Source organism: Poeciliopsis prolifica, unplaced genomic scaffold, assembly GCF_027474105.1.
Source record: "Poeciliopsis prolifica strain line A6 unplaced genomic scaffold, Auburn_PproV2 SCAFFOLD013, whole genome shotgun sequence".
Taxonomy (NCBI): domain Eukaryota; kingdom Metazoa; phylum Chordata; class Actinopteri; order Cyprinodontiformes; family Poeciliidae; genus Poeciliopsis; species Poeciliopsis prolifica.
In genome coordinates this window covers 6,900,720-7,036,148 of record NW_026562388.1, presented here as the reverse complement: position 1 = coordinate 7,036,148, position 135,429 = coordinate 6,900,720, and the positions used below count along the sequence as shown (strand labels likewise).

At 38.1% G+C, this 135,429-nt stretch overlaps 3 protein-coding genes across 8 annotated transcripts; 1 reads left to right on the top strand and 2 right to left on the bottom strand.

The window, feature by feature from the left end:
• The first annotated feature begins 14,463 nt into the window (after positions 1-14,463).
• Positions 14,464-114,184, top strand: daam2 (dishevelled associated activator of morphogenesis 2). Of its 5 annotated transcripts, none has more exons than XM_055038100.1 (26): positions 14,464-14,625; positions 49,869-50,157; positions 60,841-60,930; positions 70,589-70,663; positions 76,642-76,736; positions 87,671-88,004; positions 89,280-89,390; positions 89,675-89,778; positions 89,865-89,931; positions 90,020-90,137; positions 90,246-90,384; positions 93,250-93,308; positions 93,396-93,580; positions 94,185-94,487; positions 95,079-95,186; positions 96,534-96,563; positions 98,598-98,704; positions 100,069-100,153; positions 100,791-100,897; positions 101,281-101,369; positions 103,493-103,661; positions 106,460-106,567; positions 106,677-106,737; positions 106,974-107,105; positions 110,345-110,515; positions 110,598-114,184. In XM_055038100.1, the coding sequence occupies exons 2-26, from the start codon at positions 49,990-49,992 to the stop codon at positions 110,808-110,810; spliced, it is 3,228 nt and encodes a 1,075-aa protein (XP_054894075.1). In that variant the 5' UTR covers positions 14,464-14,625; positions 49,869-49,989; the 3' UTR covers positions 110,811-114,184. The 5 variants fall into 5 exon arrangements, with proteins under 5 accessions (XP_054894075.1, XP_054894073.1, XP_054894078.1 ...); XM_055038098.1 differs by having other exon boundaries at positions 94,182-94,487; XM_055038099.1 differs by lacking the exon at positions 14,464-14,625 and adding an exon at positions 37,115-37,335 and having other exon boundaries at positions 94,182-94,487.
• A 2,136-nt stretch (positions 114,185-116,320) lies between these two features.
• LOC129365403 (interferon-inducible GTPase 5-like) lies at positions 116,321-118,863 on the bottom strand. The gene is made up of 4 exons (XM_055038585.1): positions 118,779-118,863; positions 118,030-118,331; positions 117,772-117,945; positions 116,321-117,637 (listed from the first exon to the last, which is right to left on the bottom strand). Exons 2-4 carry the CDS (start codon positions 118,322-118,324, stop codon positions 117,084-117,086), a joined length of 1,023 nt encoding a protein of 340 aa, XP_054894560.1. The 5' UTR covers positions 118,325-118,331; positions 118,779-118,863; the 3' UTR covers positions 116,321-117,083.
• Positions 118,864-121,011: 2,148 nt separating this feature from the next.
• Positions 121,012-132,138, bottom strand: mocs1 (molybdenum cofactor synthesis 1). Of its 2 annotated transcripts, none has more exons than XM_055038780.1 (11): positions 131,893-132,138; positions 130,971-131,082; positions 129,860-130,027; positions 128,012-128,176; positions 126,948-127,009; positions 126,080-126,191; positions 125,822-125,934; positions 124,871-124,981; positions 124,609-124,729; positions 124,480-124,527; positions 121,012-124,367 (listed from the first exon to the last, which is right to left on the bottom strand). In XM_055038780.1, the coding sequence occupies exons 1-11, from the start codon at positions 132,058-132,060 to the stop codon at positions 123,376-123,378; spliced, it is 2,172 nt and encodes a 723-aa protein (XP_054894755.1). In that variant the 5' UTR covers positions 132,061-132,138; the 3' UTR covers positions 121,012-123,375. The 2 variants fall into 2 exon arrangements, with proteins under 2 accessions (XP_054894755.1, XP_054894756.1); XM_055038781.1 differs by having other exon boundaries at positions 124,253-124,367; positions 124,465-124,527.
• Positions 132,139-135,429: the final 3,291 nt, after the last annotated feature.

The window sequence follows — 135,429 nt, the reverse complement described above, 5'->3', positions numbered from 1 at the left end:
TAGGTTCAGTGACTCATTCCCAGGAATTATTGACAAAAGTATTTTCAATGCTGCAGGCACACCCTGCATATTAAAGAAGGTTTCTTAGAACGAAATGAGTTCCTGCCACACCTGCCTGATTAAGAAAGGCTAGTATTTGAGAAAACTAATCTGGCAAATAATATGTATCTGTTTCAAAATTCAAAAACCCATCAAAAGTCCTGGGAAAAAGCATTCACACTTCTGTGACTTCTGGATGATGGTATCTACTAAATTGGAAACCAATTTATTTGCTAATATATTTAAATATCGAAGTCAAAGCATATACAAATTGTTTATTTATCTATATTTATATTTTATTTTTCAATCTTTTTTGTAAAAATGTGACATAGTTTATGTTTTCCATAAACTATGGTTACAGAATATCCCAAATGAAAATGTTAGAGCATCACATGCAAGCTGATTACAGAATAAAAAAAAAACAACAACAAAAAAACACTCAACTAAAAATAATGCTGTAGGAGATTTTGTACTTGATCAAGCTAAACAGAAAGTAATCCAGGAGAGTAGAGAAAAAAAACTCCCATTTACTGGCATGTCTATGTTCCTACCTGAGCATAAACAGAAGAAGGCGTGACTGCAGGAGCAGACACAGATGAGTGATGAGTAACAAGTGGTAATTAGGTGATCTAGAGACAAGATAATGTTGAGAAATGAGATATGGGGGCAAAGCTCTTTAAAGACAAACTGTTCAATAGAAAATAAATAAAAGCAACAGATCATTTCAACCTGGAACAGAACATGGAATAAACTTGTGACTTTATCTCAGAGAAGTGGCTTACAAGCTAAATATTTTCACGAGTTTAGAAAATTGAGTAAAGTTGATAAAGCATTGCTTTTTAGTATATGAGAATGCCAGAGTAATTATTCTGGCGTTACTCACCCTTCATGTGGGTTATATATGAAGGAATATTCCTTAAACATCAATGTGTGTTTTACAATGTTTTCTGGTGCACAACAGTTGACAATAGATTTTCAGAGAATCACTGCTTGCAGTTCACCTGAAAGAGCTCAATAGAGCACACCAGCTTTCCAGGCTCTAATGGTCATCAAGATGGTTTTCTTGAGCCATCCATGAAAGTGCAAAAAAAAAAACTCAGTTTGCAGAGGCTTGAAACTTGCTAGGCATCTTCAAAGGAGACAACTCAACTTACAGCCCTAAATATAGTAGCAGCTCAGCAGCTGTTACTTTTTAGGAATACGGTATACACATTACAGGATGTTGCAGACCAAAGAGCTTGTTCAAGGTTGCAGAAGCCCCAAGTAGATTTTCATTTGTGGGCACCCTTCCAAATCAGAAACTGAAACTGTTTTGAAACATGGATTAATTATAAACATAGTGATATGTTTATTCTGTCTAATTTTATTCATTTTTATGACTATAGATCATGAAATCCCAATATTTAAGGCATGTCGCAAAGAGCATTGCTAAAGAACACATCTGTTGATAGGGCACTGTATTCAAGCATACTATTGAAAAGTTAATTGGAAGGAAAAATTATGTTTTAAAAAATTAACTCTGACAAAATAGCTTTTTAAATTGGAAGCATGTATTTATTTTGTCTAACTAACTGAATTCTGGGTTTGGATTAGTTGTAAGCTGTTTTATTCAAAATGACTAGGAAAAAATCTTGACGTATGTCCCTTCTTTACTTTAATGTGCACTGTCCTTAATAAAGATTAATAATTCTTTTGTAATGACTCTACTTAGTCAGTGGATGCATCTGTGGAATTCTTGAAGTTCATAGATGATATGACTGTGGCTACTGTGGACCACTTCCAGTTCCCTGAAGTCACCCATTCTTGGGACCGGAGATGGTCCTCATACATAAGAAATGTTGCTTGGAAGAGGGCCCTGTGCAGGTTGCATTTCCTGTAGCAATTCAAAAAATGCAACCTACCACAGGAGCTGTTGTTTACCTTCTTCACAATCAATATTTAGTCTGTCTCAAATGCATCTGCCACTGTGTTTATTGGTTCATCTACAAAGCAGAAAAGGGACAGACTGCAACAAACAATTAGGTCTGCAGAGAAGATCTCTGAGAGTGAAATCCCTCCATCCAGGATTTGTACAGATCTTGGGTCAGAAAATGGGCTGCTAATATCCATGTCACTGTGCAAGATAGTAAAATCTAAACCATTAGTGGAACCACTGTAAATATGTTCAAGTATTTTCATGACTTCTGACTCAAAGTCTCGGCAAGAACCCACTATGTTACTTTACAGTGAAGGCGAAAAGCAATACATATATGATTGAAGAGCTTTTGAAACCTAGACATTACCATCTGTCTGGGCACAGGGTGCAGCCACTTGTTTTAAAGTAGATCTTGCTAAATGTGATTCCTGGATCGAAAGTTGCATGCAGTAAACACCAACCAAAGCTGGAATGGGCCTTTTTAGGAGCTGCGAACTCCGTTTTTAATATCCTGTTTTGGTCTATGTGTTATCTTGAGCTTAAGCTGACATAGCTGTGGTTTCTCCCCAAAAGAACAACCACGGTTTGAGACTGACTGTCTTTTTTTTTACACTCAGACAGCTGAAGCTTTCTTTCTCTTTTTCTCTGTCTGTCTGCCTAAAACAAGTCAGTTTGCATGCATGCAAGGTAAATTCTTTCTAGTATCATGGGTAAAGCACTTGAGAATATTTTTCTCACCTTTTTAGCGATAAATTCCCACAGTTCAAGTGCTTATCTTTGTGTTCTTATTTTTCATTTCTTGTTGCGAGTTCACAAGGAGATCAAATGGCAGTGAGACAAAAAAGTTGTCACAGGGCGATTGTTGCAGTGCCTGGCGAATCTGTATGCACATCCACTGAAATGCATGCATCATCTGCTTTGAAAGGATAGAGGAACTCTAAGAGTCTTATTTTGATACAAATGAAGCCACTTTCTTTGGCAGACCACACTTGAAAAGTTGGTGGAGCTTTGAGGCAAAAGCGTGTAAAGAAAAAAAAACCTGTTTTTTCAGTGATCTTTGCCAACACATGACACCTTTTGTCTTGAAGCACCCTTCTGGCAGCTGATCAAAAAGGTGTGCTCAGTCTGTTAAGAGATGGCAGCTCTCTCTGGACAAACAGCTTAGCTTGTGGTTGGGATTTTGCCTGCTGGATGACTTGTGAAAACAAAAAAACCTAACCTGTGCTTTCACAACACAATCAAATGCAGTAAAAGAAACGAAACAAGCATCATAATGGCATCACCTCTATGCCGAGAAATACAGCTTTTTTCTTCCTCCTTCCTTTGCCAGTTCCTTTTCATAACATACAACCTCATTCATTAAATGCACAGAAGTGTATCAGACATTGGGAATACTTGCCACTGCTTGCTTACTTTAACTGTAGCCTGACAACCAAGCACCAGCAGAGCACTCAGTGGGAGTATTCATGCTTCTCTGCATCTCTCTGTGTATACATGTGCTGTCTAATGTCTGTACATGAGGGACTGTAAACACCACACCTTCCACAGCTTCTGGTTAATCAGTGCTTAAAGACAGCATCTTCTTTGCGTGTGGTTGGATTTCTCCATGCCATTATTACAGACTATACAAGAGGATGATGCTTCTGTTAAGTGGTTGCCTCTCTGCGGCTTAGTGGGTGAAGCTGGATGGATTCCACTGGATGAGATATGTGCATTTGGGTAAATGTGCTGGCTCTTTTCTGCCTGACATGGGCCACAGGGGCTTAGTGGTGGAGTCCCAAGATGCTCCTTTGATCAAAGAGACAATTAGAGACAAGCACACGATGCCTTGATGCTCTAGAACTAATACTTGAACTAATACAGGCCCTAGCAAAAGAATTCCCACCCCCTTTATTTTTTCTCATTTTTATATGTAAAAACCTCACAAATTTACTGTATTTTACATTGGTTTTATGTGACAGACCAACACAATGTAGCACATAATTGTAAAGTAGAAGAATTTATATTCAGCAATCCTGGGAATCTATGATCAACTTTCAAAACCCAGGCCAAAATGTCCATTTGGCTTAAATTTGCTTTAAATCACTCTTATTTTTTTCTTTAGCTATTGCCATGGTGGAAGATGAACCTCAGTGCTTATATCAGATAGCCTCCCCATCAATTCTGAAAGGCCTCACAGTTCTTGATGCAAAAAAAAGTATACTCCACCATGAAGATGCTACCATCATGTTTAATCTCATATATTCTGTTTTAATGAATAATGTCTGTCAATAAAAGTGGACAATCATGTTTTGGTGGCTTTGAAGTTGTTCTCTACTGTCTTCATTGTCTGTTGATGGAGTGCTTTGTGAAATGTTTATAGTTTAATCTTAAGTTTAACACTGCTTTGAGGTTTATTACAACTTTATCCCTGATCCATGTTGTGTTCCTAGGTCTGCAGGATGCTGCTGGAGCAATAATGTTCTCCAACAAGTCTCAGTTTCCACAAAACAGCTGGATTTGTCAGGGTTTAGATTACAAAGTCACATGTACTCAATCTACTAATTACAACATGTAGGCTACTTTGTGTCGATCCACAATGTCAAATTCTTGGAAGTTTGTGGTTACTGCAACCACAAATTGTGAGAAAGTTCAGCTTTTGCACAGCATTGTGTACTGCAGCACACTAAACTATTTTCACATAGATATTGAAGGATAGAAAGTCACACCATTAAAGCCTGGAAGCCATGTGAAATGGCATCAAACATGTGAACATCTGTAGACACAACCTCTGCTTGGCAACGTCGAGCTGACCAGGGAATGATTGATTTTATTCAACATCAGCGAATTTTATTTAAAGACGGCGAACATTCAAGTTAGAGGGGGAACGGCGGTGGCTGTAATTGTTGTGGTGATATGGGTCAGAACATACCAGGACCTGCACATGTAAGTCCACAGTGCGTGTATATATATCCTATTTTTGCTGCTGCTAAAAAAATGTCAACCAGCTGAAAGCTTTAACTATGTATCCACATATATGGCCAACATGTGGGTTTTGACAAAAGATTTGAATGCAATTAGTGATTTATCTTATGCAGTTGAAAAGTAATAAAAAGTTTTCTAATGCAGATATAAAGGCAAAATAAATAAGAAAACAAACAAAAAAAAAGTTCTTCTCAAGTAGTAACACGGAAAATCTCGATAGTGGTATTATTCTCATGAAGGTCATATAATTTAATTCCAGAGGCAGGTAGGTGACGCAAAATGTTATATTTACTGGAAAGAAATGGCAGAAAAACAAAACCAAGAAACATGAAAGTGAAACCTGGTTTCATTTATCATGAACAAGAAAACATATAATGATCCAGCAAAGACCAGGGTTACATAGAAATGACTTCAATACATTTTATGTGAAAGACCAAGACAAGTTCGTTTTCTGTCTTTTTTTCTTTTTCAATGTTAAGGCATGAGATGTTCAGCTAAGCTAAAAAGACTATGGCTGCTTGAGGTCTAAACCTCTTGCATATTCTAATGTCAAGTGATATCTAAAGGCACTTTGCCCTTAGTGATGGTGATGGCAGGCTTTCTATACATCAGGAACAAAAAAACCTTCAATACAGACAAATCCTGAAGGTAAAACCTGTTATCTACAAAATACTTAACTACATAACTTATGCCAAAATTAATTTCCTGATGCAATAACTATCTTCTTACCATTCTTTGAAAAAGGTCAAATTTGCAGAGTGCACAACTAATAGTTATCTATTTCATTCCACCAACCAGGCTGCAGATCTCAGACCCTCCTCAAGGTACCTTACATATCTTGTGAGGTTTGTTGCAGAATGTGATGGAATAAATAGTGCTCTGAAGCACTATGCCTGCTTTAAGCTGCTCTACAGAATTTAATGGTTGAAAACTGACAAAATGTGAAAAAGTTCAAGAGGTGTGAACACACAGCAAGGTGCTATATGTATCACACAAATGTTGAAATAAACAATTTCAGCAAAAATGCATTGAATTTTTGTCCAGTTTGAGCTAAAGCAAAAAACAGCAGAAACCAAAATGTGGAGTATCTATCTCAGGCAGTCTCCAGCAGTGGAGTCCTTGCTATTTAAGTTTGGGGTTTCAGTAGCTCTCCTGCCCTCCCTCCCAGTGCATGGTTTTCTGGTTGCTGGCTGCTTCCAAGGGAATTCTTTAGGGCTTTAGTTATGTGTTATTCTCTGAGGCTTCTGCCCTCTGTTATGCTCGCTTAGCCCCGGGATATCAAACTTCAGTCTACATTCCTCAAATACTGTACATGAGGACTCAAGACAAAAAGACCAGCAGTATTGCAGGATGGTTGTTGGGATGAACAAAAAGTCAGGGACACAGTGACATTTAGTCGCTCTCTGATCCATCAGTGTATTTTTGTTTTCATGTTAGCAGCAAAATCGGGTAAAGAAATGTGAAGCAGAAGAAGAATACGCTTTTGAAGGATTTGTTTGTGAATGTTTGGCTCTGCTCACTAAATGAGCACTCTTGCACGTCAGGCAGATTCTAATTATTTTTCCATGATGCATAATGAGCATGAAGTACAAAAGAAAAAAAAAAATTCCCAAGTCTTAATCATATGAACAAATGTTTAACTGAAAATATTTTACTTTTGTTCAATTTTCACTGGCATCACAGTTTCTCCCCAGCACCTCGATTCATATCTTTGTTGTTCAACATAATCTTCCCCTTGTGAAGATTATCTCAGAAAACAGTTCCTCTTGTCAGTAAATATTTTTGCTCTGACTGATCGCTCTTTGATGGCCTCCAGATCGCAGCTTGATAAACACTTTTCAAGGTACTCAGGCAATTTCTGACAAGCACAGATAATCCATTCGCCTGCAAAGTACAACACATACCTTTTCCTTTTATAGAAGCTCTACCGCGTTGTAATTTTTTGCAAGACTAGAATCTTTAGGCCATCATTGCATAATACCCATCATAGGTTATCCAAGTGCAAATTGTTTTTCTCCCGGTTTTCTTTAGATATCTGTGAAAATATCATGAATTATTTAAAAAGTCGGTTGATTTTACTGAAATCCTACCATTTCTTTAATTAACTTCAGGAAAATATATGTATATTTCCCAGTATTATTCTCATAAGAAGAAAAAAAAATATCGAACAATATAGAAATGATCACCTCAAATTTTCTGCTTGCGTAGTTTTCAACTACTTCATGCTTGTCTAGTGTCTCCTCTTTTCTGTCCATTCCTTCAACCCACACCATTTCTCCACCCTAACTGCATGTGGTCAGAAACTTAAAGAGTAAAAGCACCGGGCTGGGCGGTCTGCTGGCCACCAAGTGCATGGCAGTGAGAAATAGAGGGTGGATTTTAATCTGTCCCTCCCAAAAAGTATGATCTCTCTGGTCACTTGCTAAACACTCTAACTACAGTATGTGTGTGAAACAGTCAGGCTTTTTGCTGTGAGTGACAAAAGATTCAATGAGTTATACAAAAGATGGTGTAAAAGGATAGGTTGAATACATAATAAGTATTAAATACGTAGTAAGTATTTAATACATAATGAGTAGAATAAGAAGTTCCATCAATCGGGGTGATCTCCAAGTAGAGTCTCAGCAAAAGGAGGAGTCACTTGAGATGGATTGGGGATCTGATCAGAATGACCCCCTGTCTGCCTCACTTTGGAGGTTTTCCAGGCATGTTCCTCTGGGAGGAAATCCCAGGAACAACCAAAACTTGTTCTGATAGTTTGGGAGTGAAGCAAAGTTAAGAATTAAACGGGTTGCATAATTGGAGAAACTGACAAATAGTTCCCCACAAGAGAAACACCCATTGGGAGTTGAAGGAACAAAAGCAACACCTCAGACAGGTTGACAGATATGACGGTGCACAGTGCTCAAACTCTGTGCTCCACTGGCCAGAAGCTTAATCCAAAGAGTTCAAACAGAATAAGAAAAATGTTCAGGTGGGCAGCCCAAAGACTTGATGAGACACAGAGAAGGGTGGCCTAAAGGCTAACCAGAAGAAGTACCTGAGGAGTCCCTGAGCTCCTTTATGGAGCCAATGAAATGTGATTTAAAGTTGCTGACCTCATCTCCTTTTTTGCAACAATGAGCAATTAGAGATTAATTTCCTAATGTATAAAACTGATTGTTCTGAGTTCAAACATTTTAACAAAATGTCACGGTTGAAAATAAAAATATGTTTAAAAAATAATCTCTACAATTTCCAGGACGGTTGAAGGGTTATAACAATTAGCTACTGTATATTAGGCATTTTAGCTATCGTCCAAAAGTCTTCTATAGTACTAATCATAGTTTGGAGTTCCAAATTTATAGACCAACTAGGTATAGCATTATAATGATCTACCTACTAATGTCTTTGTTCCCATTTTAACTAAGCTAGCCACAACAATAAGCCTTGCATGGCCATGACTCTTGCTGCTTTTTCACTCTTCATTGTCAGCAGTCATAATATTATACTTGTCTGGTATACAGCAACAATTAAAAAAAAATATTGTAGCTATGCTGGAATAGGGCATGATGTCAACAGGAACAGTGGACTAAAGTAACATTTAAAGCTGGAAAGAGAATTGTTGTCATAAGAGCGCAGTAGAATATTAGAAACCGTCAAAAGTAAATCCTCTCATGTTATTTGACCCAGCCAGAAGCGTTCAGTCCAAATCCATTTCCTGGTGCAAATTGAGTTCAGGTGAAGTATCAGCATGCTCACAATGTTATGTAATAAATATATACCGGCTCTTCCAGCTGTACGTTTCTGGGGTTGAAATTCCTGTTGTCAAAGATCTACAATGAAAATACCTAATTGAGCTGAAATTGTCTGGCTTTGAAGTCCGATTGAAGACCTGTGCTGTTGTTCCATTCCGTTCCTTGCACAATAAGCCGTGTTATGTCACTTTTTACCCCCGTCCAACCCCAAGACACGGGAACGAATCCAGGCTCGTATCCTGAGCTGCTACTGGAATTCTGAACTGCACTGAAGACAATTTGGATGCAGAAGGAAAATCTCAGTGTGATACTAAACACAGTGCACTTCAGATATTGGTGTTAATGCTGTAGCTATCAGTTACGTATAATCATAATATACAGATTCTGACTGTTCAATAAAGGTTTACCACCTGTGGCACAGATACACATGAGGACAGTTTATTGAGGATATGCCCACTGGAACAGTGGGTGGGTGTATTGATTAGCAGTAAGCTGTCATTATCAATCAGACAACAGGGACCAGATGAGAGTGAGTGAGGGCATTACTTTGTTTTTCCTTTCACTCACCCAGAGGGCCTTTTCTTTCACAAGCTGTTGCCAAGAATTGACATTTCTGCCAGATTTACTGCTCACATAATGACTTTCCAGAGATTTTGCTTTTTACAGTCCCACACATCTGCTATACTATAAAGTGGAGGAGATAATAGACCGACTGCTCTGCACACAAGTCAGAGAGAGCGCAACAGATGTAGGAAGACTTTGATGATGGGCAGGAAATGAAAGGGAAGGCATCCCAGCAGACAAAAATAGAACAGTGGGGTATCTTATTGATTCTCAGGTTTTGTATAAAATAAAAGGAGGAGACATGAGATCCAAAAGTACCGGGAAGAAACAGAACAAGTATAAATGACTTTGAGTTATTTCAAAGTGGAATGTGAACTGAGCAGCATTTCATCACTTCCTGTCTTTCAGAGGTCAGGCTGTCAATGAAGGTTAGTAAAATTCATAGGGTATGAAGTGTCAACAGACAGAAACAAACAGGCCATGCGCTCCTGTGTGTTGTGTTACACAGTTCAGCCAAGTGATGTCAGGTTTTGTCTCAGGTGGTGAGAAACAACAGAGAGGATGCACTTTTTAGCTTGTTGTTTAACACTATTGACCCTTGCAGTGAGTCACATTACCATTAATCTACTCAGCGCCTTTGCCTGCTGCATTTGGGTCCACCACATCCAGCATACACCATGGCAAGATCAAATCCAGAAAGACAAAATAAACAACTTAAGGCATCACAGAAAACGCAAAACTACTTTTTATCTTCAAAGTTGCCGCTTCTACTTCAATGTAGCTCCCTTTGATGTGAATGATGTAGGCCAGGTTCCAATAAACACTTTCTGACCAGTTTTATTTCAACAGTGGTCAAACAGAAGAATGTTACTTGGGTCACAGATTTTCTGATCTGCACTACTTCTCCAGTGAAGACATAATAGTTTCTGTTTCAGTCTGAGATGTCTCAGTGTAACGTGAAACAGAGTCTTGTGTTGTGACTGAAATCCTGTCTTTTGTTTCTGAAAACAAAGCAAGCAGCCTCAGGTTTCAATCGCAACACCATCTGATGAGAATTACAAAGTGATTCATTCCAAATAGAAATTCAGACAAAATAAGTTCATGTCTGGTTTGTTTGTTACTTGGCACAGACACACAACATGTGGCATTTAAACACACAACATCCATCACTCCATAGATATTCCCAACATGTTTATCTTCCTTGTTTCATTATGGTAAAAACTTGACAAGTGTGGACAGACACGGTAGACTTAAAGTGGTTAATGGAGGGAAATTGATTTGTCATCCATAATGCAGGAAGTCACTCTTTTATTAGGAAATTTCTTACATTTATTCTAATCTCTCACATTTTAGTGTTTTTCACCACTTACAGAAAAAAAGGTAGTAAACCTGTTGTTCATTAAAAGTGTGTTTGAGTAATTTTCTAATTGTGTGCATTTAATGCCTGTTCATGATTTTATTTGAAGTAAGTGTCATTGTTATTTGATGTAAGAATCACTGTAGGGTGTATCCTAATTTATTCAACAGAAAAAAATAATTTCTCAAAAGCAAACGTAAAAATACTGCAAAGGTATTTTTTTGAGATTTACTTAAAGGGATTCAAGTATCTACATGTTCAAATATTTTAGAAAAACACAGGCATTCACAGAGTGTGATAATTATTTTATAAGTGTAGATCTCAATTGAAAGCTAGAGTTTAAAAATGAAGCACAAATCACCAAGCGTTTCAAACAGTTATTTTATATTTTAGGCAAGATGGGGGTAACTTCAGTCAGATGGGCTTTAATTGTATGAACATGCCATATGTGAATTCACTTAAGAGCATGCTGCTCTGCCAGACACCCCTGAGATCTGGAGGTGTTGACTAGACCTTTATTTTCTTCTGATGACTGCGGCTCTGTCGTATCAAAAGAGTCTCCAAACAGTCCGGCTCCCGTCTGACAGGCACTTAGAGGGTCCCCCAGTAACTAAATCTGCTGGCTTTGGCCTTCTGTGCCACATGCAGGGCAGTTTCACCTTATTACGATGATTTGGGTTGAGCTTGATTCATCTGCTGGGCTCTTTTACCTCCAGAACTGAGACGTGGTGGTTTTCAGGTCTTCTAAACGTGTACTTAAAAGTATGTGGAGCGTGCTTTAACAAAGACTGCTCTTGGATCCCGTTCTCCACTGTTCTTTCTGAGGTCAGTTTAAAACCTGGAACAAGTACCTCTGAGCCCTGGATCCTTACACACAGGGTTTTACTGGAAAACTACTTAATTTGTGGTGGCGTCACTGAAGAATTTCTATGACATGGTTAGTTAATTGTCCAATATTTCATGCTGTATATGTATGTGCAAACAATACTCAAGACTGATCTGACTTCTGGTATCATATGAAGCAAATCATGTGTGCATAAATTCCTTAACTTTGGGGGTCTCACTAAAAGCTTCAGGTTACTGCTATTATCTGACATATATCTTACCTCCTGTATGATATACAATCCAATCTGGATTATAGATTTGACTCCCTCTGCTCCAGTTTTGCCAAGATGAGGAGATTAATTGAGGCCTGTTGCTTGCTTTTTTTCCCTCCGGAGTTGAATCATTTGCTTCCACTGGATAATGTCATCACAGCTTTGACAGGCCAAACCACTGAGCTGCTGGACAGCTCCACTGTGTCTTTCTACCCCTGAGAGACAGACACCCACCGCCTCAAATTTAGGACTCAAAGTTACTGAGACTTGTACATAACATTAATTCTGGAAATCAATCTGGACACTCATTAGGGACACATTTAAGGGTAACAGTTTTGTTCACATTTTTATTTTTTTGTGAAGAGGGAATGCACTGACCTCAGCAACACTGAGTACCACACTGCTTTGTGTGGTTGAGTTGCATAAAACAAAGGAGCTGTGTGCTTTGCTGTTGTCTAATACCATAAAGGCATTTGAAAAATGGCAAACAATGCAGGTAGCTGCCGGGTGTCTCGTTTCATTTTGACACTTGATGCCCGCATTATTAGAATAGTCAGCCACGTTTGCGAGTTCATTTATTTTAGTTTCACTCAAATTTTTTAGAAACAGTGACAAATGTAGACATGAGAATGAATAGAATAAGGATGTGCACACTACCCCTTTAACTCTCAACCCCTTACGAAAATCCAGTCCAACCAGTTATCTTCAAAAGTCCCTTAATTAATAAACAAAGTCCTCCTGTGTGCAAGTTAATCTCAGTAAGAATCTAGTTGCTCTATGAAGGGCAAAGACAAATATGTAAATTTTGTGCACGACTGGCATGTGTGCAAAGTTCAGTGAGATTTGTACATGTTTAGGCCTCCAAAAAGCTCTTTCACTTTTGAAGAATAACAAATGCTACAGATACACCAGGGCTTCACAATGCTTTCTCAGTTTGGGTCTAATTATGTTTCTTAATAATCAAGAAAAACTTTAATTAAAACTCTTGTCAATAAAAAAGAATATGATTTTTAAGTCCATATATTTATGTAACTAGAGAGAGAAATCCTAAAGGGTCATTGTGTCGTTTCTTATAGAAAATAATTGATAGAGTTTAGAAAATGTTTCCCAATGGTGCTGAGGGTGTCCTGTTCGTCAAGTGCTGTCGACAGTGAGGCTGTTGTTGAATTATAGTCTTCTGTGTTGACAGAAAACAGACCTTGCTGAACTGGCAGACTCTGAGCATGACCTTAACACGTTTCCTCTGACAGATGTAAGTCAGGGCTCAGCCTCCAGGTCATTCATTCAGACAGTCTGAATGATCTAAAATGCCACAGGGACAAAAACTATGGATTTCCTTGAGTTCAGTTCAGGCCAACTAATCCACATTCAAGCCTGTTTTCTGACCTTCAGGAGGAATTATCTCACTCAATATGCAGAGACGTAATGCCAGGGTTTATTTTCGTTTTCAATCACTTTTCAGTTTTACCGCTGATGTCCATGTTAGAGTAATTATGGCCGGAATATTAGCAATTAATGAGATTACAAGGTATAAAGAAATCAACACATGGCCAAGCCACAGTTTTTTCTTTGTTTCAGATGATTAGATGCTTGCCAACTGGGACAGCAGACCATTTACTCTGCATCACGGAAACTCTGGACTTTATTGGAATTACAAACAGAAAACATGCTGAATGTTTTTCTCTGGAATTTCAATTTGCACACTTGATAAGTTCCTGATCTCAAGATTCATAAAGTGATCACAGACAGCAACATAAGTAAGCCACATATGAATGATGTTCAAATCCAAGAAGAGATAGCAGTAAGAAATGCCTATTATTTTTTATTTAGTTTTAGAAAAATACACACAGTAACAGAGTTTAACTGATTACTACATTTTTAGCACTTTAGAGAGTACTTATAAGAAAAGGAGCAAAATTGTGCACTCTTCTGGATGGCAATATCCATTTTTACAGAATTACAGCTTTTCATGCCAATGTGCACATCTGTTTCAGTTCCTGTGTCCATTAAGCCAATTCAATTTAATCCAAAATCACAAAAGAACAAACAACTCATGATGTGTTGAGCGCCAGGAAAAATTAGATGATTCCTGAAAATGGATTTAAAAGAAGACTGTGAGGGAGACTGCCTAACATATAGAGGCAATCTGCTCTGAAGCACAGCCCAGAACCACAAAAGACATGATACGGTCTTTAATTTGCAACAGATGAGTTAAAGACATGATATGGTTAGTATCACATAGGTTAGTGAATCTTTCCAGTCACTGTTATCATCTGCTTTTACAGTAATGAAAAGGACATTAATATGTTAACCTCAAAATTTGTCTTACACCAAACAGATTAAGGTTTCTTCTGACTGGAAGTCGTGTCAACCATTTGGAATGGCACAGCCATAGCCCTGAGTTAAGTCTAGAACAAAAAGACTTTGTAGTGTGCAAAACATTAGGGTAATGGCAAGGAGGCCTGTTAGCCTCACAGATTTGGAGGTTGTCGCCAAAGATAAAAGGTAAAAGAAATTAAAAACATAATTTTTCGCCCTCAAAATTGATTACTGCTATACCTTGCAAATATTAAAATACTGTAATCTGTAAGTTATTATTATTATTATTTTATTTAATTTTATTTTTTTTTTTTGGTGCGCGTATGCGGGGGGTGGGGGGGGGATAATTAATTATATTAAAATGTGATCTGTGATTTTGGACTCTGACGTGTTGACAGCCATCCAGAGCGCGGCGGCTTTAAGGAGGGAGGCGTGGTGCTGCTGTTTTGACCGACTTGTCAGAGCCGTCTCTCCTCACTACACCCTCAGCTGAATGAACAGCCCCGTACACCCAACACGGGGAGATCCGGTCCTCGCTCCGAACCCTCATCTTCTGCCCCTGTCTGCCCTCTGACAGCCTCTCAGGATTATTATTACCGAGCGGTGACGGTTTCCTCGCGCAGAGTCTGGAAGGTGAGTCCTTGATCTCTCCGGGAATGGATGGTGCGGGCAACGGCGTGCCGTGCGGGCTCTGCCCCGCAACTCGGATCGGCAGGGGCGGACTGACGCGCAAGGCTGCAATCGGTTGGAAAATGTTTAGACAAGGATTTTGGTGTTGAAGCTGTGTCGGCGTTGCTCCTTTTGACAGATTTCCAGCTTTCAATTTGTAACACTGAAATGGGTCTCGCAGGATTGGAAATGAATCTTTGCTTTGCAGCTGAGCGTGCCTGTTAAGGTCTAATACTGGATTTCAGTCTTCGCGTAATGCATTTTTGATATAATATTAGAACCTGGCGATGAATAATTGTTACAATACAGCCATCAGTTATGAAATAACCTTATAGGCCGCCATTATAGGCTTATTGGTTAATTTATAAGCACTTCTGCGCATGACAGTTTTATGTCCTCTTTAATTCCTCTCAGAACCTTTTTGTATTTGCAACCGGTAAGCAGATATGACAAAGACGGGCAGCAGTGTGTATTCACACGCGTTTGACCTCGATTTTATCCCGGTGTCGTGCGTTCACTGGGCTAATCGGCCACATATTGGTTCTAGTGGGTGTCCATAGAGGGCGCTGTGTCCCCTCAGCTGCTGTGTCATCCTCATTCTGCTTCAGTTAGAGCCTCCTTTTAATACATGACGTGCGGTGATGGTTCAGATCTCTAAGCCCATTTCAATCAGTTAGAAGAGCTATCTCATTCTGATTATGCTGTCAATTGCTGAGGATTCAAGAATTCCCAGCAATTCTTAAATTCCCAGCAATTGATTGAGGATGCTGTTCTTAGAATGAATCAATGAAATACAATCATGCCTCTTGAAGGCATGCATTTAGATTTGTTTGCATGAGAATCTGAGAATCTTTACTCGATGTGACAAATCCTTCCAGCTTGTGGTAAAGCAGCAGTTTGCCTCTCTCCTGAATCAAACTTGGCTGCAGGAGTTTTTCAGGTTCTGTTTCCCATCCAAACATTGTCACGTCAAAACATTTCTTTCTCTAACACAAACCAGGAGTTTGGCTGTCTAAATATCAGAAACGAGGGAAAGGGCACCTATTAATCTAGGTGGATAGGTGCGTTGTGAAACTAACTGTTATTTAAATACAATAAAAGAGAGTTAAGCTGAACGGTTTGGGTCTTGAGGGCATCTTCCACTCTTATGTCCCATGCAGCTTGTGGGTTTATAGCATTGGGAAGTGCACTGAGAGCTGTTTAATCTGACTGAACATCTGGTAGTAATGCAGCGATGGGTCTTCTTGGCCGGTTGCTGAGGTTTTATAAACATAGCAGCATCCTAAGCACAAACTGATCACCCACAAAGCTTTTATTGAAGAGTTATTGGCACATGCAACATTCTTTGTCAGTGGATTGGGGCTGCAATGGCCTAGTCAGTGCTTTTGCACAAGTTTACACTCACTTTTTCCCATTTTTTTCCCATGTTGCAACCATGAACATGATTGTTTTTTGTTTATGATTCTATGGAATAGACCAGCACAAAGGAATGAGTAATTATGAAGCGTAATGAAGAAAAATATTCATTATTTTCCATAATCATCTCTGTAGATCAGATGAGCACAATAATTCACAATTCACAGATATGTCTTTTGTGGTTGAGTGACAAGACAAAAAAGGGGTGTTTTAAAATAAAAGACCCAAGAACTTTTGTTCATGCTTCCTACAAGCCAAAATTACTCTGGTCAGATAAAAAGAAAACAAAACCTTTTGGGATCCAAAGAACTAAGGAAATTAACATTGTACATCACCATCTCCATGGGGACACACAGGGCAATAGAGATTATATTCTTCAGCAAAGAAACTAATGAGAACTGCTAAGAGGATGAAGGTAAATGCAGAATAATACTGGAAGAAAATGTCTACATGGTACAAAAGATTTGAGAGTGGGGTAGAGATTAAATCTTTCAGCAGGACAACAACACAACCCAAATTCCAACCCATATTCATGTGTTGCAATGGCCTAGTCAAAGTGAAGAAATACATTTGGAGCCTAAAGCAAGACTTGTGTTTGTTTTTAGATGCTCTCCATCCAACTTGTTGAGCTTGAGATATTTTGCAAAGAAAAATGGGGAAATATGTCTAGTTCCAGAGGTGCAACTACAAAGTATTGACTCATGGCAGGCATATATAATTTTCATAAAAAAATGCATCCAGCACTCCTTACCTTTCCATTATGCCATACTTTTAGTTAGTTTATCACATATAGCCCCCCAAAAAACATATAGTTTTGTGTTTTTTATACTTGAAATTATGAAAACATACATTGATTGGTACTTTGGGAGAATCTGGTAAACTCAACTGTTCGAAAAGAAAAACACTTTTAAAAAGAGCATTATGGGTTTAAGGATTGGAATAGATTTTGACATAGAAATGACATTTTAATCATGCCGACATGACACATAAGTGAGTGATTACAGGATTTATCCGTGCAACTCTGTTCGTTGTTTTCTAAAATTTTTGATCCACATGGCACAGGCACCAACATGCTGCTCACTTCAACCCCACGGGACTGTGTTAATGGCTATCGGTGATGGATGGATTTATTGAAAAGCCCTGCTCTTTAGCAGGCCGGCGCTGTCCGAGCAGAGCTGCAGTCCACTGAGCTTTTAATGAGCTTTAAGCTTTTCCACAGGTTCAGCTTCAAGTTAGATTTCACATGCAAAACAGAAATATCTTTCTGATTGTTTCCCAGTCAGGGTGGGAAAGCTTGATCCTACAGTTTTTTTTTTTTAGGTCCAGCATTTTGACTAAAGAGCAGAATCCTTTTTCAGCTACCTGTGTGTTTTAAGAGGATGGGGGCTGGGGGAAAGAAAATATGTCTGACATCCAAGAGTAACTGAGCCACTGGGCTGAGGTGTTCTGCTTTTGGCTGCAGCACTGCTGACTGAGCATGAGTGGGAGCCTTGATCAGCACGGCGTGGCTGGGAACTGGCACACAAGGGTTCTGATTCTTAAAGTCTAAACCACCATGCCACACAGAGGAGTGAGAAGACAGGACCGCTGTTTCGTGGCCTGCAGCTGAGGGGGAATTTCAGTCAGATCTTACAGTGCCTGGTGTTTTGATTGACAGGTTATCTTGACCTTTGAGTCTCCAAGGTGAATGTCTTGTGTTGCGAATCTAAGACTGTTGAGACAGAACAGAGGTGTGCCATGCTGCTCAATTCGTATATCTTTCTGTATTTTTCCAAGGCCTGCTTTCCTTATCAAAGCATATCTGCAGTTTGAAATACAATTTTTTCTCAATTTCATAAGGTACACTACAAATTTAGATGTGTAACTATGTCACCCATATAGCTTAAAACTGCACCTAATGCAGAGCCTGAAATAATGACAAGCTTTGACAAATGCATTTGCCCATTAAAAGAAGGGATCAAATGTTTGATTAGAGGCAAAGGAGTCACTTTTAAGCATTGTTAATGAGGGAGAACATTCTTGATGTAAAATAAGCTACTGTAAGCTACTGATGCTTGTCTGGCTACCAACTGATTCTATGCCTAAAATCAACATATTCTTGTTTGGACTCAACACAGCATTGTCATGTTTGTAGCAAGCACCACAACATCTCCACTGGTTGACCACAATGTGGCTTTGAGCCGATATCTGCTTCTCTATGTGTGGCGGCACACCAGTCCACTGTATCTCTGCAGGGTTTCTGGCTAAGCCCAAAAGGACGTCTGGGAGTAATTAGCCGTGATGGTTAAAGGAAAAACCAGGCAAAGTATTGTCCACATCCCACCACCTTTCCTTGTGATTGTTATTTCATATAAAAAAAGGCATAGGAATTTCTTTCTAAAGAAGCTTTGTTGAAGAAAAGGCCAAATTTGGATTATTCACTCTGCCCAAAAGTTGGATGGTGAGAATAAATGTGAAACAATTGCATTTAAAAAAAAAAAATGTAAAGATCAGTTGAACGCGACATACACAAGCAGGATCAGGCTGAGACAACAATAAAAAATATTTGTTGTGGACGTGGTTACCAAATAAAAAACACATTCAGTGAAGTGTCTAAAAATCAAGTCAGGGAAAGCCCAGTGATATGTCGACCTGTAGTTTTCACAGAGAAATACACTTAAATTTTCGTCCATAAATTTCTGATCTACATCTCTGTCTTTCAGTCAATTACATTATGAGATGATATGCTTGCAAAATTAAGAGCATCAGTATGGTTTCATCAATGCTGAAGTGTTTTTCAGCATTCAAACTGTAAACTTGAATTCTGAAAGGAGAAACGCATATTTTCAAGTTGACTGTCGAACTTCTCCAGATGTTTAATTTTAGTATATAAGCACCTGGTTTCTTTTGGTGGACTGAAATTTCAGGATAATTCAGTGTATAATGGGACAATCGGCAGTGTGATCTGGTCCATTTCATCCATACAGTAATGGCTGTTCTCTGCTGTACAGAGCCTCAAATTAAACACAACAGGAATGCTCCTGTTGTGCCAGAGATCCTTGGCGTCGGATCAACCTAAAGTTTACTCAAGTGTGAAGCGTTGTGATATAATCTTAATGCACATCTACCAGTGTCTCTCATCCTTTCTGTTCTTTAGATTCAAAATTGGTGTCAGGGCCCTTCCTTTGCATCATGAAGCACTGAGTGGGGGGTCTTGTGATGATTTGCAGACACTTTAGTGGAGTCGAAGATTGCTATTACTTATATTACAATTATTCACAAATGTGTTTATGAAATTCAAATGATTCAAGTCAAAAAAATCTATTTATGGCTAACTAATTAAAAACAAGAGGCATCTGCAGCTTTCTGAATCATTAGAAATGCTGTGTGTACTGCAAAATGACCAGAAAAGTTGATATAACTTATTGTTGCAAAATACAAGGGGTTTAATGCACACATCTTCAGACGTTAAACAAACATCTGAAGCCTAATTTGGGAAGAAATGAGTCCCATTTTACTCATGTTTACACAGAGCAAGCTTTCCAGAACAATCTCAGGTGTTTTACTGATAACATACAAAACCAGGTCAGTGATGAATTCACCACTTTGCAAACAGGAAAATGACATAAAGGTATGAAAGAGATCAGAGTGACTATTTACAGATTGTCCTCTCATTCAGTTGAACTCATTTTCACAATGACAAGTAGCTGATGACATCAATATTAGTGAGTCTAAGAGTCAAGTCAGTATTACTCTTGTTGAAATTTGGTCTCTAAGCAGGCAGATGTTCTTGCAAAGCTCTCAAGTAAATTTGATCATTGGTTCTCCAAGTTATTTGAAGGTGTCCTTTGGCTCATTAATTTTTTATCTATGTTGCACAATGCATAAGCTGTTATGGTCTGGTACAAACAAAGCGTGAAGAAGCAGCAATGCTTCTTAAGGAAAGAGGAAAGACTTTAAAGAATGGAGGAACGGAGAGATTCTTCATCTCTATTCTAAACCACTTCAAATAAGTCTTGGTTCTTTGAAGATCTCTGAAACTTGAGACATCACAACAACTGTTAAAGCTACAATGTTATCATTTGTATTCAGCTATATTGAGATATGTCACTTGGCTCAAGTTGTAATTCCTTCTATTGACGCTTTGACTTTGTCTCGAGGGATACTGCAGAAACAGTGCAAGACATATTTTGCTACTCCCTTGCTTCTTCATTTAATTGATTTCATCTGATTTTATTTTCCACAAACCCAGAAGCTCCAGATTTAAACATGAGAAGTAGCACAATACCGCCGCTGTTAATTAAAAGCTTTCCCCTGAAATATGAAAAAAAAAAAAATCGCCCCAAGTCCCCATCAGTTCAGAGGTTGTGAGGCTTTTCTGAGCTACTGTGGTGTTTTTGCAAACAGTAGTTTGCTGCCTTGACTACTTGATTAAATGTGCATGTTTCCACTGCTGCTATAAATGCCTCATATATAAATTGCAGGTATTTTGAGGCTTGGGTTGACTGCGCTGTTTTTTTTCTAATCCCACTGTAAAACTGCATGATTGTCGGATGATTAGTTTGTGAATCGCAGCAGAATCCAGGGAGCAGGTGGGCAAGTAAGATTGCCTCTGACAATTATTTCCCTATGAATGGGAGCCATTTAGCTCACAGGGTAATAGAGGTTGAGAATGTCCTAATATTTCTTGCCTCTGTGACAGCCATCTCCCCCTCTTTGGTCAGTCGTCTTTACCCTCAGTCCCTCTTCTCCCATCAAACATCAATGCGCTGGTTGTTTCAGTCTCCAAGTAGTCATAGGTAATTGGCTCCCGTCAAAATAGGAAGCAGGAAGGCGGGTAGAGACTTGGGCATCCAAACACCGTGTTTCTGCCCCGCGACTTGCGTTACCCTGAGCTACAGAGAAAGGGTTTTGTCAGTGGAGGGAAGTGGAAGGGGAGTCCACTTGGGACCTGAGCACGTCATCGAACACAAAGCAGCTCTTTCACTTGGGATCTGGAGCACATATGGGATCATTTATAAAACCTGCAACGCGTCAACCTAGTCCTCATTCTCCTGGCTGCAGGTTTCCACTCACCTTTACATCTCAAATTGACTTTGTTTCTAAATTTACAGTGTAAAGTGATGCCTGGATGTGCTGCACAACTGCTTCTCCTGATACTGATGCAAATTTATTTTAAATTCTTTTTGATATATTTCTCGCTGGAACGATTGTTTCTTTTGTTTTTGAAGTCACTGTTTCTCTTTAAGACATTCCCATAAAAGTCGGAATTTTTTTGAGGTGCCGTTTTGCTGTTGAATAAAAAAATCAATTCATAAATGAACAAATTGAAGGTAACCTTGTCGATCCACTGCTCCAGTAGTAACGCCATGCCAGTGTGACATCATATGCAGTGACTAGCCTCTAAATTGCACAGCTGGGTGCAGATAACGGAGCAGCATGGATGTTTATTTTTCACCGCCCCCCTCCTTTGCATTCCAGATTCTTATTTATAATGGCCATGATCTCCGGCACTGGGGGTTACTTCTATAAAAGGAAGTTTGAAAACTTTTGCAGACCTTCTTGAAAAAGAAGGCTTTCTTGGTATATTTTCATGAAGATGTAATCTTTGGATTTCAAATTGGAAGTCATTTTTCCATCAGTTGCTGAAGAAAACAAAGCTTTTTAGGTTTGCTCAAATGTCTTAAAAAAGCCTGGGTTAACTCAACTGTCTTCCGATTTATCATTTTACTTGATTTTAAGCCATTACATATCAGTTTATTTTTCTAAACTGAGAGACAAATTATGGCAATAAATATAGATGTGTATACGCAAATCTTAGCTATAATTCAGTTTATATGCTATGTTCTGAAAACTTTAGCCCACTTTTGTCTGATGAAATATAATAGTAGTACTCCTGCTCAAACATAAATAACTCTATTAACTCCTGCTTTTAGATATTTGTAATGAGACTCTAATAACTGTATTTTCCTTCTGTAAAACATGACCGGAAAACAGACAACAGCTTTAAATCATTGGCTGCCCAATGGTGCATGAATTGTCAAACTTGCAGGGAAAAGCTGATGCATACTCACTATTTTATACTAGACAATGATTGCTATAAAATGACTGAAATGGTACATAGTTGAGAAGGGGTGAAATGAGCAGCTCTTCTTGGGATAAATACCTTTCTCATCATGTCTGCTCTTAATTACACTGAGCTCTGGAAAATGAACCTTTGAACCTGTTGTCCTCAAACCAATGTCAGAGTGTATCTGATAGTTTCTTTCATCCACCTTCTCCTAAGGGAAAGCCTGGGCCTTGTGTGTGTGTGTGTGTGTGTGTTTTTTTTTTTCTTGTTGGTTCTTAGTATCGAGTCCTCCCTCAATTAGCGCTAAAACTTCTACATTAACGGTCCAGATGTCCTCTGTGGCCTGACACCTTCTTTAATTTGCAACAGATGAGTTAAACATATTACCTTAATGAGGTCATTTACCAGTGAACTGTGTGGATTTGGCTAAATTATCTAAAGGAGGCCCACACAGCCCTCTGGCCTCTGAAATTTAAGGTGACTCGCAGGTTAACCAAGTTGGGAAGAATGTTGAGTTCATCTTTGGATTACGAAGCATCCTTTTAGTAAATTCTTAAATAGTTTTACAATCTTGCATTCTTTCAGATGAGTTCTTCCAACTCTTCACTGCTAACCTCTCTCCCTCCATCTCCTGTTTCTTTTTTGCTGCTCTGTGCAGCTCTGTTTTTGTTTGATTGTGGGAAAATGTCTCCACTGTCCGTGAGAGTCCCCCGCTCTCTGGACCGGCTTTTCCCTTGGGTGTCCTCCGTACTCTGATACGCTGGGCCCCACCACTGCTGGGCTCTGGGGCTCTTGTTGTCTCAGCAACCACTTGTGGTAAGAAGCAGAATTCATTTGCCGTCTCCTTCAGGCTCTCTAGAACAGCATTTGTAAAGTATTTGTTTGACCTGAACCCTCATTTTTATTGTCAGGCTCAACAGCACAATTTTTCTTTTCAGGTTCCAGTAGGGAGACTTTAGGGCTTTCAGCATGGCCATAAGGAAGACTGGCATAAAGAACTCCTTACCAATAAATCACTTCAGATGCTGGAACGAGATTAAGTCGACTCTTGATGTGTCACAGATTTGAGAAGGGCCCAAGCTGTTGAAGGTTTACTTTGGCCGTGAATGCTTGTTATTGACCTTGATGTGTGAAGTTTTCATCATACGACTAGCAGTTTTGTTAATCAGACTTGCCATTTGACTCTTGCCGTCATTAGGATGCCTTTTAAAGCCTTTCCACTTTTAGTTTAAAATTTTCTGTATTGTGTTGCTTTTAGCAAAAATGTATTTGTACTTGAATGTTTATACTGCCTTTTATTTTAGGATCTTTGTGGGACTCCCCTGAAATAAAGGCTATGTTGCAACAGCTCAGCAGTCATGAAGTACAAACAGTATCTCTTTTTCGTCTTTGCATGCTTCTTTCTTCACATCCCTATTTTCTTTCCCTTCTTGAGTTCTTGCTTGCTTCCCTTTTCTCTTACCTTTCCTTCATTCTTGTGTCCTTGCTTTCTTCCTCACTTTCTTTGCCTTGCGGAAATATTTCCATTTTTTTTCCTTTCTCCTGTTTTTGCTTCATCCATGTTTCTGTATATTCTGTTTTTTCTTGTGCCCTTTCATCTTTCCTCCATTGTCTAGCTTTTTGTGTCTGAAAGCTTAAGGTACACCAAGGAGAGTGACTAAGAGTGCTTGAATTAAGTGTTTGGAAAAGTTGGACATTTTCCATGAAAAATGGACAGAACCACAGCAATGTGACTTTACTTCAAAAATATCTCCGTAAATTTTACCAAGAATTGGCCAGTTCTCCAAATAGCATAGCCGTCCTTCTCAATCTTCAATTCAATTTGAGTAATTCACTTTGCTGGCGTGGCTAATGTGTTTTACTGAAGTTATCTAATGCAGGAGCGCCTCAATTTAACAAGATTTAGGATGCAGATGGATCCCATTCACTTAGTGTATTTTCACTAATCCATCATAATATTCTTATCCTGATTCCATCTTCAGGGGCTGGAAACTCAAACAAACATAAACTGAAAGACTGGAAGAACGAGCACACTGTATCGGGCCGGAATCACTCCAGAGATTTCACATTGATTCAAAACCAAACTCCTAAGGAGTAAAACATCTTAAAAGATAAACACCATCATAACTCTTCCACAGAGTTCTAGATGACTAAATTTGGCTTCTACATTCTTCCCATGCATTTCTTTTTAATCGTGTAATAACTTTCTGTTATACTTCAAAGCTTCTTAAGTAGAATAGAAAGCATTGATAGGCATTTTTACTGTGAGCTTCAGGCTTCTCGCAGACCCTAATGCATCTTCTGAGCTCACTGCCATTGCTTTCAGTCTGAGCATTGAGATGGATTTAGCAGTTAAAGATCCCGGAACGGTGTCGTCATTTTTTTTCTTCTTCTTTTTCTTGCTGTGGTGTAACTTAAAAAAAAAAAAAAAAAAAAAAAAAAAGCAATCTGAACAGTGGACCTGAGCCATGTCCTTCACGCCAGAAACGTCTTTATTCAGAATGACAAACTGCTCGGTTGGCATGATTACAGCACTCAGGAGAGGAATGAAAACGGTTCTGTCTCTAGAGAGACTTCCTGAGAAAGGGGGTCTTCTGCTTTTGTCCCTCGGGAGAGTAGATTGACCTCCAGCAGGCTTAAAGGGGCTGTTGAAAGGCGAGGTGTTTATTTGTGCTGTTTTTATAAATGGCACCACTTCTCCAGATCTAACTTCATTGGCGTGTTCTCTATCATCTGGAAACACTAACGGGCTGTCTCATTTCCCTTCACTTCAGTATTTCTGACATTCACCTGCAACTTTGACCTCATTTCTCGTTCTCTACATGCACTTTGGCGTTCCCTGAGACTTTGTGTGACATAAATAATTATTGTTGATAAAAAACACAGGTGCTCATATTGGTTCTGGTTCCAATTTCAAAATTCATGTTCTGCAGATGGAAGAGGAATTCGGATAAAACAGATGTCATCACCCTGTGATATACACTCTTCATTTCCCTTATGGTGAATATCCCCTACTGATTCCTTCTCCTCCTCCACTTCTGCTGTTCTTTTAGTTGCTACGATACACCCTCCACCACCATTCTCCATCAGCCTCCTCCTCGTCCTCCCTTGCACTGGTCAGCAACCTCTCTGGGCAGAGGGATGTTTTTCTTCTTCGTTTCCTTGTATAAACTATCATCCATCAGGGTTAAGGAAATGACAGGAGACTGTTGGACAAACTCAAATGACCTGATCATGTTCAAGTAACTGATGAGATGAAGATATTTTCAGATTTCCAGTTTCTATATCCGTGTCCCTGTGTCCCTCATTGATGGTTGTAAAAAATGAAACATTCTTATTTTTCACTGTTTTTCTTTTTACTCATATTGTGCATTTCTCGTGTTTGACCATAGGCATATGTGATGCAGTTTTGGCATTTTGCACTGAGAAATTGGAGAACTGACTCGGCTCCTGAGAGATCCACCATCCTTCACTTGTTTACCTGCTGAATGCCGGGATGAACACAAATAGTCCACCTCTTTGTTGGTATTTATAAGAAATTCTAGTCGATAAAAAGTAGAAGAAAATAGTGTCTTAGGTGTGGATGTATGTTTTGTTTTCACCAGTCAGAAATAGGCTGCTCAACAAACAAAATGAACAGGATCTGTTTAGAAAATGTGTGAAAATGCTGCAAAATGTTTTGAAGGAGCTTCAGAGAGCAGACAGTTATTCATAATTGTAAAAGGTCTTGCTTTTAGTATTAAGCATTAAAAAAGATTGACAGTCAGACTTCTATGTAATTGCTGTCTGTGCACACTTGGGTGGGGAATGGTTCAATCTGGGAGTGACAGTGAGATTAGCAGTAAACCTCCTGTGTCTGCAAAACCAGGAGACATGCATTAAATGCAGGAGGTTGATATCTTTTTCAACATTGAAAAGCTCTTCTTTTTTCAGCGTCCAGGCCAGTATGCTCCTTCAGGCAGTGATCCATTGTTTAAAATCGATTTGATGTCCACACTCCCTCCATCATCTCAGTTTTCATCCTACCAACGTCCCATTGTCCAGAAGTCACAGAGATATTTCAGACCAAACGATATTGTGATCATTGGAGGGGCAAATAGGGGTGACAGAAAGTCAGGGTAGTGATGCCGCCCGGCTTTCCTCAACGTCATCCGCTGGGATTTATGGTGGCAGTGGGGGTGCATTAAAGGTATTAGGCAGACAAACTAGATCCTAGGTTCAGACACTGTGCAAATACTGCTGCATCCATCCAATAACATGTCTACCCTTGCCCACTCAGTGCCTTTCTACCTCTATCATGCTGACAAGCAGAATCCTTAGAATAGGCAGTTAAATAGCAGAGCGACCGAGGCTGGAGACCAGCTGCCACATAAAAATAACATAAATTCTTACTTTATTAGTATTAAGGGAAATGGAATCATAATTTCAATAATAAAATTGTAGTTTTATTTTGGTAAATTCAGCATGCAGATCCAGAAGTTTAGACAATACATATTTTGAAAGCAAGCTTGTTCTGGCATAAGTACTTAAAACCTTTTACCCTGCTCCTTTTTGTCTGTCCTTTCCTTGCATCATTACAACTCCCTTGCTCAGCCCAAATTTGCTGCCAGGTTGCCGTGGCGACCGGCCGCGGTACATAAACCGTCCGAGGTCTGGCGAACCCAGTGCAGGAAGTTTTGTGCATTCCTTATCTCTCACTCGCCGCCACATAGCGCAAGGACCGCATCAGCAAACTGAAGCCTCGTTTAATTTAGCTTTGATTTCACCCTTTTCTTTTTTTTTTTCCAACAAGCCTGAGAAATGAAATCTTTGAGGTCTGAACCACTCATACTGATTTTATAAGTGTTTGGAAAGGATGAAAGAGGTTTGTGGAGACAGAATTGAAATAAGAGGCGGTTATGTTGTTGAAATGTTGGAAATTTTCAACAATCCATCATATTTTGTGTCTACTTAATTCAGACATTCACATATGAAAATGAAAAACACATTCTTACCATCCTGGCTTTACTTTCGTTAGATTTCATCCAAAATCTTTTGAAGGAGGAGATTGTAGCTCCCGATTTGTGCTCTGCATGATTTTATTTTTGACAGAGAATCAGGGGAGGAAAAAAAAAAAAACTGCTCACAAGCCAGTAATGTGCAGTTCCAGTTTACTGAGATTTTATTCCGTCTTTATTTCCCTAACTAGAACAAGTATGCAGAGATGAGGACAGCATTTCAAATCATCTCCAAATGAAACATGGTGACAGGTGAGGAGCGCTAGCGCCCCTCACCCCCATTGCGCCACCATCCAAATGTCAGAAATCGATGCTGGTGCTTTTTGAAAAAGCTGCTTTGAAATGTGTCAGAAGGTCACTGAGGTCTTATATTACATCCTCCAAAGCATTCCGGAGGGGAATTGTATGCGCCACAGTTACTTTGTGTTCCTAATAGTTCCCCTTCCCACTACAATCCTACTGCTGTGGGAGGAAAAGAGAAAAGTCAGACTCATTGTTCTGGGAAGGAAACCAAGAAGCAGAGAGAGGAAGAGCAGTGGGGGGGAAAAATTGCTGACCCACATTTTTGTTGCAGTTTGTACCGGGACACAGCTTTAGGATCTGGCCATTTAGCTTAAACGGCTTGTAATCGGGACAATGTGTGTTGACGGGGCTCTGCCAGAAGAGATGTGATTAACTGAGATTTGGAGTAGGAGGCCAAGGTTTTTGAACAAGTTGTCATTCTGTTGAAGTTTTTTTTTTTTTTTTTTTTTAAAGACAGCTGCTCATATTGTTAGAAATTCTTTGCTTGTATCCTGTTCTTGTCCAGACACTGAACATGAAAACATATTTATGTCTATACTCTGTGTGAGACTGAGTAAAACCTTTTGCTGGACCTTGAGATTGTATAGTACAATGTCACTGTTTTACCTAATAACATGAAAGAAAGACACGGATTCATCGATGTAACAAAATAAATGAAATTCTGTTTCAAGTATTTATCTGAAAAGTTTTACCATACAACTGTCTTCTGCTCTCTATATTTTGCATAAATAGGGTCACATTTTAAAAATGTGAAAAGCAATAAAAAATATAAAAAATACAAGGCAAGGCAGTTTTTACAAAATATTGCCAAAATTTTACATTTTTTACATGCTTAAAAATATGTTTGACATAAACATGCATGCACTGGTCAAAGCTCCATTTTCCTCTCTTCTTTCAACTAAACCTCTTGTCATTGTTCTCCTGCTGTGCTGACAATCTGTTGTATTTCAAATTATAACAGTAAATGCCTGCACATTTTTAGACGGCATCGCTGTCTGAGTTTAGTCTTTGTGTTTCACAGTATTCAGTGCGGACATGAGATCTGTTTCTGCAGCCAGTCTGTGGAAAATCCTGATTTGTGGATGTGTTTGTTTTGCCACAATGGTTTGATTTAAACTCCACCAGCCATCACTCTTGTGATGGAGAGACTTGTTTGCTAGCTTGATTTCACAAGCGTTGTGGGTGTTTGGGTGTTTTTTTTGTTGTTGTTTTTTCTTATATATACACTTTTAGCAACGGAAAATGAACAAACATGTTGTACGGGGATGTCAGTGTGTGTCATTAAGAAAGCAGATGGATTTCCAAGCCACGTGCCACTGGTTTCCAGTCTGAGGAGACCACTTGGAGCTCAGCTGGCTTTAATCAACGCAATCATTTACCGCTCGCGTGGGTGAGTGGTGCTCGATGGATCCCTAAGCGACACCTCCCCTTCCACCTCTGCTCTCAAGCAACACTCCACACAGCATGGAGTGATACTGAATATATTTATATTGTCTCTCTTAAGCATACAACAGTGAGAAGGCTGGATGTGTGCTCCCACTCTCCCATCTGTTTATTTAGTCATTCGAGTTCACATAAACACACATACCTATAGGATTACTGTGATTTCTATGTTTATTTTATAGCTTTTTAAGAATCGTGTCCTAATTGCTGTTTATAACCAAAGAAAATTAGAGCATAATTTTATTTAAGGGTGAAAGTAAATGTAAGGTTCTCAGGTGCTGGTTATGTTAATTCCTTGGAACATTCTGTGCATTTGTATTTTGGGTTGCTTCCTACCAAAAATGTCAGGTCCAAAAAGAGCCACTAACTACCAGGCTTTTCATATTCCAATGTTTATTTGGTACTTGCTTTGGCAACCAATGATTTCAAGAAATTTTCAACAATCCACTAATAGTCTGCTGTTAGCAGTTGTGGTTATGCGAGGTCTATAGTTGATTTGTACTTGCAGGAGGCTGCTCAGAGTTATTTTAGTGTGATCAGGGGCCATATTCTGTCATATTTTATTAAAGTCAACCGGACAAAATGAGATTTTGAGCTAGGAAATATTAAATTTAAAAACAGTGTAAAGCCACAATATGCTTGGAGGAGCTGTGATCCACAGCGTAGGTGGAAGAATCTGTGCACAACTAGAGTAATAGTTGTGCACTCACATGGTAGAATAGTAAAAAGGCAGCAATGATAAAACAAAGCCAGTAGCCAAACAACCCATGCAGGGGTTACTTTAAACACATAGAAGAGATTTGGTCTCATCTGTTGAGATCAATATCTATTTTTTTTGGCTGCATAGAAAATGCTGGTGAAGATTCTTTCATCGACAGGGACAGAAAGCAGGTCAGATTTCATGGGTAGATGGAGGGAACCAGAAGACTTTATTGCAAAGGTCTACAGTCTCGATTCCAACATGATTATAACCCATACTGTCATCAAGTTGACTCATAGTTGGCAACAAAATAGGAGACTCCACAGACGAAGCTTAACTTGCTCAAATTTATCGATGTCGAAAAACCGTTCACTGTGAAAAGAAAAAGGTGATTATGTCGATAATAGAAAAAACAGTCTGCCTGACTTGCTGATAAGATTGAGTGACACAGAAATCCAAAAAGAGGTGTCACTGGAAACATTACCCATTCGGAAAGCCAACCTCCCAGAAAGAGAAAAAAGATGAGAGAGTCCTAAAGCACCATATGAAAGCTACCTTTGTATCTGTCAAACCCACCAATTTGTTTATAAATTCATTGTTCATTTTTTTTGTTTCTCTTGTAGATCAACAATTTGCACTCTCAAATCTCTCTAAATGCTGCAGCTCTGTAGCCCAGTAGCAATTTTAAAGGCTGGGAAAATTTTAGTGTTGATATCCTCCAAGTCCAGTGACACACATGGAAAAGAATGGAGTCACTAATTAAGATTGTGGCTCTTATCAGTTCAAGTTGGGTGTAATCAACACTCATTCCGTCTGTGTACATAAAGGTCTGATAGCTTCCTGCAGGCAGGGCTGACTTTGCTTATCAGCTTAAGACACTGGAATGGTTCTGACCTCGTCCTGAAACTTAAGCATCTCGCAAACCTCTGTGTCTCTGTATGTAACCACTGGAGGACGTGTTGACTCAGCAGACAACAGCTTGATACATACACATCTACATAATAAGCTGGTAGATGATGTTCAGGCAGCCCCTCGGCTATATTTAGCGTTTGATGTCTGACCTTTCCCTCTGTTTATGACGTAGCTTTCCAGATGGACTCACTGTTTTTGAGTTATGTTGTCAAGACAAAGGTCAGCTGAAATGTGGTTACATGTGCTTGTCAACAGTTGAAATCCATTTTATTTATGAGTATGTAGTTCATTTTGCAAAACAAAATTACTGGTGCTTGAGGATGCAGACAATGGGCATTACACAGTCACTTCTTAAATCTGCTCTTTGTGCTCTTCTCAGATTACATATTGTCATGCTTTCCTTTACGCCCAGAAGTAATAACTACAGAATCATGGTTGGAATGAGCAGTAGATCAGAACACACTGTTCTAACCAAGTGCAGAGATAAACAGGAAGTGTTTGTTATTCTTCTGACATCCCAAGAGAGCTCAAAAGATTCACTCCAGCAAAGTGAAACACTCATCTATCATTCCTAGCATTACAAAAGTAGGGCACAATGGAAAATTAAGTTAACTTTATGCTTATTTTCATCACAGGTTTCCATGGGTTGAACGGACCTGTTGGTTATTCAGAACAAGAGGGTCATTTTTGAAAAGCATGCTTTGTTTCTGCAAATGTTTGTCTTTGCTATTAATCTTTGTTAAGTAGTCAAGGTTGTATATAGTGCAATTAAACTTTAGAACAAATAACTTAACAGTAAGACTAATGTCAATTTTACATATATAGCTACTAAACAAAATCCAGAAATATAATTACAAGGTACTAAGATTGCTATTTTGTCATCTCTAAATATTCTTGCACGGTTTCGTTCAATAAGCAAAGAAAGCTTAAAGTTGTTTTGAGTCTGAAATGCTAAAAGTACCATTAAATCATGATAAAAAGCCCTGTTTTTTTTATTTGTGTTGTGTGCTTGGTCTTACTCTTATTCTTTAAATCAAGAATTATAAAACTGCTGTTGGAATCTAAAGAAAATTGACCTTGGTTGTTTGGTCCCCCGCTGGCGTTTTTAGAGTTTTACGCCAATAACTAGAGCACAGGAGGGGGCAAAGGCCATGAATGCAGACACACCTGTTCGTAGGACATGACTCCTCATTTTATTGAGATTCTGTGACAGTCTTGACCTAGAGTGTTGGTCTCACACAGAGCCGTGGGCAGATATTTTATCTCCAGTGCTGAAAACAAATCTAAACATTTTTGTCACTCGTCCCAGACGTTCTTCATCACACATGAACCTGTAATGATGCCTTGATTTATGAGGCTTTGGATTGGTTCTAAGAACAGAAATTGTTATTGCACTTTCAAGGTAGATTTAAACTTTGGGTTCAGACTGGTGATGGGATTTGGATGGTCATATAAGTAAATGTTAGAAATTACAGTGTCAGTTGCACAGCTAAAATTGGTTCCCTAATATATGGAAGATCCCATGCTGCCAAATTCATAATGACTTTTTTAAAAATGAAAGCATCTGGAAAAAGAGCAAAGTCTTCAGATTTTTTACATTACCTTACTGTCAGTCACTGTTCTTCAGTCACTGTTCTTCTCTTCATTGTGAGCACACCTGGGTTATAGTGCCCAAAGGGGAGCTATGAAATAAGAGTCGTTGTATAGGAGGAATGGTTTTCATGTGGACCCTTTGTACCTAACATCTCACATTTCGAACTCCTAAAGGTGTTGCCTATTATGAAGAAACTGTATCCACTTTTAAAGGTTCCATTCTATATTTAAAGTTCACTATTACATGTGAAAACGCCAACAGATGGCTTCCAAGCCTTGAATTTCTTGAATATTCACATTGTTATACTTTTAATGTGCATTGCTTAAGAGCTTGATTGTTTTATACCTCAAAACCCTCTTACAGTTCCTATCTCATTAAGACTTCTGTCTTAAAATGTTCTGACTCATCAGCTGTTTAATTCATTTGGCTACAAAAAATGAAAATGAAAAGTCTGTTAACAGTGTTCCATGTGCAACCTGGGTAGGTCTGTATATGTATGGAGTCACTAGATATTTTCGAAGACTGTATAAGCAGTACAAAAATAAAATGGAGTTCGGAATATTTTCTATCCATCCATCTCACAAAAGCTGGAACGTGCTGCAGACCGTTTTTCACAACCGATTCTTTGCTTTAAAATAAATAGTGAACATTTTTGTGTTCACGCAAACATATCTGAAACATGCAGTTTTGGTTTTTGCTGCAGCACCAATGAGTTTTGCTTGCTTATTCTTTGGCAAAAGCACACAACGGTTATTTTAAATGTATTTATTTCTTTTTAAAGGACATTTGAAATAAATAAACCCTTGGTCTACCAACAAAGCATTGGTATTGTTCAGCTGCTGCCCTCTTTTGGGATAGCAATTACCTTTCACAATTGCTTAAAACTGATCTATCACACTGGAAAGGGGAAAACCTAAAATCTGAATACAGCCTTTTTATCATCACTGCTAAACTGAATGAAATCATTGGACGGTCAATGAAAGACTAATACTGATGGCCTTCATGCCCAGCGATCAAAGTATTACATCATCAGTTAATATGATGAGGCCATCGTGAATCATTCACCGGAAAGCTGAACAATCGTCCAAACATAACAGCATTTAGCTGGCACATATCCACACAGACATGAGACGTACTGTGGGAGCCGGCGGTTGGATGATCTTTGACCTGACTCAGTCTGCCTCCTCGACAAAGGAACCCTTGAGATGCCCATTACTGTTAGTAAAAAGAGAAAATACATTTATGATGAGTAATCTTGGGCTTGAAGTTAAATGTGGGTTCCCTTGTTTTTAAAATTCTATAGAAAGTTAAGAGACTAAATTCAAAAGTAGAAAATAAGAGTAAGTGCCTGCGGAGTGTGAAGAGTCACCATAAGGACACGGTCATTACATTTGGATTTATTGTTTGCTGCCTTGCAATGATTACTTTATAAAGATGGATGGAATACAGCTCCCAGCAATTGTAATTTATGGCCAGCTTACAATTAGACCATGTACACAGGATGTGCCCTCACATTTACACTGTCAAGAGTTCAGGCTTTGTGACAACAGCGGTACTTTTCTTTGTGGCAATGTATCTATGCACGGGCGTGAAAGGGTTGATTGTGTGCAAAGTGCTGCCGTGAGGAATTCCTGGCTTAAACAAAACAAACTTAAATAAGAGCTGTCTGGTCCAGAAGAACCCTAAATCATACTGAAAGGAATGGCATGTTGTGAAACATGCCTGCATGCCATGTTAGCTCTAAGAGAGGCTGGCTTGGAGGAGAATTTGAAGCTTTTTCTTCAATGAGGAGCTTGAATGAAATGACTACCTCTGTGGAACTTAATGGCTGTTTCTTTGCAGACTATGCAGACTATCAAGTTTTATCACTCTAGTGCAGCTGATTGAGTCACTTAAAGTAATAGGCTATGCCAGTCTCTACCAGCAAACCTGTTTTTGAATCGGTGTCATGACTGTCATATTTTTGAATGAAGTCACCTTCTGTTTTCGCCACTTGACCTTAAGTGACAGTATAGAAATATAAATGAGCACTGAATAGGAAAAATAAACCCAAGCATGTCCTCAAAAAATAATAGAGCAGATGGCCTTACAATGTAGTGGGATGGGGGTATGATGTGCATCTCAAGCATGTGAAACTGGCTCCATTTGCCTCAATTACCATGTTTTGATGGATGATACAGTGTCATCCAAGTGCACTTAGCCAGACTGGAGCTTAGCCTATTCCTTGGAGGGGCTTCCTAGGAGTATCCTTTAGAGGTTTGGGAATAGTGATGTAACCCTAGAGAGACAGTGGAAGTGATGCTGCTGTGAAAGAGAGAAGGGAATCACAGGAGCGGAAGTGGACGTCTTGGAGATAAGCCTGCTTCTCCTTGCTGGGTTAATGGATACATCCCAAAGGCTAGCTTAGGAATGGACTCAGGCATCGCTGTGACTTGGTGTCATCGATCTTGTGTTCCCTGAGGGGAAATAAAGAAGAAAAATAGCATTATAATCACCTATTTTTTTCTTCACATTCCCTTTGCTTATAAATGTCTCCACTTTATGTGTGACAATACATCTTTGTGTCAAACAGAACTGATATTTATTGTTATTTTACTGCTAGATGCTGGTATACAGCATCTATCGCTAATCTATTTGCATTGTTGTTTTTGAAAAGCCAAAGCAATCAATAGAGATCCACTGATAAATTGACTGGTGACTAAAGCTGGAGTTTTTATATGCTAAATTATTGGTTTCCAAATGGGCAAATATTTGTTGGTTGTGGTTAGCTGAAAACTAAAAATTACGTGTTTTTTTTTTTTTTTTTTTAAATCAACAAAGGGATTATGCCTACCTGCTAACATACCACTCTTTTGTACGGACGTTGTTGCAAAGCGCTGAATGTGATAAATGCTTTGTTTCAGTATCGCTGTGGTATTTAAAATGAAGTCAAAGAAGGCAGAAGGACAGAAGGAAGATTATAGAAAGAAAATTGCCTTTTTGCAGAAAATTAAGCAAACAAAAATGACATGACAGCATAACTGGAAATAATTACCTTTTATAAGTATTCAGTTCTATGTCAGGCCACATGCTGGGGTATCTTATGATGCATTTTCTTCTTAAAATAGAATATGTAATCTGAAAAGAAAAGCTACACATAGAGATTAGAGATTAAAGCATAATACCTGACTAATCATATTTGAGTATTTAATCTAATTGTGTTTCACTTAAGCATATTAGTAAAATGGTTATTAATCACTGAAGGGATAAGACAGTATAAAAAGCAGGTGGTCCTTTTTTTTTCTTAAGTTCAGCTTAATAAATATTTTGTCTTTGTAACCTGAAAGGAAATGTATATCCTCAATAAATTATTTGCTTGTTTGCATCAGAAAAGATAACCTGAGGAAAATGAATATAAAGCTGTTTTCAAGTGATGATTTTATTTACTATGGAAATGATGCTATCCAAACCATCTTGGCCCTAAGTAAAAAGTAATTGGCCCATAAACCTAATAACTGGTTGTGTCATGCTTGGTGGCAATAGCTGACATTTAGCTTTTGAAATAACTGGTAATCAGCCTTGTACTCACCGTGGAGGTATTTTTGTAGCATTAGTTCAGGTCCATTTGAAGTTTTTTTTTTTTTTTTTTTAACATAACCAGGCAGTTTGAGGTCATGCCACAGCTTCTGAATTCAATTTATGTGGAGACTTTGACTAGGCCATTTCAAGTTCTTACATTTCAGCTAGTAATCACTATGCAATAAGGCACTGATTTGGATCATTGCCTTAGTTCATAAACTACGTTCCCTTGTGCTTAATATCACAAAGCAAATGCTATGCACTTTACAATTTCTTGCAGGATTTTCTGGAGCAGAATTCATTACTCCATCAATTCTGACAAGTTATCCAATATCCAGATTATCATATTGGATATTGCACATTATAGAACATTGTTTGAATTTAGAGATCACATTCTTTTTTTGGAACTTTAACCCGGATGTAATGAATGTCACCTTCCAAATGTCCTCCTTTACTCCCCATAGTAGACATTATATTTAACTATACTTTTCTTACTCATGGAAATTATCACTTGTATTTACTGAGGATATATCTTATTTTGAAATTTGTTTGATGACGTGAAACATTTGTCTGAAAATAAATAAATAAATGTAAGGGTACAAGTGCTTCTTCTTGGCATTATACCAAAATGTGGAATCAATACTGTGTTAAAGCAGTGTTAAAGCACTGGCTTTAGTTCAAAAGTTCATAATTCTTTGTTTTTGAGTCCTGTTTACATGGTCGTTTAAAGCTGGGTGGCTCTAGGTTTTCGGGGCCAGTGAGCAGAATGCTGTCAGTCCTAACTAGTGCAGTTGGGAATTTTTGGTGTTGATCTTTGCTCCCACTAACCTCTCACTTTTATCCTGGCTTGACCTCTGCTTCTCAGACGTGTCTATGACATGAACCTCCCCCTGCAATTCCATGCATAACATTAGACTGAGTTAATGCTGTAAACTTGACAAAGCCAGTTGAATTTTTTCTTTATTATTATTATCATTATCTAGCATGCCATCTCACTGACTTGGCTTCTCAATGAACACTGATTGGATCTCAGGAAAATCTGTTTCCTGGTTGCGTCACACCTGTTATTTCTAATTAAAAATGCCACGTTGATATGTTTTGTGCTGTTGCAACAAATAGGAAGGTGACTTTCCTTTGAGCAGCTCTTGTGGCATGTCTTGGTCTTGCCTTTCTTTTTCCTCAGAGAAGGAATGTTTTGGGTGGAGTTGCTATTGCAGGCGTTATGGGAAGTGCAAGCCACTGAGGGTCATTTCCTTTCGTCTTACCTTCTCCTCTGGCCTCACATCTGTATTGTACTTCCCTGCATATATTGCCACAGAAAATCTATCACCTTGTTACTGAAATCCACATGGATGCTGTCATATGCTAGGGCTGGAATCCAGAAAGGGAGGGATGAGCAATCAAAAGAGGGAGAGGGTGGGGGAGAGTTGGAGAGGACAGTGTCAACAGCTTCGCTTTGCTTTGAGCTCAGTCAGCTGAAATCCACGGCTCGACTCAGAAGCTCGAAACGCAAGTGGATGAAACACAAGAACCCCTTTAAAACTAAGTCCAGACATGGAATCTGAACGAAATGATCTGAATCCAGAAGATGCAGGAGTAATTTGAATCTGTATGGTAAACTAACTTTGCGGGGTGGTTTTCTTTCTTGAGTCATAAGCAAAGAAAAGAAAATGCATCCCTTAGTGCAACGTCTGTGAACTGAGTAAGTAGGACTTATTTGATTTTTGATGCCTTTAACTTTTCCTGGCCATAGAGCAAAGAAAGCTTTGTTCTCTCTTGAATACAAGCTGTTTAATGCGGTTTGTTCCTGCATTTTGTGCTTTTGCTCTGTCCCACCGGGGAAAACCGAACTGCTGCTGACTATAAAATAAACAGTTAGATGGTCTGCAGAACTGTAGCATCAGGGCAACAAAGCGCTTCTGTTCCTCCATGATAAACATTCTACGTTTTACGTTGTTGTGACCTGTGGGGACGCTTTAGGTCAAAAACAACAATGAAGGCATGGATGTGAAGTGTGTTCTTTCAATGTTTGAGCTCTTTATTCTGCAGTGTTGACAGCACTTTCTGTCGGATTCCCAAATCTACTGGTGCAGACTGGTGATACACTGGAGTTTATTTTTAGATATACTTCCTAGAAGTTTTACTCCAGGAAAAGTAATTTTCTCAGAATTTTGCAAATGTTCATTAATCTGCTTGTTTTTTTTTTTTCTCTCGGTGTTAATCTTGTAAGGAGTTGGAACAGATTGATGCTGAAATTGTTGAAGGCATTCAAAAGATCAGCAAATTGTTCAGCATGTCAAAAACCAACAGAGAATGAAATGTGTCGTGTGATGGGGAAGGCCTATTTCAGGCATCCATCTGTAGCTCATTGCACATCAATCACATGGTCAAAGCCTTTGGTGCTGGTTGACAGCTCAGCATTCAGCCTTGCAGCCAGGCTCCATATAACCTGAAAGGACTGAACATATTTGCATCATCGTCTGTACAAGGCAAGGGTTAGTGTGGGATTTACACACTATACATTAAAACCTTTTCATAGATGGAATGTTTCTATCTCATTTTGGCGTTAACACAAAGACCTAAAACTAAAAAATTAAAACAGAAGACACAAATATTCCAACTAGTTTAAGATATAGTATATAGTATCGGTTAACATTGTTATGTTCATTTGATGCATAGATTTGAGCAAAACGGAGACAGAATTGAGTTAAGGTTTAAGTAAACGTTCTGTTTTTCCACCTTTTTATACCGTAACATAAGTTATAAGATGATATAAGTTGGATATTTATGTGCAATCAATGCAACCCTGTAGTTTATTTTTCATCAGCCCATATTGGCAAAATTTGTTTGGTGCTATGGCGGTCATCATTCATCAGCTTCTGATAAAACTCTCCAGTGTCGGCTCCATCCTTCCAAAATGTGATTAAAGATGCCAGTTAATGTACTCCAAATGACATGACAACATGGTGCTCCTTATTTACATTCACCTTAAAACAATGATCTCATAGTCCAGTTCCCTGGGGGAGTTGTCCTGCATCTTGTGCATGTACATGCCTGCTTCAAATAGTTGGGTTCTTCGCGAGATGCTCTCACACTGAAGAAGACATTAAATAATTTTAACTTAGGTCCTTTGAACCAGTATTGCATTTACAGAGTGCATGACACCAGACCGAAGGGATGGAGTTTTAGACCCCACACCTAGTCCTGATTAGAACACTGAAAGAACCCTGCACCAGTGTTTTCGGGTATGTTTGCAATACGAGAACAACATCTTTACCCATTTCCATTCCAAGTAAATGTACCTCCCTTTACATTCACATTAACAATGTTAAAATATTCAGCTGGAGGTTTTGCTTTGATATCATAAGAACCAATGCCGTCGCTGCATTGTCAGCAACCATTGGGATATTTCATCATTTATCACGTACTTCTGATCTGTCGGGATTAGAGTGAACAAATGGTAACCTCCTCCTGGCAACTCGATGATAAGGACGACAGGACAATGTTTGGTAAAGTGGCTTTAATTTAATCAAAGGGTCATTTTTATGTTATATTTGCAGCAAAACAGTTAGAATAAATGACCAGGAATAGTCTGCGACTACTTGAAAAAGGTACCATGTATCTCTTCCTCTCTAGAAGGTCACCCACTTTAATGCAAAAGACACTATTATATTTGTGCCAGTGACACACTTTCTGCAGCTTGTGATGTGTAAGCATATCTCCTCCATACAGTGCCTCAATTCAGCACAGCATTACTGGAGGCTATTTAGAAAAAAGTACGTTCTGCTCACTTCAGGGATAAGTCCCTTTTTGCCTGGCTATATGTATCCTAGAGGAGCATTCCAGACATGAACCAGAGGCCTTCAGTCCTCAATGCTGCAGCTGTTGACCTCTTACCCAGGGAATATTGGTTGCTATTCGGACTGTGGTGCAAAGAATTCAAAGTCAAACAATAGAAAGGTAGTGAATCCACAGGAAACTGCTGTGAGAATATAGGAAAAAGCATGTGCGAAACAAGCTTTCAAATATATATATATATAATTTTATAGTTCATAAGTATTATTTCATAAGTTAGAAAGCATGTATGTAATTTGAATGAGTTCAAATGTAATTCTTTCAAAATTAAAGGACCCTCGGGTTTTGGAAGGACATGGAGTCTCTGGGAAGTTCGGCATCCTTTCTCTCCTGAGAGTCATGGTAACCAGCTCTGAGGCTGTATCCCTGCCAGGTTTTTCCCCCACAAATAATAACATATCTTTAGTTGGGCCTCGTGACTGTGGCGCGTTCCTCCAAGATGAAATAAGATGGCAATTTAACACGGCAGGATTGTGCTTTGGGGTTTGACGAATGCCAAGTATTGGATTTCATTCCGAGCCCTGTTAATATGTGGGAATGTTGGGGAGCCTTTGGAATGTGGTGTGGTCCACTTTCCTCCCAGTCCCAATATTAATAGCAAGTGCCCCAGTCCATTTGATGGGCAGAGATCCACCCGATGCCCTGTGGAGAACTGGGTCAGCAGTGTTCAACCTTCACCCAGCACCAAGTTTAACATTGTTGCTGCTAGAGTCACATTCTGTATTTGGATGGCATAATTCTTCTTTTGTAGGTCATGTTTAAGATGCAGCAGCTAGTAAAGGTCTTTAAAGATGTTTCTCAAGGAAAAGCAAAAACTACCTTTTCAGAAAACCACTACCGATTTCCTGACTTGACTTTGCTTCCTTTAAAGATCTTGTGTCTCATCTGGTTCTTGGCTTGAATCAAGGCATCCAGTATGTGTAGAATATTCGCCTGAGTGTGGCAGGGCAGCTGTTGTTTCAAACTTCAAGATTTTGTTTTGCTTAAAGCATCAAAATCACAAGAACCACTGGATCGACTTCCCCGGTTGCTGTTTCATGTGGTCTGTCCCAATAATGAGTGTTCCCTCCAGCAGGAAATGACTTCTTTTTTTTTTTTTTTTTTTATGAAATAGCTTTTAATGAAACCCCTGGAGAATTGAAGAAAATGTCCTCCCCTCTTTTTCCAGAGGTTTTAGTTGAAGCATTTCAGTTTAATGGGTGAGCTGGGCTACCAGTCTTGTATTTTTGGTGATGTTGCAGCCAGTTAGACCTGTGAGGATACTCAAGTGACAGTGGTAGAAGACTTTGTAATCTAAGAACACAGTACATAATTTTTAAATCCATCCATGTAGAAGTTTGGGTCATCTTCATTTACATGTTGGTAGATTGATGAAGAAAAAATGTTCATGTAATAATTTGGTGACAGCAATGTTCAAATGTATTTAATTTGATTTTGGAATACATTTATATTATCTTGCTGTGTATCTTACACTGTAAAAACTTTGTAAGACGTTGCATTTGGATACCCATCCATGCATATGGTAGTGTCATCTGTCTGTAGTTTTCAGCAACTAAACAAAATCTGTCTGTGTGAGCTTTCCCCAGTAATGTTGTTGCTTTTATTCATAACAGAGAAGTTATTCAGTTATTCTCCCTGCTGCTAAAATTAAGTAAATACATTTACTTAAACAAAAGTGAAACACACACTCATTATTAGTTTTCAAGTTCTTAAAATAAATACATTTTGTTCTTCCACTTTTCATAGTTACCCAAAAATTACAAGCTGTTTATGTAATCCAGTTATGTGGTTGGATTGCACTGGTGATATGTTGCCCATTGATTTCCAATGGTACTTTTAAAATGTTTGACTGTCCAAAAATATTTCCAAACAGCTGAATGTATTTTAGTTGTGAGTGAAAAGTGATGTTGCCTTCATTTAGAAAGCTGATGGCACAGCTCAGCAACAAGTGGGGGGAAGCAGTGTTTTGCTCTACTCAAAGTTGCATACAGGTGTAGAAAACTTAAGTCAATTTCTCTTTTTATGAATCCCATTCATTTTCTATTTATCTAAAACTTGTATAGGTCAGAATGTCCTGATCCGATCTGTGGTACAGTTAGTATGGGCATCAAAACTAGATTTTGCTGTTGTAAAGGAGTGCAGTAATACGACTTTAGTTTGGAGCTGCTTTTAAAATTATGTAGAGAAACGGCTTTTTGTAATGTCTGCAGTTGCACTTTTATTTTTCAGCAGTATCAGAGCCTTATTTAATCCGGTTGACTCTACAAGACACTTATTGTGAAGGTTGCATACTTGTTGAGATTCATCCAGCTCACATAAAGGCTCTATTGAAGCAACACACTAGAACTGGATTTTTTCCTTCCTGGATTCTTTTCTGGGGTGCCGTGGACTATCACAACATTAAATGTAGCATAGTTTACAGTTTTAAATTTTGCACTGCAGAAAAGAAAGGATTGCCACATTATCCGTCTGGATTCTCCTCATTGGTGAGATTCTTCCTTTGCTCTTTAAATGGGAATTGTACAAATGTGTGACAATTCTCATATGAAATTACTCTTTCTTTGGCTGTTTTTTAATGGAACAAAATGGATCAAAAATCTAGTAAAACTACATTTGCCTTCGAGCAATTATGGAAATGATTAGGTTATGCTAACAATTGAAGCCATTAAAAATAATTATAATGTCATCTGATACAAATGATAGTACTTTGTGTTTTCATACTTATGTTGCCTGCTTTACATTCTAGTCTTAAGTCTTTGACTTGGCTCTAAACCCCCTTCACATTGTTCTGCAGCTAATGTTTAGCCTTGGTAGACGACTCGGTACATGAAGAAAGGCTGGAGCATCTGAAACTTTGTCCCTCAGGGTCATGTTGTTTCAGAAGGAGCATTCCACCTGGAGATTTCCTGATGCATGTTTTGCCTCCAACCCAGACAGCCTTGCCCCTGACTATGCACTGTTGGCACCATCTAAAGGTGCCTTTCCCAGTTCAAAAGTTGAACAGATTCTCAGCTGTCTTTGCCTTGCAAAATTCTTTGACTGACTAAAGTTCAGAAAAGAAGGGAAATACAAGCTGTGAATGAAAAAAAAGTTTTCAGGCATAAGTAAAGAGGAGACTGAAAAGAATAAAAGGGCGTGATCTTTTTCTAATTCTTGGAGGATGCATTGGCATAAGAGCAGAGAGCATACCTATCAACTACCTCCAAAATCTTTGGAAAGCACCTGTGTGTGTAAATATGCTGTCAGGATGTTTTTCATTTTGCCATTTGTGCAGGTGTATAGAAAGCATGGATCACGTGGCTATAAACCAGTGGAAAAGAAGGTGGTTATGTGGAATATTAAGTCTAATCACGTCTTTTGTCCATGCATGGTGCTATGGATGTGGTCTTCTAAATAATACATATGTATTGAGTTAAAGAGTGTGGGATAAACAGTTCTTTTATGAAAGACGGGGTGTGCAACTTTTGAAATAAATTCATTCCTTTTTTAATAATGAAGAATAAACAGGCCACCTAAGACTAAAATATCAATGCTGAATGCTCCAGACAAGTCCAAGATAAGGTTTGCTGAATTAATCAGAAGTTCTGTTTTGCAATTATTGTAAAACATCTAGCTTGCTGAGGAGAGTGAAACCTTGTCAATGCCGACAGCATAGCTCAGTGCGACATGTGATGTCATTATAGGGTCACTGCAGTGATATTTAATTTGCAGTTGCTTTGTTTTTGCTCGACAGCCTTTGCTAATCTATCATTTTCAAATGTGTAATAAATCATGTGAGACCATTTTTATATTTGGTTTGGAAAGCAGAATTTCAGTAGTATATTGCTGGTATACACACGTTTGCTTTGAAGAAAGCAAAAAATGTAATTAAAAACTTCTGTTTGTTTGTCTGCCAAAGGGATCTATCAATGCCATTGATCTTATCAATGAAATAATGAAGGAACAGCTTTCTTGCAGATCAGATGCAAATAAACTGTCGTGCCATTGCGTACCATGCTGGGCCTCTGCAGAACGACTAACACTCAATCATCTGGCCTATTGTCTAAGTCCACATGAGAAAGCTGTGGAGAGATTCATGAAAGTGCTGGCTGTCCAACGTGAAAATCCCAGGCAGAATGCGTGCTTTCAAAGTGAGCACAGGAATGCATCGCTTGCAAATGCACCGTGAAATAATGGCACTTCTTCCACTGCTGTCAGCTTGGGTCATTCGTTAGTATAGGCTGAAGCTCATTGCTAAGTACTGAGACTCTTCACTAGAAGCAGTGGTTGAAATCATTTAGATCTAGTGCTGCTCGTCTCCAGTGTATGTGGATGTTTAAATTGGTCAGACTGTCAGTGTATCTTGTCATTAGCAATGCCAGTTGCTTCAGATCAATCACATGTTGTCGTTTCTCTCGATTAATAAGCTAAGATCTATGTTGTGTGCATGAACTACACAATTCAGAAGTTGGCCTGTGTGTGGGCCACAGATTTGATGGGTTCCATGAGGGATTGTGCTTTCAGTGTACAACTTGATTTGTTTTGTAGCGTTTCTTTTTTCCGTGGGGGTTAATTGAGTGATTGTTCCATCATTCTTTGAACAGACAGACAGTCGGATGGAGAGCAGGAGGACTTTTTTGGAGGGGGCAAGTTTGGGGCAGCAACAGTCAGAAAGTGCCATGGCTCCACTAAGCTTTAAGGCTGAATAGCTGCTTTATGTTCAATTAATGAGTGACTAGTTCACTTTCATGTCAAAGGACACATGCAGTTTTCACACAGCAGTGTCACATTATGACAACACAAAGATACTTTATAACCTTTTCTTATCCCTTTGAACCTTTTCATATTTTGTTATGATACCACCAACAACTTTTATGTAAAGAAGTAGTGTCTTCTGTATATTTGAAGTGGATGAAATTAAATTAATTAAGCTTGTGAAAAGTGACAGACAGGACAGGCTGTTGGGTCTGTATTTCTTCCTAACTGCCATGTTATCAGATATTTGAATATAATAAAATCTCTATCCCCATGTTGCCAGATAACACATGAAATCTGTTAATCTGCTTTACATTTTGAATGTTTGTGCCAGCGTGGCACTGCTCCCCCATCCCTGGTATCAGCTGCTTACATAAACCAGACTGCTGCTCCTCCTCCTCCTCTTCCTCCTTCCATGGCCTAGCACCATGCAGGAATGATTCTCATTTGTGGAACCAAACCCAGAAACGATCGTGTGCAAAAAAAAAAAAAGTGTGAACCACAACCTCAACTGTGATCTTTTATTCAGCGCCCCTTAAAAATGCAGTCATTCTGTCTTGCTGTTGTTTGATATGTCCCTGTGTTTCCAGTTTTATTGTTGCTGCTTGTTTTTCCTCCCATTCTTTCTACTTTCCTCCAACTTAGAATATGGTCGGAAAACTTCTTAGACTCCATGGCTGTTGGTTTGAGATTGTTTCAGGAAGGGTGTGGACATATGAGAATGAAAGTTTTGAAGTATCTGTCATTTAACAAATTATTCTAACTGAATGCTTTTTAAAAAAAAAAAAAAAAAGAAATCTAAATGTATGCGCAAGCTGTTGTTTACTTGCTGTGAGCTAAATTTTTTAGACAGATTGAAAAGGTGGCTTGATTTTGGTCAATGTTATATTTTTTTCTCCTGCAAACATTGTACGTGTCTGTGTAAGATGGCATTGAGAGAATAAAAATTGGCACAAATGCTTTTCGAACACGTCTTCCTCTATACAAAGAAAGTTGAAGCAGGAGCTGCAGCCCATTCTTTGCTGCACCTTCCTCCTTCTCTTCCACTGGCCTACTTCCCAACGGCTGCAAGGAGAAGACGAAGTAGAGGTCTGAATACAAAGTGGCAGCAGTGTCTCCCTTTACAACCATCATTTTCGTCTGTCTTCTTGCTTAGATGTTCTTCAAACCCTCTTGAATCAAAACAGGTGTGACAATGCTGGCGTTACTTCAGGGCTTTTCTATTTTTTTTTTTACTAAAACATCCAACGTATGTATATGCGTATATTTGGGTTCTATGCTGACATGCTTATATTAAGATTTTTCGATATAGTAAAATGTGTTTGCATGGTGCTTGCCATCACTATATGTAGAATAAATTTTTACGTAAAAAAAAATGTATGTAGATAAAATTCTCCCACTTGACTCGGGTGTTCTCATCAGTTTGTGTTTTGGTGTAAAGTCAGGTAAATGCATAGGATCTCAGACAGGTACTGAAGGGAAATGTGAAAAACAAATGTGTGTCAAATCAAAATTAACATTTAAATAATGCAAAACCTCGCTGAAAGTTGGTATAGTTAAAATTAGGACAGTTTTTCTCTTTGCTGTGCAAGGCTTTGTTACATCTGTTCAGGCGGAAAATTGTACATGTAGGGTTAGTTGGAATTTTTGATATGATTTTAGGAATTTGTTAAAGGTTTATGGAAAACTCAAACAAGAGAATGGAATCCAGTATAAGCCACTATGTACTGTCAAAACTTAAATTGTTGGTGCCCTGTAGCACAAGTGCTGCCAGTATTCTGCATTTATTTGTTTTATGTTATTTGTTATGGTGTTTGTAAATATTCACTTCTTTATTGTACAAGGTGACCAATTTGCAGTGCATGCAAAATAAAACAACAACAACAAAAAAAAAAAAACTCTGTAAACAAGTATGCAGCTGATGTAGGAGTAGGAATAAGTGATGATGATTCAATCTAATCAACGATTCAATAATGGATCTCTGCAGGACCAACGTTTGCCATGTCTGTTTTATAGGATGGAGAAAAGGGACCCCCAGAGAAGATTTGTATTACTGGAAGTTAACGTAACAAGAGAGTTTCATGTCAATGGTAAAGAATGGGTCCCATAGCACAACCTTGAGACCTTTTTTATTAGTATAAGCTGTAAGGAAGCTGGAAGTTAATGAAGACAGTGAAGCAACTAAAATCAGGTGATGTCTGAATCGATCACTTTGTGCAAACACTTTGTTGTGTGATTAATTTAATATTTGGCTTTGTATGTATCTTTATAAAAACTTCAAATTGGCGAACTTGGTGTCCTTAATAGCAAAAGTGAACAATTTCTTTTTCTCTTTTTAGAGCGGCTATATTAAATGTATGAAAGTAAGCAAACTATGTCCATAAATAGGACATATCAGCAGATCAGTCCCACAAAATAACAGTTAAGTGTATTTGTACAAAACCACTTCCAGAATAAAACACCGGAGCCCAGAGCTAAGGATTCAGTAACAGACAGGAAACAGAAGGAAGAGGATTAAAGATGGAATAAGTGGATGGTAAGCAGTGGCAAGGAAAAATGACAGATGTTGCCATCAGTGGGAGGGTTGTTGCAGGGAACTGTCACTCTGATTTAGCCTAAAACAGAGGAATAATGGAAGACGACAGAGAGGGGGGAAATGAAAAGCCCAGAGATGGTCAGATGGCAGTGGACATGGTCAATCTGGAGTGACATTGCATGCAGATGAAGGTTACATAAACAGCCGGTTCTTAAATTTCTAACTGTATATAATTCTGACTCTATATAATGTATGCTATGTGCGTTTGGAGACCCTGGCCTGCTTCCTCTGAGCTGGAATCAGGCCAGTTGGACTGGTGCTGAGTGAGGACTGCCTGCACATGGATTCTGGTGGGAGAGAGAAGATAAAAACAGAGTGTAAGAGAGACAGGACAGGAAGGTTAGGCTGTGTGTTATGCTGAAGGGATTTAATAATCTCCACTGACTGTTGACAGCAACAAAACATTGTTTTGACACTATAAAAACTTATTGCTCTTAAGTCAAAGTTATAGAAAAGTTACAATGTGTATATCTATGCATATTATGTGATGCAGAATTTAGCTGCTATTCCTGTTAGGGTTTGAAGTAGGTATACACCTTGCCTTTCTGACATTATTTTAGTTAACTAACATAATTAATGTTACCAAATCAGTTGTTTGGATACTTGCATTATGAACTTTTATTTTCAGATTTCTTTTTTTATTTGTCATGTTTTTGCAACTATTGCTTCAGGTGCAGTGAAGATATCACAGTTAAGACCTTGCACAACAGATAAATAAATAAGTAGTGCTATGTTGGTTTATAGAGTGCAGGATTTCAAAGAGCAACTCGACCATCTTAAATCAACAGCTACCTTTGCAAACTCATGTTCTTGTGACAGCTGGCAAAAGGCTACAAGGTTAAATTTACCACATATTAAACTGATTTAACATATTGGAGAAGAAATTGTAAAAAAAAAAAAAAGAAAGCCTTCAGAAAACAGCCTTGATATTTTGAGATGTCAGAATTAAATGATTAATTTAAATAAACCTCCACCATGTGGAGCTACACAATATATGACGTCACAATCAGCATCATGAGATTGTTCTTTGCAAGCATGGAAATGAAAAGGACTGCTCTGAAGGAATATTTGGTTGGCTGCTACTGTAGATATAAAGTGACATCTAGTCACACTGATGCCAAATATAATTCTTCCAGCTGGAGGGAATCTCACTGACCTTGATGCCCACACAATATTGATTTTAATGATCCACATGCTAACGCTCACAGGGAGAGGTGGGGGCATTGCGATGATGGAAAAAAGGAGGGTAGAGTGAGGCTGTTATGGATTACTATCACATCACAAATACAAATTTTAAAAAGCACTTTCAAAAACAGGAAACTGCATTCATTTTCCTAATGAAATAAGTTGCATGTTTATTTTGGTGCTGTTTTAGGAAAATTGTAAAATATAGAAAAAATAAGAAGAGACTGGAGTCTCTGATGATTACTGATATCTTAAAAGTTTTGCTCAGTTAGCTGAAGTGCTTTAAAGTTCAAAAGCAAGACACAAAATCTCAAAATACACACGGCTTGTGGTGTAAAGGTAAGACTGGTCCTAAACATAGCACTCCATGCTTTGATTCCTGACTTTGGGGATTTGTTGTATATATTCCACACTTTTCATTCTGACAATTTCAAGAGGAAAAAAAAAATTTTTTCTAAACTATCACCTGATTTTTTTCACTTTTACAATTCATCAAAAGATTATATATGTTATTCAGAGTTGTATGTATTTTATGTGTAATTCTCAAGAGTTAAAACTGGTCACTTTTATGAACTAAAGAATAAAGTTGCCATTATTGCTACAATTTTTTCTATAGACTATGCGATTTTATAAGTGAATTAAACGTTTTATTTATGGTAGAAGCATTTTTACTGTCAGCTTGGTCTTTGAGTGGGTTCATAACAATGACAAGCATGTCACAGAAAAGGCAACAAGATGAAAGCTGAATGTGGGTTCACAGCTCCAGATTGGAGATGGAAAGAGTTGGACAAAACAAGCAGTAAAAAGGCAAAATGGAAATGTGGTGGGGTTTTATCTTCCTTTTTCTCTTTCTTCTCATGTTCCTGTTGAGGGCCTAGAACGTTCATAAAGAATTTACCATGCTGCTAATTTTAGACAGCTCAGTAAAAAGCTCTACACTGAACAAGAGATGGTGGAGACTTGTGCTCAGTCAGGATTTAAGTATATTGAGCTAGTTTTTGTGGATACTGAAGTTATAAAATTTGACTGCCTCATTAAATATGAGTTTCAGGATATACTTAGTTCCTCGAAGGTTCTGTAAAAATATTGAGAGAGTCCATAACATTTATAGACATTTTATATTTAAAATGTGGTGCAAGCTTTGAAATTCCATTAACATTCTGTTGCTTCAAAATTGATTTCTCGGTCAAGTTCTTGTACTGGTTTTGCACGCTTGAGGTATTTGCATAACATAAGTGTGATCTATTCATTCACAAATGTGGTAAACTGAAGCATAAAGAAGAGCTGAGGAAACTCCTCAGCTGAGACTGGTCACAACATTTTTGCTTTTCTATACTGAAAAGACTAGAATTTATTAAGCAGGAACTGCCAATGCTCTTTTCAAAGCACCGTGTCACATTTTTGCTCTTGCAGTAGAGTTGTGTATATGCTGCAGATGCAACATTGTGCCTCTTAAACAAGAGATTTCTTTGCTGTGGTAAAATTGCAACCACTGACAAAATGACGCTGTTGTGCCGATTCCTGCACTTCAAAGTGTCTTTTTTGGTTAGTCAGTAACAAAATCCCCACCCTGGCTTGTAAAAGCCACTTCTTGCTTGGATTTTTCCCTTGACATAGTTGCAGGTGGCTTAGTGATGTTTGTTTGGATGTCAGGCTGCTGGAAATGGGGTTCGCCTCTCAGTCTCTGAATTACAAACAAAAAAAAAAAAGAAGAAAAAAGTAAATAAAGATTCCCCAGAGAAAAAACAGACCAACCAGCTTAAATCTTCATTTACCAAGAATGTATTCAGTGAATACATATGACATTGGCCATCTGGGATTGTCAGCATCTCTAATCCTCTACGTTTTTCTTCCTTCTTTTCCAGATCATGCCCCCCAGATAGCGGTCTCGTCATCCTTTCCACTCCCCCCTCCCTTGTCCCTTGGCCCCGTCCTTTACCTTCCTGGTTCATCGCCACCACTGCCAGCTTCACCACCATAGCCACTATGCCTCCCAGGAAGAGGACACGGGCGGGCTTGGGCTTCCTGTGCTGTTTTGGAAGCAGCGAGCCACCGGAGATCAATCTTAAGGACACCGTGCCGCTGCAGCTGCTGGAGTTCAGCTCCCCCATGCCACCTGCAGAGGAGCTGCATGCACGCTTTTCTGAACTGGTGGTGAGTAAAAATTAAAACATTTGTCTCTGATGAAAAAAAGTTTTTATGCCAAACATATTTTACTTTAATGTACACTATTTTTTTTTTTTTTGCACAGCTCATGTGCAGATATATTCAAAATTCTGCTCCTTTAAGATAGCCAGCAGCTTTTAGTTTGGATTTTTTTCTGAACTAGTTTTATTAGGTTGAATGTTCATTTGCATCACATCAAAATCTCTACTCATCACAGCAACTAAATGCACAGTCATTGCACACAGAACTTTGTGGTTTAAGTGTTAAATTAAAGAATTTTGAAAACCCAAGCATACATTTCTGATGAAATTAGATCACACAGGGCCAATAATATGATTTTTAACACAGAAAGACTATTTAACATTGTCACTGACAAGGAACAAGACTATGTTGACTGAGTATCTTAGTTTTTGGTTTGAAAATGAAAGGAACATATCCACGAGACTTTTTAACAGAAGGAAGCTGAAATTTCCTGATAGGTGGTTGTGTTGACTTTGGACTGGATAAAACAATGTGGACCAGGTTTCAAGCCTCCTTCTGCCGCAGATGAACAAACTCCCCAAATCACCACTGACTGTAGAAATGTCTCTCTGGTTGTCAAGCCACTTGGAAACGCTGCTCCTTCACACTCTGTGACCTTATTTTCTGAATGAAATGCTAATTTATTTTCATCTGAAAACACTAATGCAGTTGCATGTGTAACTTTTTTTCTTCCACTCAACTTTCCATTAATATACCTAAACATAGACTTAAGATGAACAGCCACCTTCCTTAGCTTTAATCTTTTCTTAAGCTCTACATTGAGAGTGACGTTTTGCTGGGAAACTATTAAGTCTGCAGCTTTACCCATCATTTTGATGTTCATAATATTGAAAGTGCATAACTGTTACATACTACAGCACACTTGTAGTGGTCGTGTGTAATATTTCAGCATTCAGACAATTCTATCATAATTAACAGAAATAAACACCCCGAAAACATAACTGTGTGTAATGACTTCATGTCATTATGAATTTCACTTTTTGAATTGACTCATTGAATAATGTGCGACATGCCAATCACTAAAAGCAGAACAAGCCTCTTCTTACTGTTTTCCTTCTTGGCTTGCAGCCCGATAGTTTGCGTGTTGCTCATTATCCTGAACAAATAGGATTAGAGGCAAGAATTAAAATGCTTGGGTCTTGCGGAAGTTGTCTTGATGGTTGGCTGAGGCCAGGCCCCAACCCCCATCATCAAACTGAGACGAACACAGTGCACATCTCGTGCACATATCACATTTACTGGCAGAAGCCTAGCGTTTGCACCAGTGCCAGACGGGGATCGTTGTGCCGACATGTGCCCAGGCAATGGAGAGAGATCAGGGCACAGCTGTCAGAATGGAGAGCTCTGGAGTGAGTTTCGGCTGCCCTGCAAGAACAGGGCTGTGCTGTGTTTGTCTGTTTGCTCACTTCCTGTCTCATGGTCGCTGTCAGTCTCATCTGATTTCATCGTAGCACCCTTCTTGCTTCCCTTTGGCCTCGGATTTCCTGCTTTATGCTATCCCTCCCAACATTATGTCTAACGGTGTGCCTGCACCGTTAGACACCGTTAGACACCGTTTTAGTTTTCTCAGAGAAAACTAAAAGTCTGTCTGCAGGATGTTTCCCTTCACTGTTGATTTAAATTCAGGAAATATTGAAAAAAGTTGATTTTTTTTTTTTTTTAGCTAACTGAGAAGACAGACAACAGGTTTGCATTGTTGGCCTTCTGGTAAGCACTTGGAACATATAAACCATTAAACAACAGTAGCGGAAGATATTTGTCAAGATTGAAAAAAATTATTAATGAGGTTGTAACAATTATACCATCATTTGCCTCAGATGATTTTTTTTTTCTTTTACATAAAGTGGAAGACCGCCTGGCCTTGCTGAATATGTAAAACAACAGTTTGCAAGTTCACATGTGCGATACAAGTCAAGGCTTTGCCGAGATATTTTTGCATCAATTCTGCTTTGACTAATAAAAAAAATATATAATAAAACAATCGGAGACTGTTTTGAGTTTTTCCTCCCTGCTCGTCATATGGGAGCATTTAACCAAATCACAGCAGCAATCCTCGTGGTTAAAAGCACTGAACGACCCGTGGCTTCTTCTGGGGTAAAATTAAGATGAAAGCAAGACAGATGCCTAAGTGAGGCGGAAGAAAGCCAAAATTATTTGCCACCAATTTATAAAACTCCTGGATTTTTCTTTCCTAACCAAGAAAAGCAAGAAGGTTTTGAAACACTGAAGACATCTGCTTTTTTGGAGGAAAAAAAGAAAGAAACGGCTTTCCATACATGCAGGTTACGATCCTCTTTTGCTATAAAGTCTAAAAAGATAAAAGGAATTTCCGGTAGGCCGATTGCCCAGTGCCTGTCAACTTAATCCATGTCTTCTTTTTCCATGACCTCTGCATGAACATATTTTCTGAAACCAAGGGCACCTGGCTTCTCGATGTCTGTTTCACCGATGAGGCAGCAGACAACAGGACACAGTTTTGACAAGTCATCCAAACACTGGTCTAACCAGACCTCTTGGAGACAGCTATCCTGTGTTCTCTGTTTTTAACTGAAGCGCAGAGCTCGAGCGGATGTTGGGAAGAGAAGGGCAGGAAGGACAGAGAAATAATACATAACATAGTGAGTTTCCATGGAAATGGAAGATGGGGATTATTGTTTTGAAAGTCTTTCCTGACTAGGGAAACAAGACTCTGTGGACTTTTTGAAATGGGATTGACAGATCTGGGCCAAGTGAAAAAAAGTAAACCACCTACACGTCTCATATGCATAATGGGGTCTTTTTTTTTACTGTCAGAAGGTGACACGCTGCACAGTCAGCAACCACATTATTTGTGGAGTGGGGACAGGAAGGGGGTGGGTTTATAAAAGAAAAATTCAAATCTGTAACTTTTTATGCCTTTTTTGTTTAATCTTAAACCAAAGGTAAATTCCTTTTACTTATTGGGGAATAGAAACCACAATTAACTGCATAGCGTTCACCACATTTGCGTTATTCTGTCCAGTATATAGTCCAGTCAGTTTATTCGCCACAGTGGAATAAAGTCAAGCACCTTGGCATATATGCTGGTTCTGCAAACATTTGCACCAGAATGGCTTGTTCTAAAAATTCAAGCCATAAAGCAAAATCCATAAGGGCATGCATAAATGAGATTTGTGTGGAGATTGCTTTTTTTAAGTGAGTGGAATGACTCAGAGTGCTGAGATCCTCACTGTCCTGCATAGATCTCAAACCATTGCTTTAAGCAAACACGTCTCTTTTATGTTTTGCAAAATGCACTTGTAAGACCTGTGGGGCCGGCAGTGAAGGAAAATTGACATGACGTGTAGTCCTCGGCCTGTAGATCAAGAAACTACTGTAACAAGACAAGCATGTGTGGTTTCCATTCTTGGTTCGCTTGTGTAAACACTGAAGTGTGTTCTGTCAGATGCACAGCTCAGCCGGAGAAAGTGTTAATAATAAACCTGCCACTGAGTTTGTCATAAACCCAAATAAAATCCTAGTGCAAACCTGGAAACAATCACTGCTGATCGTCACAGTGTAAGCATCACTTCAGTTAAACTATACATTTTGCATCTGGCAGCAGCTGCATGTGTTGTAGGTCTGCTTTTTGGATCACAGTACACTTTTAAGTCCCCCCACCACCACCACCACCACGAACTTCTAGGCTTGCATGCATAGTTGATATATTGGCCATGTGTGAAGTCTGGCGGCACACCAAAAAACATCAACAGCTTTATTTTTGTTTGTCTGGACTATTCCCTCCTAATACCTTTTATCATCAAATGAGCAATTGCTCTCATGGTTTGATAATTTAAAGTGGGTTTGCCTGAATAGGTCCGGCCCTTTGGTTCATTTCTCATTGGTGGCAGCTCAGTAAACCAAAATGAACCTTTTGTTTCTACAAAGAAAAGCCAAGTGTGAGGTTGTTCAGGGACAAGTACGCTGGCATTTTTGCGCCCAATCTAATAACAATGAATGTTTACTTTGGGGAAAATTGGCATATGGGAGCAATCTGCTGAGACATTTATACAGATGTAAAGGATAAAGTTCCCAGTTCTCTAATTTTTTTTTATATTACTTATCTATTATGTCCCACATTTTCAAAATATAGGAAAGAACAAGCATGCGTTCTGTCCACCTGTGATGATTTGTTGCGAGGATGTAGCGCACAGTGTGTCTGCCAAATTGAATCGGCTCTACTAGGCCAACATCTGGATTGTACAATACTCACAGACACGAGATTAATGTTCGCTCTGCTTTGCTCTCTGACCTCTTTTTCTCTCCGTCTGTTTTTGTCTTCCCTTTGCTCTCTGTCATAATTTAGGACAACTTTAATCCAACTGTTCTGTAGTGGACCCAGCTGTGGTCCAGATGCGTAATCATTTACTGTATCGTTTAGCAGTGACCTTCGGCAGTGTCCACTCTCTGTGTTTTCTCATAAGAAAAATGCAAAATGTATTCCTGACGGTAGTGTTGGTAGAATGACCATTTTTGATCTGAAATGGTCAAAAATGGAAAATATTTGAAACGTTTTGAAACATAATTCCATTGCCAGTGTTCCATGCTGTGTGACTTTTGAGCCGGACACAAATCAAATCCGTTGCATAACGGCAGGGAATGGAAACGTTCTCCTCCCTCTGGGCTTTGGGAGTGAGTTTCCTTCCCCGTACACACCCAGGGATGCACCCATCGTTCCTTTCCGTTTCCCTCCCTTCCTTCTCTTGCTATTCTAATTTTTTAACGTTCTCTTCCTAAACTGCTGCAATGCCAGCCCTCACTGTCCTGAGTCAGCCCCATCATGAATATGGCCAAAGCATGTTTAGATGAGAGCTGTCTGCTACAAGTTGCTACTGTCTGAATCATCGGAGCGGTTATGACTCATATAAATTCTTCAGAACAAAATGTGACTGAGCCTTTATTAACAGAGTCAAAAGACTAGTGGTAGTATGGTGATTTTGAGTTTCTCTATTCACTTAAAGTTAATCTTTGAGCGTTTTTGATTTTCATTGTGATCTCTCTTTTTTTTTAAATCAAGGTGATATCATACAAAGTCTAGTAAATTAAACATGTGAACAAACTCACTCTGTATTGTTTGGGTCAATCATGACCGCTCCGACTTCCTGTAGTCTCCCTGGAGGTCTAATATGACTTCCTGCCTGCTTTCCCCTGCCTCACTAATGCAGGATAACCTGTACAGCTCATGAGTATGTTCTCCCAGCTTATGTTGTGAGACCTAACAGGAGGAAAGATATTTGGGTCCACCCTGGAAATGCCACTTCATAGACATGAACGCATGAGAGAAGATGTCACATTTCCCATGTATGTGAAGCCACAAGTATTTCCAGTCCACAAAGACACTCCCACTGCAAAGCCTCACACCAACTCTTGCTCTGATTCTTCATTCCTCAGGATCTGTGTCTAGATATCAGCTTCCATCTTAAGCCTACATGCAACTTCCAATGTTTTACATGCAAACCTCTCTTTTGTCAAATGTGTTTACATTTTTAATTACCTTTCTGTCCTACCTAAGTGTTCTGTTGTACCCAAGTGTTCTCTCCTGTGAATTTACTGTGTAATTAAGATAGTTTGCTAATCTTTTTCCACTAACTATGACTTTTTACCTGATGGTTCATTTCATGTCATTCTGCTTTTCTACAAACAAAAGCTTGCACCCCTAGCAAAGGCCTGTAAAAAACATTTTGAAATTGTTTCACAAATGTAGACAATGCAACTTCTGTTTTAATGTGGAAAAATTTAAGCGAGGGATTTAATATGAGGTCATAGAGAGACAAGAGTCAATGGTCTTTTTTTTATTCGTTCTGCTCTTCAACTCACCCCACAGGTGTAATGTAGGATTTAGGTCTGCAGACTGAGATGGTGATGGAAAAAGTGATGGATTTGACCATATGTTGTCTATTATTGTCCTACTGAAAGGCCCAATGATGACAGATTTCAAATTAATAATAAAATCTACCAGATTTTCAGTTAAAACTTCCTGGAGTTTTAATATAGACATACCTAACCATGGTTCTTAGGCCCCACCAGTCACTGTTTGAGACTGGTTAAAAACTGGCTTTTTAACAAGTCTTTTTTCAGCTTTTGGGCATCCTGTATTTATGCACTATAGGTCAATTTGAAATCTGGAACCCTTTTTGGTGTTTAAAGAGTTTAGCATCAGGGAAAATATGCTTACTTTGCCTCTCAAATCAGGATTTGCTTAGCTGCCGCATTTAACATGGTGAAATGGTGACGGTGCTGACCTTATTCTATTTTTACATTCCCAAAAACACATTTACCAACTCAAATGCATCTTTTCCATCACAAATCTTGCAATTATTATAATAAGCAAGAGCAGTATTACTGGTTTTTCTCTGATTTTGGAGAGATGCTACAGCTTTCTTTTGCCTTTGTAAGTGTACCATAGACTAAATTTTTGTAATGCTGTTTAGATTTTGAAACTTGCTGCATTGTAACTCTGTCATATTTTTTGAATTAAATTGGCTAAACTGAAAAGCCCACAAGCATTTAGAAGCAGGAAATGAAGTGACAGAAGAGATTTATCTGCAACGAACATGACGATCAGATCTCACCTTGATAACCTTTAAGAATAGTGTAACATTATTCAGCTGGCAGCTCCGCACGAAATATGAAAGGATTTGGATATGTACTTTTCCCCTTCTCAAGAAGCAGGTGTAACAATATTAGCTTTGCTTTATGTGATTCCCCAACTGAAACATGCTGGTGTAGGAAGGAGGCACATTGAGGGAGGTATGCTGCTACAAAAAGAAAAAGTCTTGGGTTTTGTTTTGGGAGAGTGAAGGAATTACCTGTTTTCTGGGGTGCTGCTAGGGTCATGAGGCACTCCATGTGAGGTAGATGTGATATTGGAAACTGTTTGAAAGGTGGGAAGCAAGATGGAAATGAAAGAAAACTGAGCAATGTTACATAACTGGAAAAGGAGAAGTACTCCAGCTGCAATGACGAGAACATTATCCCCAAGTCCTCATCCATAACTTAATGTTTTCATATTTTTCTGTTGTGAATGCTGACTTGGAATGTTTCAATCTGACAATCAGTAAATTACAGATTTTGTGTATCTCAATAATACCTTGCCTAATTACTTTTTTTCCCCCCATTATCTTGCTGTCGTTTTTTGTTTGTTTTTGTTTTTTTTTTCTTGATATCTTCTACAAATCTAAAAAAGTAATTTGAGATTTCCTTGTCATATGCAATTCGTCTAAAACATTTAGTGCAGTACACTGCAAATTGTTAATGGGGCAGATATTGAACATATACTCACTCCTGGTAGAATGCAAGACAAATTCAATATTGATAAATCATTTCATCGATGAAATGAGACATAATGAGACATTTATCCTGCCTGTTTCAGCTGAATAATAAATAAATTAGTAGTAGTGGATTTCAAGTCTATGTACACATTTAATATAATACTTATTTGAAGCGTTTTTTGCTTCAGTTTCACAATTCAGACTTCTGGAGTTCCCACGTACTGTTAGTTATAGTGGCGTTTGCTATCCTACTTGGATTTTCCTTTGCACCAGAGGGCTCTTTTTGTGCAATGGTATTTTTCAGGAACAAGAGGCTTTCACAAATCATGGCATCACCAGAGTAAAATTGAAGCTCGGTGTCTAGCCAGAGTTCTAAAATAAATGTGGTGGGAAAAAATGAGGGCTTTGCCTCATTTCCCAGTGTGAAGTACCTGGAGAGACTGTGGAAAAGTGATTCCCTCATAATCTTGACAGATTTGAAGAATTTCTGAGAGGTTAGACCAAGTCAAGACGTGTCATTTGGATCAACTCCTGTCAAACACGTCTATTGCTAAAAATGTGTGTTTCAATAAAGTAATACTTTAGGGGTGTTCTGCCTCATCCATTGTTGTAGTCAAATTGCACAGAAAAAAACACAATAGGTGGAAAAGGTTCAGAGTTTTATTTATTGACATTAGTGGTATTTTCTACAGAAATACATTGTTGAGTTGAAACATTAAAACTCAAAAAGCTTGTATACTTTTTTGTCTACAATGAATATGTTCACAAGAGTTAGAGTGCTGAAATGTAATTGACCTAGTCTACTAGTATTTGAAAAGCAGACAATCACCAATTCATTTAAAACAGAAAAAAAATCCTTGAATGAAATTTGAGGCTTTTTATCTTCTAAAACTACATTAAAATTAAATTAAAACCATGTTTGGAGTGTAGTTTCTCCATCTGAGCTTCTTTAAAGGCAAAGCAGAACCTTTAAATCTTTTTAACTCTTAAAAGTATTCAAGAAAATTATAATTACATTTAAGTCAGTGAACATTTAAAATATAGGTAACAATGACAGATGTGTGACGGATTTGGAGACATGCAGCACTGTTTCCAATATCTTAACAGATTTTAATCTGTTAAATTACTGTATATGCAGATGATCCCTTGTTTTAAATTCCAATGACATTTTTCTGATTCTCTGGGCATTCTTTGATACTGAAGGTTGTAATGTTCTTGCTGTTTAAGTTTCTCAGTATTCATCTCTCACACTGGTCCCACCATGTAAAAACCTCAGAATGGAGCAGCCTTAGTAGTTGCAGGAAGGAGAACACGAGCTGCATAGGGATAAGATGCTGGCTTAATCACCATCTGGTCCACATCCAGGGGTCTCATTCTCACAGATTCTCACCGGCTCAAAGAATTTAACTCGTCCAAAGAGCCGCAGATCTGACAGCAGGGCTTTGACCCTGCGACCAGGCAACGGGCCAGAGAAGAGCCGAGTATGGGGAGAGAGGCCTGTGCTCATGAACAAAATCTGTTGACACTATAGGACCCTGAGACAGAGATTTAATATTCATCTGCCACATAATGGCAAGTTTTACCCTTGATCTTCCATTGTTTTAAGCTTGGTGGGAGTCTCTGAAGTCCTGCTGTTAAAATGAAAAATACTCTAAGATTCTGCAGCTTCTTTGTGGTTTCTGTCTGTGTTATACCCCGTTTTAAATTCACACCCCTCAGATATTTTCCCTCTCTACCAAAAGCCACAGCAATGCTTCTGCTGGTTATCCCATTGAAAGAAATTTGCCAGGGATGAGGTCATTCTTCATAGTGTCAAATTCTTGGAATTTGGGCACCCTCAGCCTTGACTGCCCAGCAGACTTGTTGAAAACAAACTCTGGGTGGAACAAAGGGGGCCCCACCTCTGTCACCAGTGGCCATCTTCATCCTGGGCTTCCTTGGAGGCCCGCAGCCCATGCCTGACGTCATGGTAGCGAAACCATTATGAGGAGATTAGCTCGAGTTTAGCGCAAATCCTCATCGGCAAAGCTTTTTCTCCCCTTTTACTTTTTTCTTGTCCCATCAGTTTACATGTCCACAGGTTACTGTTCTTTAACACACCTCTCTCCATGTCTGTTATTTGACTCCTCTCTTGTCTGATTTGCTCATCATTGTTTTCTAAACTTTGTTTTTCTTCTCTGGCACGCAGGGACTCATTTCCAAGGTTCATATGCATTTCAAAAGGTGCAGGGGCCTCCTTGTACCAACACGAAGAATTGAGCCGAGCGGCAGCGTGAATTTTAAAACGCTCTTCTGTAGTGAGCGGAGCGGGTTCTCAGCCAGACCATTAAAGCTCACAGTGTAAACCAAATGGCTCTGGGTCATTTCACCCTTGCCAATTTCTGTCCCTGTTTAATATCTATATACTGACAATACCAGGCTTTATTTTTTATGTCATGCCTGTAAACCTTACTATCTGAATTGATGCCCTTTTCTATTGTTATTTTTCAGTGTTTCCTATTTTTACATGAAATGAGTGGCAACATGTTTTGCATGATAGCATTCTGCATCATTTGGTTTGTTATAAATGATTATTTGCGCTACTGTTGCCTGTCCATCTTCTCAAACCAGTCTACTCATTACCCACTAACATTAACACGGCATTTCTGTTCACTCAACTGCCAAGACACTGGATGTTATTGGGATTTTTCTCACCATTCTCTATAAGCTCAATAGATTGTGTATGTAACAATCCCAGGATATCAAGAACACCGTGGCATGTTCAAAGTTATTCATTTCCATTCGGGTCACTTTCAGCTTTAGGAAGTACTCTTCACTACATCCATATGATTTTTGGCTGATTGACAGTTTGCATTAACAAGCAACTGAACCTAATAAAATAGCTAATGAGCCATTTGGGCCAAAGGCCTCAGACTTGCACAATGAATGGATGGATCCATACAACTGACCTTGTGCTGGTAGCCAATTTTTACTGGTGCCATTTAACGTTTTACCGAAAAGTAGACTATGAGTACCGAACAGAAAATTACTTTATATTGTCAGCTGTAAAAACGGGTACAAAACATTCTCCTGGCAGACACAAACAGATGCATTGTGATCCAAAATGTCTAGGATTAGACCAAACCCCTTTTTATACCCAATAAAAAATCAGGTATGGAACCAAGAAAACTGTAAAAGTAAAAAATGCCAAAGTAGTAAAACGACTATAACCCAGAATTGACTAATCCATGTATACATTACAATATGTCCTTTTTCTGTGCCACAGCTTTCTCAATTATTGTTTTCTGCACATCTCTTTTAGCAAGATCTTCGGCTTAAACTTTTCTCATTGTTTTTGCAGGATGAACTGGACTTGACTGACAAGAATAGAGAGGCTATGTTTGCACTGCCCAATGAGAAGAAATGGCAGATCTACTGCAGCAAGAAGAAGGTGAGTTAGGTTGTGTTTTGTACTTTATCATACATCAGCTCTGATCCTCTGGCTGGCCTTCTGTTGACTGGCTGCCTGAAGCCACAGTTTAGAACCAAATGTCAACCTTCAGTGAAGGGGGGAAAAAAGCATCCCCTCACGGCCCACATTTCTGCTTCTAATTTCTTTAACGTAAACATGTGCACGTATCGCAGTATTGTTACAGGGTGTGATTGTTTTTGAAAGCTGCGGTGAGGATTGTGGCAGGACTGAAACGTTCTCCTCTCATTGCTGAGCAAGCATTTTACTGAAACTGTTAAAGAATTGTGATCATACCATCAGAACTGGAGAGTGTTTTTTTTGCCCTCTCTTCAACCCTCCTTCTTGCAGGAAAACATCCTAAATGTCTTTGATCTGTTTCTCCACAAGACCTCTGGTCCGAGTTTATGGTTGAACATCCAAAGCATTACGCTTGAAGTACAATGACAATTCTTTATCAGCCCTCTCGCTCATACAGAAATGTCTATTGTGTCTCTCTGCTTATTTGCTTTTGGAAAGTTTCTACTTTAGCTTAGCTTGTCTTGGTGGAATATGTTCTGACAACCTATTGTAATAAGTAAACCCATATAGTTTTTATTTTTTTAATTTTTTTAATTCTTGTGTTGGCACACGTTCATGAGCACCTGCATGTGTACTGACCTGGATTGGGTTTCAGTATTCTAACCAAAGGGGAGCAGCAGGGTTGTGGGATGTTTAGAGGGATGTCAAGGCAAAGATGGAAACTGGAGTATGAACAGGAGAAATACACAAGAAAAATACAGTCTAACTTTTATTGCATGATGATAAGCTGCTGTGCCTTCGGATGCTCTGTGCTTCATCAAAGAGGATTGGATTCTTGGCCGAATTCACAGTTGCAAACCCACAGTACAGTTCAATAAAACTTCTGTATCAGTTATTGAGTAACTCACTAAGGCAGCCACAGACTTTTATGAGGACTGTCTGGGCTGTAGCACAAGGTAGTGGAAACAAAGTTTTGGCAGCAGCCCGGGCACTTTGGATCTGTGTGAGTCTAAGCCGGGTTCATAGCTAGGATATATTAGTTTGTCATTCCACCTCCATCTCTCCCAGTCAGAAATCATTTCCTCTGCAAAGTCTTGTGTCCAGGCCAGAAAACGAGGAGCTAGACCAGGGTAACGGTGAACAGCGGAAAGCCGGAGGAAAATCCAAACAAATCCCTCATTCATGGAGAGAGCCGTTGCACTGAAGAATGAGAGGGAGAGACACAAAACAAAAGCAACTGGGTGCAATATCAGATATAATCTGCTTTGTGTATTGTTGTGCAGCTACGGTGATATGAAAGTTGCCCTCACATGCACAGTGTCAGACAGGCATGAAAAGTAAAAACCCACATACACTAGAAAGGAAAATTAAGCAGGTTATGCAGAAACAACACATTTGGGCCCTACACAGTAGAGCTTTATGTTGCACAGAGTGAACACATGACAGCAATTTGAATGGGGAGCAACGTTTTCCTCGAACCATCTTGCTAAAAATGAACACTGCTTGTCTTGTTTGCCTCAGTGAAGCGACAGCTCCAGTTGTTGTGGTTAGACTATTCTTTGAGGTAGGAACAAAGAAAATCTATCATTATCCCGCTGCCAATCAAACTGCACAACGCATTTAGTGTGAAACTATTAACACATTTTAGTTTCCTTTCGGCATATTCTCGTGAACGCCACAAATAGGAATTTAATTTGCAATATCAAAATATTTATGTCTTAAGAAACCCTTCCAAATGCATTTTGATTTGTGGAGCCGCAATGATATTCTAACAGATCTCTTGATTAGAAATGTTGGTGCACTTACTTATTGCGTTAGTTATCCACTTAGCCAGTGGCAAAGCATCAATGTTTTCTGAACTTTTGTTAATTCAAATCAAGCGTTTTAGTTTAACTTTAGTCCAAAATTAGAGTGAGAAATTAAAATAGGCGACTGAAAGCTCAGAAGGAACAAGGTGACATCTCGGTTTTTTTTGTTGTTTTTTTTTTACACTGCAGCCTGAGTGAACAATAGACATGTCTCAACACATTGTAAAACCTAGCTTCTTACACCTCTGTGCTTCCTTTAAATTTTATCCATTCTATTTATTCTGTATTGGCTTCCTGTGAGTCATCTTTACTCTGTAAACAACTTTCACACTGAATATTGTTGTTGTGGGTTGCATTGAAACGGATCAAGCTAGAAATGGACTCATTCTGATCACCTGGAGATTTTTCAGTACGTTGCTAATTCTTTCTTTATCTCAAAAATCAGTCAGTTAGTTTGGCGAAGCTGTACAATGCTGATTTTATGAGCATATATCTATTCACGGGAATTGTTTCCAAACCAGACTTCCTCCAGCATCTTGTGACACGGAAGGTTTATTTAGTTTGTAACATGTCTGCAAAGAGCTAAACCATGAATTAGTTATTAGTAATTTTTGTCAGTAATTCTAACTTGTGAGCACAATCACACAAACCCAATTTCGGTCAATAAACCTTTTGAGTGAATGAATCATTTGCTTTTAGTGTTTAGAAAGCTTAAATGGTCTAAATCAACAGCTAAACCACTAAAGGTTTTTTTGCAATTACAGCAACAGTGACAAATTGTGATCTGAACGAGGCTGGAAAACGTCAAATATTAAATATAAATGCAAATAATGAAGAGTAAACACCAGTATTAACCCTTAAACTGTTAACCATTTGTCTCCCAAAGCCAATACACCATTTCATGTCTCTGCCACAGCCAGAGGGTCTCAGAAATGTTAATACAGAAATGGCATCAGTTTAGCTTTTATATGAGCATTTCCCATTCGTGCCTGTGAGGGTGTATACTTGTTTTTGCATGACTTGCATCAAGTCGCCTGCAGGTTGAGAACACGATGTAACATCTAATAGCTCCTTATAATTGTCCAGTGCTGGAGGCCAAACAGGGTCTCCTGATTTCCATTAGTTGCGCTGCACTGACACACAAACACACACTTGTGTTTTCAGGCCACGATCACAGAGCGAGTCCCTGACCAAGCTACAACCCCAATTCTAAAAGCTTAGGGGCTTTTAGATTATTTAAAACCTTAAATAATCCAATGACAAGCAGCTCAAAATATGAAGCTATATTTTTATATCTAAAACATTACATTTTCTGTATGATGCCAGAAACATAATATAAAATATTGCATAAGAGACAAACTTAAATGTTTCCCAAAATGTAAAAACTAACTTTCTAACTGTAACAAATGAATTTCATTATCTGCTCTTCTAAATATTTTAAACCAAGCCCATGTAATGAGAGGGTATAAATTGTTTTAATCCTTTAATCAAAATGGTGCCATGATGAACAGCAGAATATTGCTTCAGGCAGTTCCTGGACAATTTGATATTTAGTAGAAATAATTAGAGAGCGTCATCAGTCGACAACTTGCAGATACAGTAACTTGATAGAGTTAGGTAGGTGGTGAGACGTGGGTTTGCTTGGAAAAAGAATGTCTCGTCATGCTACTGTCAGAAATGTGAAACATGTACATGTTGCATTGCACTGTGAAGGTTTAGGATTGCTCAAAATAGAATGATCGTGTTATACACCGGATGCTAATGACACGCTTACATCTTGATATCCGAGTCTTTTCATCACCCTTTGACAAACTGCTTCCCCATTAATTTCCATCACACAGACTCCAAATTTACTGCTCCATGGATAGCCTCATTGACGAGTCTCATGCTGAGGTCTTTTCATCCACAATAAATCCATTTCCAACCATATGTATGTTGAGTCACTCAGTCTGCTAAACCTGGCAGGCTTTGAAGTATAGCTTTATGGTTACTTCTAAACTAAGAGAATAAAAGGGTTTCAGGACTCCATTCTGCACTGAATTGGGGTTTCTGTCTGGACCAACAAGAGGCATTCTCACACCCACTGTGTATTGAGTCATCACTTTCAAATCTAATAGTAAATGGACTGAACTTATATAGAGCTTTTCCAGTCATTTTGACCACTCAAAGCGCTTACACTAGAATCACTGTCTAATTTGAACTCATATTTTTGTCATGTAGCACAAGCACATAATGATTTTTGGATAAAGGCGGTTGTAATACAAACGCAATATTTATTTTGTTTAAAGTGATTATTTTTTGTTGTTGTTGTTTTTTTTTTTTGCAAGTTACAGAGACAAGGGTTCTAAAGAATTTTCTCAATTTCCTTTCAATTTCCTGTATATGGCCCTGAAGCATACCTCACTTTATCCTACATCTCAAATACCGATCAGGAATGGCATTACATAACACGATCTGACTGTTATTACAGCATGGGCCGAAACTGGAAAATCACTGAAAATCAGTCACTGATAATGTCTTTAAATATTGAACATATGGGCTTAATCTTGTCACTCACTGTGCAAAACAATTTGCTTGCGAAAAATCTTTAACCTTTTTTATCTGTAAAAACAAAAAGGAAAATAAAATCTATGTGTTCGGCTTAACAAAGTCTTTAGAAATTCAATATCCTGTCCATTTCCCAGCTCTTAGGGTGAGTCCTCCAGGTTTCGGTGGACAAATAACACCTTGGAAACTCGGTGGTCCTCGTCATTCCACAGACAGGATCATATTGTGATTATTGTGACATTTTGTGCTAAGAATTTAGAAAAATATTTACGTTCACTTTAATTAGGAATGGAAGGCATTTGGCTATGTTTTGTAATCAGTATGATGAGTCAATATAATATATAACTGAATATCATAGCAAAACTGAATATAGTTTATTTTTCCTATAAAGACAAGTAATAACTTATTTTATTAAAATGGTTGCTGTCCTTTTCTCTTATTTTCCTTAAAAGTGTCTTTTGGCTATAATTTTTTTTTTTATGCTTCTTAGTCGGAGAATGACAATACTAGTGAGCCATACTATTTCTTTTATGATCAGTTCTTTTGTTCATCTCATCTTCTCTACCTACACACCATTTCACACCACCACACAAACTTTCTCTAGTACATACACACACCGACACATGCCTACTCATTTTCACCCACACACACACATCAAATAAACTGGATTGATGTATAAATTGAACTTGTTTTTGACTTGCAGCTGCAGCTAATCCCTCACATCACACAAGTTTCTAAACACAACACAAAAACCAAACAATCTCAGACAGAATAAAAACAAAGTCAGTATAGAGAACATAAAGATGCCCTAAATCAAAGTACCCCTAGTTGATTGCTTGCTGAAGCTGAGTAGATGTTTCACCATCCAACAGGTCATAGGTTGAACGTTCACACATACTGTTCTACACAAGATGTTGAACATCTTTTATAATTTTGCAGGATGTTAAACATAAGACTTTGAACATCTTGATCTGCAAGATGAACATAAATCCTGCAAAATGATTTAACATCCTGCAAAATTATTTTGGAGGGTGCTAAATATAAGATTTTGAACATCTTATGTTGAAGATGTTCTTATGTTGAACATCTTCAACATTTCAATTTTGAAGGATGAAAAAAGTATTTTCACAATTGTTGTCCTGAACAGTATAAAAGAATGAACAGTTGACAAAAAAGTTACCGATTGTTGACTTTTTCCCCTTTCGGTATAGTTAATTCTGAAGTAATTCACATTTATATAATTACAATGATTAATCTTTACTATGTAAAAGAAAACGTATGGCAGTTAGTTTGTTGTAAAAAGAAAAGTGTAATACTGTTGATCATCTGGCAATACATGATAAAAATGAATTAAATTGAGCTGAACTGATAAATAGTAGGATTCATTTGATTTCTTTCTTTGTTCTTCCTCTTTCATTCTGTCAGAACTTTAAGACTCTTCCTGAAGGACCCCACTTTACCTCTGAAATCCCCTCTGGGCCTCTCTGAGATCATTGGATCAGAATCTAAAACGATCAGTCCAATCCCGTGGCAAAACCAGAGCGTTCCTGGGACATGTTGGCGTGTCTCAGACTTAATGTAGAGTTTCTGTTCCTTTATACAACTGAACGAACGATTGCACGTCGTTGGCTTCCAAAGCTGGAAATCTTAACAGTTGTAAAGAAACATTTGTTTGAGTATGTGCTTCTTTAGAGGTGTCTGGGGCAATATATTATTTCTTTGTAATTTCCTCACTTGCTGGTCATCATCTAAAAGCAAGACCATTTCCGACAGTGATGCAAACTATAAAATCTTTCCACATTTCAAAGTACTTTTTGTTCAGTGCTGCCAGCTGAGTAGTTGGAATTTCACCTCCTGCTGCTCCTGAAGTTGTGACTTGAAAGCTATCTGTGCACCAGATTCTTCCAGGCTGTGAGCTCAATTATTTGTCAGCGAAACCTCTGAGGGGGTTCAGAATGTTTAAGACAGCTTGTTACATGACAGCGGGGAAGCTGGAGTATGTAATTTCATCTTTTCTTTCAACAGGTGCCTTTGCAAACACAATAGCCTGCCAAACAGACAAAGAAATATGCCTGGATGTTGGCAATAGCCAGGTATTTGGGTCTTCGGGGGCGCAATATTTTCCTCACCAGATGGTTGTAATAAGTGAAACACCTTGCAGATATATATACTCGATATGCTGTTGGGGATTCCTGTCTTTCTTTGCTGCGTCGCACACTGTAAATCAAATTTAATATCAGCCGACATAAGGAATGTGTGGTCATAGTGTGTAATTGTTGCAGCAGAGTGACGGGGTCGACCCTAAACTGCTGCAGCCTAACGCATGACCAAAAGCACATTCTGCTTGTGGAGGAACATCATCTGCACTTCACTTTTCAGCTTCAGCTGTTTTTAGAAACAGCTGAAAGCAGGTTTTTACAGACGCTGTCTGCCATTAAAACAGATGAAGCTTGCTGTTTTCAGTCACTTGGGATTAAGCTAGTTTCAGAATATTGAGAAAAACCTCTTTAAAAGTTAGAATTCAGAAGCTTTTTGGATTGCAGTGCCTTCAATTAATTTGGGAAAAATAACATTTTTGATAGCATAGATGATGTTGCGACTTCATGAGCTTCTTAGATTAATTTATAACATCTGAATAAAGTAGAGGCAAACTTATTTTAACATTTATACCACTTTGAATAGTTCTTTTCCCCCATTGGTCCAGAACTTTGGTGCTGGTGTGAATACACTCAAGCAAATTTTGCTGTAGATCAAACATCTGTTCATCTTTTCAGTCATACACAAGTAGAAACTCTCTGGGGTAATAAGACGAGTTCTGTGTCCAAGAGACACGAAAATATGTCGCACAACAAAATACCTCATGAAGGTATTGATTTATGCTGGTCATAAAGTGGCATCCACACTGAAACACGTCTCGTACAACCATGGCCTGAAAGGCTGCAGAGTGAGGAAGAAGAAACAAAAGAAGAAAAAGTCTATTGTATAATGAACACATTCGTGCATCTACTCTTCTAAGGCTGAAGTTAGTATGTTTCATTTGTTCCAAACACCATTCAGTTCTTATCACACAACCTTAATACCTGTCATCAACTGTTATTACTTTCCAGAGTGGTTTGATTGGGTCAGCAACACACAAGAACAGACTCTGCATCATTTCACCCCCTAAATATTCCATTATAAGGACCTAAATTAAGGAAATGTTTCGACTGATATGACTCGGACCCTCTCAAACAAACTTTGTCATCCTTTTTAATTTGTTCTGACATGTGGTGTAGTTGCCAAAATAAATGTTTGGGTGGCTGTGATTTGGCCAAAGGGTCATGGAGGGGCAGTTAGATTGTTAATCTAAGCGTCAGAATCTGTCTGGCATCGTGTCCTCAGCGTGTCAGCATTGAGAAAGATGGGCCAGCTTTAAAAACACACGCTTAGCAGCACAGTGAGTTTTAATGTTTTTTTTTCCTTTCAGTCTTTCAGGGTTGAACCAGCTTTCTGGCACCGAGTGCTGGACCTCAGAAACAATGGTCATTACAGGGACTGAAATGTACATTGACTAAACTTGTACAGAGTCCAGGAAAGCCGGAGCCTTTTTCCACAATCAGAGGTTTTGCTGATTATGTTGCTCGTTATATGGCCGAATTTAAATCTCCCGTTTTAATGTAGACAATTAAAGGATGTTATGTCTGAGGGAAAATCAATTAAGTGGAATTTCATTTTGGACTTTCACCGACTTGATCAGCAGAAAGGCTAATTTGCTTTAACTGTGTGGTGCCACGTTGTAAATATTGAAGAATCATGTCATTAATTTTGATTACAGAGTAAATGGATTCTTGCTACAGCATAAGCATGCTTTCAGAGTAAATAAAATTGTTAAAGTAGAAATGATTAAATGGGCATCCCACCGATTAAACGTTTTCTAATTTTTACCCATGTCTCCCTAGAAGGGTTCCAGGTCTGTTTTTAGTGAAAATATCAAGAGTTGGTTGGAGCAAGCTGAAACTTGGATCATTTTGTGTGAAGGAAATGTGAGCTTATCAAGTGGTCTGTAAAAGAGTATTAGCACTCAGTAAATGACAAAACCAGCGGAAAATAAGCTTGTTAGAAAGCTGGAATCAGTCACAGCTCTAGTTTTCTCACTGCATCTAAAGAAAGCACAGACTTGTTTGCAAAGTCTCAATGTCCCTATTAGGAATACAATTTATGGTATTGAGTGCTTTATAAGAGTAATAATACTGCTTGAACGTTTTTATATTTTGTCTCATAAACTCTGATGTATTTTACTGGGATTCAGTCACGTGAATATAATATTCTCCATAGCTTTGCTTTATCCCTGATCTTGTTCTTAATGTCCCTTTGTCCTCATGATGCTGCTAGTTCTGTAATCTTCTCTAACAGTTTTCTGAAGTCTTTGCAAAAAGCCACAGGTGAACTATGCTTAACTTATAAAGATGTTTGGTGTCCCTGGATTTCATTCAGGAGTAGTAGACTAAAAGAGACTGAATGCATAAGAAGGATACAATTAAATTATTTATATTTAAAAAAAGGACAACTGTACATTAATATTTAGCGTTATTTCCCTCTATCATAGAAAAAAAAGAAAAAATGCTTTAAATATAGAAATAGGGGAACATTTCAAGTAGTAAAAAAATTACTTTTTCTTTAGCTGGAATTAATGTGACTATTTCCACAGTTTTTGGAATAATATTTGTCCAATATTTCAGCTTTACGGACAGGATCAGATTTGACTGTGGATTATGCTCGTGATTGCTTTTAGCATCAAGCAAATCTACGTTACACAGAGCAAATTCATCACTAGATGAAAGAGCTATTGTTTAATTTCCATTATGAAACTCTTTTTAATCAGACAGAAAATGGGACAAAAAGATAATCATTTGTATCAATAGCTTCTTTTCATTTATTGCTCAAGATTTATTTATATATAGCTTAAGTAAAGCAGCAATTAAAGAATACAATTAGCAACATGGACTAGCAAATTCAAATGAAAATGTTCATCTTTTAAATAACCTCTCTAATAGCTGTCAAGGCTCGTCACTTCAGTATATAAGACACCCTAGCTTATGTGCTAATCCTTGAACGTACAAAAAATGGCTTACTGTATGCATTGTTTTGAAACTTCTGATTGTGGCTTGTGCTGAGACAACAAATGTTTTAACATGATCTGTTTATTTCCCTGTTATTTCATCATGGCTGCACTGTAACATTAAGAAGAAAAAAAAAAAAGCTTCATTCTGTTTCTTTGTGTTTAGGAACAAGAAGACCCCAACAAGCTGGCGACCAGCTGGCCCGACTACTACATAGACCGCATCAACTCCATGGCCGCTGTAAGTTACACTTGTTTCTGTCCTTTTTGTTTCAATTATTCTTTTTTTTTCCCATTTAAATTTGCTCAGGCAACCCTGTTCAAAAGAAGTTAAATCTGCTTACAAATGTTGGGTTTTGTGTATCAGAACATAATGAGTTGATCTCCTTCGGCTTGTAAAACGACGTAATTTGCAACAGGGACATTGAAAACCGTTTCTTGTCTTCACAGTTCCTGCTCAGTTTTTGCTCAAAAATTACATTCCACCCTACTTCATCCCCCAAACAAGCTTCATCTCAGACTTTAAAATTTATTGAATATTAAATAGCAAATATTGACACAATCGTGTCAAGCACGGTGGTGAAGGCCTGACGACTGTAGGCCTATTTTTTTGCCATATGATCTGGTCATCTTGAGGTTCCCAATTTAGTTAGTCCTGAATTTCTTTGCAGACTAAACTATTCAAGAGTGAAATTTGAATAGCTGTGAGAGAATGGAATTGAGGAGTTGAGATGGCCCAGTCAAAGTCCAGACCTCAACAAAGGTCTAAATGAGCTGAAAAACCATAGGGAAGAAGTGGACCAAAAATGTTGCTACACTATTCTAGTATAGCATATTTTAGGGTGTACTTTCTTTTCACCCTAACTTTAAATTTTTTTTAAAATGTCTTTCTCAATTTAAGTGCTCTCCTCTCGAGAGGTCACAGCTCTCTCAGCCATTCTTTCTCAGAGGTCTCTCAGGGTGAATTTTTTATCGTGTCCCTGCTGACTGGTGATTGCACTCACATGGCCACATTCCTTCTCTTTGACCCCCGCATTCACACACACACACCCACATCGTGATGACAAACAGGCCATTTAGACACTCAGCAGTTCAGTAAGTGGAAATAACTGTCAGCGACCCAGAGTCAAGATGACAGTATACACTATTTTCCAGTCAGCATTGCAGCCAGTGAAAACAGCTCAACACCATAACAAACTTCTCTTCTGCGACGAGTTCATTGTCATTTAACATGTGCCTTTATGGGGAGGTTGTGTTTTTTGATTCAGTGACCAGTTTGTGCCATTGACCTCTCTCCCAGAGTCCTTACGTGGACGACATGTTGGCTCCAAAAATGTTTGGGAGTCATAAAGCATAATATTTTGGGAAGCTGACATGTAAACAGGAACTTTATAGATGAGCGATGTTAATCGCAATTTTTCCACATTCTACTAAAGTTGATATTTGTATCTTTATTCTTGCGAGTCCTTCCAAGTTGTTGATCAAACGACTGTTTCAATATGATACATGCAGATCAATATGAGCAATCAGACAAAACACAGTGAAATATTGTTGATTGTCAAGTTCTGTTATTTTAGGTTAGACAAAAATAATCTGTGAATTTAAAAAAAACAGTTTCTTTTCAAATGGTTACAGTCTATTCTGTAAATTGGGGAAAAAAAAGCCAAACTAACCTGGTCCTATGTGGAAAAGAGTTAGTCCCCCTTAATCAAATCAGGAATTAACAATTTCACTTTTAGAAAGTTTTCAATTTTACTTGCCACACCAAAGTTTGATTACAAATTCAGAAATCACTTAAATAGAACCTGTCTGACAACATGAAGCAGGCTGAAAGATCTGAAAAAGCAACATAAGAACTGTCATTTACAGCTGTGTGGGAGGGATTACAAATCTATTTCTAGTACTCTGGATTTCCATCTGATCACAGTAAGAGACATTATTCACAAATGAATAAAACACAAAACAGTGAGCAGCGTAGACAGTGTTGTTTACCACCACCAGTGTGTGGATGTGTAAATTGGTGAAATGACTGAATGAAGTATAAAGTGCTTCATTCATACTTGAAAGTATAAATTGCCTGTACTTTAAAAGTACAGGCAATTTGCGATTCATAATTTAAAAAAGAAGAAATAAATCAGGTAAAATGGAAACCACTACTAACCAAATGAAACACAAAGACCACAATGCAATATAAAAATGACTACATATACATTAAAACAAACAAAAAAATCAAAACAAAGGGGGTAAAAGAAAAATAAAACGCCAAAACTTCTTAACTGGGATTAAAAAAATAGAGACAAATTATACAACCCCAAAAGTCGTTAAAAGCCATCCTGAATAAATTGGATTTCAGCTGCTTCTAAGATCTGTAAGTGGACAATTACTTTTTAGGACAATGCATTTTTCTCATGGAAACAAGCAACAACAGCATATGAGCTGTTTTGGGTTTTGAGAGCATTTAAGGTATGCTTCCTTCACATGGCGAACATACAGGCAAAACGAGATCCTACATTTCCATTACTTCAGTCTCAAAATCTGGGAGAACAGTTTTAACTGTCTGGTTCAGGCAGCACCCAGCCTTTCACAAACAGCATCACACTGTAAGCTGAGCTCAGACAAAACTCTGATTTGTAAGCTGTCGAGAGCTGAAAAATCCACCAGTGCTGTTGCAGCACCTTCTGTGCTATTAGTTGTCAGACACACTGTCATCAGACTCCCTGTCAGTGATATGTTTCAGCCTTTCTGTTTTTTAGTACAGTTGCTGCAAACCACTTTGTGCAAATCATCTGTGCAAAGTCTACTTCAATTTACCTGGAACTCTTTAAGCCTTTATGTCCATTTTCTGCTACCTGTTTGCCTCTAATCGTTCTAGTGCTGCAAACTCCTAAATTGAGTCTAGATTTTCCTCCATAAAAATATGGATAGAAAACAGTCAACAAAACCTCTGATGACACTACTCTCGAATTGATTTAAATCAATCATCAGTGACCCCACTTAAAGACAGTCAAAGTACAATCCATGCCAAAAAAATGGGCAATGGATCCTGGACGAGGTCCCGGCTATTGTAACACCCCAGGGGCTTGGTCGTAACAGTGTCAGTATAAGTAATCACTCTAATATCAGGGGGAAGATTTAGACATTGGTAACAACTGGTTATCAAATTCTCAGACATAATTTAACTTGTATTAGGGAAATTCCAATACTATTGGATGATCAGATATTTTTAAAATTGGACAAACACTCTTTTGTTCAACTCCCTCCTTTTGGCTCCATTATTCATCTTTCCATTTTCCAAACAGTGTTTCATTTGCAACCCTCCTTGTTCTCAGCACCGGAGCTCCTAAGTGCTTCTACACTGCAGATCTATGACTTCATGTCTTGGCAAGTAATTGAGCTCACCGGGGACAGACCTTCTACAGTAGCTGAGTTATTAGATGATCTCACTTTGGCTCTGTCGGCCTGAGAGACTGTCTCATGACCTACATCTTGACATTCATTCATAAAGTCACGTTAGAGCTCAATGCCGGGCATAGCAAGCAACCAAGTGCTTGCTGTCCTGACGTTGCTAACCTGATGATGGCATAAGCTTTCCCAAAGAGGAAAAAAAAAACATTCAAAACTTCTTAACTGGGATTAGGCAAGTCACTCAGCCATGACATGGCAGCAGCTTAATAAACCCAAATGCCAGGAATAAAATTATTTATTGTGTATTAAATCAGCTGCAAAACTGATTTTGCCTCATCTTATAAACTGCTGTCCTTTGACCGTCAGGAAAAGCTGCCAGCTAAAACTATGGTTTTACCTGAATTATGTTTTAACACAATATATTTATTAGTATTTATTTACATTTTGGTTTTTGTTACCACTTCAATAAAAGCCGCAATAGTAACTCTGTAGAATTACACAACTTTGTTGATAGAAGTGACTGAAAATGACTTTGGAAAACCACATCTTAAACCTTTTTGAGCAAGAAAGCTAGTTGATATAAGCTGAAGCTTGCAAAGAGAACTTTTTGTTCTTCTCTATGACACAGGAAGATTGTTCCAGAATCATGCAAAAAAAATATAAATAAATAAATAAATAATGCTGCTTCTCCATGTTTAGTTCTGACTCTGGGAATGTAGAATAGTCTTGAACCATAAGACGTGATTAAAAGGGTGATTTAATGATTTGATGGCTGTTGTGTGATTCCTATTCCAGCAGATTACTTTAAATATTATTAAGTGATCATTAAAACCAAATATATGCATTCTGAAATCAATGCAGAGTAAATTACGATATATATGTACTATATCGTACATTTTAACATAGAGTGAAAACTTTCAGGTTTTTATGATGATGTTGCATAATTCTCAACTTTCTCAAACAACAAATCAACATAAATTAAAAATAATGTTGGAGCTCAATAGTTTTTTTTAGCGGTTGAGAAATCATTTTTACTCATTTGATTAACCTAATACTTTGTCTATTGTTTCATTTTTATTTAAACACATTAATGTCCTCTTTTTTCCCCTCTCAGCATTAAAACCATATTTTTATTTGGCATGCCAGTGACCCACATGGTCTGCATTAGTCTTTAGAGCAGAAGCACCAATCAGACTGGTAACAATGCACTCATGATGAGCTCTAAGGGAACGTTCTGGCTCTGGGGTGCATTTCTTATAATAAAGACTCAGAAAAAGTACCATCTGCTAGTTTACCAACAGGCTGTAATGGTATCCTTCTGTGGATGTTGGCCACAGGTATGAATGAGCTTACAAATAACAGACGTAAGGAAGAAGCTGTTGGCTAGACTCTGACATGGAGAGTTGGCCAAGAGAACTGCCTCTTCAGGGTTTCTGGTCTGTCTGTAGTTTATCAGGGTTTTGCAGTCAAAACATTTGTCAATGTTTTGACTGCAATATTTTTTGATTAAGCACTAACTCTGCTGTACAAAATTACCAAGCTAACTTCCAGTTAAGCCTTGGTTGACTATAAGAGTTACATGCTGTAGAATTTGCAAAGCCAACTTCAACTTAGATACCCTGTTGAAGGACCAGGAAAGAAGACATTTTTTTTCAGAGTTGGCAGATCTAACTCAAGTACTGAAATAAACTCAGGTTGACCACTTTGGCAGTGAGCAGCCATGGAAAATGCCTGGAGAGGCTAAACAGAAGCCGTGACTAATGGGAGCACGGCTGCTCTTTGATGCTCCTGACGAAACCTTTTAAGTGACTCAGAGATGCATTAACACTAACACTGGCTTGAGTGTTTTTTATTATTTGCCCTGTTTGTTGTAAGTTTGATTAGAGCCAGTTGTCTGCATAATGTCTGACATGGTGTTTGGTTTCTCTTGAAACACAAGTCACTGAAAGAAGGAACGTGCAATGGTTTTGAAGTGATTGTGCCTGTGAGTGAAAAGATATTAACTTGATACTATTTCTTATGAAGTAAGTCTAAGATGTTGTTATTGGCTATGGATATGAAGGTGGAAACAAGATTTTAAATTAAAAGTAAAAAGGATTATGGGCACACTGTGGAAAGTGTGGCAAATAAGCTGTGAATCATTTACAAACACTAAGGATGTTGCAGCTGGCAAACCATTAGATGCTACAGTAGGAATGTTAGCACTTACTTTGTAGCTTCATAACTAAAAGTATACTTGATTTTTTTTCTGGACTGCATTTGATCATCTGGGGTCCAAAATCTTTTTACTTGGACTGATCCAATCTGAACCTGACACCTCAACACTCAACAGGAATTCTTTGAAACAGCTTGTGATTTATGAAATCTCCAGGACCTGTTCACATTTTAGCAAAACAGATTTTTCTTTCTGTTTCCACATCCCATCTTGATGTAAGCATAGATTTTTGTGGGGAAAAAAAACTACCAATTTGAAAAAAAATAATTTAAATTGGAGATTTTTTTTAACTCTCCCTGAGGTGTTTTTTCTGAAAATGATCAAATGGATGCAATGACATAAGAGATATGAGTATCTCTGACTAAACCACAAAATAATTCTGGGCTAAATTATTGCCAAAGACTTTAAGGAATGCATATTCAATGTAAAACATCCCATTTTGGCACCATTTGGTAATCAAAATAGACAGGTCTGAGATGACAAAAACTCCAAAATGAACAAAATGATGAAGGGATGAACAGAAATATAACCAGAAATATTTTGTACGGGATCCACAATTTAGATCCACGATGATCAGACATTCCTTGTTATATTTGCAGATGCAGACATTGTTTGCCTTTGATGAGGAAGAAATGGAAATGCGGAACAAGGTGGTGGAAGATCTGAAGACAGCACTCCGAACCCAGCCAATGAGGTATGCCCATCATGTGGTGTTTTCCTGGGCTGCAGAGGGTCCAGAGCTCTGCAATGCATGGCTCTCAGTCAAGTCACGCATTCCTGCCATTTGACTTGTTGAGGTAATATCCCACAAACTAATTACGACTAATAATGTAACATACTACTGGAAAGATTTGCTTTACAATAATAGTGCCTCTTGTCATTTGCAATTATCCCACTTAATTACTTCCAACTGAAATGCAACCAATTAGAGGTATTTTTAGCACCGCAGTTTAACGTTTTCCTTCCCTGACATGGTCATCGGCAGCTCTGAGAAAGTGTAAACTTCTCTCCTCTTGCAGTCTGTGACACCCTTACATCCGTACATCAGCCGTTCGTAAGATGTGTGGGGTCTGAACCAAAGTGGGCCTGTTGATTCTTATTTTACTTTTATGCCATGGAGGAGATAAAAAGTCACAGTCTACATCTACAGAGTGACAAAAACTCAGGGTAGCTTTGAAGTCTGGGTCACGTCTGGGTTTTGTGTTTATAGGCCAAGGGAGCATAAACGTTGTTGGGTGTGTGTTCCAAATGCACATGGCTCATTTGCTTTTTTGTTTCAGGGTATCAGTGATGACAAACTCCAGCCCTCCAGGGCCAGAGTTCTCAGCTCTTGAATGGGTACCTTGTCTACACCTGACTCAGATGCATAAATGACTTAAATACAGAAACAAGTTCTACAGAATCCTGTCAAAGACATACTTATTTGATAAATGTTTGCTGGGATAGAGATAAATCTAAAAGTTGAAGGAGACTTGCCCTGCTGGTGATTCCCCACATTTGTTTTTTTTTTTTTTTCACATCACTTCTCAATCATTTTTGTCATTCTTTGTCTCAGCTTCTTGGGCCTCCTTTCTTCTTTTCTGTCGTCTTTGCAGTTATTTCCACTTCTCTCAGCTATGTGCAGGTAATGGAAAGCAGCCATGCCGATGAGGCTGTCTGCTCTGCACGTGTGTCCGCATGCGTTGTTTGTTTACCACCCTAATGAAATAACCGGCGACAGATGCTGGGAAATCATCAGCCGTCTTTTATCTCAAAATGTCATTAAGTCGGTCTGTTTGTCATCTAAGCAGTCAGTCTGTCTTTGACCATTTTGTGTTTCGCTCTGCTGATGAAGCTTAAAGATGGACCGATTGAGGTTTTGAAGTCAGAATTGTCAATTTTGTTTTAAGGGTCTCCATTTGTGCTCATTTGTGTAAATTGCTCTTATTTTAATAATTGTGGTAAAAGTAAAATCTTTTGCAAGTTCCTTAATGGAGATAGTAATTGGAATCCAACAGAAAATAGGGAAACAAGATTATCTACCCTTTTCCTTTACCACATTCTACACAATGTACTATTTGGAGATGCTATGCAGCCAAAATAGTGGAAGACTTCCATTTTGATTAAAATAATGAGCAAGAAAATTAACATTTTAATTTATTTGTTCAGAGCTAACAACGTAATTTGCCAGTTGACAAATTACAAATGAACATACATATTTTCTGTTAGTACTCCATGCTCATTCACCTTTGAAATAAAACACATTAAGGCAAAAGATTATGTAGCAAAGCTATCCAAACCTATATTGAATTGGAATTTTGTTACTGGAAATCTTTAGTTGCCATTTTATTCCTTTATCTCCGCATGAAATTTCAGCCAAATGTAATGTACTACGTCTGTCCAACTGGAAAGATCACTTTAAGACATGTCTTCTTCTTCTGCAAGAATGTACTAGTCACTTTGATATGGACGCCTCCAAAACCAGATTTATGCAAATATATTTTTAAAAGTAAGTAAATTATTCAGTTGTGGCCAGAATTTTTGAGATAAGCAGAACTTAATTTTTTAACAAAAATAAGACTGTTTATCCTCAGGTTTCTGCTAAAGTACTGAAGACAGTCTTGCTTGCTGGATGATGGTTTCTTCATAAGCTGTTATCTATATTAGTTTCAGGCAAAATAGTGACTGGGACCCACATATAGTGCTCCCAGAGTGCTCCTCTGCTGGCAAACCACCGAGTAGTCATTGCATTCGCTTCTCCAGGTACCCCTTCTGTATCAAATAGTCTTAAGGGACACCTCAGTGGGGAAAATACCCTCACCACAGCCAATCTCACTGCCTTGCAATAAAGTCATTGAGATGCAGATCACTCTGCAGCTGGGCTAAAACAGTTGTGGGTTTTGTGATGACAGTAATTTTATTAACTTTACAGTTTTTTGGACAAGAAAGAAGACTACATTGCAAGCAGAGCAGAGCTTTTGCTGATATTGGATAATCTCCATGTGACGATAATCCCTTTTTCGTTTTGCTTTCTCTTGTTCCTACTTCTCATTCAAGTGTTGTTTGTGTTTAATTCAGATAATTTACTTCATCAAACTGTAACGGCTCAATGAGCACTCTTTAGTGATGCACCTGCACCAGTGCTGTTCTTCTCAGGATGAGTTATGGCCCATTAACCCGCACATGGTTCTCACTACTGTAAACTTGATGTGGGCTCCAGGTGCCTCTCACAGAATATGGATGTCTAGGGAATTTGTGGGCAGTGAGTTAATATCCAGCCTTGGACAAATTTGAGACACATGAACATCTAAGGGGAAAAAAAGATAGTTCAGAGCTTAAAGGTCGGCGAGAAATCTGAGCTTGTCGCCAACTTTATGGATCGTTTCTCTGTGTCCTCCGTGAGTCGTCATGCTGTTTTTATGGCCAGCTTTCGTGGGACACGGTTGTTTCTGTCTGTATTCGGCCTTGATTCATGCCTGCCTGAAGTGGCCTCCCTCTCTTTTTCTCCTGGCGTCTTCCCAGAGGCAGCTGGGCCTGGCTGTGAAGAGGGCGTCTTGTTGCCCTCCACTTGTTTTGCTGGGCCACAGGAGATAAACATATGCTGGGTATGCAATGTGCCAGGCAGAGGGCACAACAAGAGCACATTGTCAATGATCCATCCCTTGCTGTCACACTCTCACGCAGGATGATAATTTGTATAGCAAAGTGGCATGTACCTAAAAATGTTTTGCCTGTGTATTTGTTTCATTGACCCAGCTTTAATTTGTAGCTCCTTAATGTACAAATGCCTCCTAAATTTGCATTTTTAATTTTTTATTTGTTGAGCCTAAAATTTAAACAGATGCAGTACATTTATCTGAAATGCAAACTTTGAGAAGACACTTTAGTATTGTCTAATATGCACCTTTAACTTAAATATATAAGTTGAAGGTGAATTTTATATTTTAGTCACTACTAATTTTACCTTTCTGCAGGCCAAAGGGCAAATGGATTTGGTTTGTGAATGATTATGGTCAGATTTTCAGCTTGGCTTCAGTAAAATGTTGGGGAAGAAAATCACCTCATCAGAGCTTTTTGTATGGTTTGACTGTGCCTGCCAGTAATGCACCAATCAATCATGGACTGGTCTAAGTGAGCCAGTTTTTACTTGATTAGCTTTGATGAGCAATCAGTAGGTCAAATGAAAAGTAATCAGTTGCTAATTATATTTTTACTCCCTTAAATGCAACAGTGATGAAGCCCCCCCAGCCCCCTATTTTTGGTTTATAAGCATAATTAATAAGTGATTTGTACTTTTTTTGTCGTTGTCTTGAGTTCAGTAATATCAGTTGATGAACGTTTGGATTTGCTTGTTTTGACATTCTCATGAACAAATTCAGAATCGACACATAAGAGAAAACTGGAAATCAGTTAAAGCCTGCTCACGCTTTGCTCTAACATTTCTTTATCTGAACATATAAACCCCAAGAAAAGTTGTTTACAGGTTAACATTTAATAACTGTTAAATTCCTCACAAACTCTTTGGCCAAAGAACTCACTTGCTGCTTTGACTCTTGCTTGAGTGACAGGCAAATGGATTTGGCCTTGAAAAACCTTCTGTACAGCTGAATGTCAGAGAATACTTACAAATCTCTTCTTCTTGGGAAAAACACTGTCTTCATTCAGAGGCTTCTTCCAATTCACTGTGGTACAGACTGCTACAGAAAATATTTCCTGCCTACAGCCGCCACTATCTACAATTACTCTTTGAAGAATTTGAATTAACATGATTTATAATAACATTTATTTTCCCTTTTGGATCAATAAAGTATTTTTGAACTGCATTTGACTTAAATGAGTGACAAGTCCTCTGTTTTCAGAATAACTTTTTTAAATATTTCACTGAATATTTTGTGTGTGAGCCAATGTAGGTTAAAGTTAAATTATAATCCTTCAGACTTTGCTCTCAAGATTTATTCTCAGAGGTTTCTCCTTTTTTAGATAAAAATACTTCATTACTTCTGTTTATGTTTGCTGTATTTTATGAGACAACTTGATTCTCATAAAATCTCGTGAGCTTTCAGCCTATTTATTTGACTCAGTTGGTGACCCTTTTTGGGAGGTCGCAGGGACATTTAATAACTGTTAAGCATGGAAAGAAGAAGCCACATTTTGCTCCCTCATTAGGCCATAACTGAGATTTATCTCAACAAATAAAACATAAAGTTTCCACTTTGCAGAAATACAAGTAGATCTTGACAAGCCAAAGTAAAGAAAAGACACAGGGAGGGTTTATTCCGATGCTGCAGTCAATACTTCAAGTCATCCATCAAATGTTTTACTCTTTCTGGACAGACAAATATAGGCATACTGAAAATGTTCCCCCTCTGTAAGATCTGTATTGTTTATCATCCATCAAATGGAGCTGGACTTGTGTATTTACCCACAAAAAGCTCAATCTAAACTCAAACAGGCATGTCAGGGCTCATGGACATATACAAACCATGTAACCATGTAGTAGATACACACTCTGTGTTGCACGTTAATTTATCTTCTAAATATTTCAATATTTGTTGCATGTAATTGTGTCAGCACTGTTGCATAACTGTTAGACTCTTGAGTTAAGTGCGCATCTGTGCTGATATTTGCGGCTCTACTCAAAGCGTCTGTGTTTGCATTCTTGCGTCTAAGACACAAAACCCCACAACTGCTGCCATTTAGTTCAAACATTATTGCAGGAGGACAGAAAAGCAAAGATTTATTTTATTTTTTTCTTTTCAGGTCAGTGAGGCCGTTGTGACCCATAATGCGCTGCAGTCCAAGCAGAGCATCTCAGTGCTTCCGATGACAGCTGTCTGGACATTGTTTTTGCAAATCTCTTCCAGCAGGAATATTGACATGAGTTATAATAACATTCAGGAGCTCAGGAGCAGTCTCTTCTCCTGCTCCTGAGTCAATAACCCTTTGGAAGGTCTGCAACCAACACAAGCAGAAATTATTATTCCGAACAGTCAGATCTCTTAAAGTCCTGCTTATCTGTGAGGAAAACCTCTGTTTTCATATATTACGAAATATGTATTAGTGGGAGAGCAAAGCATTGCATCTTTAAAGAGTGTTCGACACACAGATGTGTTTGCTTCTTTCTTCTTTTCAGTAGAATGTTCTTTTCGGTATTCACTACTGATACCAAGTAATGAAGAGGGAGTTGAAGCAAAAAGCTGAGTGGAATGCTACAGTCAAAATTTTTAGGAAAATAAAGATGGAGCTGCTACTAAATATGTACAGAAAAGACAAAAAACAAATGGCTTGTACTGGGACCTATTAGTGAGGTTTGATATGTTATGTAATCGCTAACTTTTAAACTTCCTGCGTGACCTTTGGCATGGTATATTGACTAATATGCAGTGTTCTTTCTTGGAGTTTGTTTCAATGTGGCCAAAAGTTGCACATAATTCTGAAGTGAAAGAAAAATGATGCAGGGTTTCATACTTTTCAGGCTATTTGTAAAGAGAGTATAAAACTACATCGCCCTTCTTTTCGAATTATGCATTGCTTTGTGTAGGTCTGTCTCATTAAATCCTCCATTGAAGTGAAAACGCCGACTAAAGCTGCCCCTCAGCTGCCAGATTTTGGGAAAAAAAAAAAAAAAAAAAAGAGTTGGTGTCAGTTTGCAGAGGAGCCACAAGATATCACTAATTGTCACCCTTTGTTTCTCAAAAACAGAGTCAAACTAAGGTAAAAAGTTGGATGTTTGATAGTTGTCTTAATGTTGAACTATAACTGGTCAAATATGGCTTTATACTGGTTTCCAAAAACGACTCCTTTGCACTTAGTGGGGCTGTGTGATGTGAACAAAAGTGTTGTGTATGTAGGGTTCTGTTTTAGGTAGAAAGCGATCCACACTCTTCGTGTCTGAAGAATCATAGAGTATTTATTATGTGTTAAAGAATGTGTGGGTGTGTGTGTGTTCGTCTATAACAGTTCAAACCTCAACAATTTCACAGCGGTTCCAGCAGACTGTTGAGGCTTTTTGCACCTCATCACCTCAGCACCAGATGACTATTTACACCACAAAACATTTCTATTGTAGCATAGCTGACAAGAAGAACAAAAACTGTTTTGCAGAAATAGACCATTTCACCAAACACCAGTCTCCATAAATGCAAATGTGTAAAAATACCCAAAATGATCTTTATTTATACTTCTAGTGAATTTATGTTTCAGTTGTTAGGGAAAGAAAAGTTGTTTTTTTTTCTCATCAACTCCCTGGTCTGACTTGTGAAATACTCTGACTTTAAAGTTTTTCATGTGAAAGGTAGTAAGCAGCTTGAGTTACGCATTTCAATTTTGTACTCGCTGAACTCATTTTTTTTTCTTTTGTCTATTTAACCAAAAGTTGAAACATCAGGAAAGAGGAAACAGATTTTGTGGATTATTATCCAACTCACATATCTCATTAGGTACTGAGACGATCAATTTTTATTAACTCTTTGCAGCCATTAACTCAGATTTTTATTTGAGTTAATGGCTGCAAGGAAAATTGTGTAAATTACAAAGGAGATATTTTTTTGAACTTTCTAACAAAATTATAAACTAAGAAATGGATGATATACACTGTTGATTTTTGTTACGTTTTTGGTGCATTTATTGAGATGACTGAGTAAGTAAAAATAAAATGTGTCTGGTCTGATCGGTGATTTTTTTCAGAAACTACAAATGAGCGCTTTTTGCATTAAATTAATTCATTTCTAACCGTTCATGACGATAACAACTCTGCTTACTGAGTGAAGCTCATTTAGTTATTAGTATCATGAAGTTGTGTAAAGTGAATCACAGATGACGTAGAAATAAAACTTTTAAAAATTGAACATTTTCTTTATGGAAACTGGACATTCAGGCTGATATTTCAGCATTAAAGGAGAAATCAAGCAGATTGAAAAGGGAGGCTTTGCTTTCAAAAGGCTGAATTTGTTGCAGAACATTTTCGTTCAGAGCTTTCAGCCTCTCTGTCATAGAACATGTTGATTTAGCCAATGTTGAGCGTTATTTGGAAATCTCCCAGTAATGGTGATGGTCTACTTTCTTTATCCATAAACATTGTTCTTAGCAGCTTTTAATAATAAAAATTCATCACCTCGGTTATCATGTTTCATTTGTTTTAAAACAGTGTTGAAATGGTTAAGTGCAAAGCTGTTTAATAAGCACATACATCTTCTATTGTTTATTATCATTTTTGGACAATTAAAAGTCATCATAAGGACTGTATGACAAATTTATCTTCACTCCTCATCATGCAATGTAGTTTATTTTTGTCCTCATGCAGCACATTTTTTTACATGATGTTGCTGACATTTGTGGGAAATTTGTCATTGATTGGATGGAAATAAATTTTATGACGGGAAACCAGTGAATCAGGGAACAGGCAGGAGACAGAGGGTTTGCTCTTTTTAACAGACATCAGGGAGTGATCCCTGTGGTCGGACTGCACAGAGAGTCTAATTTTTACTTAATTTATAGTCTCAGAAAACAATTTCCTAATCTCTTTAAGCTAGCTTCAAATCATTCCTAATACCATGGGAGAATTATGTTTTTAAAATATAATCTTGTCTTAAAATAAAATAGCATTTTTTTAAATAATTTTTTTACTTGAGTTCTATGGAAGTGCTCTGCTGTTCGTCCTGTTGACTTTATTGACCACTGACAGGAGACATTATGATCCCATGGCCCACCTGAGATTGGTTGACCCCGTGTATGAACCGCTCCCTGTGGATATCCCTATAAACTCAGTCTGTCCATGGCTTGATATATTTTGCATACGTTTTCTGCAGATGTGCCCTTTGGCTGAGCCTTTAATCGTATTCTGTTTATGTCAGTTTTATGTGCATTGTCCTTTGTTCAGCCTCCATGTTACCTCAGTTAAACACCAGGCCTCACAAGAGAAAAGTATTTAAATGAAAGCTGTGCTGATATTACACGATATACAAAAACCTCCAGTCCAGGGTGCTGTAATTGGCACCTCTGACAGCCTTTCTTGGCCTCTTGTTCACATTCTTCCTTTCTAGTCAAATCAGTCCTGTTTGTGACTGAGTGTCCCTGGATGGGAGTGAGTGAGTGTTTGAGAGAGACTTTTAGGTGTGTGTGAATATGGTGGTAACATGAAGGGCAGCTGAAAGGCTCCAGGGAGCACATGATCACTTGAGTTTGTGCATTTGGGAGGGTTGGACTTGGATAACTGTGTGTGGCTGTGCCTCGAGGCAGACTGTCTGCCATTCTGGGGTCATTCTCGGTTCAAACAGGAAAACAGTTTTGGTACTGAAGCTGAAACCTCAAACAGAACGTTTAGCTGGACTCGGGTTCTGAATTTAAATTTTATTTTCCACCTCGTTCTGCTTATTAAGTGTATGAGATTTCAAGATAAGGTCAAAAGTCTGGAAGATCACTGATGAGCAAATCATTTGTATTAATTTTGCTAACAAATTAAAGCATTAAAAAATTATTTCATGCCTGGAAATGTTTTTTTTTTGTGACACTAAGCTGGAAGGTTGTCAATAAATTGTTAAAAGTAGTAAAAAAAAATTTAAGCACATTTAACCAAAACTTGATTCATTTAATTATTTTTTATGCCTTGTCAACTATACCTTTCTTTATCATGTTGTAACATCCAAATGACAAAAATAAATAAATGCAAATAAGAGTAGGAATGCATAGCACTCTTTACCTTCACTTGACAGATTGTCATTCAGTTGGATTGAAGTCCAGAATTTACAACAGTGGCAATCATCTCATTACAAATAAAACACACTATGTTCTATTTTATATATTTTTAAAGCCACTGTTGAATAATCTGAGCCTAGATTTAACTAATGCTTATTTTTAATTTTTTTTTTTCTGAAAAATGTGTGCGGATGAATTACTTTAAGTGCCATTCAGCAGTCCAAGTCAGCTCATATGCTGCATTAGCTGATCCCAGGTGAGGCTTAAAGTATGCAACACTTCTTCCAATTGGAAAGAAATGCAATAAGACCTTTACGCCAATCAGCTGAGTGTGAATGTCAGTTATAGGACGCAGGAGGTTCATTTATTTAAGAGCTCACTGGAGTAAAAAGAGACAACAGAAGATTAGACACGAATGAACCTCCCGTTGAAATCTCGCAAGCACATTTATGCTAATGTCTTGCATGGATAGATCGCACGAACATATGCATTAGTTTATGGTTCATAGTTTGGGTTTTGTGTGTATTTTCTGGCAAATGGTCGACAATTCGGCAGAGCGATTTGAAGCAGTCGGCATGCAGAGCCTTGAATCGCATCCATGCTTTTGATTTGAGGCTCCAAGAACAACAGCTCTCACCCTCTGCTTTCCATACATTAATCACAGGGATGTTCAGCCTAATTTCTCCTCAACTATGAAAGCTCTTCCAGAGAGAGCCCTCGGTTCATGAGCAGGCGAAGGACTATTCCAGCATGCTATCCAAACACTCCTCACAGATATCAAATGTGCAACTCTCATAGTTGGACCAGTTGTGTCTAGATGTAGCTCCCAGTGCCTGCTTTGAATTTAAATCAAGTCATATTTAATGCATGGGGTTTATCTGTCGCCACCTTGGTGCAGGACAAGGGCTGCTGCTTTTGTGCTCAGACAAAAATGTGTGGGAACTTCAAGACTTCAGTTCATTAAGAGTGGGTGATTTAATGTATACATATCGGTGTTCTCAATGAGGAGGAAATCACAAATATTGTGATTTCTGATCAGTGTTTTTACTGCTATCTAGACATCTGCTTGAGATCTCTTATTCATCTGTGGTGAGCAAAGGAGAAGCCTTTGCCTCAAAGTAAATACTATAAACTTTGTTTTTTTACATGTTTCTGCCAAAACAGCAGGAGGTGAGGAATTGGCGTTAAGCACGTAATTATAAACAATGTCCAAGATCTGCCACAAGTTGCGATAAATCATAACGTTCGGTGTCTTTCACTCTCCCCCTCCATGTCACGTCTGTCCTCTATGTCTCCCTCTCACAAACCTTCATTTGTCTGAAATAATTCATGAGGTCTATCAGGAATCTTATTGAGTGGGATGCTCATTTACAAAGTAGCCCACACTGTGCTCACTGGACGTGACATCCCTCAGTGTTTACATGTCCTGCTAGTCACTTTGCTCCTGTAGAGGTCATTGACTCACTGATTTCTAATTAGTTCAGCTAACAGCAGCTTTGAAGCGGAGAAGTGGCCAATCTTGAGGTTGTAAAGTTTTAAGAAGTCTTTGGTTTTTGCTTTGGTGGCTTTTTTGGTGTGGATTTCGGGTGCAGAGAAATGTGTTCAAGTAGAGTGAAGGAAAGATGTGGGTGTGTTTGGATGCAATGAAGAAGATCCATTGTGAATCTTCAACTTTACTGAAGCAAAATTAATTCTGTCAAACTGAAGAAATAAGCCAAGACATTGCAAGCAGTGGCGGTTTTGCGTGAAGCAAGTTTTTCGAATGAGTGGGATAGAAGATATTGATCCGTAGAATGACTGAAATGTCTCAGCAGCAAAGAGAAAAGCAAATGACAAACTGAATGTCATTGGAAGTCTAGACTCTACAGTTCATTATCTGTTCTTGGTGAGTCTGAGCTAATCTTTGCTTAGTTGCAGAACTTAATTTTCTATGCCTTTATTCTTCTGCTTCTTTAGGTTCGTCACACGATTCATCGAACTCGACGGACTCACCTGCCTGCTCAATTTCCTGCGCAGCATGGACTACGAGACGTCAGAGAGCCGCATACACACTTCAGTCATCGGCTGCATCAAGGCCCTGATGAACAACTCGCAGGGACGCGCTCACGTCTTGGCCCATCCGCAAAGTATCAACACCATCTCTCAGAGCCTGCGGACGGAGAACATTAAAACTAAAGTGGCGGTTCTGGAGATTCTCGGAGCCGTTTGCTTGGTGCCTGATGGACACAAGAAGGTGCTTCAGGCCATGGCGCATTACCAAAAATATGCTGCAGAGAGGACTCGATTCCAGGTGAGTAAAGCTGAGCTGAAATGATATTGCTCCTATTGTGGGTAATGTGCTGTAGATATTCTTAATTTCTTTAGATTTTACTTCCTTTCAGCCAGAATTTTTTATTTTAAATTTTTTTGGAATCTTTTGAAGTCGACATGGATATTAAATCTTTGTCTTTTCTTAACTGAAAATCAATGTTTTTATGGAACACTTTGACCTTCTCATGTCCATTGTTGATTTTCTTTACGGACCACAGCATATGACAGAAGAACAGTATTTAAAATGCTTCTGGCTTCCAATTGTGAGCAGTCCTTATATATTTTAAATCTGGAGCAAACAGTACTTCATCCAACCTTTCTGTTATCTGGTAACAGTTTTGCTCTCTCTCACTCTGTCACAGTCAATAAGAATTAGGAAAGTCTTCAGGCTTTCACAGTAAATGCTTCTTTCTCTTTACAGTTGATAATGACAGCAGATTGAGTCTTGCATCGTTCTGATGAGCTTGCTAAGTTTGAGTCTTTTTATTCTTTTGAAGAAACTTAGCTGTGCCAACATTGGCTAGATATTAATTCTGGACTCCAGTTATTTCCTAACACTCCAGGTTGGTGGTTTCACAAAACATTGACAGCAGCAATTCTTTCTGAATAGTCACATTTTCAGCAACCAAAGGTCAGTTTCCTTTTATTTTAGTCTAGTCTTTGCAACTCACAAAAACATTTGAAAAAACAAAAGACAAATTGCTTCAGACGAGTCTTCCACCTTGGAATTAAAATAGAAAGATATAAGTGATGACTCAAACCTCTAGCACATAAAAGTGGTACAAGCAAATTTCTCAAGATGCCTGCCTACATCACTGTGGTCATTTTAAATTTAGCTACTTGTGCAACTCAACTGGTTGTTCTTGGGTGAGGCACACAAGCCATTGAATTTAAAACTTGTCAAGGTCGCAAGGTATTGAGTGCTTTAGTAAGTGGTAAGACTGAGTCAACAACCACATCTTACACGTGCCCCTGGGGGGTCTGCAGTAAATTGTACCACGACAGACTAAACTAACACCCTGGGATCTGAATCATTGCAAGCTTTGTAGGCCTTTAAATGTCGGTTTGAGCTGTGATTAAACTTCTGAAGTAAGTTAGGATAAGTTAAAAAACTGATAGCAGTTACCGTGTGTCACCTACTTTTCCTTGATACTGTCAGCATAATATGGGTTCCTTAGCATGCCTTCATTACCACTTACCACAGTTTGAATCTGACTCTTTGACCTCTGAACTGCATTTATGCATTTATATCCAGACACTCCTCAATGAGCTGGACAGAAGCACTGGTCGCTACAGGGACGAAGTCAACTTGAAGACGGCAATCATGTCCTTCATCAACGCAGTGCTCAATGCTGGAGCTGGAGAGGTCTGGATGTGCTAACCAACGTTTTTGTGTTTCAGTTATTAGTGGTTTATTTCCCAAAATGATAAGATAAGCTTGAATCTGCTGTTAGACACTGTTTCTACATCTACTAGCAATAAGTTTCTTATAAATGAATAAATTCACATGGTTTTCTAGAACATTTTACAATTCCTGACTTCCTGTTTGTTAAATCGTTTTAACACTTTTAACATTAAATATTGCCAGATAATTTCTGACTAAGCAGTTGCAGGTATTTTGAATATTGTTGTACTGCTTGTTGCTTTCAGGACAACCTTGAGTTTCGTCTCCACTTGAGGTACGAATTCCTGATGTTGGGCATTCAGCCAGTTATTGATAAACTCCGAGAGCACGATAACGCCACTCTGGACAGGTGAGTGATCGTCTACTATTGTGCTGTTGGTGCTGCTTGCATTTCTAAAATGTATAAATCTCACAGTGTTTTGCTTCTTTTCCCAGACATTTGGACTTCTTTGAGATGGTGAGAAATGAGGATGACTCTGAGCTGGCCAAACGATTTGATATAGTGGGTTTCTCTTTTTTATATTAAAACATTTTATTCTAAAGTTAGGTCTGCGTTGGAAATAAAACATCTTCTTTTTTTTCTTTGTTAGTCCCATGTGGACACAAAGAGTGCTGGTGCCATGTTTGAGCTGATCAAGAAAAAACTGAGCCACACAGATTCCTACCCACATCTTCTCTCGATCCTTCAGCACTGCCTGCAGATGCCCTGTGAGTCAAAGAAAAAAGGGCCAAAATATCTTCAGTTCAGATTATCAGCTTCACTCTGGGTCCATTTAGTATCACAAATGTAAAACAAGACTTTTTCTTTGTGTTCAGATAAACGTGGAGGTTGCAGCTTGCAGCACTGGCAGCTTTTAGACAGGATCCTGCAGCAGATCGTCCTGCAGGACGAAAAGGGAGAGGACCCAGATGTCTCCCCACTCGATAACTTCAGTGTTAAGAACATTATTCGCATGTAAGTACTACTGTTCATTGGCGCTTTACAGTACTTCTCAACAATAAACTGTTAGCAAGGTTATTCCAATTTGACTCCAATTTGACGTTTACATTTGTTTTTGATCTATCAACTTCAAATAAGGCCAATAGACTTTATCAAGTCCTTCAGCGTAATTATATCTTTATCATAAAAAATTTATCAGATTGTTTTCTGCTGTTACTTGCACATCTATCTGATTATACTACAATAATAATAACAATAATACATTTATTTCAAGTCAACTGTTTGCCTATTTTTAAGTAGGCAACAGCATAACATTTCTGTATCAGTAATGTAGTTTATCAGTCTTATGCAATATTGTCATTATCTGAAAAATAATCAAAGCACTTTGAAATGCCTTGTTTCTGAAAATATGCTATGTAAATAAAATAACCTTACCTAAATGAACTGTAAGCCACAGTTATAAGAATGATTGAAAAAAAGAAAACATACCAATATGTGAACGCAATCTTTGTTCACACTTTGATTTTTTTTTTTTTTTCAAAGAGATTCTAAAGTAAAAGAACAAATGGCTTAGATTTGTGTTTTAAAGTTGTTGTTTTTTTTTTGTTTTTGTTTTTTGGCCAGTCATTACACTGTAAATAATTTATTTTTAGTACTTTCATCACACCATTTTCAAAGATTTATTTTATTCTGAACTTGCTCCTAGTCTTGATTGAATAATCAATACTAAGCTCAAAACCTGATAAAAACACCATAACGCAACAAAAAGAAACTAGAATAAAATCAACTTTGATAAGAATACTCCACTCCTTTCAGGGTTGATTAAATCTGTCTCTCTTTTGTGGTGCTTGTGTCGGGGGTTCGGTCTTCTCAGAGAAGAAGAGGCGATTTGAAGGCAACAGCAGGGGGCCGGTGGCCGACTCTGAGGAAGGTCCACTCAGAGCGCGGCTTGGGCATGAAAGCAAAAGCCTCAGATCAAAGGAAACGTTCTCTAATCGCATTAATAGTCTGTCTAAGTCCGTCATGTTGAGATGCAGTGAAACAAGCACCCCTCAGTAGTCAGGGAAGCAACAAGGAGGCGGCATCATTTTATTCAGGAGAAGCAAGAATTATAAATCGGTGGTTTGGATGTGTCGTTGTGGCTGTTGCTCAACAAGAATGCTTTCCGAAAGATCGTTAACATTTCCTGATGTCTGCGGTGGAGGTTTAATTGATTTCAGAGACTGACCTGATGTTGTTTTTTAGCTGATTTAATACATTTTGTTGGCAGTGTTAGATGATGATTTTTAGGCCCTTGTTCTATACATCACAACACCTCAGTTTCTTCTTCTGTCAGGCTTCCATTCCTGTTTTTTACCATCTGTCTTCTCCTTACTTTTGTTATGTTTAAACTGTGCTCCTGATCGGTGATTAATGTGTTTAGTCTCTGTGGTGAAAGCACCATAAAGCATGTAGCGTGGTTCACTTTTGGCCCCTGACAGCTCCTGCTTTGTTCACTAATTCAACCACCATTGTTTTTGCAATCATTTGAGTGCAATCCTTTCCAGGAGCGCACAGAAACCTTCATTTCTGCCCATCACTGATCCACCACATCGGTCAAACTCTACCCACTCACTTTACGCCTCAGCCAAAGTCTTATTGTGTGTTTCCATAAACTCTTTGAGAGTAATTTGCGCCTGCAAAAAAAGGGAATGTAAACAAATTGTTCCACATTGCGTCGTCTCGACAGTGAGAGGGTGAAAACATAAGGCTCGTGCCGTGAAAACTCAGAGGGAGAAGAGAGGCTTGTTGGAGCAACTGTTAAAACAACTGTCAGGAGAAGTCATTCATCATCTGCGGTCGGTGTGATGACGGAGAAGGACACGCGTGCAGGGCATAAAATTGAAGCATCGTAGAAATCAGGGTTTTCCACAGTAATGTAAAAGGTCTGCAGGTTAGACCTGCTGATGAAGAAGAGAAGATTTGTTTTTTTCATTCCTGGTGTGATTAGAGAAGAAAGGATTTCATGATCAAGCTGAGAAAGACCTTAATTTTATTAAGGAACATTTTGTTTCTAACTTGCTCAGCAAAAGCAGTTTAGTGTGAATCGGTTTCCCAAAGTACTGCAGTTACAGTGCCTTACAAAAGTTTTAATATTCCTCTTGTCTCATAGCCTCAAATTTTATGTTTTGATGGCGTTAATCATAATAAAACAACACAAACTAGTGCATTTTGTGTTGGCCAATGGCATAAAATACCAATCAATTACACTGAGGTATGTAGTTATGGGAGAATACATGAAAAAGGTTAAGGGTCATTGATGTATCTGTAGGGCACTGTTAGAATCTCAGTGTTTTTTTTCCCTTCTTATTTTGAAATATAATTTGCAATGTCTGATTATTGCTGCATGTTTATTCTCTCATCTCTAGCCAAGGCTACCACCGCTCCTCAAGGTTTCACTTTCCAATCTTTCATCATCCTTAATAATGTCATAAAATGTCCCGTTGCTAATCTTTAAGTTTATGTGTCTCATATCATTATCGCCACTGTCAACTCTGATATCTCACATAACATGACCTATTTCCAAGTGCAGCCAAGTCCCAGAGATAATACCTGAAAAAACAACAACAAAAAGAAAATATAACCTATTCAGCCCCGCAGGTTTTATCCCAGCACTAATGTTTTCCTTCCAAGCTTCAAACTGCTTCAACTCAGTCAATGCTGGTCAAATGATGTCATTAATAGGGAAGTCAAGGATTAGTGTCACTGATCAATAGCTTTTAAATCCAGTGATTAGATTACCTTGGACCGACCCTGCTTGACTCAGTTGAAATGCAGTTGACCCCGCGTGTGAGCACTCTTCTGCAAGCCTGTGCTTATTTGTGTCTGTCTGCTTCACAGGCTGGTCAATGAAAATGAGGTGAAATTGTGGCGAGAACAAGCCGAGAAGTTCAGGAAAGGTGAGGAGCTTGCGACCAGGCTGCATGGATTTTCTAAACAAAATCTGCATCAAGTGAACATCTTTATCCGTTCTTGTCAAACTGCAGACCATGCAGAGCTAATGGCTAAACTGGAGAGGAAAGAGAGGGAGTGTGAGACAAAGACCCAGGAGAAGGACGAGATGATGAAGACTCTGAACAAGATGAAGGACAAGCTGCAACGTGAGGGCGTGGAACTGCGTTCGGCCAGAGAGCAAGTCCTGGACTTGTCGTCGCGCATCAATGACTTTGCAGTAAGAACTTATGTTTTATTGGTTCTTGACAGCTGCACTGATCAGGCTTTTCCTGAATATCTCGGCAGAAGAATTGTGATGTTGTCCCCATGTTTGCCATGCATGTATGTTTGATTGTCACTTAAAATGTCTGAAAGTAAATGGTGCTACTACTTTTATAGGCTGAAAATGGCAAGATGTTTTTATTACAATCGCTTCATTGAATATAAAAAAATGCAAATGTATTGTATGAAGTAAGTAAAAAAAATTAATGCTGCTACCAGTCTCTGGACTACTAATCAACTCCCTTCTAATCTTGCAATTGGATATAAGTTTACAAACATTACATAAATACCCCCCTTAAAAATGATAAACAGTTATTTGCTTTGTAAGCATTTAATACAGTTATGTTTTGACTGTTCATGAAACATTACAAAACTGGCTTGTTAACCGTTTTATAAGTCCTTCATAACTGCAGTATTACTGTAAGTTAAGATTTAACTTTTGTGTTTAATGATAACTAGAATATTTTTACTGTAAATAAAAGTTTTAATTCCATTTCCACCTGGAAGAAATAATGGTTTTATTCAAAATATTTAACTTCTGTCCATTCATCTTTCAGCAGGGCAGCAGTGTTTCCATGCTGCCTCCCCCTCCGCCTCCTGGAGCACCAGTGCCTCCACCTCCTCTACCTATGTCAGGCAGCTTTCCTCCACCACCACCTCCACTGCCGTTCAGCTGCCCACCGCCACCCCCACCGCCTCCTCCGCCAGGGGCACCTCCTCCTCCACCTGGAGCGCCTCCTCTTTTTGGAGCGCCACCTCCTCCCATCCCCTCTTCATTCAACTCCATGAACATGATGCGGTCAAAGTCCATTCCTCAGCCTTCTCATCCACTAAAGTCCTTCAACTGGAGCAAATTAGGAGAGGTGAGACGAGACGTCCTTAAAAGTTCTGTAGTAATGTGCAAACACTGACATGTATACTTTAAAAAGACTCACCATTGATGAAAACATCTCAGATTTGCTCATTTCACACCCAACTTTTGAGTTGTGAATTTGTGCTGTCTACTCTTGGAGGTGTGGTGGTGCCCAATGCATCAGTTGGACATTTTATCCCCACTTGACCACTGAAAATTTTACATTTTGTTCTGTTCATGGTCTCGAATAAGTAAATGATATTGTATACCTGAATCTGCCTAGAGGAATTTTGGTTCATCACAGTTCTTTCATATTTCATAAGATTTAAGAGGCCTGTACTGGGACCAGAAACAAAATAAACAGAAAGGAGCATAGTGCAAAGTTGTCCTTTTAAATAATGTATATTTGTGTTCATGAATTGATTTGATATGAACGTTATTACACATGCTTATCTCCATAATTTATGAAAATACTTAACTGCAATGATAAGTAGACTGATGCGCTGTTTTTACAAATTCATCTAGTTAGTCCTTGAAATAAAGTAGCGGTTTGTTTTGTAGTTGGAGTGAAAGCAATAACGCCCTCCTGTGTTTTTTCCAGAATATGATCAACGGCACCATCTGGAATGAAATTGATGACCTGAGGGCGTTCAAGATTCTGGACCTGAAGGACATAGAGAAGATGTTCTCAGCATATCAGAGACAGCAGGTTTGGATTTGTTTGTGGGTTATAAATACCTGATTACACTTATGCTTGTGTGTGTGCTGAAAGCTGAGTATGTGTTGGTATGCGTGAGCATGCGGATGTTTCAGAACGACTCTTTTATAGTGTAAACAGTCCAGCTTCAGGCCTACAGGAGCAGCTGTTGGCTGCTAAATGGGTCATTGCAGCTTCTGCTGGTGCCTGCAAAACTGGTGTGAGAGCCAACGACAGGTCTTGAATCAAGGTCATTACTGAACCCATAAGGAGTCACCATACAAGAAAACACAAAACCTGTTACTGAGATGTAGTGAAAATAAACAGATTTATTGATTAAATCATTCTGAAACTGAAAACAAACGAACTGAAAGCATAAGTGGTATATCTCTTGGGAATAAGTCAAACCATGCATAGCAATCACTCTCCTCTCTGCTGGGGATTAATTGTACTCTTTTCATTCCATAACACAATGTACAGTTGCACAAACTGTACCTTATATCACAGATATATTCTCCACTTAAGTGGCTTTAAGTGGAGGATTAATTTGTTCTAATTGATTTCAAGTAATCACAGTTTAAAGTGAGGTCTTTAAGATTCCATTAAAGAGCATTAAATCATCTCCACTGAGGCATCGCCATTGTTGAGTTAATGCATTTTACAGCAGTCGGACAGTTACAATCACAGTGTCTCCTTGCAAGCTCTTATTAAAGAGGAATGGGTCATTTGGGGTTGTTGCTGACAGTGATATACTGCAGGTATTTATTTGTGCAGAGCAGGTTTTTATTGGCACTGGCCGTTGCCTAAATGCTGATCCCAGTGGATGCAGTCGCATAAAAACCCAACGTCTTCCTGACTTTGACAGCCTAGTTCCCGTTTGGAAAGAGCCAAATTTAATTTAAATTTCACTGGGCAGTAATGCTGTGTTTATACATGACATACTTTTGTTTTAGAGCTTTTCATTGCTCTTTCTGTCAAAATGGTATTTTATTTACACTTGCACTCTGTAGAATTGTCTGCCACAGTCGTATTTCATCGTCCTGTTTTTCCATGTCAGACTGATGTAGATGCAGTCAAAATTAAAACCACCAAGGCATCCATGGCCAGTTTAAGAAGACAAAATCCGAACTAGAAAACTATTTGTGTTAATCTCTCAGCCTTTTATGTAGCTCTTTTGAACCCTGGACAACTTGAAGTACTTAGCATTGTTACGCTCACAAAAGCTTTCCAGCTTCAGCTTGTAGTTTGCACATAGTATTAGTAGTTCTTTGCTTTTGCCTTTCCGGCCTTCAGTGCTAATCTTTGCATGTGTTCTCAATTTTTTTTATTTGTCCCTGCTTTCTCCGGCTGCCTGGGCAGGACCTGCTAACTAACCAATCCTTCAAACAGGTGAGTTAAAAATCTTTGAGCTTCTTGACCTCAGTGGTTATCCACTATTACTGCTTTCATCACCTTGCCTTCTGCCTCACAGCGGCCAGGCAAACAGCAGTCAGCTTTACATATTGAATTTGTTATTTTTTGTGATGTTTTTTTTCTCTCAAAATTTTGATTTTCATGTAAAACCAAGTGTCTTGCTGAAGTTGCGAATCATCCTTTGCTAATAAAATCTACACGAATAATTGATCATCATTACGAGTCACATCTAAAAGTCAAGGTTTTGATAGTTTGCTAGCTACCAAAACCTTGACTTTTTGGTAGTTAAAAGGTTCCACTTCCACAATCTTGAAGTGGAAAGACTTAGAAACAACCCAAGACAATATATTGTTGGACCCCTTTAATTTGGGAAAGTTCACAAGGCCATTTTAAAACTATTTGAAATCTGTAATTCAGCAGAGAAAATATTTGCAAGTGAAAATATTTAAAGCATCTACCAAACTCCTAGAAGTGGAAAACCCCATAAAATGTAGTTTTAGCAATAAAGTCTGACTTCGGAGAGTCGGATTTCTGAAGTCTTTGGACTGACCTTAGGACCAAACTGGAGAATTTTGGCCATAATGCAAAATACTATTTGGAGAAAACCAAATATAGCTAATAAGCACAAAGACTTCATCCCACATATAAAGCACGTTGCTGGAGGGGTGATCATTTTTACTTCCTTTGCAGCAGGACCTGGGCATTTTTCATTTGTCAACTTGACCACAAACACTAAAATAATCTAGAATCAGATGTGAAGTCATATGTCTGGAATGCGAAGCTCATCCTAGACTGGATGACATAATCAGTGAAAGAACGCTGTAAAAAGGAAACAGGACCGAAGTTCTTCTACAAAATTGTGTAAATCTGTGAAATTCATGCAGAAGAATAGCAAAAAGTTACTAAAGGTGGTTTTATAAACTAAACTTGGCTACTTTTTAGCCTTTGTGGATAGATGCAATACATGTAGAACCTGGTAAAAGAATAGATCTGTTTCCTGGTGTGTAGAAACTTTGCTGTTAAAAACCTGCTATTTTTGAATTAGCAACATTGTGATTCACAGTTTACCACTAAAAGCAAAATGTTTTATGTTCCAATATGACTTTAACAAACAATGCAATAATTTATTTTACATTTTTGATTTAACCTCCATAATTACGGAGTTATATTTCTTCACCTCGTACAGTCCTTTAGCTATTACAATCAGACAAGTACACCATTAAGACATTCTGCTTGAAAGTTCAAAGCACACCACCTCGTATTTCAGCTGATGTCACTTTGTGACCAATTGAAAAGTTCAACATTTTAGTCAGTCGTATCAGCGCCTATAAGGCGAACAGTCTGGCAGAGTTGGCGCTCGTCTGTGAGCCACGAGAGAGAGCTTTGAACGGTTTCAGTGGATGGGAGTTGTCCACCTAACCTGCTGCCAACCCCGTGCAGCTGCCAAACACCCCGGGTCAGCACGGACGCAGAAAAACGACACTTTCTTTAAAATCCACATCTGTTTTATATATGTCATGCCCAGCAACCTCAAAAACAGAGATTTTTCTGGCGAGCAGGAAACCAGCCTGGACCATAAATAGAATGTGTTTAACATGCAGGCCCCAAACAGCTCTCTCAGAATTTATTCTTTGCTTCAGGGATTTTTATACTACATTTATGTGAGGTTAACCAACATATCTAACAGGCTTTGATTGGATCAACGTTTCTGCTCTTCCTCTGAGAAGTTTCTGATGAGGTGTTGTATTGTGAATGCTTGCTTCTGATCCTTGTTCTTTGTGTAAGCTCTCTCTGTGTCTAAAGGTAACTTGATCTCAAGCTTTTAGTTTCCCTCTGCTGTTTCGAGTCATGTCTCTTCATTAACGCCTTGTTAAATCTCAGAAAAGCTTTCCTTGATCAGTTAAGATATCGCAAAGAAGTGAGGAGGAGATGTTAACGAGGATGTTAATGTGAATAGTCTTTACTCTGAGCTACAGATTAAATCCCTTCTCTCTCTTTTTTTTTTCACAGAAAGAGACTGGCTCTATGGATGACATCTATGTCAGCACACGGAAGGTCAAAGAGCTGTCGGTCATCGATGGCAGACGTGCTCAGAACTGCGTCATCTTGCTTTCAAAGTAAGCAATCCAAATGGAAGAGCTGCTCTTGTACAACTAAAAATATGACCATGTTAAAATGACTTAGTTTTTTTGTTTTCTTGGCCTAATTGATCTTTTTATTTCACCAAGTCCCACATTTCCATACCCTAAATGCATGTCTGAAAACATGTATTTAGGGTGTATTAAATCCAGTTTGTTGTTGAGCTGAACGTCAGAAGATCAGAGATAAACCATGAGTCGTCAGTATCACTACACATTTATGCTGAGCAAAAACTACTAAAAAGCATTGTATTAAAGAAGGAATGAAAAGAGACACACAGAATCCTTCATTGAATGGTTCAAGGAATCTCCAGTAATATCAATGCATCAGGACAAAAAAAAAAAAAAAGCTGCAACACAAACTGCTACAGGAGATCTCTTTGCCCACGTTTATAACTATATATAATCACCCCTGGAAGAAACTGGGATAATGAATGTTACGAGCTCTAATTCTTCTTTATATGAGTCATATATCGTACTAAATTTAAGTCTACCAAATTGAAATGTTTTTTCCAGCACTTATTTTGGAGTGCGTTGCAGCTTTAAATGCAGTTGTCCACCTATAAAAACAAATAGGTTTGGTTTGCTTCCATTGATTTCAAACCAAAATAATCCTGACTTGACGTGATTGGAGCCTGAGTTATTTGTCCCACATTAAGGAAGTCCCTGCAGCCTTCTGTAGGCTTCTTATGCTTCTTCATAATAGGCTATTCATGTAAGCAGCTGTTTAAGCCACAAAATGTGTTGGCTGCTTTAGCCAAGAGAGAATTTATCCGGAAGTAGTGTATGATATGAAATTCAGTCTATAATTAAACATTCAAGTGCTATCAGTGTCAACGTTAACTCGCATCAAAGATCCATTAATTGACCCTCCTCCCAAAGGGATCACTCTCCATCTGAAACTGAATCCATTGCTGTCTTTTAAGATCCACTTGACAATATGTTCCCCATTTAAATCTCCAAACAGCAGTGGTCCTGGGCCCCCTTGGAGGGTTTAAATGCTGACCCCACTCTACAGATCAATAATCGGGCTTCCTGAGTCCTCTGTGCCTCTGACAAAACAGCAGCACGCTCCCTGCACTCTCTTTCGTGTCAATAACAAATGACCCCAAAGCTGCAGACTGACCCAGATGGGGTTAGCAGATGGTCAATACAGCTTTGATGCGCGTACTGACAATGCTGTTATTGATTGAAGCTCAGCACACGTACGTCTAGAAACAGCTGGCAGTGCTCTCAGGGAACGAGAGGGAGTTGTCCAGACCGGTGCTCAGATCGTCAGTATCAGGACGCTTGTGTTTGTATTTAGTATTTGATGTCATTAAAGTGCAATTGCTTCCCTGCAGGTTGAAAATGACAAATGAAGAAATCAAAAGGGCGATACTAGAGATGGATGAGAGAGAGGAGCTAGCCAAAGACATGTTGGAGCAGGTATGAATCCTTCCATAATGATCAGCGTCTTGACAAGGCTAGATGTTGTAGTTTACTCAGAGATTTGTAGAAAAATAGTTTGCAGATGTTCAAAATCAACAGAATGCTTTCAGGGACTTGAATTCTCCCCAATTCAATTTTTAATTTAATTAAATTTTGATCATTAAAGATTCCCCAGTGCTTTCAAATGTGAGTTTCACAAAGTACTTGTATACACTCAAATTGATATGCAAATGTTAAGAATTGTTGTATGAAATGATGTAAACCTGGCTCTAATATTGTCAATTATAAAACACAAACATATTTATCAGCAAAATAAATGCAAACAAAGCACTTATTAGATATAATAGAATTAATTAATTATTAATTGATATTTGTATTAACTAGCATTAATTAAATGGCAGTAAAATACAATTTAATTACCATGTAATTAAAAAGACATGTAATGTGTCATAGATATAATTTGAACCCTAGTGGGGGGAAAAGGAAATACTGAAAGTGATTGTGGTTTTAGAGTGTCACATGCATATGTTTACTATTTCTTTAAGGAAAATTACTATTGATAGGCTTTACCTGGTTGCAGCTCAAACTGCAGCTATTGCAGTTCTAATAAACATTGCTTCTGCATCTTTTCCAGCTGCTTAAATTTGTCCCTGAGAAAAGTGACATAGATCTTTTAGAAGAGCATAAACATGAGTTGGAGAGGATGGCCCGAGCTGACCGCTTCCTCTTCGAGATGAGCAGGTAAATGTGATGCTCTTTGTGTGAGAGGGTGGTTTAGATTTCTGTTTTAGCCCAAGCTTTAGCTTGATTCATTATGTAGCAGAAGCCCTAAATGCTTTCTCCTTGACTTCATCTCCTGTGGTCAGGCATTTAATATGTCGTGTCTCTCTTTGAAACGCTCCGTCCTTGCTTTGGTGAACGGTTAGTCGAGTTTTACATCCCCATTTGTCGTCTCGTCCTTTGACAAGAGCCCTCTGGATGCCTTAGAAAAGAGTGTAAAGTGAGAAAGGGGATTTTGCACAATTCACTGACTTCTAACTTTTGAAGTTTCACTCCCCCTAAAGACAAATGTAACTGACCTCTGTTAATCTCTCCTCCTCTCGTTTCTTTGTTCTTCTCGTCAGAATTGACCACTACCAGCAGAGACTACAGGCTCTGTTCTTTAAGAAGAAGTTTGCAGAGCGTTTAGCTGAAACCAAGCCTAAGGTTGAAGGTAAGGACAAACTCGATAGTTCAGTGGTCCGTGAATGAATGCCTCTGCGGCCACCATATAGGGATCATATTTAGGTTTTATAGTTTTATCATTTAAACAAGAAATCCAACATTATTGCACAAAAACGTTTTATAAACTCATAACCACAGTTTTATAAACTGTGAGTTCATCTTGACTCACAGATATCACTTTGCGGCTCAACAACGTCTTTGAAAGACATTTTTAAACATTCAGAACAGATGAGCCATTAGCAGATCTCAAGGCAGAAGGTGCAAAGTATTTCTCTTTTGATATATTGAGAAAACTGGATCTAATCAAATTAAGATTCTATTAAATATACAGCGGCTGAGTCGGCATCTTCACCAGTGGGTTCAGATTGAAGCCAGATCTTTCCCATCGTTTCCCAAGGCTGTGCAGTTGTTGGAGAACTCCTGCAGCATCTGGACCAGCAAACTACAGCTGTCTTAAAATCTGCCTGATGTTATTCTTTGTCGATGTGCAAGTCGGAGGATGTCAGAATCGACTTGGATACGAATCTAACCAACAAAGCGATTATCGGTGATTTATGTTTGCAGATTTAGTTCATCTCGAGCCTTTGCAGTAAAAAGGGATGAAGAACACAGTGGAAAGATGTTAAAATAGCTGAAGTCTGGTACCATTTAACAAGTCATTTGAACTGAATACAGTTGGAGAACTTTATCATCTGTGTACTACTCTACTTCTTAAATTGTGCTAAAATTTATGCAGGCTTGATAACCTGTTAATGACCACATTATCAGTATTTTTTAACCACTATATACTAAACAAATTATTTGTTTTATTCAGGCCATAAACCATTCCAAGGCATTCATTTCCTAATCAAATGTGATTTCAGACATGCTGTAGAAATGAAATGAAATGATGCAGCTATGATTTTATTTATGACGCTGCTGTCCAACAGGTGACTTTCTGCAACTTGTGAGCAGACCAATGTGAAAATGTAGAAATATATTTAGAAGCTGGACATAAATTATTAAGGATTAGGCTTTTAAAGGAGATTGCATGGTTATATGCATGTGTGTGCAAATGCTGGCCAGCTATGTTTTGGCTTTATGCAGTTTTTCCGTCTTCCACACAGCATCCGTGTTACCATGGAAGCTGTTTTGGAAAGCTGGCTCACGTTGAGAAAGGACAGCATCTGCTGTGAACCTGAATCTCACTTCAAAGATGTCAGGGAAAAGCGTTCCAGTGTGTGTGCATGACCGAGTTGTCGCTGTAGCTTTTAGAGCCAGGGTTGCTTTGGTGAGAACATCACACTGTTATTTTCGGCGTTTTTATTCGCTCTGACAGTTCGATTCTGTTTGTGCTGCATAATTTCTTCTGAGAAACTTAATTCCTTGTAGTCTGAGGTTAGGGTAATATATTCTGACACACATTTCACTCTCAGCTGGCCCGGGAAGAGAAGAGAAAACCTTCACAATTGCTGTTGTTGGATCCAAAAGTCCCCTGACCACACTGTTCATCGATGTTCACAGTAAAAAAGAAGGAAAAAAAAATCTCATTTTGTTTTATTATTCATGTAATTTTGTCACATACTGCAGATTAGTCTGTAAGTCTGCAGACCACCCAGCCTGTTCAATGGGAGCCTTTTTTAGAAGAAGGCTCCATCAGCCAGAGTCAGGAGAACAGTTCCCATGCTTCATCACAACACAAAGAAGTGTAACAATAACAATATGATGTTTGTTAATGATCTTCACAGTTACACTGATGGTTTCCTTTGTGGAGTCGGGGAACCACCTGTACTTTGCCAGATGGACTTTTCTCAGGGGAAGTGAAACAGACAGAGTTGGCTCATGTTCAGTGTATTCCTTTCCCCTCTTGCTGTTTTACTGATGGAAGGACAGGATACTTTTCCCACCAAGCTGCCCAGTTGTTATGGAGAATTCCGATCACTCATCGTGAATGATGTTAAAAATGAAGGAAATTATGGGGGAACACGGAGTTGAATTTGGAGCTCTGTAGTGTTTGAAAGGAGTAACAGAGTGGAAGGAATAATTTAAGCCCAGTTAGTTATGCAATATACAAAGTTGAACAAGTTTAACTCATGATCTCAGCAGCTGTTTTTCCTCTCCATTTTTTTGCAGCCATCCTGAACGCCTCTGTGGAGGTGGTCCGGAGCAAGCGTCTGACTCAGGTCCTGGAGGTGGTGCTGGCCTTTGGAAACTTCATGAACAAGGGCCAGCGGGGGAACGCCTTCGGATTCAAGGTTTCCAGCCTGAACAAGATCGTCGACACCAAGTCGAGCATAGACAGGTGGGCAACAGAGGGGGACTTGAGCCTTGTTGACCTGAGTCTAAGACTTTGTTTTACAAAATGAAATATTTTGAGACTTGACTTAAACTCCATAACGAACTCTTAATACTTCGGACATGGGTCTCATGAACTAAATCAGTGAAAGACTGCAGCTGCTGCAGTCGGCTGTGGTCTTTAAACAATGGTTTCAGTTAAAAATAAATTTACCGTAACTTTCTTTCTACATCTCATCACTGGCTGCTAATTTTTTATTTTTTTTTTGCACTAATTGTACACACATGCTTCGTAGGAAAACAAAGGAAAAGAGATAAAACCAAATGAAACACATCCAAACATTTCACATTAAAAACATCATATAGATCAATATGTATATATGAGTATGAAATTTAAACTGCAAATTTAAACAAACAAAAAAACTCAGATTTGATGGAATTTAACTTATAAAGTAATATTCAACTTATAAAATAATATTTAAATTATAAAGTAATGTGTAACTTATGGAATAATATTTAACTTATAAAGCTGCAATAAACAGTAATATTTTAAGTCCCGGTTTAAAGGAACGAATTGTATATCAGGTTTTCAGGAAGTTTGTGTCAGAACTAATTAGTGTAGCGATGACGTTGTACCTCATCTTTCTTATTCTGGTCCTGGGAAAACAGAGTGAAGACCTCTCTGCTGACCTGAGAGGTCTGTATAGTCTGGTATTCATCTAGGTCCAAGACCATTGAGTGTCTCACAAATATCTTATGTTTCTTTTTACAAACAAGTAGTCAGAGCAGTGATTTAAGGACTGGTGCTTGGCAGAACAGTGTCTTTTGGATCACATGCAACTGCCTGATTGATATTTTTTATTATTATTATTTTAACAGAAACCTCTATAGACATTATTAAGATATTCTAACCAAGTGAAAATAAAACCTGTTTTGATTAGAAACCCTTTATTCTGGCAATTCTTTAAGGTAACTGTAAGCTGATCTAGCAATATAGCCAATAATCTACCACAATTCAATGTTATGGGGAGAGTAGATGGTCAGTATCCAATGTGAAAATGTTAATTTCAGTCACCAGAGACTTGAAATTGGAAAAAAAAAAAAAATCTATAGCCTGTCAGAAAAGCAAATCTTATCTCATTAGCATTTAAATATTATGAGAAAATAAAAGAATGAGCAGAGGAGGCCCTGCGGTAAAGCAAACCACCCATGTACGGAGGACATGAACCAGCAGCGTTTTGGGTTTGAGTCTCGGCCCGTTGTCCTTTGCTGGATGTCCTCCTCCTCTCTCACAACCCACTTCCCTGTCATTTCACTATCAAATAAAGGCAACTAGAGCTGGAAAACCCCTTAAAAGAATGAACAGAGTGCCTCTGCTCAGTGTTTCTTCACCAGCCGCTGGTTTCTGCAAAAGTTAAAGCGGAGTTTTGAAAGAAAATTGACAGAAAAATATGAAACTACTTCAGCGAGCTGCAGACAAGCGAGACTCGCTCGAACAAACAGCATGTGGGAGCTTTTTTCTCTTTACAGTAATGAAATGTTGTCCGAGCCATCGGTGTTGCCACGGAAACAGGCACTACTGGCATGATTTCCAGTGACTCTGATGTGTCTTAATATAAAAAGGGAGATGAATTGAAGCACGGCACTTTTACTCCACTGCCTGCGTGACCTAATTTTTCTTCTGTGCACTCTGGGCTTTGGATCCAGCATATGAAACTCTACACTATCCAACTCTCTCCGAACACAGTACATGTGAGGCAATAAGTGGGAGCGTTGATATTTTCAGAAGAATGTCATATTTGTAATTATAAACTCTTCCTCAGGGCCTTGCTGCTATTTAGAGGTGTGCTACCTTGGTAACTAATCAACAATCTCTACACAGACAAATGTGCCAAGAAACAAGTTTATAGCAAATGTTGAGTCTTATTGAAGAGATTTTTAGAATGTGTGTCACAACAACTGCGTTGCTTTTTTTAAAAATATTGAAACATACCAATACTTGTTCAGATAAACTCTAAAAAGTCATTTAAGATGGACCTTCTGCTTGTTATTGTGCAGAATATATTAAAAGTAGAAACATTAGTTATAATTGCCAAGAAAAAAGATTTATAAACGCATCATAATCGTGTTCATTGAACATGATTATTGGATTGAGCAGCATGTTAGCATGTCCACAGTTTAGCTGGACTCCGAAAAATAAAAGTCGTAAAAATCCACAATAATATGAGATTATGTAAAACAAAGTAATAATGTGTGTGAGACCAAAAGTTGAGATTTCGGCATAGTTTACTCCACACCATGAAATTAAATTACAATCAGGAACTAAATTATATTTAGAGGATTTTCTAAATCTGAAAGCTTATCCAGATCCAGACCAAATGCTAAGTTAATCCCTGCCCGGTCCTCGGGTGTTTTTACACTTTTCACATTCAACTGATGCTCAACTTTTTTTTATAACAGTTACTTGACGTTAACTGTACCTGCGCTGACCAGCGCTCGTTTGAAAAACCCTAAAATCTCAAGAAATGTTGCTGATTAGGTATTTTTTTTGTCACATAAAAAATACGGAATATGGGAATAAGAATAAAATGAAATTTTGCAGGGTAAGAAAAACTATCGGAGTGAAAGTTTAGACAATTTGCTAGAAGCAGACTGTTATTGTTCACACCTGGTTGTTATTTTTTTCAGTCTGTGAATCTTTGATAATTGGGATTTTTACTGACGGAGGAAAACTTTTCTTTCTTTTCTTCTATGTGGAGCAAACGTTTAGTTTAACCAAATGAAACACTGCTTTTAATTTAACAGGAACATCACCATGTTGCACTACTTGATCATGATCTTTGAGAAGAACTACCCAGACACGTTGCACATCCAGGAAGACCTCAGGAGTGTCCCTGAAGCCGCCAAAGTCAAGTAAGAATATTTCTGCCCCCAAACTTCAGCATCAACTTTATGTCGTTTATAATACAAGGTGCAATCTACTAAAGTATGACTAATAACTGCAAACTTTTTTTCTCCTCAGTTTGTCAGAGTTGGAAAAAGAAGTGCACAACATCAAAAGCGGGCTGAAGGCTCTCGAGGCGGTAAGTTGGGCTGAATTAGTTTCTTTCTCCCTCCCGCTGGTTCTTCTGCCGCCTGTAATTATGCTTTTGAGCAGAAACAGTGATGTACGGCATACCGAGGTGTTTAAACGCTGCTAACGGTCGCCGCTCTGCAGCACGGCCGTGCCACACACAGAAGACTGAAGCAATTATAATTCATTTAGGTGTTTGGTAAACGCTCAGTGACCAGCTTTCTTGTCCCTGTCGCTTCCCACCAGGAGCTGCACTACCAGCAGAGCAGGATGAGGGAACGTGGGGATAAGTTTGTGGCTGTGATCGGTGACTTCATCACTGTGGCTGGGTTTAGCTTCTCTGAACTGGAGGACCAGCTGAGTGAAGCCAAGGAAAAGGTAACTCAATAACTTTCTGGAGCAAGCTGATGTCATCGGTTTTCCAATCTGTTCTTACTGTGGATACCTTGGCTTCAGAATTGCGTTATGTCAACATGAAATACTGAGTGAATTTAAGAGACCATCAGAGCGAAAGCTCATATGGCCACGTGGGTGGCTATAGTGGATCTGAAGGCAGTCATCCTCACTGACAAGCCTGTATGTCAAGCGGATTGAGGAATAAAAAATAAAAAAAGGTGGAATCTGAGAAGCATGAAGCCTCTGGACATCACCTCTGAGTCCTGTGGCGTGATTTCAGCCGGGCTGGGGAAACCCAGAATTGAAAGATTACTCGGGAATCCCCCCTCCCACTTCTTCTCTTTGTCTCTTTAAGTTAGAGTTTTAAATCCCCTCTCTTTCCATTTACAAGTGGAACAACTGGCCTTTTGAACTCCGCTGGCTCAAGTACTGATGTATGGTAGGATGTGTGTCAGCTGAAGACGTCAGTGGGTTGGAGAGAATGTTGGAGAAAGTCGGTGTTGAAAAGATTTATGGGAATATGTTTAATTTGCTGGCTGTCTGCGCTCCAGTTCGCATTTAGCACTCTGAATGCTTCTAAATCTCACAGAGTGGCACTTCAGCACAGATTTTACATTGTGCTGCACAATCTATCCTCTCTAATTAACGACTGTGTTGAAGAGCTGAACAGCTGTATTTCTCAGAAGAATAAACAGGTTTCAAGACAGACGGAAGAAACAGACATGGAACCAGGGTCGTGAGTTTCATGCAGAGCCTCCCTTTTGGTTAACTATTTGCTCAAGGAGGGGCGAATATTGGAGGGAACACAGTTTTTACGTCATGGGAGACGAACTGGGAAGAATGGGGCACCAGTTAGTGCAGTAAAACAAAAGAACCTGTGTTCTCCAGCCCAGAGTCCAAACACACAGCTGTGTATGTCTGTGTGGTTGGTAAGTGGGTGTTTCTCAAGGTCCTCTGATGGGCTTTCAGCGTAAAACAAATATGGAAGTCGGGATGTGTGTTTCTTCTTTAAGAAGGTGAAGGATGACCAAACAGATCAGCCCACAAAGACTAATAACACTCCATGGCAACAGATGTGTGTGGCTGCTACAGAAACAAGGCATTGCTATGCACAATACAAAGGGTTACTGTTGCAAAGGTCATGAATCACTTTGAGGTTTTTTTTTTTATTTTTTTAAAAGCAAAGTATTTCATTAAACTATAAAACCTTCTGAGTTTCTGACCAAGAAGGATACTCAAAATTAGATTAAAAACAAAAATTACGAGCTTTAGTGGGCCGTAAATATCCATGTTTTAAATTTAATCCAGTACGTTGTACTGCCAGGTCTGAACTTTTAAAACGGGCACTTCTAGATCTTTGGTAAGCTCTAAGTAATCTTGTAAGAGCATGCTAACAATAATTTCTTCAAATAATGTACAGATCGGCGAGCAATCATCAGAGCAGATCCGCCGTCTGCTTCTCCAGGTTTGTTTCAATTACTAAAAAATGTGAATGGAGGCAAAAAGTGAATCATGCTCATATTTCAATGACTACCAGCTGAAACGAGTGTGATGCCAATTGGTGAAAAACAAAAACTACAAAAAAAATTTCTTTTTTGAAAATTACATACAAACACAGTATTAATTCAAATATATGAATGTTGAAGACAAATTTGACTTGTTGCATTTTCTACAATGTTCATTGCATGCACCTTAAACTTCTAAAGTTCAGAATATTTAATTCTGAGTTCAAAATATTTTTTGAACATTTGGGTGAAATTTTATAAGTTTGTACAGTTGAAGCATTTTTCATGTTGCACTTAACATAAACTTGTATTTTTATGCACTTTTGTTATTTATTATACCAAGTGTTCCTTTTGTATTTTCAAGCTTAAGTTTTCTCAAATGTTTAGTGAGCACATAGTCACTAAACTAGCTAAGCTAGTGACTAGTCACCTAACTAAGTGGAGAAATGCTAAGTGCTTTCATAGGAGGATTCTTCTTTTCTCTGCTTTGTTTTGCCTGACACAATGAAAATCATATTCCTTCGTTCATTGAGTGTTTTTGTTTACCCATTTAGCTCAGATCCCGAGGGGGACCAGAGGAAACACTTCTGACCAGATACATAATTACAAGCAGAGGGGAGGGATGATGATGGGGTTGTTGTCATGGACACTGGGCCCATAATGACAGGATGGTTTTGCTTCCTCAGAAAAGAGCAACTGTGTTTTTCATCACAGCGCCGAGACCACATACAGAAAACTAGACGGTTATAAACAAGAGGGATTTTAAGATGTTCTGTCACTCGACACCCACATAGAAGTGGAAAAGGCATGCTGCATTTCTTTGCTTTCTTCTTGATTATTTTACTGCTTAGCTTACGTAACTGAATTTCCTCCAACAGTTTGGATGAAATTTGTATAGCTTTATATTTAACATCTGTACTTCTTTCATTTGTTAATACCTTTAAAAAAAATCCCAAGTTGTAAAATGAGCAAGTGGCAATAAAAATGATCTAAGTCTCTCCACAGTGTAGGTGAAAACTCATCCATAAATTAACCAATACTTACCAATGCTTTGCTATTAAGCTCATTACTGAGGCCATGGTCCTCTGTGGGGTCCGCACCTGTTCTGTTACCTTTAAAAGCTAATTACACACAAAAATCTCCACCAACTGGTAAAACTGTTGGTATTCACATACTTTTGATTGTAAGATGGGAGAAAATAAAACAAAGCAAAGGAAAAAAGTAAAAGTTATTTTAAAACATTAAAAAATGTTATGAAGTTATAGTTGCACGCATCTTTATTTCTGAGGTGAAATAGTTTGCATGGACACTCATTAGTTTCTGTATTAGCCAACAAACTAGTAACGGATGAAAATATATTATTTTTCTCTCGACTGATGAAAAGTGGACCGACGTTATTTCTATTTGAAGATGTGTCTGTACTGCAGAACAGAGCCAACTGTGTCGGAAAACGTTTGGCTCCAGGCAGCGATCTGGCACCAAGCACTGAACAGCTTGAACAGGACTGTGTGGACATACGGTGGTCAAATCAAGCAGCCTTGCTGCGATGCATGTGTTCCTGCAGCATTTAAGAAAATGAATTTAACATACCAAAGTTTATTTTGAAGGGCATCCATATGCGTGGCCATTTGATTGATTGTGGAAAATCTGGATAATTTCAGAAGATTCAGTTTGTGCATTCATTTGTATCTTAAAATACAACGTCTCTCTTTGTAGTTTGCCAAATCTCTGAAGCACTTTGGAGAAGAAGAAGGGAGGATGCAGCCTGACGACTTCTTCGGCATCTTCGACATCTTCTTGCAGTCGTTCAGTGAAGCTCGGCAGGACCTGGAAAACATGCAGCGGCGCAAGGAGGAGGAAGAGCGGAGGGCACGGATGGAGGCCATGGTGAGACACTCCCGAGAGGCTACGTCTGACTAAATGTACTCTCAACTTCTTCAAAATAACGGTTTCTTTCATCCTTATTCAGCTGAAGGAGCAGAGGGAGCGTGAGCGGCGGGCTAAGAAGGGCGGGGCCCCAGAGGAGGTCGGCGGGGAGTTTGACGACCTGGTCTCTGCGCTACGCTCTGGGGAGGTCTTCGACAAGGACCTTAACAAATTCAAGCGAAACCGGAAGCGCTCCGTCAACCAGCTAGTGGAAGGTGGTGGCCGAGAGAGAGCCGTCACCAAGGTGAATTACTAAAGTTGGAAAGAGGAAGTAGAAAAGCAAAACTTAAGAGAACTAAAATTTGCCGTGGCGTAGATCAACTTCAATCTAGGTCTTTGAACAGTCACGGCTTCCTTTGGAGCAGATGTTAGCAACAGCTGGACTGGACATGTAGAGACATCCACGGACAGCTACGCTGCCTCAAAAGATGCAACACTCTCCTCGGATTGATCTTCTGAAGCTGTTTCCGACCCGTTTATCTCCGTAGTTGGGATGGAAAGATGGACAGACCACTGTGACACATTGTCCCACGTCATCTAACTGTATCCATTGAACACTGTTCTTCAGGTTCTCCTTGTCGATCACTCCTGCTCTTCCTCAGAAACCTTCTCTGTTCTTCTGAGAGCTCTATGGTGCTGAAGTTTGGTTATCAGGATCAGAACTCTGGGATTAGTCAGTCACGTTGTATATATATAGACACCAAATGGAAAGTTTGGAAACTTTTGAAGCCTGGCAGGTTAAATAAAAACACAAAAGATAGATGAGGGGGTGGGGGGGTCTAAGCCATTACATCCACAGTTATGGTGCTTTTTCCCTGAGAGAAAAACAAGATTTTTCAGCCACAGAATGGATCTACGATCGCAAACCTCTGACACTAGAACAATGGGTATGGAGTCAAGAATCTCCTGTTGCTTCACAAAAATGAATCCCTACCAGTGGCTTCTGATGGCACACTGCATCCACAAGAACATACCAACTACAAATTTTCGAGGAAAAACAAAAAACTACTCCTCACATATAAAACTAGAACAATGATTGTGCCACAAGAATTAAGCCTCAACATGTGTAAATGGTTTGGAAGTCTTTCTGGCATTAAGTAGTGCCAAAGCAGAGAAGAAAAACCAATGTAAATGTATTTACACTAAATATTCTGCAATTAGGCATTGATATATATTTATATTTAGATGCAGACAAGCTAATTGCAAAGATGTAGAAGTTTGGGTTTTTTATGTTTCAGCATTTTGGGATTTTGTACACAATGCATTCTTTTATGGTGTTGCAGATTCACTTTGCTGTCGAACTTAACTTACTAAATATTTTGTGCTTGACGAATGAGAGGTAACTGCTCATCCTTTTTCACTCCTTCATGTCTCGTTTGCACTGTAGTTTTTTATGTTTTTGTTTTTTTGACAAACATTCAGATTTAAACTCTAGCCAACAAAAAAACGGATGACGGAATGCCATAAACAAACGTAAAGGAGAATTCCTCTTTAATCAGTTTACAATACTGTCGCTATCTGTAGCTACTTCTTCTCAGATCTGCCTGTACTACACTTCATCAGTTTCATTATTGATCCCCCATTTGTCTCAGACAAATGGGGTAATTGTTTTTCTTTTTGTTGCTTCCTTTTTTATTTCTTGTAACACTGGGGTATAACAAGGCACTTAAAATTAGACTAAATTGACTGGATACCAACAGGACACAAAGGCTCCATGCTTACTTATATTGGGGCTAGTGGTTGCCAAAAACACATAGAAGCTAGCTTTATTTGTTTTCATAAGATTTTCCAGTTTTAGTTGGGAGGTAGAGGGAGTTATTATTATTTGCACATGCTTTTCCAAAACTTCAGCAGCAGGAATGATGCGAGTTGCAATTGTTTGCAATATGTAGCTCTATTTCTAAAGGATACAGTATCCAGATCTAAGTCATCAGATCTAAACCATTTCAAAAACCATGACTTTTCCTAGTTTAATTCAGTCTAGGTTTGAATAACTAGCAAGCAACAGCTTGTGAGGCATCCAAGACTGCACTCAGTCTTTGGGAAAACGATGTTTGAACTCCTTGACTTTGTTCCGACGTTGCAAAAGAGACGCTTATTCAGTTTCCTGGAAAACAGAAGCAGTTGTTTCCATAGCATCAATTAAATTAAACCTAACCCACTTGTTTACAATTTTATTTATATTAGGTAAGAAATATCCCCACTCCATATTTAAGGAAAACCGTATACATCCATGTGCTCAACTACAAAAAGGACGTAACAAAGGCCTTTCCATTTGACCCATATTTTTACATCTTTTCTGCTAAATGTTTGTAAATGTTCACCGTTAAGTGCCTCAGATCCTGTTTTTTTTCACACAAATCATTCCTCTGTTTTAGTGTTTGTGGCTCTGCAGAAATCTGTTTTATATGGTCATTAAATTATAGTTGGTTTGCAGTAACTGGCGCCATCTTGCGGTCAAAGATGGTACAATTGATTTCCAAGTCAATCTAAGCTCCAGGTACTACACAAATCGCCTCAGAACAACTTTTTTTCTTTTTTCCTTTGGGCTGTGATTGACTGTATAATGTGCAGATAATCCCCTGTAGCTTTAATTTATCCTTTTTTGTCACTGTGACACCTCATATTTAATAAATTTAAGACCCAGATGTGAAGTTGAGATGGCGCAGAGAGCTGCAGGCTCTAGAGATTAGCCCTTACACCAAATTATTTAGACACTTTAAATTAAAAGGAGTCATCTCTTCTTAAACCAGCATTTTAATCTATTTTTGAGCTCTTCTTTTCAACCTCTGCTCTCCTTCCTCTTGCAGCTAATCAGTCAATATACCAGACTTCAGCAGACTATTTTTAAGTTCCTCATTTAGAGCTTCAACCCATTTAGTGCAGAGTATTCACAGAGGGATATTTGAAAAGTTGTCAGTATTAATACATGTTTGTGTTGTTACATTTTTGGATGCTTATTTGGCCATTGACTGGCTGTTTTGAAGTGTAAAGATGGAAATCAGAGGAAAGAAATTAGTAGCTTGTTCAATGCACTTTTTATAATGTTGATGATGATGATGAGACATTTCCATTTGCAGCACCAATTTCAAGGACTTGGCTCCTTCTGAAGACAATAGCTGTGCAGCAAATTAGTGTTGCTAAAAGTAAGGTGTGTAGAGAGAAGAATGGAAAGTGAGGACAAGGATGCTGGCATTTCAAACAAGTTGACAGTCAGTGTGAGCGGCAGGGATGGGATGTGGAAATTCATTTAAAAAAAGAAGAAAACTTCTTCGGGGTTTTGGGTGGGTTCTGTCTCCACCGTATTTGTTGTTACATGCACATGACGTTGTTCTGCATGCATACAGAAGGTCACACAAAGTATGATTTATTGATCATTTAAAAGAACATTGTTTGTAGAATGCAACCCACCTGTTACACCACGGTCTGTACCGCCTGAGAAAAGTCGCACCCATTCTTCGAGTTTGTATAATTGTGAGAAGTCAGTATTTTTTACAGTTGGAAATAATAAAAGAAATTAAAAAATGCTCCACTGAAAGATGTACAGTTGGAAAAATGAAAAGCATTTTGTACACCTTTGTTGATGTTTGAGGTAAGATTTAAAAAAAAAAAAAAAAAAAAAAGATGAAATCATTGAGGAATGTTCCATTGTTCCTGTACATTGTACCTCTATTTATTTGCCTTATTTAGTTTGGTATATTTTGTATGTACACACAGCATTACAGCAAAATGTTATATTAAAAATATGAATAATTGAACTGTGGTCCATGTTTGGATAATTCTGAGACTTGTACAAGAATGAACCCATTTTGTTTTGGTTTCTATAACTTCATTTTTGTATTTTATTTTCTCACCCCATGTCTTTTGTAGGGTTAAAATAAACTGATGTCCCTAAAAACTGATAGTCTCTGCAGCTGCATATTGTCTTGAAACAAATTTTGAGGTAATGTGGTGAGCGAAGTTTGAAGAGTTTTATTGAGGGTTTTATTGAGAATGTCTTTGTGCCGACTTGGATTTCAAACAAAAGTAGTACTGTTCCTATATATACGATTCCAGTGGTTTGATAATAGCTGTTATCGACGGGGGGTGTGGTGGCGCAGGGGTAGCGACCAACTCCCATCAGAAGACCTTAGTCTCATTACTCAGTCATTACTCACTTCCTGTGAACACGCTCAAATAAAGGTCACTAGAGCCAACAATATCTTTTATCTATTTAAAATAAAAGCTGTTAGCCTTTATTTAGCTTAATGTGATAATTCACAAAACTTCAGAACTATTTTGCTGTACTATGTGGACTTCTCATGATCTAAACTTTCACAGCAACCAACTCTTTAAACTTCAGGTACATCTTCAGATGTGTTTGAGAGAGTTGTCCTTTTCCAAAAAAGAATGTGCAACGCATCCTACATAAAGTAATAATTTTCATTGCTTAACAAACAAATCCTACCCTAAAGCTCCCCATTTTGTGCAATATAAACACAACAGTGCAGTAGAATATCTGATTTGAAAGCAACCGTGACTCTGTTTTGACAGCAATCAATCAAATTTTATTTGTATAGCACATTTCAGCAGCAAGTCATTTCAAAGTGCTTTACATAATAAACACAAAAAAAAAGTCATGTAACAGAATCAATAATCAAAAACTACATTGAGTCAAGTGCCATAACAATGCAAATAAAACATTTTAGGTACAATTGCAGCACTTTCAGCCAATCATTAAATTTGTAATTGATTACGTGTCAAATCCAATTCTAAACAGGTGCGTTTTTAGTCGAGATTTAAAGGAAGTCAGTGTTCCAGCTGTTTTACAGTTTTCTGGAAGTTTGTTCCAAATTTGTGATGCATATGCTGAAAGCTGCTTCTCCTCATTTTGGTTCTGGTTCTGCGGATGCAAAGCAACCAAAACCTGAGAGGTCTGGAAGGCTGATACACCATCAGCAGATCTTTAATGTATTGTGGTGCTAAACCGTTCAGTGATTTATAAACTAACAACAGTATTTTAAAATTTATTCTTTGAGCTACAGGGAGCCAGTGTAGAGACTTTAAAACTGGTGTTATGTTTCTATCTTCCAGGTTCTAGTGAGAACGCGAGCAGCAGCATTCTGGATCAGTTGCAGCTGTTTGATTGATTTGTTGGACAGGCCTGTGAAGACGCTGTTACAATAATCAATGTGACTAAAGACAAACGCATGGATGAGTTTCTCTAGATCTGGCTGAGACATTAGTCCTCTAATCCTGGAGATGTTCTTCAGATGAAAGAAGGTCGACTTTGTAACTGTCTTTATGTGACTCTGAAGGTTCAGGTCAGAGTCCATCACTACTCCCAGGTTTTGGGCCTGATTGCTACTTTTTAGTTGTAATAACTGAAGCTGTGCATTGACTCTAGATCGTTCCGCTTTAGGTCCAAAAATAATGACTTCAGTTTTGTTTCTGTTCAGCTGGAGAAAGTTTTGTCTCATCCACACATTAATCTGTTCTAAACATTTATTCAGTGATTGGATGGGTTCAGAGTCACCTGGTGACATCGTAATGTAGAGCTGTATATCATCCACATAGTCATGGTAGCTAATATTATTTCCTGTTATAACCTGAGCTAATGGGAAAATATAAATATTGAATAAGAGGGGATCTAGAAATAAACCTTGGGGAACCCCAAATGTGACCTTTGACCTCCTTGATGAGAAGTGTCCAATTGAAATAAAGAAACCCTGCTCTATATGTAAGATTCAAACAAAATATAAATTAAAAATAAAAGTTTTATAGCTCTCAAGTGAAGAAATTGAGACACATCAAAATGTTTATTACACAATCGAGACCAAATATTAAATACAGTGCTTAAAATTATATTTTTGTCTAGAACAATGCAAACTTCAAAAGTAATTCATTTCTTTAAGTACATATTTAAAGAGATAAAACATTTAATGCCATATTGGTTTCTGAGACCTACGCATATCTGTAGTAAAACAGCAGCTTTTGAAGAAGTGCAGTTATGATAAAAGGATGGTGGAAATGGTGCAGTTCTTCCTTCAATGGTGTTTCTGTTATCAGAATATATCTAAACAATCTTAACCTTTTCTCTCTTACTCTACCTCCAAATTAATCATCCTTATAGTTCATCATTAGTAATCATGCCAATCATTATCATTCCCAAATGAATGTTTCAGGCTTCAATTCTTCCCCTTCAAAACAAGCCTAGCAATAATCAGAGATCTTAATGAATAGAAATTCATTCGTTACCATAATAAAATTGTTAGAGGGACAGTTTTCTTGTTATCTTCACGAATCAAAGTTTATTGAAATTTGCTCAAAAGTTAGGGAGTACTAAAATATTCAAGAAATTGCAATTTTCTAACATTCCACAAGATGGAAGTATTTCACACACTGTTGATTTCAGACATATCATTCCGACATTATATGATTTCAGGACAAAAACAAAAATGTAGCTTATTTACATCAGCTACATTTTTAGATTTACTTTTGCAGAGTTCATTGTACCTGCTTTAAATGAGTCATCTATGTAGTTTAATCACTATGTGTTCAACCCCAAAGCCCTTTTGAAAAACCCATATAATTTCTCAACAAGCTCAGAGACGGACATCTTTACAGCTACATAAGTTGTAAAGAACAGTGCTAGGATTCTTGACATGAAACTAAAGTCCTCTTTAAATGATGCAATTGCACATGTGTTTGTGACTTGGAACAAAACCTTCCAGAAAAGAGGGATTTTTGTGATAGCAAATAGATTTCCCAGTGGAAAAGTATCAAGTCTAAACCCAACACGATACTGTCTAAGTGCAAAACAGATCAAGCTCAGATCAACAGCAGCAGAAAGCAGTGGAACTGGTAAGACAGCTCCAGCTGCAGAGATAACAGAATAATATTTTATGTTGGACAGAAAGATTTCTTTCTCTTTGGTTAAAACCTGCAGATTAAGGTTGCTCATGGCCAAACGCAGAGCATGCCTCTTGAGTTCAGGAAGTTCTTCCTCAAATGTGCTCTTTAATTCCTTCACACCTTGCAGGCTGACATCAGGGCTGCGCAGAAGGAAAACTTGTGGAGACTCAATTCCCAGCTCTTTGAGCCCTGTGTGGCAGAAAGGGCACAATATTTATTTGGAAGACAAATGATATATGACATGATAAACATTCCTTAAGTTAAAGCTCACGGTGCTTGTAAACATTAGCAAAATTAGATGTCAAGATGTTTCTGATTCATACCTTTCATGCGGTCCTCAGTGATTTTTTCCAGAGTCTTTTTTTCTGTAAAATCCACCCGACTTCGTTCTTCATCCCTTATATTATGGTTGACCTTTGAACAAACAAAGTAGAACTTCTTCCCCATCTTTTGGATCTCATTGGCCAGTTTCACATCATTTTCCCTGAACTGATTAGCTGAGAGGATGATAAAGAAGTCAAACTTCTCTAATTCGACACGCTCCACATATTTATCTGCTGGCCACATGGTGGAACCAATACCAGGAAGATCCCATAAGATGACTTTGGTGTAGTCTGGATGATGGTAGGAGGTGGGATTTGTGGTCTTGTTTTCACAACCAGTAGGTGCAGCTCCCTCACCATTGTTATTTATCCCTCTAAAAGCATTGACAAATGTTGATTTGCCAGTGCCAGGTTCTCCTGTAATGGCAATGTTTAGTTGAATGTTATCTGTTTCTTCTAAATATTTTTTTATCTTTGCTGCAGCAGCAGTTGGGTCAGTTTCCATCATTGCTCGAATTTGTTCATTTATTTCTCCATCAAGTGGACCATCCATGTTGAACCTTCAATAGAATAGAAACATATCGTTAACATCATTAAGATATTATATTTGATAACAGATCAATGTTTTGGCTTTCTTGATCATGTCCACCCATGTTTTGACCTTAAATGAAAAAAAGCTGCTGAATAAACTGCTTTAAAAATATAACATAATACAATCTTACAATTGATAATATATCATGTTTAAGAAAATACTTGTAATAAATATTAACATTTCTATAATAATTTTCACACTATGTGTTTCATTAAAGCCAAAGATTTGAATGTTTTCTGTCTTGAAAATACATGCCTTCACATTCTGATAACGTCATAAAAATAGCCTGTTTTTATGACAAAACATTTAACACAGACTAAAATATTTCAAAGCTGTGAACTAACCAAAACTTACATTTAGGACATAAAGAATCATTGCATTAGAGGAATCAAATAAAACATGTACTTGGATTTACCTGAGTATGCAGAATAACTTCTTGTGGTCTTGGGATCTTTGAAACTGAAGCAAAGCCTCCAGCAGGAACCTGCACTCAGAATATGTTGATGTTCAGCTGTTGATGTTCAGCTGCATGAAATGTTTTTTGGTTCTACTTTCTCCTCCTCATCATTTCCTATTAGCGTTGTAAATTTATTTTGCATCACATAATGTATACAAATTTATTCACAATGCTTTCTACTGGTGAATAGAAATTTAACCAAAACTACTAATGTGCATAGGGGTGTATCAGGTATCACATTCAAATCAAGGTACATGTGAAATTAATAATCTGCTTTAAGTTGAAATCATGTGACACAGGTCATGACTGTAGGTTTTCACTTATTTTGAATAAATAAATTATAGCATTCGATTTGTAACAGATTACAGTATTTCCTTTAAAACGACATGAAAAATATTGATCTGGAAAAACAAAACATGACACAAGACCAGATTTTCACAGGAGAACATAATTTCTGAATGGCACTGTTATAGCCTATCTTTAAGTTATTTGTAAACTGAAAAAACATATATTCCAGAACTGTGAAGTGAAAAGGAAAATACATGTTTCTAAAAAGCAACAAATTTATAATTGAGTGCATTCAGATAATAGATGCATGGAATTCTGCATGTATTGTTTATTCCACTAAAAAAAAAAATAAGGTTGGTACCACTAATATCGTTCAGAATATGGGTAAAATGTAAAATAAAAACAAATACAGGTATATTTCCTTGTTCAGGTCTGAAAACATGATTTTGTTAAATGCAAATCAAACCAAATGAATGGGAGGATGTTGCTCTGAAAACAAGCTCAGGCTCTTTACTTCCTCCTGTAAAGTTGTGACAAGTTTTTTTTTCTTCAGTTTTGAAAACATGATTTTGTTAAATGCAAATCAAACCAAATGAATAGGAGGATGTTTCTCTGGAAACAGGCTCAGGCTCAGTTCTTCCTCTTGTGAAACCAAGTTTACATTTAAACACTATTAATGGTGGTGATGTTCTTCACAAGAATCTCACATTGAATTTCTCTGCTTGATACAAGCGACAAACAGGGAGATTTGATTTATGTGGTACTAGTGTGAACAAGGCTTCAAAGTAAAAACCTGTCTTTATGGGATGGTTAACTGATCTCTGTTCTTCATGTCTACATTGCCCTGTACTTCACATTCATGTGTTTACAGGTCTACACCGTATTTGTGCACTGAGATCTGCCAGACTGGAGGTATATACCCTATTAATGACAAAAAACAAAAGAAAACAAAACAGGTGCATAATTACTACACAAGTTGTAGTTTTGAGGATTCATTTTATTAACTACAGCACTCTTGTTTAATCCAAAATGTTATTTGAACTAATTAATGTGAATTTGTTCATAGTTAATGTTAATTTCTCAAATATAAATAGCCAAAAATGAGATTTTGGCTTTCCTAGGACAATATCTATGTTTGTACAATTATTTAGCAACTATTAAGGTGCAGAATGATTATGCAACTGAATATAAGCTGAAAATGTTCCCCTCCCACTTATTTATTGTCTTCAATTAAAGTTAGAGTAATAAACATGCAACTCAAAATGACATTTTTGACTTTTAAAAAACAAATCAATGCTCTTTTCAAAAGCAGTTATAAGCCTCCCATTCATGGAATCTGCCAGTTTTGATATGTTAACAATCAATATATGTTAACAATCAACTTTTAGTGCAGCGGCTACCATAGCCTCCGAGACATTGTTAAGAAAGGTGTACTGCTTTCCTTCTCCATAAATGTCCTGTTCAAGAAGGACCCACAAGTTCTTAATGGGATTTAGGTCTTGTGAGGAAGGGGTCCACTTTATTATTCTTTCATCTTTAAGATCTTTATTGGCTAGCCACAGAGTGGAGGACTCTGTGATATGATGGAGCATTGTCCTGCATGAAAATCAAATATGCAGGCATTTTCCTGAACCACTGCTTGAAGAAAGTGCATTCTAAAATGTGGCAGTAGGTTTGGGAGTTGACTTTGAGTCAATCTTCAATTTAAGGTTTTAATATAAAAATAAGTCAAATTACCTATTACAAAGACATTTTATTTTGCATTAAACCAAAATCATCAACTGAGACAATAAGAATCAAAATAGCATCTAGTGACGCAGGTGTTTTGCTTTGGAAATGTTTAGTCATGAAGCAGAATGACATTAATAAATTCTTAAAATTTTTTGGACACATTATGCAAGCATTTGAGATCAAATCAGCTACATTCAGTGATGAGAAGGTTCTGCTTCGTTTTTATTCTGAAGAAACACAAGAATTTCAATATCCCAGTACAATAATGTATCTGTGCAAATGATAAATTTTCATTTCATTCACTAAAACAAAACCCGAACATGAAAAAAGTGGGTTCTACTTATTATTTCACCACCAAATGTGTTCTTTTTATGTTCCATGTAGCTTGTTCTTGATAGACAAGATAAAATAATGGTTTTCTTATTGTTTCAATAAAAGGTTAAAATAAATAAAACTGAGAGATAGTTAGAAATATCTGCTACAGACGGGACACCAACAGCCGAGAACCAGATCTACACAACTTTGAACACAGTTTTTGACACTATCCAAATCAGTCACTTTGTTCTTGGGAAATCACTTCTTTTTGATTAAATTACAATGGTATCATTTTTATTTTTCTCTTTTATCCCTGGAATTTATGATGTCAGCATGCAAAAATTGCAACAAAAAAAGGTAATTTGAAATAAGGTGAATCTTTATTTGATTTGGCTTGAATGAATGACTGAGTGGCTTATTTCTACAATTATATTAAAACAATCAAGAGTAAAGAACAAGACTGTTAGACATGTGTAGACTGAGAGGGCCCATTTTAAGGCTTTAAGATTAAAAGGAAAACAGCTAACTGCTAAAATTGGCGAGCAGCTTTGTTTGATATCCAGTATGACACAAATATTTATGAATCAGAATAATGTTTTATTAAATTACTTCAACATGTTAGCACCATCATTAATGCAGATCATGATTGTTTCATACAATATCTGTCAAGTTTTTTGGATTTAAAAGAAAACGGTTTACTTTTAAATGAAATAAAACTCCAGTTTGTTTACTTTTTAGTTCACGTTAAATTATATCTGGATTCAAACTCAGTGAAATAATTTTTTCACAGAGTCCCATAGTTTCTACACAAAACTAAATATTGTACTATGGATTTTCAATAAGTTCCCAGAAACTTGTCTGCTTATTTTTGAAAAACCTTTAGAAGCTATGAGGACATTTGAGGTCAGTGAATGCAACGTTTTATTATGACAAAAGAAACCAATGCTCTCACAATAGTGAGGATCACCATTGTTTTATGTAAAACCCATATAATCTACAAAGGGCACTACAGAAGTTATGTTAAGTACAGAAATGCAAATATCAATTTTATGAAGTAAGATAATGAAAAGTTAAACTGCTTTAAACTAACACAATAAACTACTAAAAAAATACATTCATGATGATGTTAGGTGCAACAATGCCAATCAGATATGGTTGTGAAATATAACTTCAGATAATTAAAAACATTCATAATGTAAACATTATCAACATTCAGAAAAACATTTAGGTTTGTAGCGTCTGATGACCAAAAGAGAAAAAATAAGCTCATGTATGACACTGATAGTTTTTACTAAACAGAAATTAGACAAATTAGACACAAAACATTGTTAATAATTAGAGATAAAGACAAATTATTCTTCAAGTGATGTAAAGGTTAGTTGAAATTACAAATCAGATTTTATTATGTGATTGAAGCAGCTTTTAAAGAGAGACAGATTGAAAAAGTCTGGAAAACAGTGGAATGTCCTTTTGATATATTCCAAAGACAAAAGCCTAATAATGATTATGAAGTGATGTGATTTTGTGTTGATCTGTATCCGATAGTAAAAGCTGCTGCCTCCTCTTGCCACAGCACCTTTGGGTTTTTCCACTCATGAATAGAATAAACTAGCCAAATAGCAAAAATGTTAGTTCAGGTTAAATTGTACTTGCGGTTTTTAAGTTTGATCTGAAATACAGAACATTTATTTTTCTTTTAGAAATTAAACAAAAATGCCAAGATTCACAACACATGCTTCTGTCAATGTTGAGTGGGTGTTCCATTCTTAACACTCCTGTTGTCTTAAAGACGGGGGTCTTTTGTTTTGTGTGTGTGTGTGTGGTTTCGGAAACTGGAGCTCTAACTGAATACTCCTCCAAGCCCCCTGTTCCACTCACACTTCCCCGCTGTCAGACCGTGACATCTGCTGCAGTTCTCCTGAGAATCCTGCCAAGACTACAGACGGGTTACGAAAAGAGTTACTGATTTTGAAATGGAATTGATCTCAGAACAAATGCAAGAAAGCCATTTTTTTTTTCTGTTAGATCCTACAAATTTTAAGACCTGACTACTACTCAGGTAGGTTCAAAGTTAAAAATTTGTACTCAAATGTCCAGAAAAAATCTAATTGTTTTTGTATAAATTTGGAATTTTTTGATTGTGTAGCAGCCAGAGTTATTGGTACACATTTGGGTTTGCAGAGAAGGACTTTCTTCATCTTGCAGTTCAGTTTTCCTGTGTTCATTGACGGTGAAAGTCTCTCTTCCCACCCGTCTTGCTGAGCAGTTTCACATTCGTGATGACAATGTCATGGCTCACAGACTTACACATATCGTAGACTGTCAGTGCTGCCACAGAGGCAGCCGTCAGCGCCTCCATCTCCACCCCTGTCCTGCCTGTGGTGTGACAGGTCGCAGTGATGATAACAGAGCAATGCAGCTCATCCAGCTGAAATGAGATGGAGGCGTGGTCCAGTGGAAGCGGGTGGCAAAGCGGGATGAGGGCAGAGGTTTGTTTTGATGCCATGATGCCGGCCAGCTGAGCCACAGTTAAAGCATCACCTTTGGCCAGCTGATTGTCTTGGAGGAGGCGGAAAGCGACTGCACCCAGGATAACAGTGGCACCAGCTGTGGCTGTTCGATGCGTGGCAAGCTTCCCTCCAACGTCCACCATTGTTGCTCGGCCCTGGGCGTCTGTGTGCGTCAGCTGGGCTTTAGCGCTACTGGGACTGTCTAAGGCTGATGGGGTCTTATGCACGTGGTCTTCACCAGAATTTTGACTGTGAAACAACCTGACACTTGGATTTGTCTGATTTATTTTGGCATTCAGTGTGCAAAAAGCAGAAAGGGACTGACTCCTTGGGCTGTTAGGAACACTGGTCTGTGTGTACCTGAGGGGGTCTTCGTTAATGAAGCTCTCATTTGTGCGTTTCTTAGTGTGACAGCTGGTAAAAATGAGATTGTAATCATCGTCCGAGGAGTGAAGCGGTGTCACACCATGGCACTTCTCTTTGCTAATATGGGTCTTGAGTGAACCGCCACTCATTGAGGTCTTAAAGCAGCAACTAAAGGCTGTTTGTGTTGAAGCAGTGCAGCCAGGAAGGCACAGAAACTCCTTCTGAGACTCATCAGAAGATGCAGTCAGATAAAGGAACGGGTCACATTTTAGCTCAGTAAAGATGAATGAAGCCCTTTGTCGGTTTTCTGGCTTTGTGACAAACATCTCAGAGAAATCTGTCACACCAAAAAGAGAAAACATGTGAAAGACAAGTTTTAAAACAGAATAATTCACGAGCAAAAAGGCAAAAGAACATAAAAACTGATTACGTACAGCTGAGTCACCCACCAATGAGGACCATAGGTCTGTTCTTCATCTGAGAGATACTGAACATGCCTGAAGAGAAAAACAAACGAATTACTTCCTAGATAAATAGATTAACTGGTAACTACCACACAACACTGAATGGGCGTTGACCTGCATGTTGCTTCTTCTTCCTTCCCACAGCAGCTCCTATAATTTGCAGCAGCTCCTCATCAGATGCTCCAGAACGGAGAATATCTCTGAGGGAAACTTCAGAGTTACCGAACAAACACACCTGAGAATCAAAGAGGAAAGCCAATCAAAAACAAGAACATATAGAGTCTTAATCTTAGCCATGACTTCTGGCTTTTAGTTTATGCATTTTATGAAAAGCACGCTATAATGTTTGAGAAAATTTGATGAAGTCAACCTTTACCTTGAGGTTTCCATCTGCAGTGATGCGCAAACGGTTACAGGAGCCACAGAAATTGTCTGACATGGAAGTAATGAAGCCCAGCTGACCTTTGAAACCAGGGACTTTAAAAGTCTGAAAGCAGAAAGAAGTGTTGAAGAGATTTTAGGGATCAAATTTAGTGATTATGAAATACAATTGGAGTTCAAATGGACAGTTTGTGTACTTTTTTCTCAGCTCTGCTCCTAAACATTACAGACTTAAGAATCCAATGCACTGCTTCTCATAGGACTGTTATAGGACTCTTAAGTCTATAAGACTGATCAATAGCATAAATTGTAAACCCCTTCGGTTTAATTTATACAAGCAAAACAAAAAAAAGACTGCAGCTTCCTCGTTTGAGTTGGAAAGAGAGTTGATAGCTTATAGTCCCAATCTATAGATTACCATTAGTACATCAGCTAGCTTCAGTTTATTAACTCATGTTAACTAAAGTGTTGTGACTTTACAGTTTAGCTTTGTAAACAAAAAATTTCTAATACTCTTAGTGAGATTTTTGCATTGACTGAAAGTTTTCACTCCTCGTCTACAGTCTTACTATTTGCATTTTGCAGGCTTTTTATTTATTATGTTGCTTCTGTATATTTCTTAACTTTCCGGAAGTCTTCTGATGTTTACTTAAAATGCTTCTGCAATTTTTTAGAAAAAATATTCATGTTACAAAATTCACACTACTTTTTTGCATTTGTGTGAATTCTGCATTTTAATGTTATGGGAACTGAACTGAATCTTGAAATTTTTGGATTATATATACACTATTTTGTGTGTAATTGTGATATGGAATTATATATAAAATCTCAATAATATACACTTACGTTTGTTGTGGTATCATAACACAATTTTAAAAAGCTTAAGAAGTGAGAAAATATTTGTAGTATATAAAAATTATGTTCCATCAGAAGTGGAGAACCTGACCTTGGCAGTGTCAGCAGGTCCAGGCTGGAGCCTTTCCAGATTGGGCCACTGCTGTCTGATCTGGTCCAGCATCTCCTGGTAACTCACCATCTTCTTAAAGTTCCACTTGTTTCCTGCAGGGACCAGAAGAAGCCAGGCTGAATTTGTCCAATGGATTTGTGCTTTAAAAAAAAATATCTACAAAAAAATCTTCTTTCACATGAAGATACATGCCTCCCTGACCTGAACCGAATCAATTTGTGAGAAGAAAATACTCACCGTCAAATGGCATGTACTCAATGAAGCGAACCTCCAGAGGCTTCTTCTCTGTGAGTTGCACAAAATCCAAGAGCTCATCCTCATTCAGGCCTCTCATCACCACACAGTTGATCTGTAGATGGCAGCACACAACAATAGACCAAGGCTATATAACCATAAAAATGTTAAATACAAGGCCTCAAAGTGGGAGGAGATTTTTTTCAGTGTGATAAAAAGAGGCTGAAAAGAGGCTGAAAGGTCTGTAATCAACTGTTTGACGTTGGCAATATGATTTAGTGCAACAGCAGTTCTCTGATCAGACAGTAGAGGTCACTCTAATGAAGCCTTCAAGATGACTAAAGTCTTGAAAACTACCCAGTATAGTTTGGTACAGCCCAGTTTGGTTTAGGCATTTTAATTACTCATCTTTCTTTAGACTAGTTAAGTTCAGGCAGGTAACTGACATATTGCCAAGTGCAAAATGCAAAATTTGCTTGTTTTCACACTTTACTGAATGGTTGAGTAGTGGGTCACTGTCACACAATATTTATGATCCAGTGAAACAAAGTCGTAGGAAGGTAAATGTCCTTCGATTCCCCGATGAAGTAAACATTTTTAAATTGCTTCAGTTTTATTTTATATAAATTGTCATCAGTACCAATAAATATGGCACCAGTTATGTTCTCACAATTATTTCTAACTGAGATTAAATTAAAAACATAACTTAAATAAAAAAAATACTTTTCAGTATCATAATATGTTTCTGTGGTGAAAGAGGAATTTTCTGAAGCTTTTTATACATACTTAAAAAAAGTATGACCATAAAGAGTAATTTAAGAAATGTTTCATTATGAGAAATGTATGATTATTCCTTAAGTTTGAAGCATACCTTGACTGGATTATAGCCCAATTCAACCGCTTTGTCAATGCTCTCCATGACTTTATGAAAACCTGAGGAAAAAGATAAAGGCTAGAAGTGTCAATAAAAGTTAAGGGCATTGTTAATAAAGAAGTTACTGAAATCAACACAAAAAATAAACATCTTCTACTTTAGCTTTAAAGGCTTTCTTTCTTCATAACTTCAAATGTAAAAACATCAGCATCCAATCCCTCTGCAATAGTCAGAGCTTTGTGACAGTCAACTATAGAGAATAGGACCATTTGTTTCTATGAGCAGAAAATAAAATAAATCCAGGGAGCTGCAGAGATTTATTCATCTCTTTGGGAGATGAATAAATTGATCAACCACAATGGAAAATAAATATCACATTTATTGTCCTACTAATCTCAAACGTTAAGATTATTTTCAGTTTGCAATTTTCAGCATCTAATCTCAAAATAATCAGACAGTACTGTTTCCATGTTCTGGTCTTTTTCTCCCGTTTAATTTCCTAATCTCATTCGGTCCATCTGTCCCTGCTTTTCTTTAGCCAACCACCCAGAGCTCTGGCCTGCTGCTGCCTCCAGGCTGACTGCCTGGGGCTTACGCACTCCTCCTGTAACCTGCTGGGGTTTATCAACAGCCACAGCAACAAACAAAACACACTGATTCTGTCTTTTAGCAGTTTTGTAACTCAGGATAGAAAAGGATCTGCCTGAATGAATCCCCAAATGTACTTCATCATCAGATCTGGCATGTAGGATGAATATGAATCTGTGGAAAAGTTCCTCGTCCCAAATGCCAAGTATGGTGGAGGCTCTGTGATGCTGAGGGCCAGATTCTCTACCTCAGTTTTTATTTAAAATATCCCTTTCTCTGTTTGCACCAACCATGTTAAATTTCACAGGAGAAAAGTAAGAGCTGTTCTATGGGTAAAAGAGGGATGAACAAAGTATTAACAGCACTGATGCCAAAACATTCTGCAAATAAACAACAGTTTATTTTATTATGTGTTTGCTAGGGGAGTCTGGATGCACTTCAACAGTCATTACAGGTTAAATCTTTATTCTCACCTTTTCGTCTGACTACAAACTCAAATTTTGCTGGAACCAAAGAGTCGAGGCTGATGTTAATCAGGTCCAGTCCAGCATCTTTCAGTTTCGGCAAAAGTCGGGATAAGTTAATGCCGTTGGTTGTAACTGCAACAGTTTTCAGACCCACTAGCTTTTTCAGTTCAGCTGCAGAATTAAAAAAAAGCAAAAGAGAAAGATGAAAGAGTGAAGAAAAATGTATTCTACAAAACAAACCAAAAAAAACTAATTTTTGTGGTTTAATCTCAAATCACAAATAATTTATACATCTTTAATGCCTCTTGAAAAAACGGATAGGATTTAAATTTTAACTGTTCTCCAAAACACATTACTCAGCATTTTGTAGGACTTCATTCTACAAATACCTACAGAGCTCACAAAATACTCATAACTTATTACTGTTGCAATTGAAATAATCATGTTAAAATATTGTAATAAAGTAATGGCATCTACTTGGTTCTGCTTTGCGACAAGACAGCTTTAGATGACACTGACAGCAGAATAGCCAGTGGTTCTAATCTAAATACATCAACCATTAAATTTAATTCAAAAGCAGCAAAACCCTTGCATAGATTGATGACATAAATCTTTCTTAACACTGATTGTGTTTGAGACTTCTGGCTCTTTCTTTGATATTTTATAATCTGTGCGTATCATTTTTAACCAAATATCTGTTAAAGAAATCTCAATTAAAGGCAAAAACATAATGATCTATAGAAAAGCAGTGGACTAAAAGGTTAATGTGAATTTTCCACTGGATTAGTCCTTAAAAAGAGTCACCTGACATCCCACTGGTCACGTGACCCATGACACTGCAGTAAGTTTTTATCTTTATGCTGCAGCCCTTAGTCCTCTTTATGTGATTGTGTTGTTCACAGTATAAAGGCTACTCCAAGAGCAGAGGTTGAAAAGGTTTAATTTACAAACAAGGCTGTAAAATTAAAGCAAAGATAACCAGTCATTAAACTGAACCAGCAGTTGCGATGCGACAATTATCTTCACTTCCCCAAACTTTTGTGTCAACCTGAAGGAATGCAACAAAAATCTGTTTAGTTGTGGTGCAGTCAGCTGGGCTGGCACATGGGCCACCGTCTGAGACGACCGTTACAACATCAATCTGATCATTCAGGAAGCCACATAAACAACCCTGTGTTCTGCAGAAGCTTTCAGAGTTATCAATGAGAGAAACAAAAAAGGCCTCTTCAAAGGAATGTGTGTGCTACTTGAGAAATAATTCATTCAGATCACTAAAGTAAGTTTAACTGTAAAAACAAATCTAAGCACTGTTTCGGGGCATTTTGGAGAAGAAGAGCCTCTTGCATTTTGCATTTTAATCTTCCTGCTGCTAAGCCTTGAGCTTGTTATCTCAGTAGGAGGAGCATTTATGAGAGTGTTGCCCATTGTTCATTCTTTTGATCTGACAAAGATCATGGTTTCATAAATATTGTTTATAATTAATAAATCTGAGCAGAAAGGAGTCACAAAGAGAAGCCTTTTGTTCATTCTTGCAGATAACTTCTGACATCCTAAGCCTCCATCTTTGCATTGTGCTCATTTTGACAAATCACATTCAAAAGTTTCAATGAATTTTATTGGCATTTTATTTGACAAACCGACCAAAAAGTAGTGCTTCAATGTTAAGTAGGTAGGAAAATGTTACAGTCATCCAATTTAAATGCGTGTATTTTTATCCAAACACTCTTTTTCACTTCACAATTACACAGTAAGTTGTTAGTTTAGCACATAAAAATCTTAATAAAGCACTATTACATTTATGACTGCAATAATAACAAAGTGTGAACATGTTCAAGGTCCATAAGTGTTTCTTACCAATGATATCCACAACATCAGGTCTGATGAGAGGCTCCCCTCCAGTGAGTCGGATTTTATCCACTCCCTCGCGGACGAAGAGCTGAGCGAGGGTTAGCACCTCTGAGGTGGAGAGCAGCTGGCCCCGCGGCGTGAGCTTCACTCCCTCCTCCGGCATGCAATACTGACCTGAGCGACAGGAACATCCAACATGTGAGCGAAATAAAAACATGTCCTTATAGACACGACAAATAAATTACTAATACATGAAGTACTAGAATGAACTTAAAAGTCAAAATTTTGTAACATGAACCTCATTTATTAGACAGGCCATTATCCAAAAATCTAAATTCATGCAAACTACATAATCAAAATAATGTAATTATTTAAACACAAATGGTATGAGTAAAATTTTAACCCTTTAAATCTAGTCCTACAAAAATATAACTTGCTCTTGACTATTGTGATAAGCCATTCTTGTACTACAAAGATTTGCTTGTTCATCCATCTAATACGTATTTTTTGCTGAGTGAAACAGATTTGATCTAAATAGGTTTGTTTAGTAAACTGACTATTTCAGTTTGTTGCTTTCATTTAAAGCAATAGTTAGGAATATATTTATTTTAAAATAAAACGAAAATATTATTGACATATTTCGTTCAAGCACAGTGGACCTAAATATTTAATGAAAAAAAAGAAAACCTACTAAGATCAATTTAAAACTTGTAGGTCTTGGAAGGAACAAAACAGAAACTATCAAAGTTACATCCTTTGATTATGAAAAATTAGTAAAAAGGGTATTATATTATGTGCAACAAAGAACTGAAAACTACAATTAAACTTAAAGAATGCCAACATGTGGGCTTAAATTTTTGCAAGCAATGATAAGTCAAATGGAAAAAACTTTTGACAACGATGGTTGTGAAAGTTCTTCTTGAGCGCTGTTGCTTCTGCAGCACGGAGACAAGTCCATCAGATCCACCACAATAAGCCATTACAATTTAGAGTTGTAGATAACACAACAAGTGTAATCAATACGTTTTGTTATTTTATCAGCACACACATTACCTTGTTTGTTGTAGTACATTTACTCAGGTTTTTTTGTACAGCCTCCCAGCCCTAGTTTACTCACAGCGGAGGTTGCATTTCTCAGTCAGAGAGATGCGAAGATAGTTATGTCTGCGGCCAAAGCTGTCGGTCAAGAAAGCTGAAAACGGTAGGACCTTCTCATCTGTTAATCTCTCCTGGAAGAGAAAACCAGAAGAATAGATGCTAATAAAAAAAAGTGTATTTGAACCACTGTTGACAGATACATTTGTTCAATTAATAGAAATAAACAATATAATTTGCTTCTAAAAAGCTGGAGCAAACACTTTTCCAAATGGCCTGTGACCTATACATGCCAGAAACTATAGGCGAAAAGGCCAGAATGTGTAACCCCATCAGATGGAACACAGATCTCATCTGAATCTGTACTCATCATGTGAGGCGTAGCAGCAGAGAAGCAGTGTTAAATGCAAAGCCTAACAAAAACCCCACTAAAAATAATCTTTTGATTTCCGAAACTAAAACGCTTACCAAAATAATCCAATCCTATATCTTAGTGGAATGTTTTCACTAGCATTAGAAGTTGGATGAATATAAGAAGCAGTATTAAGCTGTCAGGTTAGCATGTTCATGTAACTCTAAGATAGACTTTGTTTAAGGTAATGTTACTGATTATGTCATAACATGAATTTTGCTGCAGAAATAGATAACTTTTCGCAAAAAGGGAATCTAAGTCATAAAAAGTAAAACAAACATTAGGTTTATTTTTGCACATCTTGGTCATTTAGAATGCAGAACTTATTTGTAATATTAAATCTGATGTATTTCTAGTCAGCATGGTGTTGGTTAATAATCAACCCGGAAGATGGTCTGATTCAGGCCTCAACGTGAACTCAGACTACAGTTCTTTAACAAGCACTTTATCACCGAACTTCATTAGCAAGAACCGGGAAAACTGCAGAACCCGGAGCTTTAGCCTGCAGTCTGCATCCCAGCACCAGTCTTACCGGTCTGGGTCTGCTCCGGAAGTTTGCAGCAGTCACTGAGGTATTTCTAAGCTCATTCTCCTGGTGCGTAGCGCTGGAAAACAGCCGCTGGCCGCTTCTGCTGTGGCACCGAGTGAAAAACGTTCTGGCGTTTCTCAAAGTGCAGCAGACGCGGGCTCCAGCAGCCATGTTAGTGTTGCTTTCTGACGGCTCGGACACCCAGTGCTGGTGAGCTTCTCTACAAACATATCAGTTCACCCTGAGAACACCGGGGGACCGTCAGGGGCGGACACTCATCAACCAATCATGTGAACAGACGTATTTCCCACTGCATGCCGGGTAATGTAGTTTCAAATGCTCCCTTAGATTGGATTGCGGCAATCAGTGTATGTGGTGGTATTTGTATGTAGGGATTTTAGTAGTTTTACTTAAAAACAGACGGCATATTTAAACCATGTAAACGAAGCAAAAATGTTTTTAAAAGAAAAAAATTAGTTATTGCTAAAAAGTGTATTATTGTGTTTGTTATAAACGGTGTGGGATCTTATTAAAAATGCATTATTAGAATTGTGTCTAAAAAGTAATTGTGAGTTGTTTTCTTTTCTTCGTCCAGTGTTTGTATAAGAGACAAGCCACAATAAATTCAGTTTAAAATAAAGTGACTTGGTGCAACATTTCAAATTGTTGCACCAAGTTAAAATGAATATAACACTGGTAACCTCAAGTAAACCTCTAATCAGAGCCGAACCTTTTGATCACTAAAACAATTCTCTAGGATGTAAAAGTCGCATAGAAACCCATAAAAACTTTGAGGACCATTTCGTCTTTTAGCCACTAGAGGGAAGTGCAATTTAAAATATTTGTTCCTCTCTTCACATTTCTACATCAAGTGAACCTAAAATGCATTCACAGGTGTTTTACATTTAAGGGATTTGTTCTAGTTTTGCTTATATTTTCATATATATTTTTACATTTATTGTGTTCTTTTGTTGCAGGTGTTATATTTTAGTAATGTCTTGAAATACATGCCATTTTGGCCAGGACACCTTTATAAATAAGATTGAAGGGAAAAAAAATACAGATGAAAAACAGTGGAAATAAGAAGGAAGGTACATTTACGGGCTACAAAATGACAAAAACAGAATCTCATTTGCAAATGTAATTGCAGGAATTTAATTTCTATCAAATTTTATCCTGAGAACACACACACACACAAGCACATGCACGCACACACACACACAAAATTCTTGACATAACAAATAATGACCACCTCCAAAGGCTATAATCAGAAAAACAACTGTAGATTCCTGGTGGTTTCTGATGAGGTGTATTGTATTCAAGACTCCTTTTTTTATCTCAACACTGTTTGCTTTTGGTGTATATCTGTGTGAATAACTGCTAAAGTCAACCAAGCTCATTGTTTACCTCTTTCTCTAATATTTGTGTTGTTGTAAATGAGAACTATTCACGTAAGCGAACCTCACCAACAAGTGAAAATGTTGTGTTTTTTTAGGCATCTGCTCTTCTCACACAGTCAAAAATCTGCAAAAATCTGAAATACGCTGTTGTCTGGGTGAAGATATATCTACAGAATAAACAACTTTGCACAGATGATCAGAATCTGAGTCAGAGTTTACTTAAATATGAACCGAATGTCATTATTCATCCTGTTTCAGCAATATGTCGCTATGATTGTGATTTAGCTTCACAGGTTGTAGCACTCTAAACCAAAATATGATCTTGGATTTTTTTTTTCTTTTTTATGGATTTTGCTTAAAGCCATTTTGCAACACCCTCTTTATTATGAATTCATGAAAAATGCTGAACATGGAGAAAAAGCAGAATTAATGAGTCCCATTTAAAACTTGTGCCATTCTGCATTAAGTCCTGCAAATAATATATCTGCAATTAAACTGTGATTTTGTATGCAGAAAAAACATAATGAAGAAATATCCTCTGCTTTTTTTTGAAGCAAAGATAGATACAACTTTACTCTTTGATCATCTGAAGTTTAATTTTATTGTTCTTTTGACTCCTGCAGACTTTCCTGAAATTTGCAGGTCAATCCTCAGTGCTGGATACTTCAAGTGAATTTAATTGCTTTTTGTTTATTTTTTTGTTTTTCAATTCTTTGAAATTAATATGTGAAAATAATTTCACAAATTAATTATAGGATCCAGCCCCCAAAACTAAAGTTTAAGTTGAAGGAAAGTCCCCTGCACGTTCCATAAAAACACCCATTTTTTGGTAAAGTCTGGCTTGTTCTGGCTTTACTGCGCCTCCTCCTGTCTGAAGCTGGTATGGGCTGAAACAGTTTTTGTGTGGGATGATGCAGGATGATCTGCTTCACCACCAGCTGGTGTAGATTAAGCATGGTTAGGGTCATTTATGTTTTTGTCTTCGGTTTGATTCTGTTAGCCTTGCAGAGTTCAGTTACCTGCCTTCTGGTCACTCGTCGATCTCCCTCTGCATTGATAAACAAAGATTTTCAGCTGTTGTTTGAGCTTCCACTTATTTGTCTGCTAGCAAGAACAAAATATTTGATTTTTTTGTTTTACTGCTCATCACTGTTTTACTTGCTGTGACATGCTTCGGAGATTTATTTGCCTCAACATCTTCTGCTATCCAGAAAATGTGTTGGACAGGCTTAGAATTTCTCATTGGATTACGTTCATGCGCATCGTTTTGTGTGTTTGTCTCAAGGTTTTTTGTGTAAAAAAAACTTTTATTTGTACGGTTTAACTGTGGAAGTTCAGAAATTCTTGCTGGTTCACAAGTTTGATTGCTTTGTCATTTGCCCAAGGTGGGTGGGCAAATGACGTACCTCTGCAGAGGTTCACACTTGATTTTCTCTGCTCCAGCTGCCATGTTCATGTTGCTTTCTTTCTTGTGAAAATTGTTCATTTTAACTTAGCTAACCTTTAATTAAATAAATCCACAATTTTTCTCATCTGTGTTGCTCTTTATAATGAAGTTATGACGTAGGCTGGAATAGTCCCTTGTGGATAAAAGCGGCTAATTACATTTAGGTCTAATATTAAGTTGTTGAAATTTCACTTTTTTGTTTCACAAAACTTAAAATCACCAAGTATTTTTTTATTTATTTATTTTATTGTTTGTTCTTTTGACTTTTTTCCCTTTGGTATTCAATTCTTCTAATTTGATCATGTCTCGGTGAGATCACTGCAAATAAATGTTACTAAATACATACTGTACTTCCCAAACACTTTGACTCTTTGTGTTGACTATCATGTTTTTTTTTGGGGGGGGGGCTTTTCATCACTTTCATCACTCCTCCTTTCTGTACTCAGCTTTGGCGGCTTCTTCAGTCTGTAAAACTGATTCTTAATGTTTGTTGTTTTTTTCCAGATTTATTCTTTTAATCCTTCTAAGGTGAAGGATTGAAGATCAGATGAGAACAGGAAAGAGATGCTCACAGCTTCTAATGCAAAATCTCTGTGTTCATTTTTAAGATGCAGGTTTAACACTGAGCATTAATTAATGTGGTGGAGGTTGGACACAAAGCCTTGTGACAACTACATCAGTGCATTTATTAGA

Excerpts from the sequence above, each read along its gene's own strand:
- daam2 (XM_055038098.1), top strand. The coding sequence starts at position 49,990 with ATGCCTCCCAGGAAGAGGACACGGGCGGGCTTGGGCTTCCTGTGCTGT. Across the intron at positions 93,581-94,181 it reads CGCGCATCAATGACTTTGCA|CAGGGCAGCAGTGTTTCCAT; the intron begins GTAAGAACTTAT and ends TTCATCTTTCAG. Across the intron at positions 100,154-100,790 it reads CCAAAGACATGTTGGAGCAG|CTGCTTAAATTTGTCCCTGA; the intron begins GTATGAATCCTT and ends CATCTTTTCCAG.
- LOC129365403 (XM_055038585.1), bottom strand. The coding sequence starts at position 118,324 with ATGGATGGTCCACTTGATGGAGAAATAAATGAACAAATTCGAGCAATG. Across the intron at positions 117,946-118,029 it reads CATCTTATGGGATCTTCCTG|CTAATCAGTTCAGGGAAAAT; the intron begins GTATTGGTTCCA and ends TCATCCTCTCAG. Across the intron at positions 117,638-117,771 it reads CACTGAGGACCGCATGAAAG|GGCTCAAAGAGCTGGGAATT; the intron begins GTATGAATCAGA and ends TCTGCCACACAG.
- mocs1 (XM_055038780.1), bottom strand. The coding sequence starts at position 132,060 with ATGGCTGCTGGAGCCCGCGTCTGCTGCACTTTGAGAAACGCCAGAACG. Across the intron at positions 127,010-128,011 it reads GTTTGTAGTCAGACGAAAAG|GTTTTCATAAAGTCATGGAG; the intron begins GTGAGAATAAAG and ends CTTTTTCCTCAG. Across the intron at positions 124,528-124,608 it reads GAAGAAGAAGCAACATGCAG|GCATGTTCAGTATCTCTCAG; the intron begins GTCAACGCCCAT and ends TTTTCTCTTCAG.